This window comes from Canis lupus, chromosome 29 (genome assembly GCF_003254725.2).
Source record: "Canis lupus dingo isolate Sandy chromosome 29, ASM325472v2, whole genome shotgun sequence".
Lineage (NCBI taxonomy): Eukaryota > Metazoa > Chordata > Mammalia > Carnivora > Canidae > Canis > Canis lupus.
Genome location: NC_064271.1, coordinates 35,122,362 through 35,266,540, shown reverse-complemented (window position 1 = coordinate 35,266,540; position 144,179 = coordinate 35,122,362). Strand labels below are relative to the sequence as shown.

The window sequence follows — 144,179 nt, the reverse complement described above, 5'->3', positions numbered from 1 at the left end:
CAAGGGACAACTGAGTGAAAGGCAAGGATCGGCCAACAGAGTTATTCTGCGGAAGCTCCTCTACACTGTAATATGAGGACGAGGGCTCCAACCTAACAACTGATCACGATTTTGAACCACAGCACTTTATCAAGGGGGTACTTTACCTGTGCATCTGCTAGAAGAGGAATTTTTTGTGTTGCCAGCCATTCAATGCAAGTCTAAAGGTGTTCGATAAGACTTGAGATGACAAGCCTTTATTTTACCTTCTAACCATACTAGTGACTTTATTTTGACATGTGAAATTAATGTAAAAAACTTTAACATAGGGATTAAATGATCTGGCCACCTACCCCACAAATCACTCAATCCTTCCCCTCCCCAAGTCTAATTTTCCTTCTATCTGACAGGATGCTAGTCAGATTTTGAGACTTCAATAGCGTATAGAAGGAAGCTGTAAATAAAGGATTAAATACAAATGTTAGATAGTAAGTGGTAGCTATTTGACAGCCAATGCTTGTTTGATCTAAATATATAATTTAGCTAAATAGAGAAATTAAGCTCCAAAAAAAAAAAAGAAAGAAATTAAGGTCCAGTACTACTAGTATTTATGATTTTTGCAACAAAATATACTTGAAACGTGTTCTAGTAATTTTCCTCTTAAATATTAAAAAAGTGAAAATCACTAGAAATCTCATTAGAGAGCAGCATCATTAATACTTTGGCAACAGTACTTCATTTGGGTTATATATAAATCATAATATACAAACTCCTTTGCATCTTGCTTTCCCTACTCAACACATTGTAAAATCTTTCCAAGTCAATTGGTATAGATCTAACACATTTTTTTAAAAGCTAGTAGGATATTATGTGGGCATATGAACTGAAGTTTATTCAATTATTTTCCCCTTGATCAATATCCACATTTGATTGTTTAAAATAATGCTACTGCAAACGTTCTTGGTGTTTGTGTGTGTATGTGTGTGCATGTGTGGGTGCATATGTGCTTTCCCTATGGGGTAAATTCCTAGTCCTGGAGTAACTGTAACAAAGGATAAGTATATTTTAAATTTTATTAGAGAACATCAGATTATTTTTCAAAAATTGTAGTGGCTTCCTACCAAAAGCATACTATTCTATTTTCACTGTTGTTGTACCACGAGTAAGGTTGAGAATCTTCTCATATGTTTAATAGCTGTTTGATTTACCTCATATATAAATTTCTAATTCATAATGCCCTCTTTTTCTGTTGGTTCTGTCTTCTCATTGATTGTGAAAACTTTTTTTTTAATATTTTACAGGTATTAATTTTATTGAAAATGCTTTTGCAATCTATTTCTGTTTTGGCTGTATGTGTGGTATATTTGGTTTCTGAAAGTTTTTATCTTTTATTTTTATATTGTGAAACATCTCAGTCTTTCATGATAGCATCTGGATATATTTTCTTGTATTTCTGCTAAAAATATTTGCTGTTTAATTATTTTACATTTACTTGCTTTCTGGTACCTACTCCAATCAGATTTTTTTTTTAAGATTTTATTTATTCAGGAGAGACACAGAGAGAGAGAGAGAGAGAGAGAGAGAGAGGCAGAGACACAGGCAGAGGAAGAAGCAGGCCCCATGCAGGGAGCCCGATGTGGGACTCGATCCCAGGTCTCCAGGACCATTCCCTGGGCCCAGGGCAGACGCCAAACCGCTGAGCCATCCAGGGATCCCCTCCTATCAGATTTTTATCTTCATCCACAACCAGAAGCATTCAACCGAGTTGATCACTCCCTCATTTTTGAAACAATTTCATTTACCTGGCTTCTAGGCTATCACCTTGCTCCTATAGCCCCTCCCTCCATCCAATTGAGTTCCCACTTTCCACTCTTACCTCTGAAACTTGTCCTTTAAGGAGCATCCAGGATTATTTCCATAGACCATAAATCACATATAACACAGTTCAAAACGTTCCAGTGATATCCCCTTTCATTTGGCATAAAATCCAGGCTTTTGCTTTGGCTTAGGAGGTCTTGGATGATCTGGGCCCTGCCCACCTCTCAACCTCTTCCCCAGATCTTGCTTCCACTTCACTCCAGCCACCAGTTTATCTTTGGATATGCAAACATGCTAGGCTTACTGCTCCTCAGATCTTTTACTTGCTTTCTTTTCTGGTGGAAATGTTTTCTGCACTTATTCATGAGGCTCTCAAGTTCACTTCATTTAGGCCTTGGCTCAGATGGTGTCTCCTTCAAGAGGCTTCTCCTGGTTATTTCATTGCAGCAACTCTGCACCACATGTTATATCTTCTATTTCCTTGTTCCTAAAATGATTGTCTCCCATGCTGGATCTGAGTTCCATGAGACGGAGACCTAGTCAGTCTTTTTCAGCACTATATTCCTTTTTTTCTAGAAAAGTCACAGTAGGTCTTCAATAAATCTCAAATGAAGATTTGGATAAATGAATTTAATCTTCAATATATGTGAAATTTTTGAGCATGTATATTGACTTTATCCCTTAAAATCATTCTATAAACACTAAGATCTATTTATGAACTTTCTGTTACGGTAGGTGAATTGATCCAATGTCACTCACTCAGTGGTTTATTTCTGTGCCACTGTTTTGACTGTATCTCGATTGTGGGAGGATTTGCCACATTTGTGAAGATCATAATGAATTTCCATAACTAGAACATTATTGGTATTCATTTGTTTGGTCTTTTTTTTTTTTAATTTATTTTTTATTTTTTAAACCTTAAAGATTTTTTTTTTTTTTTTACCTTAAAGATTTTTGTTTTGTTTTTAAAGGTCTGTGCTTTTATTTATTATTTTTCAACATTTCTCAATCCCTGTGCAACATATAATTCTTCTCTGTAACCTTTCTGTGAGGTTGTATAGAATGCCTCTAGTTTCTGCACAGAGACCTTGGCCATATCTGTGAGTCACCCATGAAATAGGATCTCTTAGTTCTTTGTACTGGGCCTCTTTTATTATTATTTGCTGATTAATTGCCATGTGTTTGACCTACCACTAAGACTTCCCCAGGAAGATAGGTCTTCCTCATGTCCGTTTCTTCGTCACACTTGATTTCTCCTGACCTTTTGTAAATTATTCTGTCTGCCTACGAGCTCTTCCTTCCTTAGTTTCCTTCTTAATATCCTTTAGATGTCTGTGTAACCATCACTTCCTTGGAGAAGCTTTCCTTGTCTTCTCTGATACAGCTAGCTCCTATTATTAAACATGCTCTTAGCTCATATACCTCTCTTAGCATTTCTCAGAGTTGCAGTTTTAGATTTTCTGAGATTATTTGATGATGTCACCACCTGACTTTAAGTTTACTAAAGGTAGGGACTGTGTCTGATTTTTACTCAATATTTTATCTGCAGCACCTAGCATAATGACCTGACTGATCATAAACATTCAATAGATATTCATTGATTACGAGACTGGGCACTAAGTATTAGATAAACCACATTAAAATGTATTATGCAACCTAGCCTGGGAAAATGTCTATTTTGTAGATTGATATCTTTCACCTTTCTGGCATTCTTAAAGCTATTCTATCCTTTTGATAAGTCTATGAATAAAGATTCAGGTGAATGAGAATTACATAGAATTTTGGAAAACAGGCAGCCACAAAACCATTCAACATAATGTAAACTCTTATCTGATGCCTCTAATAAGAAACCAGTGCTGCTCAAAAACAAGTGCTGAGTAGCTTTCAAGAGTGGCAAATTCAGCAATACTCTTTGGTGCTCCAGGAAATTATTAGTAATAAGCATTCTTTGGCCTGGCTTGACCCACAAAGCATTAAGTTCATCGTTCATTTTTATTGTTTCCTAGTTGGAAAGCTGTAATACTTTAATGAATAATTTGATCATATGGTATCTAGAGATCAGCTTATTTAAAATTCTACTAATTACTTGTCATTCATTTAGAGACTATTGACAATCATGTGCTAATTTTAAAGAAATGACAATGTTCTCTAGCTCCCCATGGTATTAATCTTTAACATATTGTTTACCAATACAATTCTTGATTCAATTAATCATCTTTAGCTAGCAAAATCTCCGAGTGGCAGCGAGATCTGCCAGTCTTTTCAAATCTGTTTGTGTTTGTTCATCTGCATTTCCCCCCCCCAGCCCCCCAAGAAGAGAGCTGTTGCTGATATTGCATAATGCGTTTCTGGAATAGCTGTCTCCTGGAAATTGGCTCTGAAGAGATGCTTAGGCTTATTTTTCTAAACTCTATATTTTAATAATGTCATGTTGTAAAGGAGCTTTTAGCATTATGGAGCATTTTAGGAAGTATCTTTAAAATGGTTGGTATTGATGCCTGTCGAATGTCTATCGGCACTGCCATAGCAAGCATCTATCTTATGCAGGAGCATTGAAGTTATCAGAGGTTTTGTGTGGATTTCTCTTTCAAAATTTGTAACAGTTTTATTGCCAATTAACTACCAATGTCTGGTCATTAGTAAGAATATGAACTCTGAGCTTCCTATATATTTATCTTCCCAAAGAAAAGAGAGCACTTAAAACACCATGTATTTTGAATATAAATAGCTATAAAAGTTTACGTGAGAGATCAAGACTAAAAAGGAATGAGTCATTTCCACCAGAATTCAATTTAAAACTCTATCTCTATAACAACAGAAAAAAAGATTAAAAAAATTTTAACTACAAGAACAGAAAAGGCAATATTTAACATATATTGTGGGCTGACCACATGCCAGGAATTCTGCTAGACATTTTATTAAAATATATGCATAATAATCTTGATTACTATGCACACAATTGGTTGGTATGTAAAAATAAAAGTTGAGTTTTAGTTAAAAAAGTTCTTCCTTCAAAAAACATCTTAAAGAATATTGTGATCTTTCATACTTCAATAATACAAAGTGTTATAGTCTACCTCTTTTCACAACCTTATCCCAAGGATCTAGTCATATTCTGAAAAATGCTACATCTCATGTATTTTGAATACTTGTAGCTAATTTAGTCAGGAGAATATGATTTCATATTTGTTAGTTAATAGTCAGGAATGGCAGAACATTAATTTTAATTTAGAACCAGAATGTACTAATTAATAATGTGTGTATACTCAAGCACATGACATTAGAATATTAACATGATCTTTGAGCACATTGGAATACACATGCCACATAAGAACCATGGATGCTTAGGAGCTTTAGAAATATAGTTTGTTATGGGTTAAATTGTGTCACCCAAAAAGATATGTTGAAGTCCTAAGCCCCAATACCTGTGAATGTGGACTTATTTGGAAATAGGGTCTAAGTAGTCTAGTCAAAATGAGGTCATATGTGTTTGGGGTGGGCCCTAATCCAACATGACTGGTGTTCTTCTAAGAAGAGAAGAGTCACAAGGGGAAAACGCCCACGTGATAAGAGAAGTAAAGGTTGAGGTGCAGCAGCTTCAAGCCAAGGAATGCCAAAGATTGCTGGGAAGCCACCAGGATGTGCAAGGAGCAAGGAAGGAGATTCATTCTCCTATACAGACTGCAAGGGGAGCACGGGCTTGTCTACATCGTGATTTCAGACTTCTAATCTCCAGATTTGTGAGACAAACTGCTCTGCTGTTGTATGAAGCCATTGTGGTACTGGGTTAAAAGGTAGAGATGTTGGCGCCTGTCAATCATTTGGCATATAAGACCTGGGACAATTTGATTTTATGGTATTATTCTCCTACCTCAAAGAACTGCATGGCTTATATTAGTATATTTATAGTGAAGTAATATTAATTCTGTTTTTAAAAATTTGTTCACACCGCTTGAGATATTTTTGGGCATCCTTTCTGTAATCCAGACCATGAGCTATTCAGTTCCGAATTCACCAAGATGTCACATTTTTTCCATGTGTTGCGTTTTCAATTCCAGAAAATTCTCACCATTCTTTTAATATTGGTTATCTTCTTACACTCACTCTGTGGTTTTTTTTTTTTTTTTTTTTTTTTTTCACTCTGTGGTTACAATAGTGTCGCACAACAAACATTGACAAAACTCGTGTGGCATTCAGCAATAAACATTTATTTAAATGATGGGTTGTGGGACTTATCTGGGTTGTGATTGATTGATTTGGTCAGGCTACGCCTACTTTTGTGATCAGCTGTAGATGATCTAGGTATCTTGTTTATCTTAGCTAAGGTTTACTGCCATGGCTGGGGATTAGCACTCTGCCACCTAATCTAGGATGACTTCAGTTGGCATGACTGGTAACCTGGCTCTGTGGCATATCCTTCATCTTTCAGTAGGCCAGTCATGCGTGTTCTCTTGGCATTCATAGAATTCAGGAGATAAGCATAGAGTGTAAGCACTTTTCAAGTCTTTGCTCATGTCACATCTGCTAACAACCCATTGGCTAAATTGAACCATATGGCTTACCTCAGAATTGAAAGGTAGGAAGATATTTTCAACCTCTTTTGGGGAGGAACAGCAGAATCATATGTAAAGAATCTGGTACAGGGAATGGCAAAGAATTAGGGATATTAATGGAATCAATTTTACCATTCTTCCATTCTCTGTATTTTTTTTTTTTTTGGAATTCCTTTTGGATGAATATTTTACATCATTTTGATAATCCTTTCCTGTTTCTTAAATTGTTGTGTTTCTGTTTTGCATTCTTTGCTGAATTGCATACTCTTTACCTCACTAATTTTCTCTTCAGATATGACTAATCTGCTGTTTAGTCAATCCACAGAATTTCATTTACAAAGATCATTTAAAAAATTTCTGTAAGTTATATTTGGTCCCTTTTATAAATTTTCCTTTTTAAAGCATAAAGAACTCTCTTGGTAGAGTTTTTAATCCTCCTTATCTCTTTCAGTACTATAAACATATTTATTTCATAGCTTTTGGGAGGCTGATCTTTTGTTTTGATATTTTTTACTCTAAATTTGTATTTTTCTACCCTAAATTGATATTTTTACCTTGAATCGCTTTATAATCAGGTGACATATATAGAAATGAGATGAGAAAGAATGAGAGAGAGAGAGAGAGAGAGAGAGAGAGAGAGAGATAATCTTTAACAGGGTTAAGTTACTGTTTTATTTATTTTTTAATTTACCTTTTTAACTTAATTTTACTTTATTTTTGAGATTCCACACATGAGATCATATAGTATTTGTCTTTCATATCTGACATATTTCACTTAGCCTGGTGCTTCAGTATTCATTCATGTTGTTACAAATGGCAGGTTTATCTTCTTTTTTTTGTGACTGAATAACATTCCATTATATACATGTGATAAATATTTCACATTTTCTTTATCCATTAATCAACTCACTGATGGACACTTAGATTTTATGTTTTTATAGTTTTGGTATTGTAAAAAAAACCTGTAAGGAGCATGGGGGTGCATACATCTCTTTCAGATAGTGATTTTATTTCTTTCAAGTATATACCCCAAAGTAGTATTGCTGGGTCATATGGTAGATCTATTTTTAATGTTCTGAGGAATCTGCATAGTGTTTTCCATAGTGGCTGCACCAATTTACATTCCCAGTAACAGTGTACAAGTGTCCCCTTTTCTCCACATCCTTATTAGCACTTGTTATCTTTTAGCTTTTTTTTTATAATACCCATTCCACCAAGTGTGAAGAAATAATTTTTTGTGGTTTTGATTTGCATTTTCCTAATGATTAGTGATGTTGAACACCCTTTCATGTATCTGTTGGCCATGTGTATGTCTTTGGAAAAATATCGCTTCAGTTCCTCTGCCTATTTTTCTTTCTTCCTTTTTTTTTCCTAAGATTTATTTATTTATTTATTCATGAGGGACATAGAGGGAGAAAGGCAGAGGCAGAAGCAGGCTCTTCACAGGGGGCTGGATGTGGGACTTGATCCCAGATCCCAGGATCATGCCCTAAGCAGAAGGCAGATGCTCAACTACCTGAGCCACCCAGGCATCCTGTCCTCTGCCTATTTTTCAGTTGGATTGTTTTCTGGCTATTGAGTTGTATGAGTTCTATATATATTAACTTATTATCAGATTCATGATTTGCAAATATTTCTCTATATATTAACCCTTATATTCATTAAGGATATTGATCTGTAGTTTTCTTTTATTATGGTGCCCTTCTCTGGCTTTGGTATCAGGGTAATCCTTGCCTTATCAAATGAGTTTCATAATATTCCCTCCTCTTCAAATTTTGAAAACTTTTCAAAAGGAGTGTTTGGTGGAATTCACCAGTAAAACCTTCTGGTTGTGGGCTTTTCTTTGTTGGGAGATTTTTGATTACAAGTCAATCTTCTTAGTTCTTATTGATCTGATCAGAATTTCTATTGCTTCATGGTTTAATCTTTGTAGTTTGTATGTTTCTAAGAATTTATTTCTTTATGGTGTCCAACTTGTTGGCGTATAATTATTCATAGTAGCTTCATGATCCTTTTACTTTTTTGATATTATTTGTAATACCTCTTCTTTTGTTTACAACTTTATTTTGATCCTCTCTTTTTTTTTGCAGTTAGTATACCTAAAGGTTTGTCAATTTTATCTGTTTCTAAAAAACCAACTCTTAGTTTTGTTAATATTTCCTATTTTACTATTTTTTTAATTTTGCTTCAATCTTTATTATTTTATGATCTTTATATATTCTAGGCATAGTCTTCTGTCTAATATATATTTATGAATCTTTTCTCTCTCCAGTTTGTCTTTTCATTTTGATAAGATATTTTCAAAGCTGAGAATTTACTTATTTTGTTGTAGTTCAAATTAGCAATTTTTTTTCTTAAGATTTGTGTTTTTTGTGTCCTGAGAAATCTTTGCCTATTCCAAGGTCATTAAGATTTTCTTCTATATTTTCTTCCAGGAGTTTGATAGTTTTATATGTCTAGGTTTATGAATCATTTTGAGTAAATTTTTGTATATGGTGGGTTGTAGAGGTCAAGGTTAAAAATTTGTTTTTCCTCATAAGAATATCGAGTTGTCCTAGTATCATTTGTTTAAAATAATTTCTGGTTGAATTTACTCAACACTCTTTATAAAAAATCAATTTAACATGCATATGTGTGGGTCTTTTTCTGAACTCTGTTCTGTCTCATTGATCTCCATACCCGTCATTATGCCAATACAATGTGACTTAATTACTACAATAAGTCTTGAATTAGGTAGCATACATCCTTTCACTTTCTCTTCTTTTTTTCTCAAAATTGTTTTGATTAAGTTTATTGCAATTTCATGAGATTTAGAATTAGCTTGTCAATTTTTTGATATTGAGATTACTTCAAATATATAGATTCATTTGTAGATAATGGACATCTTAACAATATTGAGTCTTTTAGTTGATGAGTATGTCTCTATATATTTAGGTCTTGTAAAATTTCTCTTATGACTATTTTGTAGACTCTATATTTTTAAAATTTATTCCTTAAGGATTTAATGGTTTTGATACTATTATAAATTGTGTCTTAAAATTATACTTGTTGTTTATTGCTAATATATTGAAGTACAATTAATTTCTTTCATTCTGTGACCTTGCTATGTTCAATGATTAGTTCTAGTAACTTTTTGATAGATTCCTTAGGCATTTTATGAGTATGATAATGTTGACTGAGAAATATAAATTTTTACTTTTTCCTCTTTCAAACTAACCGCTCTCTCTCCCTCTTATTATCTCTCTTTTCTCCACCACCCCCACCCTTCCTTATGTCTTTCTTGAACTGGCTAGGACCTTCAGTACAAAGTAGAATAGAAGGAAGTAAACAATGTTGTCTTGTTACTGATCTTAGGAAATAGCTTTCCATCATAACCATTAAGTATTATGCTAGCTACATTTTCCATATAGGCTTTTCTATTAGTTTAAATATTTCCTTCTATTCATAGTTTCCTGAGACTTTCTACTATGGATGACTATTGACTCTTATAAAATGTTTTATGCACACAATGTAATGACCATCTAGTTTTTTCACTTTATTTTTTAATATTCTAAATTATTTCCCTTGATTGTAATATGTTAAAAAAAAAACTTGCATTTCTTGGATAAACCCTGATTGCTCATGATGCTTTATCTTTTTTATATATTGCTGGATTTGATATGCATAAACAGGGATACCTTGTTTTATTGCATTTTATTTTGCTTTGCAGATACTGCATTATTATAAATTGAAGGTTTGTGACAACTCTGCATTCAGTAAGTCTACCACTGTCATTTTCCCAACAGATTTGCTCATTTTGTGTCTGTGTGTCACATTTTGGTAATTCTTGCAATATTTCAAAATTTTTCATATTATTTTTGTTATGGTGATTTGTAATCGGAGATCTTAGATATTATATTGTTAATTGCTTTGGGGAGCCATGAACTGTACTCATACAGGACAGAGAACTTAATTCATAAATGTTGTGGGTTTTCTGAGTGCTCCACTGACCAGCCATTCCTTCATCTCTCTCCCTCTCCTTCAGCCTCCCCAAGACCCAACAATATTGAAATTAGGCCAATTGATAATCCTACAATGCCCTCTTAGTGTTCAAGTGAAAGGCAGAGTGACACATCTCTCAATTTAAGTCAAAAGCTAGAAAAAAGTAAACTGGTTCATGAGGAAGGCATGTTGAAAGCCATGGTAGGCCAAAACTAGGTCTCATGATAAATAGCAAAAGTTGTGACTACAAAGGAAAAGTATTTTTTTTAAAGATTTATTTTCTTATTTTTAGAGAGAGAAAGCATAAAAGGGTGGAGGGCAGAGGGAGAAGGTGAGAGAGAATTCTCAAGCAGACTCCTCACTAAACATGGAGCCTAATATGGGTCATAATCCCAGAAACCTGAGATCATGATCTGAGCCAGAAATCAAGAGTTGGACACTCAACTGAGCCATCAAGATACTCACAAAAGAAAAGTTCTTGAAGGAAATTAAAAGTGCTACTCCAGTGAACAAATAAATGGTAAGAGGGCAAAATAGCCTTATTGCTTGTATGGACAAAGTATTAGTAGTCTGGATAAAAGATCAAACTAGCTACATTACTTTGGTAAAGCCTAATCTAGAACAAGACTAACTCTCTTCGATTCTCTGAACGCTGTGAAAGGTGAGGAAGCTTCAGAAGAAAAGTTTGAGGCTAGCAGAGGTTGGTTCATGAAGTTTAAGGAAAGTACAAGGAGAAACACCAAATGCTGATGCAGAAGCTGTAGCAAGTGATTGAGAACATCTAGTTAACATAATAAATGAATGTGATTGCACTAAACAACAGATTCTTACTATAGATGAGGCAGCCTTACATTGGAAGATGCCACCGAGGATTTTCATAACTCAAGAGAAGTCAATGCCTGGATTCAAAGGACAGGCTGATTCTCTTGTTAGGAGCTAATGCAGCCTGTGACCTTAGATTAAAGCCAGTGCTCATTTACCATTCACAAAATCCTAGGGCCTTTAACAGTGATGTTAAATCAACTTCACCTATGCTCTAAAAATGGGACAACAAATCCTGGATGACAGCACATCTAGTTATGATATGGTTTACTGAATATTTTGGTCCCACTATTGAGACCTACTGCTCAGAGAAAAAAAAAAGTATTTCCAAACATTAGTGCTCATTGACCATATATGTGGTCAGCCAAGAGCTCTGATGGAGATGTACAATGAGATAAATGTTTTTTTCATGCCTGTTTACACAGCATTCATTCTCTAGCCTATGGTTCAAGTAGTAATTTCAGTCTTCAAGTCTTATTATTCTAGAAATAAACATTTCATAAGATAAATAAATAACAAATAAACATTTGCCATAGATAGTGATTCCTCTGATGGATTTAATAAAAATAAATCGAAAGCCTTCTGGAAAGGATTCACCATTCTACATGCCATTAAGAACATTTGTGATTTGTGGGAGGAGTTCCAAATATGAACATGGCATTTGGGAAAAGTTGATTCTACTGCTCATGGATGATTTTGAGGGATTCAAGGCTTCAGTGGAGGAAATAACTGCAGATGTGGTGGAAATAGCAGAGGCACTAGAATTAGAAGTGGAGCTTGAAGATGTGACTGAATTGCTGCAACAGCATAATAAAACTTGAACAGATGAGAAGTTGCTTCTTATGAATGAGCAAAGAAAGTGGTTTCTTAAGATGGAAACTACTCCTGGTGAGGATACTGTAAAGATTGCTTAAATGACAACAAAGTATTTAGACTATTACATAACCTTAGTTGATAAAGCAGTGGTAGGGTTTGAGAGGACCGACTTTAATTTTGAAAGAAGTTCTACTGTGGGTAAAATGCTATCAAATAGCATCAGATGCTGCAGAGAAATCAGTCATGAAAGGAAGAGTCAATCTATGTAGCAAACTTTACACTCTTATTTTAAAAATTGCCAAAAAATAAAATAAAATAAAATAAAATAAAATAAAATAATAAAATAAAATAAAATAAATAAAAAAAAATAAAATAAAATAAAAAATAAATTGTCACACCCATTACAGCCTTCAGCAACTACCACCCTGGTAAGTCAGCAGCCATCAACATGGAGGCAAGGCTGTCCATCAGCAAAAAAGATTATAACTTGCTGAAAGTAAGAAAATGATCACATTTTTAGCAAAAAAGTATTTTTTAATTAAGGTATATGCACTGTTTTTTTAGACATAATGCTATTGAATGCCTAACAGACTATAGTATACTGTAAATATAACTTTTATATCCACTGGGAAACCAAAAAAGTTCATTTGATTTGCTTTATCACAATATTTGCTCTATTATTTTGGTTTGGAATGAAGCCTGCAGAATCTCTGAGGTATGCCGCATGTTGTTAAGAATTTTTTGCATCTGTATTCATGAGGGAAATTGGTCTATAGTTTCCTTTCCTTGTGAAGGCCTTGTTTGATTAAAAAAAAGAACAATAACAGGGTAATGTTGGTTTGTAAAGTTAGTGTTTACAAATGTTGGTTTTACAAACCAAGTTTGTAAACTTAGTGCTCTCCTCTATTTCGGGAAGAGTTTTCTGTTTGTTGAGGCTTCTTTTTTTTTTTTTTTTTTCCACTCTAAATATTTAATAGAATTCACTAAGTTGTTTGTGTGTTTGTGGCAACATTTTAAGATAAGTATTCAATTTCATTAATAGATTCAAAAATATTCATATTTTCTACTTCCTATCTTGTCAGTATTCTGATCAGTTGTTTCTTGGGAAAAGGATTTTTTCCATCTTTCCATTGTGTTGAGTTTATTGGCATAAAATTCTTCACTGTATTGTCTTAATATTATTCTAATGCCTGTCAAATCTGTAGTGACAGCTCCTTTTTCATTTCTGGGACTGATAATTTATTACTCCTTTTTTTTGAATCAGTTTAATCAGGGATTTACCAATTATATTAATCCTTTAAAGTGACAAAGTTTTCTTTATCAGTTATCTTTTTCTCCTTGCTTTTTTACTTCATCGATAGCTGCTCTTGTGTTTACCTTTTTTTTTTTTTTTTATTACCTCAGGTTCACTTTACTTTTTCTAGTTCCTTAGGGTAGAAGCTTATATCATTGACTTTAGACCTTAACTCTTTTTAAAAGATATTAAACCTAATCATGCCTCTAAACATTCATTTATTTATATATCACAAATTTTGACATGCTGTTTTCTCTATCACTCAGTTTAAAATATTTTCTAATTTCCTTTGTTTTTTTTAATTGATGAGTTATTTATAGGTTTGTGATATGATTTGTAAATAATTTATCTTATTTCTCATTTCTAAGTCAATTCTGTTTTCAGAGAATTCTTTCATTTGATCTTAATCCTTTCAAATGTATTGATACTTGTTTTTATGACTCAACAGGAGGTATGCTATGGTCTAAATACTGTGTCTCTTTAAAATTTATATATTTAAATCTTAATCTGATACCATCCCCCTTTGTTGTTTATATTTTGCCATTTGTGTAAGGTAATCATCTACTGCTTTAATTTTGTTTTTGTTCTGTTTTGTTTCATTTGTTAGCTTTTACAAAGTCTGAGTTGCTAAAAAATAAACCTCTGGATGATGGAGACTATTGTAAAAACCATCCTAGTTTGAAGATAATTTCCTGCATCTAGTAGTTGGTTATTAGCATATAATTCTGCATTTGTTGACTATATACAAGATTTATACGAATCAACAAATTTTGTAAAGCCTCTGTCTAGATAGCAGGCCAATAAACTATGAGTTCAGCATTTTGTGATAAACATTATTCATTGGTGATCATTTTTTATTACAAAGGAGGAATATTGAGGGGAAAAATCAAATTTGGAAATAGACAAAAAGATAAATGCATATCTTTTCAATGTTCTACTGAAGCATTATCTAATAGGTCCACTTAAGAATTTTCTAATTCTTCAGAATAATGTAGGTTTGCTTGATTTACTATTTACTGTTGATTAGAGTGTTTTACACTTCTGTATATTTAGATGTTAACTTACAGAAAACATAATGATGCAAATGGTCCAATAAATAATAATGCAAATGAATTTTGTCCAGTAGAAATGCAAATGAATTTTCTTTTTATGTAAAAGAGTTTACAAGGTAAGGTTTACAGTAATGCCCTAGAAGACATTAACCAGCTTTGTATATAATTTAGCAATTTTATCCTAGCCTTCTTTTCTTTTAGTAGCTATAAATACAGATGTCTCTTCCTTGAACCAGGTTTGCCACCTTGCTGATTCTTTAATGGATATGTTAAATCTTTATCATACCTAAAAACCAAATAACAACAGCAAAAACTAAACACTGCCTGTCACCATAACTGGTTCTGATCACCTGAACATGTAAATGGCTATAAACATTGAATTCTCCATTTGCAGAAACTTTCACTCGTATTGAAAACTTTTTCCTGACCCACATACAATGGAATTTTTTTTTTTAACCAACAGTGCACAGATTTATGGACTTAGTCCATCTTATCCTGGGTGCGGGCTCTGGTTCCTTAATTGAACACTGAGTCCGTGAATCCCTCACCTATTTCTAGCATATACACCCAACATGATATTTTCTCCTTAAATAACCAACTTAAAGAATTTCTTTACTCCTGTGTTCACCCTGTTCCCTGTCTAGCAAGTAAATAAGAGCTCAGAATTTCTTTTCTTGATCACAATGGTCTTCATTACCTGTGGTTTATCACATTATGGGAAGTGGTTTCAAGATACATGCATTTATACGTGCTGTTTAATTTTCAGGCTATGTGGTATAATAGCAATAAAACAGACTTATCAACAATATAGACCTATGCTCGAATCCTAGATTTCCTCAGGCAAGTTATTTGCCTCTTTAATTTTCCATTTTCTGTAAAATTAGATGAAATATACCAACACATATGACTGTTTCAAGGATTATATGAAATAATCCATAACAAATATCTGATAATCAATAAATTGTGGTTCTCTTCTCCCCTAAAGTATGGGAACTTGTAGTTTGAGAGCTTCCCTGAACCCTCAAGTGAAGAGATATTTGTTTTCTCATCACACTGGTAAGATTATATTTTGAAAGACCACTACCAGTGACTTCTTTGAACAGATTTGAATGTGCCTGCAGCAAACTTACCTCAGTCTAAAAATAAATTGTTTTATATTTTAGAGAGTGTATCCTGAAAGTACCGGTAGCCTTTACTCAGGTAAGGAGATTACTACGGACAACTTGAAAGGAGGGTGAATGTCTATTGTTAGGCTGAAAGGGATTAATTTGGAAAACTGAGTTGAATTAATCTAGAGAAACATCAAATTTGGGGATAATTATCTATGAACAAGGGCATCCCCCCAAATAGCTTTTCCCCTTTCCTCTCATGAATCTGCATCAGGACAGCTAGGGAAAGTGAGAATAGGGTGAGTTATACAATAAGAGCTCCTCAAGGAGAGGAATTAGGTCTGTACTAAGGCTCCTGGTATAATTTTTAATGATGAATAAATTATTGTTGAATGATGAAAATCGAGTAGTTTCTTATTCTAAATTTGTGACTCTAAGCATAAGCAGACAAAAGAGCCTTGACATGTTTAACCAGTCAATTCAAATGTGTGATTAGACTGATTGTTTTCCCATATCTGAGAATTTGTATCATCGATATCTTTGGTATAGTGTCAACACTGTTATAAGTAAGATGAACAACACATCCTGGTCTAAGTAAAGAAGTTCCCTTAGAAAGAATTTCTCAACATGTCGTATGGTCTTCAAGAAAAAAATATTCAAAGTCAGTGATGATTCAACATCTTTTTTTCCCCTCCAATCCAGTTCTGGGCAAGAGTTCAAAGGAAGTATCTGCTACAATGTTAGACTCTTTCCAACAGATTGGAAAAAAAAAAAAAAAAAACTTTCCAATAAAAATCATACATTTGATCAGCTGCCATATCAGTGGATAAGCTATATCAGCTTTTAATCTAAGTGTTCTTATTTGAAAGAAAGAGTTTTGCCTTACATTTGGATATTAGTGGGAATAATATATCTATATTTCTCAATGGATGAATATTTATTTTGATAATATGATCTTCTCCTGAATGGGATGTCTAGTCTTGAGATATAAATTATTTCAGGAGTTTCTAAATAAATGTGATAAGGGGCTTTTCCAAAAGACAATCTTTATCATTCTTTCAAAAAAGAATTATAGATTCAGGATTCTTGTCATTGGAATACATTTTAAAATATTAAAATCACTTTAGTTTGGAATTTTGTTTCAATATAACCAAAATCTGATGATGCAGCAGCAGTGTTATAAAGTTATCCATTTAATATTGTTTTATGTACACAGCTAAACCAATCTTCTGACTTTTTTCATAGTCCGTCTTGTATTTACCTTATCTAAAGAACTGTCTCTTGGTAGAGTTGAAAATTAGAGTACATTCTTAACCCTGAAAGAAATGTTGTTCCATATTTGATCTTGGATTATTTCAGATGGTATTGGTTTCATGTAATTATACTTTTAAAATTAATATAGTGCATTACTTATGCTTCAAAATACAAATGGCTTTTTATACTTTTTATGAGAGTCAATATAAGTTCACAAACTAGAAAAATTTGTAAAGCCATGTGTTCCCTCTTTTGTTGTTTTTAAACAATACTGTATATTTGTAAATCAAGTAAGAAGAGTGGGTGCACAAGGAGAAGAAAAATTAATTTTTTTTTATTACCATAGCTGATCTTTTTGTATTTCCTCATGACATGGGCTAGAGTTGTTATACTGTATTTACAAAACTTGGATTTTCATCTGAGATTAAGAATTTTGTGGGTCATTGTGAAATTTGATCTTGGCAGACATGTTGCCCTCTTCAATGTTACTTACAAAGTTTAGAATCCAGTTGTTTTTCTAAGTATGATGTGAGATTAATCTCTAGCAAAGTGATAAACAAAACAATGCATTGTCATGGGGAAAGTATAGTTTACAAACTGAAAGAGGCTCATTTATTCAATGTAAATCCTAATTACAATATTTTACGCTAATGTATTTTGTAAGACATCAATTTTGACCAGCAGGTGGAGTCAAAATGGCTGGTACTCAGTTTAAAATTCTAAAAGATAACATTCATATGACTTCTAAACATCAAGAGTACCAAATCAACATGCCAACGTATTGAATTCAGATGTGGTTGCATCTGGAAATCATTATGGCCTCTTTTAGTTATTCGATGATGGAGGATATTAGACTATGATAATTTTGATATATATGGAAAATATGGTATATTTAAAATTTATTTTCCTATACTCTTTTTTTTAACCTCTTCCAGTACTCTCTCTCCTTCCTTCTGAATTACAAGAAAAATACATGCTTGTAGAAAACATTCTATTTGTTTTAGAAGGATATTTAGTAAAATGTGAAAGTCTGTTTTCTCCTTCTTCCCCATTCTAATGGCAAGTGGTCTTTAAAAAATTGACATAATTCCATGTATTTCATAGGTCTGAAAAATACTTCCCTTAATTCGTTCTTTGCCTTTTGACTTTGTTATGATATAAAATGTTTACTTGTTTGTAATAAAACATATCAGTCTTTTCCTTTATAGCTTTTGGGTTTATATCATACTTAGGGAGAGCCTTCCATATGTCCATCTTATAAAATAATGTGATCATGTTTTCTCTCTTCTTAATGGTTTTATTTTTTGAATTTATATCTTTAATCCAGCTAGAATTTTATTTGATTGTTTTCTTCTTCTTCCCCTTCTTCTTCATCTTCTTCTGGAAGTCCTGAGGAAAGGACTTGGCTTATTATTTCTCTTAAATAATTGACAGGGCAGTTGTCCTATTTCTTTTATTTTAATTTCTAAATATAACAACATTCTCTCTTTTGAGTTCAAGAAAAAGGAGAATGCAACTTTATATGGTCACTGTCAAGTCTTCTATTTTTTTTTTTTTTTTTGATCTTGCAAAAAAGTTTGCAGTATCTCAGTGGTATTGATAAACATAGCTCCAGGGAAAATTGTCATAAAAGAAGGAACTTATTGCATATTCGGTCTGTTTTTCATGTGAAGTAGAATTATTTTCTGACTTATTTAAAAGCGCAATAGGATGGTTGAGGAAAGCTTTCGATGGAGAATTTGTTGACAACTGAATTTTTATAAAGCCATAAAATCATAGAATCTCAGTTGTAGGAAGATCTTTTTGTCCAGTTGGAAGACAAAGTAAAGCAGACAGATTCAGAATTCAATAATTTTTTAAAGACTTTACTTATTTATTCATGAGAGACAGAGAGAGAGAGAGAGGCAGAGACACAGGAAGAGGGAGAAGCAGGCTCCATGCAGGGAGCCCGACGTGGGATTCAATCCAAATCTCTAGAATCAGGCCCTGGGCTGCAGGTGGCACTAAACTGCTGAGCCACCCGGGCTGCCCATTTCAATAATTTCAAGCCAACCATAACCTTGAAGCTACACAGGGAATAGGTGTTTCATTAACATTTTAGCTCCACCCTGAATTCTAGATTCTTGCATGTAGACCAGGTGATAAGGGGAAAGCAATCTTCTGTGTTAGCTGTATTATATGGATCTTTGGAGAAACCAATCACCCCTCTATGCCTGTGAACTCAAGGAAACAACTGATTGGCATGATAACCCAAACTATTTCAGGAAATTGAGTGTCCTTTTTTTGGTCCTATTCTAACCCTACCCCCATCCCACCCCTTCACTTGTAAACTTCTGATGCTAATGATATAGGCTAAAATGATTATCTCAGGGACCCAGAACCAGATAATTTGTAGCTCTGATGAATATAGTCACAGAGAAGTAAGTAGGTCAGCAATAAATCACTGCCCATTACAACTAATGGATTCAGTCAAAATTAAGGATTAATTAGAAACTTTAAGTGGTGCATTGCTGTCAGAGATATGGAATAGTCTAACGGTTTAAAAGCATATGCTCTGATGTCTAGCTTCCCAAGTTCCAATGTTGTCTCTATTGCTTGACAACTGTATGTTATTTATTCTTAATTGGCAACCCAATTATTATCCCTTATTGCATCTTTGATTATTTCCAAAGGAGAGGTTTCTGAAAACACTCTCCTCTGAAGGTATGTAATTATGAGCATCTTGATACAAACTACTGAAGTATTTCCCAGAAAGTTTGTGCCAATTTATACTCCTACCAGCTGTATTGCTGCTGACTCTAAGATAACATTTTCTAATTTTGCCGTTTTGTTAGGTAAAAATATCATCTATTCCTATTGCAGTATGTATATCTTTGTTTAATAATAAGTCTGATTATTTTCACAATTGTTAAGAATGCATTTGTATGTCTTTTTAACTAAAGATATACTTTACTAGTATTTTTAATGTGTTATCAGTTTGTAAGGGTTAACTATCAAGATCAAGTTATCATTTATATTTATGCAGCTACTTGTATTTAGTGTGATAACATATAGATTGCAATTTGTCTCTAATACAACTGTGCCATTTAAGTTAACATACTGCAAAATTTGAGGCCAGGGACTAATTTGAAACCTACCTGTGTCTACTACTATTACTTTTACCCCCTTTATTTAGGTTTCTATCTCTAAGGATCTGTTTGTTGGATTCATACACCTAGTTATACTTATCTCCTCAGAAATCCTGCCTAGGCCTAACTTTGCATATATTTCTTTAAACTCAGATACTTCTTGAACACTTGCTCCTCAAATTCTCCCTGGTTGGCACACTAATAGATAGGGGCTAAAGGATAGATTATTCTTAAGTCAGATCACAATATACTAACACACTTCCTTCCCTAGATAGGTAAATTTAGCATATTAAGGAGTGGTTTTAGCATAGGGAATTTTCATCAGAGTACACAAGTTGGAAAAGACTTTTTAGGTAGACAGGTGTGCTGACACAGATAATACTAAACTACTGGGTAGATGTTAGCAGTCTACATAGCTGGAGTATAAGTCTTGGGTTACTTTTAATTTACAATTTCCAAGATCTGATGAGATTTCCATATCTATTAGAAAATGCATAAATCTTTAAATATTGGGATATTAACAATCTTAGATCTCAAATAGCATGCATGACCTGGTTGTGACAGAGTTAAGAAGAATAGTTAACACCCTAAAACAGCTAGAAAGTTCCCAGGGAGGGCAATTTAAATGACCAAGGAGATTCTTAAACTCTACTAAATGATGGAATAGAAATATAGACTGAAAAGTCAAATGCTGATGAATGAAAAAGAAGATCAAAATTCATCTAATCACAAAAAGTGAAAAGGATTAGCAGGAGATTAGTTCAAACTCCCAGTATTAGAATTATGGGACATCTATTAAACTTATAAATCATAATTCTAAAGACCTATCAGCGAACATATGTAACATAGTATGGTTAATAAAATTAGAGAATTTAGATAAATTTGGAGATGAAAGACCCATGAGGGGTTAGGAACTGACAGTGGGTAGGACATGTCTTACTTCAGGTTTTGTTTTTTTTTACTGATGATTTCATGAGGGCTATTTTCTTTCATTTCCTACTGCTCTTTTCCTTCTCCTCTCTTTTCAACAGAATGATGCTAGATGCTCTTGTATGAGGTTTGCTTAGGTCCAGTGTGATATTCCTTATAATCTATGTTAAATCAATGGTCATCAATAAAGATGTATTAACCATAACATAATCACATACAGTTGTGAAATTTGATAGCTTATGATAATTGTGGTTGATTCTAAAAGAGCAATGATTTTGTAGAATTTGAAGGCATTCAGGTGGTTTTCTTAGAGTAGGAAAAAGCTATCATGCTGTATGTGTAATTTTCTGCAATTTTACCACTTAAACTAGATGTATCTGAAAATGGCTCCTATATTCAATAGGCTATGAAATAAATTACCTTTTCTGGATAGTAATAGAGAATAATGTAAAGGTCACTGTCATGTTTTAGATTTTTAACAACATTCATTGTGCTATAAATAACTTTCAATAGCATTTTTATTTCATGAGATCTAAGTTACATAAATTGGATTTTAAGATATAAGGTACGTGGTAGATGAATTATATTGAAAACATGTGTACATACCATATAGCTACAGGTCTCTTTAATTGAAGTCCTTTTGGGAGGTTTCTTTTAAAGCTAAAGTTAGTATATTTTAACATCTCTCCTTATTGAAATCTGAGTTTGAGTTCACTGTTTATAGAAAACAAATTATGTGGAAATGGTCATAGAAATTTATTAGTCTTATCTGTCTTGGGTGGTTCCTAAAATCTGCAGAAAGTCCTCTTAGTAATTACTCCTTCCAATTATTCTTGTCATAATTCTCCTTTTTTTTTTTTTTTTTGTAAAACACAGAGTTTTTGTTTTTTTTTTCTCATGGCAGGTATGGAGAGTGTCATTGTTGACAAGGTGTCAGAGCAACACCAATATCTTGCTGACCAGCCAGATGGGTTTTGACAGCTTTACTGAGAAAGGACACAGTGTGATCAAGATACTAATATTAAGAGTGAATACAAAAAATAAGAAGTGACAAAAGCTCATTTAATACATATAATATAGCCTCCTGGACGAGGTTCCATCTTTAAATTCTACTTCCAAGAAGTCCCTTTTTTTAATAGCTTATTCAAAACGTATTTTATTAGTTGACCTTCTCACCACCATTACAGAGTGATTACTTTTGGTGAACATAACCTGGTGCTATGGCAGATTCAAGGTGAGGGGGAAGTTGTTCCTGGCTTTAAGGGACTTACGATCCAGTAAGTGAAATAGACAAGTACACAAAAACTTATGATACAAACAGGCATAAAAGAAGCAAAAATTCTAGTTACACTCATAGGAAAGAATGATGAATGGTCTTAGTAAAACTAGGGAAGAATTCATGAAGGGAGTGGCCCCCAACTATCAGCAGAAACAGTGGCTGGGTAGAGGGTATTCACGAGAGATGTGAGAGCATGAGTGAAGTCAACTAAAAAATGGTGAGTGGACAATGATTTGCTGAATCAGAGTTGTATGCATTTACTCATTCATGCAACAAAAACTTAATGAATGCCTAGTTCTAATGCTGTATTTCAGGTGTACGATGCTCAACAGAATAGATTAAGTCTGTGCCTTTATGGAGCAAATTACAATCTGGTGAGGAGACAGATAGTAAACAAGTCATTGACATATTGTTTCAACTTGTAATAGGTTCTATGAAGGTATAAACAAAGGATGGAAGTGGAAAATAAAAGAAGGGAAGTCTACTTCACATAACCCGAAATCTCTGAGGGGGAGATATTTAACTTCAAACCTGAAAGCTGAAAATTAGCCTGAGAAGGAAAGAAGCTGAGAGGAGAAAATGTGTTTCAAACAGGGAAAGTGGCAGGTGCAGAACCCCAGAAGGGATGTGGAGCTTATGACTGAGAGACTGAAAGAAAGTCCGTGGGACTGGAGGGTAGTGAGAGAGAAACGTGGAATGAATATGAGATTGGAAAGGCACATGCCAGTCCAAATCAGTCTATGAGCTTGTCAGCGACAGAAAGACATTTGGTTGCTATCTGAAATGTGATGGGAAGTCATGAAAGAATTAAAAAATTAATGCGGTTTTATGGATTCCTCTGGATGCCACGTGGAAACTAAACATACAGAAATTAAAAAAAAAAACAAAAAACTACAATTGGGGAAACTAGGAAGAAACAATAGTGGTAAGAAATAATACTGGTTTATAGAATCAAGACGTATTTACCAGGATTTGCTGAAGGCAATTAAGACATAAGGCTGTTAAGGCAGGTTAGGGACTGAGCATGAGAAAGTCTTGTGATTCAGATCTGTATCACATACTTCCAGAAGCTTTCTCTGACCTTTGCAGGCTGGCGTGTGTCCCCTCTACAGTGCTCTTATAATATCCAGCATTATACATTTCACATTATAATGTAGTTACCTGTTTATGTGTTTGTTTTTCCAACAGATAGATAGTACCTCGAAGACAGACCATATTCATCATTATCACCTTATTCACAGACCCATTTGTTGAACAAATGAGTTTAGATGGAATTTGGCAATTTTGTTTGGTCTTCTGAGAAGATATTAGGATAAAGGACTAGGGGAGTAAACAGATTCAAGCAATAACAGTTTACAGGGAACTATTCAAAGAGCAAGCCGATAAATTAATCTGTATATTAATCTGTAAATAGTATCAAATTACTCAGTCTTCTAATTTTTCAACCATTTAACATGCCAAACAAAACAACTAATTTTTAGATGTATTTCGGAGTGTTAGAATCAAATGATATTTTATTAAAATCTGTTTATCCTTGAATCTAAAATTATTGTATGATTTAACTGAAGCCCTATTAAGTTTGGAGTCTTACTCAAATCAATTTTCATGCTATGGGTAATTTGAAGTAGGATGACATTATAGAGGCAGAAGACTTGGTTTGTATTCATCCTTCATCATTATAGTGGGTGAGTTAGTCTCTATGGGTTTCTTTTATCATTTCTAAAATCCTCAGAGGTTGTCTGGTGTGGCTCTCCTAGTCACGTAGTTACATTTTTAGGGGAAATAGGGGAGGAATCTGACTTCAAATATTTTATAGTCTACCTGGGCATATGCTTCAGACACTCCAATAAGTTTGATTTGCTTAAGCATAGTTTCCTGAATGGGAAAATTTTAAAGCTTTGTAAGAAGAACTCTCATTGTCCCAGCAGGAGTGATGCATGTGGAGTGAAGTGAATCTGAGGCAGATTTAGGAAAAAAATAAATAAAGAGATTCAGTCTCAGTATTTATAGAGTTCTAGATGAGAAACGTGATTCAGTTGTCTACTGTGAAAAAAAAATATTTTACAAAACCAACATAGATACCTGCACTAGAAATGCCCACTGCAACCCACTACCCACATCCCCTTCTAATGAAGACAACCCATTTCTGTTTCTAGGGGGATACATTTTATACCACATAGTTCTTTGTCTCTGTGTTTTCTCTCCATGGAGAGAAGCAGGGAGGCCTCGAGAGAGCAACCTTGTGTAGTTGGTCCCTAGAGCTGCTTTAGATTTAGTTCCTCGGTGTTGTCTAGTTCCAGGCCTAGTCTACATGTATTCCTAAAATAAACTCTCATCTTCTTGAAGCAGATTAAATTAGTCTCCATTCCTTGCCACCGAAGGAACAAACCTAAAAATAGTGTTGATCAGTTATGTATGAGAAAATGAAAACCCATTGTAAAAAAAGAATGAGGAAGAAAGAAATCTATTTCCAGTTAGGTTCAAGGATGGCTCTAATTTATTTTTCTGTTATGAGTGGGCCATCTCTAGGGACAGAAGCTTTCTCACAGCTCCCATTGCCACTTCCAAGTATTGCATGTGTTCTGGATCTTACCCTAGATCTCGATGTTGAAGCTGGTGGTACATCCGAACTATAGCAAGGAAGCCTTCTGCAATATTGATTTCAGAGCCTAGCCCCTAGAGATTCTGTAGGAAGTCTGGGGTACACATGGGCACTTGAAAATTTTTTTTTAAGAAGTTCCATAGGTGGTTCAGACACCTAGCTAGGTTTTAAAACCATGCCTCATGACCTCAAGCAGTTTTGACTCAGAGACGCAGTCATATATCTTGACATGTTATGTCTCTCTGCTAAAATGTCCTTCTGTTCTCAACTCTTGAATTAAAAACAAAGAAAGATTTATTTTTCTTTCTTTATCTACTCTGTTGGCAATAACACAATAGTATTTGAGTCTTCAAAACTGGTCTCACCTAGTTTTGCTTCCTCTGGAAGGAAGAAATAAGTAACTTATCATTTTGGAAAACTTAAATTGAAATTCTGGGGCCAGCATGGCATTAGATAGTCCCATGTGAACTTTTCCCTTTAGGAAAGATAGAATACCAGAATTTCTGTCTCTACTTTCTTTCCTTTTAACTCACCTCCTCTGAAGGAAGTACAGAAATTATAACTATACGGATATTTGGTGCTTGAAGCTCTTATCTTAAAAGAATTTGCCTTTTTATCCCACCATTTTGAACATATTGAAATAGACCTGAGCGCAGAACATTGCTAAATCACAGGACTAAATACTCTGGAATTATTACAGATCCCCTGGTCTCCAGCCTTAGTTGGATTCTAATGATTTCTTTTGTCATTATTTATTATTATTTTGTCTTCTAATTATTTCTTCATTCTTGTCAACAACTATAACTGATGACAGTTTCATCTGGACCAATATCCTGGCCTACCCAAAACTGGGGGGTTCTAAGACTTTGATTTTCAGCATAATGCTAGACAATTTCCAGACAAACTGGGATGAGTTTGTTACCCTAACCTTATCAGACATTATCTTTGCATTTTCCTTACATCCAATGAAGGGTCTACTTTCTTACTTCACAGAGAAAATAGAGGCTATGAGGTAGAAAATTTCTCAACTTCTTGTTCGATCCACTAAAAAGCTTTTGGCCAGGAACCTGGTTCCATTAGTCATCTCCTTCTGTTATGTCTTCTACCTTTTCATACCTAGCAAATCTCTCTCTAGCATAGGGTGATGGAAAAGTTGCCAAGTCCAAGGAGGCTCACAAAGAAGTGTCCCTACTTGATTCTGACCTTGATAGAGCATATCTACCATGCCCATACTTCTCTAACATATAACAGAACATGACCAAACCCAAGGGAGGCTCTATAATGTTCTCCTCTTTCTTAGAATTCTTCCTAACATGGGCTAAACTCCCCCTTCTACTCCAGTAGGTTGTCTGCTTTTAGTTAGAGAAGCCTCATTGAAATTCATTTCTTGAGTGAAGTTGCTCTCTCTTGACTGGCAAGCACAGAGATCCAGCTTTTTTTTTTTTTTTTTTTTTTTTGGTATCTGGCCACCCTTTATTCTTTAACAATATCAACATGTTCAAGTATTTCCCATCTTAAACACAAAACTCATTCTTCCCACACTTTTGATGCCCTTGACCACCTCTTACCCTATCTTTCTCTTTCTTTCCTATTCAGTTTAAAGAAGAACTGTGCTTTTGCTCTTCTCACTTTATGAATTGCTGTGTCTTTGTCTCTTCCATGTACTCCAATGAATCGGCTCTTGCATGAACACTAATGATTATGTTGCTAACTCTTATGAGAAATGTTTCATTCTATCTGTGATTTAAAAACAGTGGTATTTTTGAAAATATACCTAAGTAAGTTATAAAGAATAATATAAAATAGCCTGTAATTCTTTCATACAGAACTAAAAAGTTATTTTCTGTGGCTTTTGCCATTATTTACAACTTGACAAATTGTTTACAACTCTACTTTTTAAAGCTATTCTGGTTAGATTCATGATCCTGAGGAAGTTCCTTCTCAGTCTTTGCTAAACCTTCATCTTGTACCCCCAATACATTCAAATATTAATGTTTCAAGCATTTTATATCCTCATTTCACTATTTTATTTACTCTATAGATTCTTCCTGAGTTCATTTTTTTTTCTAGCTCTGTAGCTGTATCTACAACCTATATTCTGAGGCCTCTCAGGTCTGTTTCTAGGTACCTACTTCCATATAAATTCTCTGTAAGCCCCACAATCCCAACACTGATTTTTTTTTCTATCTCCCACCTAGGCCACCCTGGATTGATTTCATCACCCCCCAGTTTCTCCATCCAAACAGTTTTTATTGATGACACCACATCAACCCAGTTACTTGGTTATTACCTTTGATTTTTCTTGATTATCCCCATATCCAGCCAGTTACTCTTACCTATTAAATCTCCTTCACATTTATTAAATTCATCTCTTTCTCTCTATCTGTGCTACTACTTTCTGGGAATGGATTTTTAACCTTTTAAAGCTGTATTTGTGCAATAGTCTTCTAAATGGAGTCTTTGCCTCTAGGCTTGGCCTCCTTCAATCAGTTCTCCACACTGCTGCCAAAGTGATCTTTCTAAAACATAAATCTTAACATTGTGGTTTAGATTGTGGGTTCTTGAATGAGACAGATCTGGATTTATAACCAGTTCCAATACTTACTAACTATAACTTTGGGCAAGTTATTTAACCTCTCTAAGCCTCAATTTCCTCACTGGTAAATTGGGATTATAATATCTCTATCAGATCATTGTCTTGAGAATTAAATAAATAATTTATTTAGTACAGTGATTGCAAAAAATAGTGCTCAATATTTGGTTGCTGCTATTATTATGGCTATTCTTGGTTTTGTTGATATGTATTATAACTCTTTCTGGCTGAACTTCTTCAATGTTTCTTTACTGAATTTAAGAAAAAGTCTTAACCCTTTGGGTGATATAATGGGCCTTTTATGATGGTGTCTTGATTGGACTTTCCAATCTCATATCTTTCTGTTTCCCTTTCTCACTCTATCTTCCAGTCATAGTGAATTATTTACAGTTTTTCCAATAATATTTTTTCTTTTTCTCCTTTTGTACATTCTTTAAGATTTTTTGACTTTGCCTATTTCCCTAGTCATCTTCCCCATTAGGCTGTGAGTGTCTTGTAGGCACCAAAAGTGTCTCTTTTTTATCTTGTGCTACCAATTTGAGCCAATATCTGGAAATTAGCAGAGAGCAAATAGAAAAACAAACACTCAAATATTAAATGTTATGAAGGTTTTGGATATTCATAATGATAATTATCGAGCATGGAGATGATATAATGTATAAAATAATTAATAATAATTAAAAAATAAAGATATAATGAAATCCCTAATGTTGACTTATATATGAAGTTATATGGTTATTATATATAACTAAGTTATAGATAAATACTGTATAATTTATGTAAGAAGTTTATGTAGACATTGGAAACTTTATGTTGTTTGGCAAATTTCAAGTAAAGGATAATACTTGAACTGTATTTTGAGTACATGATTCAATTAGGTGAAAGTAATAAAAGATTTTTAAGAAAAGGAGTACTATGGGAGCAGTCAGAAGCTAGTGTATATGGAATGTTCCCTGTGTGCTAAGTGCCAAGTCGACTCTGACATTGTGTTTGTTAGTTTGTTTTTCACTTACTTCTGTCACTGACTCTAATAGGTGGATAGCTAAGGACACTAATTGTCAAAAATTTTAAGAAAATATTGAAGTCCACACAGCTGTCACAGGGTGAAGACAGTGTTCAAACCCAGTTTTGCCAACTCTGAAGGATTACTTTCTCCCCAATGGGCTGATGTCCCACAGGTGGAATGAATATGTGAAACTGGAATAATGAATAAGCCTGGATTTAGATTATGACAAGCCTTTAGTAAGGCAGAGGAAGTGTTTGAACATTCTCTATTAAGTAACTGAAACATTCTTTCAGCTATTTGGTGAATTAGAGAGGCTGTCTCAAAATCAAGGGTTTCTGGCAAAAGTATTCAGCCAACTTGCTATTAATATTCTTGAAACCATGAAAGCCAATGCTGATAGATCATATGCAGTTTTTTTTTTTTTTAATAGTTCTGGATATTGCCTCAGGGAGTATTCATTAGAAGCTTTTGATTGATCCATAACCATTCCTCCTTCCTAGCATCAGTCCCATTTCCTCATTGGGAATTACCTTGCCATCATTTTGAGCAAGGTGGGTGAAACCAAAAACTATAAAACAAGGTAAACCATCTTTCTATTATGAAGCTTCCTGAAGGCTGTGGCAGGATACTTTTACTAGATCTTACTGTCTTAATAGTATCAAGAAGTGAGCATGTGATCTAAACCTAGTTAGATAAAAACATACTTTCCAAGGAGTTAGGATCTTGAGCACAGCTATTCAGGATTTAAAAAACAAAAGCAGCAGAAATGCCCCCAAAACAAAAAGCAAAACTAAAACCTCCCGGAAAAGAAACCCTCATGAGGCAGTAGAGAGTTACCTGCTGCTTTTCTGGATTCTTTTTTATTCTAAACCATCCTTTCTAGCTTTCCCATTAGAATAGTGAGTTTCCCAATAATGTTATTCCAATAAAGTTTTTTTTTTCTTTTGTACAAGTTAGCCAGAGTCAATATCTGTGGCTTGCAACCAAAAAAATCAGAATCCATACCATTTTTATTTAGTCAGAGTTGGCACATAATTTAAAAACCAACAGGCCCATGATTTAATACCAATGGCACATGATTTAAGTTTAATAGGATTTAAATATGGAAAATATGCTGTGGTATTTTTATACTGTGTCAACTTGGCTAAGCTGAAACTATATTTCCCAGAATTCCTTTTCCCATATGGTTCTAAGTTAAAGTTGGCAAAAAGAGAAGTTTTTGTGATATTTGGAAGGTGGAAGTGAAACAGGAGTCATTATGAGCTAGAAGTCTTCATGGTCACTAATGGTGACAGAGTGTTGCAAATGTTACCTCAGTCCCTTGTACCTATTCACAACATCATTGCAAATACCATTCCTGAACAATAGAGATTCCAAACTCACAAGTGCAAAGTCAAGAGCCTTCCATCCTCTATTCTACTATCTATATTCTACTATCTATCTATCATCTATCTATCATCTATCTATCTATCTATCTATCTATCTATCTATCTATCCTTGTGGTCTCATTTTAGCAACTGGATATACCCAATTTTCTGGATTTCTTGAAGAACTCCAATTTGTCCTCTCCAGTGCTTCTGAAGGTCTCTTCTCTAATCTTCCAAATTCTTTTTGGTCTTTTTATTTCTTAACTTAGACAATTGCATAGGATCTTATTCCTAGAATAAATCTCTATTCCATTATAGTCATATATGTTCTACTTTCTTGATTGAACACCAATTGCTATAGTTATTGGCATCAGAATTGGTTCCAGGAGAACAAAACTTTAAAGACTGGTAATTTATAATTGATTCTCTGGTCTTATTAGATTTAAAGACATTGATGTTTTTGCTGCCAGTAGCAAAGGGGACAACTGCAGTCCATGGCATGTAGTGGCAAAATGGCTTCTTAAATTATCATCTGTGGTTTCACTTATAATCAAATGACCATAGAAGGCAAGGCTTTGGGTCACCAAGTAGTTGCTGCTATAGAACACTTTAATAAAAATAAATATAATGGTTGGTTGGTTGCTTCTGGGTGCATTAGAAACTGTGGAGAATAAAAATGAGCTCAGGGTTTTAAATTCCCAAATCAAGGTAGGGTAATGGATTAGAGAGCTTCTATGACCTCTGAGAAAAACCCATATTTTCTACAAATTTTCTTAAGACCAAACCAAAAGTCTAACCTGCAGAGTAGTTGAATTACGATTAAATCTAATTGTTCAGAGTTTCTTTTTTCTTTTCTTTTCTTTCTTTTCTTTTCTTTTCTTTTCTTTTCTTTTCTTTTCTTTGCTTTGCTTTGCTTTTCTTTTCTCTCTTTTCTTTTCTTTTCTTTTCTTTTCTTTTCTTTTCTTTTCTTTTTTTTCTTTTATTTATTTGGCAGAGATAGAGAAGAAGAGCACAAGCAGGGGGAGTAGTAGGCAGAGGGAGAAGCAGGCTTCTGGCTGAGCAGGGAGTTGAACTTGGAACTCCAACCCAGGACCCTGGGATCATGACTCAAGCCAAAGGCAGATGTGAAACCACCTGAGCTACCCAGGTGCCCTCTTCTCTCTCTCTTTCTTTTAAGATTTATTCATTTACTTTAGAGAGAGAGAGTGCAAGTGGGGGGAGCAACAGAGGGAGAGAGACAAGTAGACTGTGTGCTGAGTGCTGAAGACAAAGCTGAGCTTGATCTTACAACCCCGAGATCACAATCTGAGCTAAAATTAAGAGTCAGAAGCTCAATGGATTGAGCCACCCAGGGCACCCACGGTCTCTTATATAGAATTAAGGATTGATTGGGAAGTAGTGGGGCCATGAAAATTGGATGGACACATGGGCTGATTTTGATGATGCAGAAGAACTTGAATCTCTACATTTTATTGGGCTTCATCTGCCAGAAGAAGCACCTTTCTCCCCAAGTCTGAAAAAAATTAGTCACTCCTTGCCTGAAGAACTTAACTGTCCTAGCCTGAGGAACTTGATTTGTCCCCCTTAGACATACCTCAACCCCTCTGTTTCCTTCTTTCTAGATCCATGACAAGACTCAGATTCTGGGATGCTTCTGGGGATCAGAGGGAAATTATGACCTACAAAGGAACTACTATACACACAAATATTTACATAATTTACACTCATATTAATAGAAATCTGGCAATATGTATGAAAATGAAAAAGATGTTGGATCAGGGTGGGAGAATGTAACACTGGGTCCATCTGAAGGTATTAACATTTGTTCACTAAGCAAAGATTCTCATGTAGTTTGCTTTGAGCGGCTGGCAAGGGGTTCTAAATTTGGGCTTGGTTGGTTGACTAAAATGAAGTTGAGTCATCAGAGTTCCTTTGATAAACTACAGAGGACACATTGAAAGGCTTATGGATATTTGATTGAGAGGTTAGATTTATCTTGTAAAACTTGTTCACCTACCTATATATGTCTGGAGTACATTTCTTTTATAAAGGCTTTGAGAAACACATTGATGAAAGGAGAACTATTATCTTTAAAAATCTCTGTAGTAGCTGTTCGCTGCGGGTCAAGGATGACAGTAAGAAGTGCTGCCATCAAAACAGGAATCTCTGAATTCAGTAAGGATCACGGGGTCTCAAGGTTGCAGTGGCCAAGTGGAAGAACTTAACTAACTGCGCAATGTAGGTAGAATTACTATGAGTAGCACATTTGAAGCAGTAATAAGCATGATTCCAAGCACAGGAACTATTGTCTTTACCGAGTTGATCAGGGCATCCCAAAGGCAGCAATATAAAGGGCCATTTACTGAAGTTTTACTTGATTTGTAAGAAATGGAAAAGCTCTGTGTCTGTTGAATAAAAGCTTGACTTGAATCATCACAATGGAGAAAAAATTACTTTTCCCATTCCAGTTCATACTTCCAGTGTATTTTGTGTCCAGCTCTAAATTTATGAAGGCGACTGAGTGAAGCTACAAGGAGGTCAATGCCATTCAAAGCTTAAATGTTACTTGTAGTTCCCTTAGAAGCAAGAGTCGCAGCTTGCCACACGGAGCCGCAGGAGAAACATGAGGTTTTGATATGGAAGCAGAAGCTCATGGTAAGTTTAGGCCAGAGCCTTTATTGGGGTTTCTGTGGGAAAGACAAGGCAGGGCAGGGCAACCAGTTGAGGACTGGCTAGTTGGAATGATTTCAATGGACTCGAAACTATAAGAGTGATCTGTAGGTGCCTGGTTTCTGGCTCTGGGATGATTAAGGCTGAGGAATATTGCCTCCTGAGATGTATAGGTCAGATAGAGCAGGTATGTCTCTAGCTGGTTGGTTTGTATATCAAAGCTTGCTCCTGGAGTGCCTGGGTAGCACAGTCAGTTAAGCATCCAATTCTTGGTTTTGGCTCAGGCCATCCTCTCAGGGTCATGCTTGAGATTCTCTCTCCCTCTCCCTCTGCCCTTCCTCACTCCCTCTCTCTCAAGTAAATAAATCTTTAAGGAAAAAAAACAAAACAAAGCCTTGCTCCTGGTGAACCCTTTGCTACTTGTAAGACTTGGTTACCCCTGGGAGGGGCAATAACTCCCCAGCCAGAGGAGTTTTTGTATATTTTTTATCATAATATGCAAAAAATTAAATATATAAATGTATAATTAATACACAGAGCACTTTGGATAAGGGGTGCTAGGTTCTTTTAGGGAAGGACGCTACACTGCCAAAAACTCATCCAGTATATCTTTCTCTAGCTTTCTTCAAAAGGATCTCTGGCTATTTTTAAGGGTGACAGTACATTAAAAAAGGGAAAGTTATCAAACAATTCAGGCATTATTTGAAACTGGCTCTGAACTGTTGCTACTTATTCTTAGAGACACAAAATGCCACTGTTACCCCTCAATCAGATGGGAGAGTTTTGAAAGTCAGAATATTAATGATGTTTAGATTGGTTTTGTCTCATAAGGAGTTGTCCCCAAATCCATTGTGTGGTTGTTTTCCAGTTATAGAATCCTTAACTGGGATAGACATACTAAAAAATTGCCAGAATACTTATATTTGTTTCTTGACTTAAGGGCCTTTTACAGTGAAGAGCCAAGGAGAAAGCTCCTAGAATTATCTTTATCTACAAACATAGTAAACTAATAGCAATACTTCATTCTCAGAAGGATTTCAAGATTCGTGCCACTATCAGAAGTTTAAGATTGTGGAAATGATAATTTCTAAAAAATTCCCAAATCAACTCTCCTATTTGGCCTGGGCAGAAGAAGACAGATGTTGGAGAATTACTTAATCAGTGGCTAAATAAATTTAAAGTATGGTTTCTTCACTGGAGAAGATCAAAACATCCTCTATTTTACAGTTATTGACTTGGTGAATGCTTGTGCCTTTCTACCAGTTACTAAAGATCCCCCCCAAAACAGTGAATTTTCATTTGGCGTATCAAGCAATATGCTCTCTCCATCCTACTTACAGAGCTATAGCAATTCTTCAGCTGTCTGCCATAGCCAGTGCGGAGGACCCTGAGTGTCTGCATTTCATCAAGCATCCCATTCCTCCACTACATCAACGATACATATGTTTGTACCTGATGAAGAGAAAGTAGTAACTACTATGGATGCTTTGGTAGGATACATGTGTATCAGAGGGTAATTGTATTTCCACAAAATTTTAAAGGCCTGTACCTCAGGAAAACGATGTGGGTATATTAAGACATGTTTTTCAAAGGTAAAGGACATGTTGTTATATCTAGGGCACCCTGTCCTATGGAAAAAGAAGCTCAATGTCTCTATTTAATGGTCTCCTTTATTATTTTATTTTATTTTATTTTATTTTATTTTATTTTATTTTATTTTATTATTTTATTTTTTTAAGATTTTATTTTTTCATTTATGAGAGACACACATGGAGAGAGAGAGAGGCAGAGACACAAGCAGAGGGAGAAGCAGGCTCCCTGCAGGGAGCCTGATGCGGTACTCAATCCCGGGTCCCCAGGATCATGCCCTGGGCTGAAGGTGGTGCTAAACGGCTGAGCGCCCCCTGGCTACCCTAATGGTCTCTTTAGATTGTATAGATAACAACTATCTAATTTACTGAGTAACTTGAAAGGCTGCAATTTTTAGTGAAGTCCTGAGGGAGATTCAGTCTTGGACCATGTGACCTAGCAGAACTAATGGTCTTTAAAAATGTCTGTGACAGACAGAAAAGTTTTATGGAATTTTTTTCAGAACTCTATAGGTAATCACAGGGCAAACATTTGGGATTTTGGAGTATGCCGTGTCATCCTTTTCAGATAACAATTTCCTTTTTGAGCAACTTCTGGCTTCTTATTGGGTCCTTGAAGAGCCTGAACTACTGTCGTGGGTTACCAAGTTACCATGTAACCTGATCTGCCCACCAGAAGTAAGGTGTCGTCTGACCTATTAAGCCATAAACTTGAGTGTACACAGCTTCATCCCACTGTTAAGTGGAAGTGGTTTATATGAGATCAGGCTAGAGCAAGTTCTAAAGGCATAAGTGAATTGCATCTACAAGTGACACAGATTCTCATGGTATAATCTCCTACATTAAAAAAAAATTATTTCATCCTACACTTATGGCTCAATGGCCATTTGCTGCTGACCAATACACTGAGGAAGAGCATTTCTGGGACTGGATTACATATAGTTCTATATGACATGCTGACACTACCTGAAATAACTAACGTCTTGGTTTAGAGGGAGCATGATTGGAAAATTAGTGATGAGGTGGTCTACGTAAGTGGTATATGGTTGAGTGTCTCCACGTGGGCACAGAGTATGGAGATGCTTGTGTCTCATGTGAATTCTCAGTCAACAGCACTCTTAACAAAGGAGAATCTTAATAACCAGGTGGTTGAGATCACTTGTTCTGTGAATGCCAATCAGCCTCTTTCACCTGTTACCTTGTTCTTGCCCAATAGATTCATGAATAAAATAGTAATGGGTTCAGCAAACTGGATTTTTACTAATTAAAACCAATCTGGCTAGAGCCATTGCTGAGTGCCACTCTTTAGTGGCACGTATCTTGAAATCCCCAGTAGCAGGGCCAGCATTTAGCTCCAAAGTGGCATTATTCCTCAGGAGGATCAGTCAGTTACCTAGGGAAAATTGATTACATTGGATCACCCATCCATTGTAGGAAGGCAGTATTTTTTTTTCCTTTTTATCAAGAGATTTTCAATATACATTTGTTTCCCCTGCTCAAAATGCTTCTACAAAATCTACCACCCATGAACTTTCAGATGCCTTTATTCACTGTCATGGCAACTTACACAGCATTGCTTCTGACATGGGAACTAATTTTACAAGAAGTAAAATATCAGATTGGCTCATGCTTGTATAATTTACTGATATTATCCTGTCCTCCATCACTGAGACACAGATGACCTGATATAGTCATAAAAAAAAAAGCCATTCAAAAAAATGCCTTTTTTGAATACTCCGTTATAGCACCAGCTGGGTGGCAGCACTTTGTAGATTAGAATTATGTTCTGTAAGCTACAGTACATGCTCTGAATCTGTGATTGATTCACTGATACAATATAGTGTTGTATCTTCCAAAGTTAGGAATCCCAGGTCCATGAATGATATACTGGAAATGGGAATAGCTTTTCTCAGTGTTATATTTCGCCATCCACCACCTGATATTTTTTTGCTTCTGCCCCTGAAACTTTGGTTTCTCTTGCTTAGGGCTCTTCTCTGCTCCATATCCAGTACTTCCTCCTTAATGCCAGTTATATTTGACTTTTTTATGTGACAGGCTGCTTTTTTTTTTGGTTACTAAAGTTTTATATGCATCCACTTGGGCATGATGTTTAAGAGATATGAAAACCAAAGAAAGAATGACGCTATATCTTGAGCATTTCTACTTCACTTTCTACACCCCACTTTGCTCAATGACCAAGAAACCTAGGTTTAAAATTTGGTAATATCCATGACAAGGCATAGAACATCGAATGATCTCCATCACTGTTCATAACTTAAGCCAATGAGCTCTCCCTTTTATCCTCCCACAAAACCACAGATACTGCACTACTTTGGGTTTGAGATACTAAGTGATCCCATTTGGTTTGAACTTGTGTCCTTCCTTCCCAGGTTGAGAGATAGGGGGGAAAAAAACCCAAAACAACCAACTTTCTTTTCCTTTTCTTGATTTTTCAAGACAGCTGGACTAGTGCCCAGTCATATTGGCAAATCACACCCCTAATTTATGCAGAAGATGATAAAGCCTCATCCTTGCTGATTTTTAGTGCATAGAAGCATATGGAATCAGAAAGTGCCAGACCCAGCTTTGCACTCCAGGAATGTGTGGGAAGGCTTACCAGCACTTATGGGGTGAAGAAAAAGGAGACATGAGTGAAACTCATAAAACAGTCTAAGTTTTCTTTCATTACTCTCACTTTTGGGTATTTTAGGATATATTTCTGAAAGGAATATATATATGAAAAAATAATAATGTATTGCTTAAAATGTACTAGGCATCTTGCTATTTAAAGGGATTTCTTTATTATTCAGGATTGTTTTGTAAGTCTTTCTTTAAAAAATCCAATGTATATTATCCCCAATGTTTTTTTTATTGCCATTTTCTTTCCATATCCACAAGAATCTCATGAGATTAGAGTGTAGTTCAGTACAGTTTTATTCAATAAGAATTTTTCATTTTTTAGTTTTCAAAATGAAAACTAAAAAATGAGAACTATAACCAAGGTGAGATTTTGTTTTCCACTCTAAATATAATACTAATTTCTTTAATGCTCTAACTGGTGAAATACACAACACAGAGGAAGTCTTTGATTTCCCTGCACACATCTTCACATTATAGTCTCTTGTATTTGTTATAAACATTAAACTGTGCACATTCTTTCAGTACCTATTAATACTCATTCTCAGAACATCAACTCTCTCCATATTTGAAGTCAATGAGAGCTCTAGTTAATGGGGCAAATCTATTCCCTGGAGGTTACACCTAGTCTTGTCCTAGAAGTAAATTTAAATATGTTGCTATAGTTCTAAGTATTAAGCAAGTTTTTATTAAAACAAATGTTCCTATCCACTCAAGCAGACAATAGCACTGAGATCGAGTAAGGAAACGAAGAAAGCTCTAATCAATCAAGACAGACATTTCCAGATTAAAATGATTCTTTTAGACCACCTAGTTGTACACATTTTCATGTAAAGTGATGTATACACACCACACACACACACAAACATGGTTTATACTTGCAAAAATCATAGTGAAATTGTGTGGTATTGAAATCTATAACCATTCATCATTGTTTATTCATTATAGTTAAAACATCTATTATTTGTTTTTTTAGCATACATTTTCCTCTTTCCCGCTAACCACTTTCTGATTTTCCTCCAGGAAATGCTCCCACTACTTTTTCAACCCTTTGCTTTATGTGGAGCTCTACCTTTAGTTCAAGAATGAAGCAAGTGACTCAGATCTCAGCCAACTAGCATACTGCCTTCCTATGGTTGCAGTGATTGGCCAGGGTTGGTCACATGATCCTGAATGTCAAGAAGATGCAATGATGCTTTTGCTCGGTGCTGGGATAAAGAGTTCATTTTTCTTCTTGCATATGTACCTTAGGAGATTAGTAACTACTGCTGCTGCAGTCATTTGGAATCATATGGAAAATGGTCAACTTCAAGGTAGCATCTTCAAGGAAATACAGATGAGGAAAATGACTTTTGATGCCATCATGAGAATCACTTGAGACTTGAATGAAAATAAGCCTGAATATCTATCCCTGGACTCCTTAATTATTTAATACAATAAATCCTTCCCCCACTGCTTTTATGGCTTAAGTTGTTATTAACAGCAGAAATAATTCTAACTGGTACATTCATCAAAATTAATGGCACTACTCTGGGCTCTAGGGATATAGGTGGGTATAAAACACTTTCTGATTTCAAGGAACTCACAGTCCTTGAGGGAACACATATACACAGACATAGTATTCCAACATCTAGAGATATCCATGTAGCAATGAGGAAATACAGGTTGGGAAGAGAGCACGCCAGGGAAGGCTTCCTAGAGAAGTGATATATAAAGTCATTCTTCAAGGAAATATGCATTTAATTAATTACTTTTTATTTTTTATTAAGATTTTTTTTGAGAGAGAGAGAGAGTGTGAGAGCATGGAGGGGAGTGCTGAGGGAAAGGGAAAGAGAAAATCTTAAGCAGACTCCCTGTTGAGTGCAGAGCCCCACTTGGGGGCTCTATCTCACAACCCTGAGATCATGACCAGAGCTGAAGAATTGGAAGCTTAACTGACAGAGCCACCCAGGTACTCCAGAAAATACACATCTAAATAAAGTTAGTCTGATTTCTACCTAAATTTTATTTTCTCCCCAAACAGACTCTGACATAAGGATTTGGGGTACAGCAACTTATTGGGAAGATAATTTCAAGCACAAGGGAAGGAGTGATGGAAATGAGGTAGGGATGGGAGGGAAAAAGCCAATAAAGCATGCATTAATGAGTTAATTAGTGTGGGTCCCAGAGACTCAGCTCTATTGGTGATGCTTTGAGCATCCATCTGGTCAAGGGGGTGAGGGCATTTATCCATGACACATGTCCCCTTCCTGCTTGAGTTTTGCTTCTCGGGACTTTATCTCATCTGCACTTCTTGGTTTCACCTGTGTGTGGTGAGACACATTCCTGTGGTACTAGAGAGAGCCCTCAAAGAGGAGTGGGCTGCCAGTATGCTGTGAATCAGTAGCAGGTAAACTGAGGTGAGCCTAAGAGATATGGGGTATGGTGTCAATCTGCATGTGCTACCATTCTCATTTTTCTTTTTCTTTTCTTTTATTTTTGATTCTCGTTATTGTCTTTTATTTCCTTAAGTATGTTTTATATTTTATGTATTTTTTAATAATAAATTTATTTTTGATTGATGTTCAATTTGCCAACATACAGAATAACACCCAGTACTCATCCCGTCAAATGCCCCCCTCAGTGCCAGTCTCATTTTTCTGTGTGAAGTCTTCCCCTCCCTATAATTTCCATGAATTTTCAGAGGTTTGTATTCTGCTTTTCATTGGTTCTAAGTTCCTAACTCCAGTGAACTATTTCATTGTAGCTATTTTCTTCCTCCTGTTTTGTGCCAACCCTATGTGGAACTCAGCCATTTATCTTCAAGTTCCTCTGAAAACTTATAGAAAGCATTTTTGCAGGATGTGTTTGGATGGGTATGTGTGTGTAGCACAATCTTCAGAAGATGAGGTCAACGGGAGAGTTTCCATCTCTGCAAAAAAGATATCTTAAAATTTAGTATTTCACAGTCTTAGCTTTGAAAAAGTCATAGGTTACTATGCTGGGCTGGGTTCCTTAGGAGTACAACCTGAGACTAGTTTTCTTGGGCAATGATTTATTAGGGAATGGCTCCAAGTGTAATCTATAAGGTAATGAAGAAAGCAGGATAGGACAAGGGGAAAAGTTAGACAAAAACATGGATTCCATTGATCCCATAGTGAGCTCTAGAATGAAAATGGCCTTACGTTATTGTCCTTGCTACATGCACATGGGACCAGGCTTTTTGAACCTCTGTGTTAGTCAGCGGCAGGCTATTTCTGGAAGGAGGGTATAACTTCTCAGGCATCTCTGTATCGATGCTACTATGATTAATAGGCAATTTTCAGAAGAAGGGTGTTGCTGTGAGCTGTTAGCAGCTAATGCTTACAGAAGCTGGGGAGGAGTGCACCTGCATTTGCTTGTCAGAGGGGATATGGGTGGGACACCAGCAATTTCCATTATGGCCACTCTGCTCTGGCAGTTCTTACTGCATAGTCTCTTCTGTTGGTACTGGCCTCCTGCAATAATGCTCATCTCCATTTCTCACTCAAGACTCCCTTGCTTCTCCAAGTGCTGGCCACTCCTATTGCTTCTAAATATAAATCAACATTTGATAGTATACAAAACAGTTGACTCTCAATATCCTTCTAATTAAAGACTTTCTTTGCTTACCCCAAACCTCAGAAATGTGCAGAAGTTTTAGTCTTCATGTCCCTTATTCATTTCTGGATGTGAAGTTCCAGTTTATCACTGAAATGAAATGCCTGCATTAACCAAAGAGCTTATAGTCAGTTTGATTTCTAAACAGCAGTGATTTTATCTACAAAAGATGAATAGCAGCTAGATAAGCAGACAAGGTGCTTTTGGTGGATAAAGCATCATGCATAAATGTGCATAGAAGTGACCATAGTAAACTTAGGAAGCATGCAAATAGTTCAGTTTGGTCAAGGGACAGAGCAATCACGTGAAATGAGTTGCAGAGGTAAGTAGGTAGGGGTCATAGCTTTAATTTATTGAATACGTGACACCACACCATTTAGACTTTGCCCTGAAAAGACGATGGAAATTGGCACTGAAGAAAGACCATTCTCTTCACTTCCCTGTAGAATGCAGGCTCAGGAAGGGCAACACTAGGACAGGAACATCAGTTATTAGCTTTTCTACAAAAACATGAAAAATAATGGCTTTTGTAAAGGAAGATTATGACAATAAATGATGAAGAGAATGGTAAGTGGAGAGAACATTTAAACAGTAAAAAGGACAGGGTCAGATGATGGATAGAATACAAATGAGAGAAGTACTCAGGAAAGATTATCAGCTTCTGGGCGTGTATACCATCATTTTGCTAATTCCCTCTCTCTTTCCCTACTGTTATTTCTACTCTCTCAGTAAACAAAAATACTATTATGCTTTACATATTGTTTTGTAGCCTATCATATCATGATCATCTTTCATTATAATAAACATGGTGTGAAAATATCAATTTACATAATTGCTCAGTGTTTCATTGTACAAATGTAGAATAAAACATTTAATATTATTGACATTAGGTTCTTTATTGTCTTTAAATGTTACAAACCATGTTGTTACAATTATCTCTAAAAACAAATATTTATTCATGTTCTTATGATTCTTTGAGGATATTTCTAGAAAAAGAATTGCTGCATCTTTTTAAGGCTTCTGATAAATATTGCCAAATTGTTCTTCAGAGGGTTTATGTCTTAAGATATTCATAAAATCACCTACTTTTTTATTTGAAGTGTTTTGGAAATTCCACTCTGTGAAAGAAGCTTTTTCATAATAAGATAAGCTCTAGTGGCGTAAGTTTAAATGTCTTTATGGCTACTTCTACTTTTGCCTAATTTCTACATACACACTTGAAACGGTAGAGATTTTTATAGTTCTAGTGAGAAATAATGTCCTTTGCAATCCTGTATGTCACTATTGGTTTTCCTTTTGGGAAAATGGAAAATAATCTCAAAAGTCAACTTCAAAATTTATTTGTATAGTATTTATTAACTAATTGATAATCAGTAAATTTGTTTATCCACTATTCAACAGCTCAACAAATATTTATTGAAAACTCATACTTATTCTACATAATGTGGATAAAACTACCCCCTTATTCAAGTACTTTAGATTCAGTCAGTAATCATGATGATAAAGAAGATAATAACAGCCTCTGACCTTATGTGGTGCTTCCTGTGGGTCAACACTGTTCCTTAAGCAATCTTGTGAAGCAATTACTATTATTATCCTCATGAAGCAGACAAAAAAAAAAAAGATATTTCAATGAAACATAGTATATATTAAACTGCTATAAGTCACAGGGTGTATTGGGGGCTCCCAATAATGTCGCAAGGGTGGGTCTTGGCACAACCTTCCTAAGCAAGTCAATATCTAAATTGAGACATCAAAGTTGTAGAAAAGTTAGTGTATGTGCTCTGTAAGCGTTTATTTTTTTTTAAAAAGACATTCCAGGAATTTCTGCTTTGAGGAGTGGTTACCTTGAGGAAATGTTGCTTGTCCACTTAGAGGAAATGTAGCATAGGGTATGATTCTTAAGATTTCTTTCTGAGAGTATGTTCATTATTTCCACTCCCATTTTACATTCAATCCCCTGACTTCTGCTTTCTGGCCCTATTATCCTGCTAAAAGAGCATCAATCAAGGTCATCAATGGCTTTATAATTGGAAAAATTCAATGTGAATGCTAATTTTTTTGATCCCTTTGACTCAGTTTACCTGCCCCCATCCTCCACTTTTGAGAATTACTACGGAGTTTTTTTTGTGATTCCACATGTAAATGAGATCATGCAGTAGTTGTCATTCTCTGACTTATTTCAGACTTACGCTCTACCCATGTTGTCACAAATAGCATCATTTCCTTCATTTTTGTGACTGAATAATATGCCATTGTGTGTATTTGTATATTTATTATTATTTTTATACTTTCATTCATCAGTGAATACTTAATTACTTCCATATCTTGGCAATTGTTCATAATGCTTCAATAAACATGAGGATGCACATATCTTTTTGAGGTAGTGTTTCACTTGTGTATTCATGGGTAAGGATACACAAGTAGAATTGCTATCAATGTTAATTTTTTAATTCTTGTATTATTTAGCACCTTTCAGAAATTTAAAACCATTCCCTATTTATTCCCATTTAAAAGTCTCTACAAAGTGCATCTGGGTGGTACAGTTGGTTAAGCATCTGACTCTTGGTTTCATCTCAGGTCCTGATTTCAAGGTTGCGAGATTAAGCCCCACATCCAGCTCTGTGCTTAGAGTGTTGTCTACTTGAGATTCTCTCTCCCCCTCCTTCTGCCCCTCCTTCCCATGCTCTCTCCCTCATTCTCTCTCTAAAATAAATAATCTTTAAGTAAAAATTAAATAAAAGTTTCTGCTACTCATCTAATCATCTAAACCAGAAATCTACAAACCATGCTGTAAAACTTGCTTTCCCTAATCTATCTCACCTATAAACTCTTGTCCTGTTCCCTTTCTTTTTTTAAAAGTTTTTATTTTAATTCCAGTTACTTAATTATTTCCTCTCATTTGTGTGTCTATCTTTAGCAGTGGGCTCTATTCGGTATAATTTCTAAGCCAATTTTAATTGGCTATCACAATCTCCAGGCTTTCTCACCAATAGGAGTTAGAATCAAGACTCATAGCCAAGAACTGGAGCAAATCACATAATTGAGGTATTTCCACTGTTTTGAAAAGCTTCATTTTAGTTGCATCTGAAACCTGGTGAATTAGGGATGAACTATATATTCAATTTTCATTAACTCCTCCTGTGCTGATATATCTGGTTAATTCTACTGGCTTATAGGAAATCTTGGGTTAGGATCTTTTCTCCAGCATATCAACACTGCTTAACTTTGGGAGAAACATTCAATCTCTGGGGTTAGTTTCTTAAATATAAATTTGGGCTAATAAAAGTACCTACCTTATAAGATTATTTTGAGGATTAAATGAACTAATGCATACAAAACACCTAATTTAGCGTCAGGCTTGATGTAATTCTACAAAATTTGCTAGTATTAATAGTAGTAGCGCTTTTATTATAATTACTGCTACCTTATTTTTTGGGAACCTTGTTCTGAACCTTAGTTATCATGACTTGGATCCTCCTAGGACTATCGTCTCTGCATAGTCTCTATTCACTATCCAATAAGAGCCAAATTTCTGGAGCTATGGCTGTAGTCTGATTGACTCTGGAGTTGTCGCTTTGGTTTAGATTTATTACTGCATTGTCATATCTGCAGACCAAACACCCAGATTTACTGAAACAGTCCTGAACCTATACTCTCTTGGGATATTTTGGCCTCTGTTCAGTTTCTACAGCTTTGTTAGTACTCACCTAGAGCTCATGATCTGAGCCCATAGTTCTTGCTTTGGTAAACTAATTCTCTCTGGTCTCCACTTGAACTTTCTATCTCAAGGGATGAATTGCTACCTGACTTTTGATATCTCAAGTATTAACATGTCTCCCCTAACATATAAGATAATTTTGGAGAACAGAGGAGAAATATTTTTCTATGTGGGGGAAATAGAAAGTTCATAGAAAGGTAGCATTTAATATGGCTCTTAAAAAACTGGATGGAATCTGAATTTGAGAGGATAGAAATATAGAGAATTTTCCAGGGGTGGGTAGCAGCATGAGTAAAATGTTGGTGGCACAAAGATGAGGTGCAGGTGATGGCCCTGGTTCCTGAATTTCTAGTTTAACTGACTTATATTGTGTGGACTATTCCTGCTAGAATCCATACTATTGGATCTGTATATGTCTCCTGTCTATTCTTCATCTGATTCTAAACTAAATTGAGCTCAAAGGTAAGATGAAAACCTGTCCGATTTCTCTTAGCTCTTGTGGCTACATATCTATCTAATCAAAGAGGTATTAACACTTGGAAATGTGCCCTTTGTTCTTATGGTCTTTCTTGCAATTTTTCCTATTTTCTCATTATTTTGCTCACATCACTGTCAGCATCTCTCTTGTTTAAAGGGCTATCAAATGGTGTAGGTGTAGTGAAGAGAATATCAAACTGGAATTGAAAAGATAGGGATCTCATTCTGATTCAGATTGGGCAAATTCTTATATCTCAGGTCAGGGGTTGACAAACTACAACCTGTGACCAAATCTGCCTGCCTCTTATTTTTATTCCACCTTTGAGCTTGGAATAGTTCGTACATCTTAAGTCGGTTGAAAAAAGATCAAAAGAAGAATAATATTGCAAGACACATAAAAACATATGAAATTCTGGTTTCAGGGTCCATCAATAAAGTTTTATTGGACAACAGCATAATCATTTGTTTATATATTATCTATGACAGTTTTTATGGCACAATGGAAAAATTGAATAGTTATTACAGAGACAATACAGCCCACAAAACCTAAAATATTTACTATCTGGCTCTAAATTTACAGAACAAGTTTGCTGACCTTTGCCTTAGATCTTCACTTTTTTCTTACAAGATATATTATATCTGGACAGGCATTTCATGAATGCTATCTTCCTTCTCCTTTCTCTTATAAAAAGGAATTGACATTTAAAGATATAAAATCTGTTTTTGACACTACTGATCATGTAAGCCAGAGTGTAGCCAAGCTGTAAAAATGTTCAATTTTTTAAAGTCTCCTCAATGTCTACTGTCAGGTATGTAGGCATAGAAACTTGCTCTAATTCAAGAAGTAATAGTACGAATGGAATGAGGATCCTGATACATTGGCTGCAGAGGGGTCCTATTGAGGTGTGGGATGGTGGTTGAGGATGGAAATGGTGTCATCAACAACTTAATTGTTCCTCAATATCTGAAAAGGAATTCTCAGAAGTTTATATTTTGGAGCAGTAATAGTTGTCCTGACAGCCTCAATCAATTTTAACCTTTGATTAAGCACTAGGATAGTAATCTTTGGCTGACCGAGTAAGTGACCCTGGGTTTATTTTCTAATATAAACAAAATTGAATTAGATTTGTTTTTTTTTTTTTTAAATAGGGCATTAGAAACAAAGTAAAATAACCAGAAGTAAAAACTATGGCAAAAAGTAGGTCACAATGTGTATGTCCTCACTCAGGAAGTAGGTTTATATATATTGGCCTTCTTATTGGACTGAGGCCCCTTCTAAAAACCTTCAGAATTCAGTTCTGACTCTGCAGTGCCTTATTTGGTACTTGGTGAATAAATAAAAGAAAATGGAAAAGGGGAAGAAAAATTGTATAGTGGTAAAGCAAAACACTTTTTTCAAAAGCAGAAAAAGATCAAATATATGATTTAACATATGAGCAGTAACGTTGACATGTTTCTAGATTTAAAAAATGAGAATTTACTTCTCTTTTGACATGGTTGATTACATTGAGAATGTTGGTTTAAACCCAGGTTAAATGTCTTTTCTTCTACCTTCTATTCTTTTTTGAGGTGTAGTTTCCTCTTCTTGAGTCTAATCCTCTAAATTCAGATATTCTCTCTTGCCTGTGTATGTTAAGAGATGACTGTCATATTTAATAAATATCTAATTACCCTAAACTAAGAGCTTTCTGGAAAAACAAATGTTGCTATGACAATAGTTATGGTTTGGGCTGTTGTACATTAAAAAAAAAAAAAAGATTTATCTGCAAATATTCTATGCAAGGACAAAATGACAAAGTTATTCTAGAAATGATTTTTTTGAGCTACTATATATGAAATATTTCCAGTCTCATTGTCGTTAATCCTCATTGCAGTTAATCCTCACAGCAGTCCTAAAAGGTGACACACAGATTAGGACACAGACAGAAAGAAAATAAGAACTTTCCCACAGAAGAAAAAAAAAAAAAAAAAGGAAATATCTAATTCTACAGCCCAGGTGCCCAGGTGAGAGACATGTTAATGGTGAAATTCTTAACCTGATTTCTTTGTGAGGTGATAGGTCTTGAGAATATTTAAAGACTAAGACTTCTGCCATTAGGAAGAAAACATCTCTGAATATGTTCTATTTTCTCTGATAATCTCACTCTGCAGTAATGATTAGTCAGATCAGAGGAAATGTCTGCCATTGTGACTGGTGTTCCACATAGAGACACATTTGCTTCTGTCCTGAAACTGAAGGAAGGTCTCTAGAGTAATCAGATCTGCCTTGACAATCCGTGAAGAAAGGCTTCAGGCCTGGCTGACTGTGATTTCCTAGCCAGGGGTCCTGGGGAACGATTGTTATCAGTATGTTAAAGGAAACTAGTGGACATGAAACCAAAGAAAATATTTCAAAAAAGGGAAGAAACTCATTAGACATCAACCAAACAAATCAACTTTTTTTTGGTTGCATTATACCACTATTATAAGCATTACTCACAATATGCTAAATTTGCTATTTTCCCTTTGAAGATTAGTGAAGCCTCTAATATATTTTAAAATAAGCCAGGCTGGGTGTTTGAAAGTAACTAGGCCAGTTAATTTTTTTTTCCTGTACCTTCCCACAGAGATAATATAAGGGTAACAATGCAACATTTCTGCTAAAGACAAAATCTTATTGACTTCAGTGGGCTTTTGGATCCATGGAGCCATCAAGAAAAATAGCACTGATTTAAGTTTCCCTTTTTACTCTCACAAGAATACCAACAGCCTGTGGAAAAACACAAAGAAGTATTAATTGGTATGCTGCTATGTAATAGGTTGTTTCTAGGCCAAGAAAAAGGCAATTTTATGTAATTACAATAATATATTTTACTATCAATAAAATTATGATGTGACTTACTAATTTTCTAGTAAGAGCAACTTACCTGGTGGAACTTTTTTCTGCAAAGTGTTATCAGATATGGAAATGGTACAGTTAGTAAAACCAAACAGCAAACGTAAATAAAGTATTTCATTTTAAAAGACAAATTTTATATTAACACAGATAGATGTAATATCCTCATTTTTTCTTTAAAAGATTATAATCATTATATAAGCTGAATATCTCTCCTCCCTAAGTGTATATGTCTCTTACTTTCTCTGTGTATGTTTGTCTGGGGTGCACAGCCTATCTGATTTCCTGTTAGAAAAAGTGTACGTTACATACTTTATTACAAAAAAAAAAAAAAAGCAACATTTATCATTTAGGAGAGTGGGGGAAGGTAAGGAGAGACTACGTTTTAACAAAGAGATATTTTAGTTGGAAAGATAGTAATGACCTATCGTTATGAGACAAATGCTTAGGGAGATTTGTGTTCAGCTCTTTCAATCGATATCAACACATCTCAGTGTACTTCTGGAAGAGAGCTGTTTGGGTGTCATCTTTCTGTTATGGAAAGCTGGTGGGGGAATGGGCAAGTTCTTGGCCATGCTCCCAACATCACTGAAATAACTGGTGGTTGAGTTGAGAAATAAACTCCCATATATTTGAATTCTAGGTTTTAAGTAAACCATTGGGTTAAAGAAGTAACAAATTAAAGGCAGAAAATAGAAGAAGTCACCATTTTGAAATTTGATACATGTACAAAAATTCTATTCAACTGCTAAAAGTACATGACACCCTCCTACTTTCACCAGTGTCTCAAATTCTTTTTTATCATTTTATGAAGGCTACTGGGTTTCCATAAAATCATACTTAAGAAAACTCATATTTCTTCTGGAAGCAAATATATGCAGACATCCATCCCAAAGAGTCATATGAAACATAAATATACACTTTATTTTTTTCTTTTTTTAAAATGTACACTTAAAAGGGTGAATTTTATAGTATGTGGATTATGCCTCAATTAAAAAAATAGGAGATAGAACAAAAATATGAGATATTTAAAACATATGCTGTTGTATCCCTTCAAAATTCATACATTGAAGTCCTAACCCATATTAGCTCGTATGTGACTGTATGTGGAGACAGGGATTCATTAAAGTAAAATGAAGTCATATTGGTGGGCCCTACTCCGATATGACTGTTGTTATAAGAAGAGATTAGAAAAAAAGAGATTATGACACAGACAAGTGCAGAAGACTGAGACAGTGGAAGAAGATGGCCACCTGCAAGCCAAGGAGAAAGGTGTCAGAGGAAACCAACCTTGCCTATATCTCAGTCTCAGACTTTTAGCCTCCAGAGCTGTGAGGAAATGAATTTTCATTAAGTCCCAGTCTGTGTTACTTTGTCATGGTAGCCCTGGAAAATGAACACACTTGCTATCTTAATTTCAGTAATTTAAGGTAAATTTTTTTAGATTTGTTTATATAAAGTAGCATAAAAATGCTAGACAGCCAAAGGTGTCAGAAGTCACTGCCCTCCTCTTTTTCAGGTTGGTTTTATTTATCCATATCTGTTCAAATAGTGCCAGTAAAATGGTAGCCACTCGTTTAACTTTTAATATCTTTATTGTATTATTCTTAATATACTTGAAATAATTCTTTTAGTGATTTCCTTTTCTTTGTAATTAGATGTAGTGGTTAGATTTTTTTGTAAGCTTGAATGATCTACTTAAACAGTGCCTTGTTGCTTACTCATTCTTGTCTTTTAAATTGCTCTGATGAACAATAAACCAAAGAAATTGCGAGTATAATATCAACACTTGAAAATAGCATATGACTCTTTACCCTCCTCCTCCCCTGTACACAAACTCCATTTTTTGGAAACATTGTCAGGGTCCACCAAGCTTGAATGGCTTTCGACAGCCTTACTTGGGCTTGCTTAATGAACAGTGAGAAAGGAACTGAGGTCCTCTGACAGCCTGTAACCTTTACCTAAGGAGATTTTTCTAGAATTTGTTATGTACTGGTTTCTTTAAAGCAAACCCAACTGAAAGGGTTATATTCAGGTTCTCTTCTTTGAGAAGACAATGCACAGGCCTGATCTTCATGACTTTCTCTTTACTTATTTTCTATATAAGTTTAGAAAAATCAAGAAATATGCTAACCAGCTGTTCTCAGAATTTTCTGAAATTTTTTTTTTCTCAGTGTGTGATTTTGAGACATGTTGGCAGGAGAAGAAGGTGTGAATATTCAAATGAATTTTCCTAGAAAGGATATAAAAATCTACTTAAAAAAAAATTAAATTTCTTTAATACAACTTCTTCCCTGCTGGAAAGTACAAATGCATTAGGTGGGAATCAATCCCCATTGTAAGAGCTACTTCTAGGGGACCTACAAATATTCATACATTTTTTTCTTTTATTTATGTAGCTATTATTTTTCTTCCATCTCATAAATGTAAGCATTGCCTAGGCACTGGGAATGTAGTGAGAGAGAAATATGGATAGCAACTAGGTTTTTGGGCAGCTTACAGTTTAGTAGGGAAGAAAGATATCAAGCAAATAATGACACAAATAATCACATACATTATGACATAAATGATTATTGGTTTGACATGACCCTAAGGGAGAAAAATGGTACTGAGAGAGTGCCAAATAACAGAATTTGTCCTTTACTGTGTGACTAGTAAAGCTAACAAGGTTTTCCCAAAATCAGCAAGGAAGGAAGAGCCTAAATCATATAGTGCTAGGTTAAAGATTTTGGCCTCTGTCATAAGAAGAATGTGAAAACCTAAAAGGGCTTCAAACAAAGGGTCACCAACAGAATTGCATTTTTTTTTAAATTACTACAACAGCACTGTGGGAAACGGATTGATTCAGAGCAAGAGGAAATGCAGAGAGGCAGGTAAGCTGGCTTTCACCAGTAGTCAGTGCTACGGGGGATGGCGACCTCACTGAGTAGGGACAGTGGGGAAGGTACAAAGAACAGATTCTGAGATCCTTAAGTAGAGCTGATAGGACTTAGCATGATGTGAGGGGTGAGAAATAGAGATAAATCAAGGATGCATCTACAATTTCTGGTTTGAATAACTGGATCGGTGGGGGTGCCATTTACTAAAATAAGGTATATATTGGTTGTACTTTGTAGACATTGAAACATTATATATGTACCTTGAAGGTTATAGGCTCCACCAGTCCAAGGGTATAAATAGAAATAATGTAAATACTAATATTCAAATATCTCTAATTTAAAGTCTACTTGCCCAGTTAGAAATCCCAATCGCTTGCAGTAATCTCCAGAAATTCTGAGGGGTGTATGTGCGTGTGTGTGCGCATATGTATCTATATCCATGAAACCATCTAGGTCACTGGTCCTTGTGGTCTTTCGTTATTCCAGGATGCCATTCTGATGATTCCGCCCCCAAAGGTTGAAGTCTTGTCTGTCATACCTTGATGGGTAAAGTATAATTAAAATATTCTTGTAAAATTGATATTTTGACTAAATATATCTTAATAACATTAGAACTAGCGTCAACAGATTTTTAAAAATTCATTTAAATTTGAATTTTAGATAAACAACAAATGCTTTTTTGTCCTAACAATGTCCTAAACATTGTGTGAAACATACTAAAAATTATTTGTTGTTTATTGGAAATTTGAATTTAACTGGGCATCCTGTGATTTTATTAGCTAAATCAAGTAACCTGCTTAGAATGCATACTTAGAATTCCAACTGTTGTTTCTAATGGTTACATTTATTAAAAAGAAGATGTTCTTCTCATCCTGAAAATTCCTCAGTTGTTTAGGTTTTCCAAGTGACAGAAAATCCTTATTAAATACAGATATATTTGCTGATGAAAAATACTGGGCAGTTCTCTAAGTCAAATAGTAGGGTGGTAAAGAGGCCTTTGCTTGTAGCAGAGTTCTAAATTTAAAAAGAGGAATCTAGAGGATCTGTAGATACTTTGAAACATTTTTCTATGATCATGTAGAGCAAAAATAACTCTAGATGATTCATGGTCTAGATTCCGAATTGTCCTGAAGACTAAGGGCATTAGTTCTTTCTTTGAAAATAGTATTTGTTAAGCTGAAAATAGTATTTGGACTATTTAAATCTATGAATTTACTTCTAAAAACAGCATTGGTTACATATTTGTATATATGATGTTCACTTCTTGTTAAACTAATTTTTGCATATTTCCTATGTAAAAACACAATAGATATATAGGAGATGAAAAAAAAATCTTAGTATGTGAGGTTTCCTGATGTAAAAATCTACATATGATGGTAAATTGCTGGAAACGAGCCATACTGCCCAGGTGTATACCCGAGTCTACAGTTTGTGAAGTATGTGAACTTAATTACTTGTACTTGCTATGCTTCATATTTCTTCTCCTACCCCAAAAGATTGGTGTTAGGATTTAAACTATATGTATATGTATATACATATATGTGTATGTGTGTGTGTGTGTGTGTGTGTGTACCTCAAACTAACAAATGCTGAACACAAATTAGCTTAATTTTACTTGATATTTATTTTGTAAGAAAATGTGGCTTATATAACTTCTCCCTTTTTATTTATAGATTATGACTACATATAGTACACATCTATAATCCAAATGATTATGATAGTTAACTCTATAGGTCAAAGCCACGCATCTTTGTCAAAGATGAAAGGAAGCAGATTACGATAGGTTAAAAGATAGTTGAGAGCTTATATATTCTATAGCTTTTATTCTCCCTGTGAGGTGGGAAGCAATTAAGCCCTAAACTGGTAAGAATGATGGGAAACATGATGAGTGAGGGCAATCATGCAAATGCCACCATCACAGAGTAAAGAATGTGCCTAGGGATACTTGATGAATTATGGAATGGCATTGAGAGGCTCCCACAGGTTGGAGACCATTAATTTGTAGTACAAACAGTAGCCAAAGTATTACAGTTTTGTCCAACGCTGCTCAGTGATTCTGTAGAAAATATGAGTTGTTGAGGGAAGCTGGAGTGAAAAACCAGAATAGGCAATAAGTTTATAGCATGGGATATAGGGCAGTTAAAGTGATGAGTAGGCAAGAAATGAATCTAACTCTGGGAAGATTGGAGTTATCATGGAATTGAATAGTGGCTGTAGAGTGATAAAAGGGCATCAGAAACTGGAAACAAAGGGGCTGTCGTCAGAAACTGTGATATTGGCATATAGAAGTTCAGAAGTGGCATGATTCTATGTGAAGGTGTGATCTAGGAGCAGCTATAAAAGTGAGTTCCAGGATAGCAGTAGAAACAGAATCAAAAAAAAAAAAAAAAAAAAACCTCCAAAAAACTTGAGGGATTATGAGATTAGGCTTTCCCTATCCTAGAGATAAAATCAAAGTTAGGGAGCTATACAGTTTCATCCACTTTCGACACTGCTGCAGCATCCCTTCTGGCTTGTGACAAACCATTCCTTTCTGGTTCTCATCTTACCTCTTTGACTTTTCTATCATATCTCTTTTGGCACCTTCTCTATTTTGGCTCAGCCCTTAAAGATTCCCCAAGGCCAAATTCTTGGCCTTTTCTTCACTACAGATCTTAATAAATCCTCAGAAGATAAAAAGTGGTGAAAGAGTGCTAACTGATGAAGTAGAGACAGAGAAGTCACAGGCTTGAATGCCTGCAAGGAAGGGAGAGTGAATAAAAAATCATCAAAATCCAATGCCAAGCAAAAAAATCACCTTCCAAAGAGTGATTATTAAATGTTAGACTTCTTATTAGTCAAAACCTGCTTGTTGGGGAGTAGAGGAGAAGAAGGTTTTCAGAGTTGTGAGTGAAAATGATTTTGAGATTAGAATTCTAGTCTTAGTCAAATTTTCAATCAATTTAAATGAAGTCATTTTTCTATATGCTGTAATTGGGAAAGTTAATTAACTATGCATTTGTTATAACAAAGTTATTTGGGGGTGTATTACAGTAAAATGACATTGAAAAAAAGAACGAAGGTGGATAATACACAAAGTAGGGGAAATGAAAAAAACAAAAAACAAAAAAACGAAAAAACAAAAAAAAATAGGGGAAATGATTCAGTCATCAAATGAAAAAAAATCACAATATAGCAGCTGTATAGTAGTCTCTTTTTAAAAATTTTGGTACAAATTAGAATGGTTCAGTGGGCTCCAAGAATTATGTCTTCAAAAATGATAAGCATTTTGAGATCTAGACAGAACAAGGAGGAAGCCACAGACACCAGGGATATTATGAAGAGACAGTATGTTTATTCTCTCGAGAAGAAAAAAAAGGAGAAGCCTCAAAACTGTATAAGAAAATGAATATTTCAAATATGAGGTAGATTAACATGAGAAATCATTTGGGTTTGAAGGATAGACCTTTTGATCTTGATGCCAGGAACATTTTCCTTTGAATAGCACAGTAAGAAAACTATGTATTATCATGATGTACTTGGTAATGGATAATATCTGCATGTTCATAACAATGCAAATTCTTCTACTGACTTGCCATTTTAATCAATGTACAGACAATGTATGGGAGAGATTCTAATTAAAGAACAGAATGTGAATTCTATTAGCCTTGACAATGTGAAAAACTGAAGTTACACTGGCAGTGTACCGGGAGAGGGAGAAGGAGGGTACAGTCTGAGTAACTGTTGGAAAGATAAAGTAAGTATGCCAACAAGAGACAGCCCTCTCTTCCAGGCCCTCATACCAATATAGGAGAAAGAGGGAATGTGTTTGTCAGTGAGTAAACCTTAGAAATTACCATGTGCGTAAGGGTAGTACGGCAATGTCTGCAAAGTCTGGACAGACTTTCACTCAGAATGATACAGAAAAGTCAAAGAGAGAATAATGAAACCTTCTCTTATCTCCTTGAGAGGTGAGAGCAATTGCCTTGTGACTGTCTCCTGAACAGTTGGATACTTCTCACTTAATCTTGGACATGTATATTCCCAGGTTCAAGGATCATGTAGCCCACAGCCTTGCACCATAGGACTAAAAGATCTGACTTCTTATCAGGCTTGTTAGGTTTTCAAGGTGACACCCTAAAGAGGAGAGGTTTGGGACACTGTCCTCTTCTTTCTTTTTATTAAACAAAGGAGGATTGATCTTGCCCTTGTGATTTGAAAACTTGACGATGTTACCTTATGAAACATCATCTTACAAAGTGAGCAGTCCAAGGATACAGTCCATGGTTAATGGAACAAAAAATTAAAATTTAAGTATAATATATGGTATGAAGGCATAGGTACTAAAAATAACAATCTAACTAGAAAAATTGAGGGAGAGTAGTGAGAATCATGTGAAATAAATCCTCATCTATCATGACTGAAAATCAATGGAAATGATCTAAGGGTGATAAGTTAAGAAATAGCTATGTAAGCATATTACTTAGCAGTATGAAAGTAACCTACAGAGCAACTTAATACAGAAATATTAAATGACGATGGCTTTGAGGAGCATGATTAAGGTGGAGGAAGATGGAGCTGTTAATTGTTACCACTTCTATTGATTTAGAATGTTTAATGACATGGATATTAAAATTTGGCCATTTAAAAAAATACTTGAAAATTTAGAAATGAATGCTCCTGGTACAAATAAAAATGAAAATGTAATGTGCTTTGCCACTTGCATTTCCAATTAATTAAAATTTTCTAGAACTTTTAAGAGGAGTCTTAATCAAGTTCTATGGATTTTGTCCTATACATTGATCACAAAGTTGGCATAAAAATAAAACCATATTTCCTTGAAAGATAGAAGTGAACCTCTATTTTCTTTTAAAAGAACTTTGACATGAAGGAAGATACAGGAAGAATTATAATGATTTCATGGTGCTAATTAAAATATCTCTAATAAAGACCTCAAGTTGAGCAGCATAGCTTAAGGATTGGCCCTTAAAATGAAATATAGGGTATTTCCATGTTGCTATAAAGTTTTGAGATTATATATATATGTATATATATATATATATATATATATATACACACATATATATTATAAAGAGGATGAGTAAAGGAAAATTTTAGTTGACATATTTTCTAGTCAATGAAAAATGAAAGGTTATTACGTGTGCTTGAAGCAAGTGCAAGTCATTCTGTCAACAATGACTATATATAATCTCTAGCTCTCTCCTATGTTCTGTCTCTTTCCCTTTATTTCTCTTTTCACCCATTCACTTTAGGTGCACGCACCTTTATCTGGTAGTTACTATAAAAAATATCCTCATACAACTGATGTCAAGCAACATTTTAAAAGTCAGGAATAATGCATTTTGTTATTTCTTCCTCTTTTAAATGTAAAGTTTCAAGCAGTTAATGTCAGATACACAGTTTTGCAAATGTATCACATAGAAAAGTTGTCTGGCTCATTCCTCTAAGAAACCAAGGAGGAAAGAGCTAATAATTTCCTGGAAATTGTAGGGATATTTTTTTCTACCCAGCCAAAAATGTATCATACCTCTATGTTCCTCATATTTCCTTTCATTGTTGATTGGCTATATTTTTCAGAGGAGATAACTATGAATAAGATTCAATTAATGCAGCAGACATGAGAACTTACTAAGAGAAGACAGCACTTGCTTAATCACTGTGGGGAACCTAAGTGTGTACATTTGATTTCTGCTCTCGAGTAGTTTGTACTTCTCTGGTTGTAAGGCATACAAGTGAGTGTGAGGAAGTGCAGAATGGTATATATTTTAGAATAAAAGGAATATGTAGTGCCATGGATGCAAGAAGTGAATTAGGGCTGAGATAAGGAACTTCAGGAGGCTTCGTGGAAGCTGGGGTGGTATTTGACAGAGCCTTTATAGGCACAGATGGAAGTTGGTGAGGGAGATTTTCCAGGCAGAAGAATAGAGTGTGAATAAAGGTGTAGAGACAGGAAAACACATGAGTTTGGAGAAGTTAATTAAAATATCTCTAGTAAAGACCACAAGTCCAGTTTGTCTAAAGCTTTAGGTCTAGTTTGTCAGGTAAGACTATCTCTCCTTTAGGAAACATGAGGTAATGAGAGCTAAGACAGGATCCGTAGGTGGAAGTGAACTTGGGGAGAGTCAGAAAGTCATAACCTTGGACTGAATTAACCAGGCAGCTTCACGGTCTTGGACAGGAAAGTGCCAGGTAGGAGAGAGAAAGGGCAGCCGTGAAGATCAGTGGAAGAGTCAGCAGACTAAATTGAATATTTGATAGCTCTCCTAATTTTGCTTGTTGCTCTCTGTTCTCCTAAATGCATGTCAGGAAAACAGATTCCAAAGGAATCGTGTCCTGCCCACACCCATGCAGATTTACTCTCTGCCCCTGTTGCATGGCGTTCAAAGAAACCAATAAAAAACACAACCAGTTTCACTCTCTGCACATGGCCTGTGCACTGGTTTCCTTTGGCTGTTCCTGTTCTCTTCTAAGCATCCTGACGGGGACCAACCCAGCTAGCACATGACTTTCTTCCCTGGCTGCTTATTTAGTTGTTGCAGCAAATCCAGTTTGTCCTTAGCTTATCATTGCCCTATCATATTCCTTGGTCAGGCCCTCCAAGAATTCCCAAGTAAAATTCTACCCAATTCCGTAGTCGATGGAAGCAAATAAGAGTTAAGAATTAATCATTGTTTTATATAACTAGAAAGTCATGCAGTCAAATTCAATTTCAGAAAAATACTTTAAAAAGGGGGATTGAGAAATCCCCCCCCCCCCCATTCACACACTAATCTTTAGGGACAATTGGCACAATGATCCATTATTTACTGTTTCTGTGTGGTGATGATGTTTCTCTGCAAAGAAGATGACAAAGAGAATAAAAAAATTGCATTTTATTAGAACTGCTCCCAGATGAAGTAGTGACTAGCTGATATTTGATTAAGGATTGACAGTATTCTATTATCAAGCATTATGACTGGCCCTTATAATCATACTCGATAAAAACTGGAGAAATAAGGTTTTAGAGCAGCAGTGCTTTCTGAGAAAAATCATTTACTTTAAACTGATTATTTTGGTATAAATTTTCAAAGCGGTGGCTCTAATAGGATTATTGAGCAGAGAATTGAATGCTTTTTCATTATTAAAGAAGTGCCATTAAAAGTTGTGGTTTTTCAGGTGGCTTTTTATTTCCTTTGCATCTGAGTTGATGCTTTCTGTGAAAATGCTTTGTGGCTCAGCATTTCCTTTGTAGATTATTAATAAGCTCTGAAAAGTTTGGCATAAAAATAAAGGCATATTTCTTTGAAACATAGAGTTGAATCTCTATTTTCTTTTGAAAGAATTTGACATGAGGGAAGACATAGGAAGAATGATAATGACTTCATAGTGCTAATTAAAATATCTCTAGTAAAGACCACAAGTCAAGCACCATAGTTTAAAAATCACTTCTGCTGCATATTATCTTTGCTTCTCAATTTTAAAGGTGATCTTAAGTTTACTTGGACATATTTAATGTGAAATTTTGAAACACTCAGTTACCTATCTAATTTTTCCTTAACCAAATATTGATAGAAGCAGATCCTTCATGCTAACAAAATTTATGAAATAAATTTTTTTAAAGATTTTATTTATTTATTCATGAGAGACACACAGAAAGAAAGAGAGAAGCAGAGACACAGGCAGAGGGAGAAGCAGGCTCCATGCAAGGAGCCCAACGTGGGACTCAATTCCGGGACTCCAGGATCATGCCCTGGGTCAAAGGCAGGCGCTAAACCGCTGAGCCACCCAGGGATCCCCCTATAAAAGAAATTTTTACATTAGTGTGAAAATTAAGGATATTTGCTAATTTACCTTATTATTGATTAATAAACATTTTTTGACCATGTCCAATTTCATTTTTAGTTAACAGGGCAAGTATCATTTTTCTATGGGACAGACAAGGAGGCCAAAGTAGATGATTATATCAGCATCATATCAAGAATAAATGATTGAGCCTAGAAGCCAAATCTTCAGATTCTTGGTTCAATACCCTGTGAAGAATGTTGCCTCTTGCTACTAAATCCAATTCCCAATGTAATTTGGCATAGTAGTAGCGACATTGTTTGGGAGGCAAAGAAGAGTGACATTATTATAGCAAGTTCCAGAAGTGGCATGTTCAGATCACATGAACTATCATACAAGGCTGCAATGTATTGATGATAAAAGCAAAGCGTATTGGTGAATGTGGAGGTAGGCCAAATTATCTGAGTTCTGATGTTTAGTCGGAGCCCAAATATGTGTGTGTATGTGTATGTACATATGTGTGCATATATATATTTGAATCAGTTTAATAATATAGCATAGATTTTGCCATTCATTCATTTAGTTATTTATCTTGATATGTCTTGCCCTAGGTAGACAATGAGCTCTTTGGTGGGGACAGGGGCCATTGATTCTTTATCGTTTACTCCTGGTGTTTATTGCTCTGCCTCCCTCAGTAGTCCTTTAGTAAAAAAATCTGTTGAATTAGTTGCATTAATAAACCTTTATTCAGAGCGAAGGGAGCTGTTTGGTTTTCTTTTCTCATCTAAAACACTCATGTACATGCTTTCAATATCTATATGTAATAGTGCGGCCTCTGAAATTGCATGCCCTAGTGTTTCCTAACAGGAAATGTGAAATTGGACAAAGGGCCATTTCCTTCCACAGTCTAAATCCAAGCCAAATCTTGCTATTTTCTCCAATGCATGCTAAGTAGCCTAAGGATCCATTTTTACAATAGATTAAATATTTGACATTTTTCACTGGTTCATATTCATATTCTGAAAGAGTTCCAGTGCCGCCCAGACATGCACGTAAAAGTGTTTCAGTCCCATATGTTCATTCTTCACGGGATATGTATTCCATTACTCGCAATAAAAAAAGTAGAAAATGTGTAAATCCCTTATATAAAGCTCTTAGCCAGAAACAATTCTATCTCCATGGAATTTCATAAATCTTATCTGATTTATAAGATAGAACTATACAACACTCCAGTGATCTTTCCAAAGCAATTCCTTATCTTTTCCCTGAGATTTCTTTCTCAGTTCTTTTAATATTTCCAAAAGGCTCAATGTTCCCAATCACTAGGCCTTTAGAGAAATTACAGGTGAATTTAAAAATATAATAAATATTCTATTATTTAAGGTGTGTAAAGGTGCTATCACCACCACAGAGGAAAGATAAAAGCATTGTATAGCTTAATTTTTCTCCCTCAAACTTGGGCAAGCTTTAAGTGCCCTATTTGGCTGCTGGAAGAAGAGATTCTTTGAGTCTAGTGCAGGAGATATCTGTCATAGAGATCATAAAGGGAGAGACAGAGAAGATAAACTTCGATTTTGGCTGAGTGCTAGTCCTAACAAATATTCTTATAAATGGCGAAATCAGAAAGACTGGACTGGATGGAACATAAACTTGCAAAGTGCTCAATAGACATCCAATAAGTAAAATAAGAAAGAAGGGGAGAAAGGCAAGAAAGAAAACAGAGGAACGACAAGAAAAAAGAAGGAAGGAAAGAAAGAAAAATCAACTAATGAAAAATCTGAATGTTTCATCTCAGTGGGTGGGCTTTGGTTTTGATGTCTCTTCTTTGCTACCTCCTCAAACGTTATCTTAATTTAATTATAATTGATTTTATGAGAGCACTTTAAATATCCTTTAAAAAAAACCTCAGTAACTTTAGATGTTGTAATTTCCACCAGAGATATGTTTGTCTCTTTAAAGAGTGTTTACTGGTGCTAACTGCAACATCAGCTTTTAAGAGAAGGGGGGAGTGTATTTCAAGTAACCTCTGTAGAACACTATTAAATTCTAGAGCTTTCCTTTATGAGGACAAGTTCTCTATTTTTTTTAAAAAAGAGTGATAAATAATTATTTTATAATTATAGAATAAATGATGATAGCCATGATCTTTACATCTAGGTAGAAACATTATATGGTTTTGGTTGTTGATTGAAATTGAAAGCTAAAAGCAGAGGCTGGATAGAAGGAAAGAGGCAACTTTTTCCTCATATCATTCAATTTCTCTGTTGGCTGAGAGAAGGAAAGATTAGATTCAGGGTTCTGATAAAATGTAAATTGAAAAAAATGTCCACTGCAATCACCTTAACAGGGAATTAAGCTGTACCCTTTCTGCTGAGAATCACTGAACAACTTGAAGATCGAGGAAGACCACAGAAAAGGGACTTCTGATGCCAAACTTTATTATATAAAGTCTTTGAGCTGAGAATAAGCTCCAGAAGGGATATGATTGCAAAAATGATTACAGCATTGTACAAGTTGTGCAAGATTATACAAGTATGAAATCAAGCCCAGGAATTTAAAAAATGGTTGCTTATAAACTTTTTTTAAATTTTAGAATTAAATAGAACATCCTTTCAAGTATATAATTATGTATATGTTATAAATGTATACATAAATCTATATAGCACACTTGGCTCTTACTAGCCACAGTAGTTCTGTTTTTGTCACTGTTGAACACCGAGGTAGTGAATATTGAACCATTTCTTCTAGGGGAAGTACTCAGAGCCTCTGATCACATTTTTATTAAATGATCAGTATATAATCTTGTTTTATTGAACTCATGGCCAACAACACTATAACTCATGCCTCGATGAAGCTTATCTCATGTACACATTTTCTTCCTAAGGCACATCAGTCACAGCTTAGAAACAGAGCTAGCACGGAAGCGCTATTTTGGGGGGTTCCATTGTAAATGCTGAAATCACCAATGAAAAGCACAAAAATGTGAAAAAACTTGGCACCAGATACATCCCCCCAAAGGACACTCTTTTATAGTATGAGAGTTGAAATCAGAAGGCAAAGTTTCATCTCAGCTGGGAACATACATGTCAGGTGACTCAAATTTTTCACAACCCTACATATGCATGTGCCCACAAATGACTATGAAGGAGCCCAAGCACTGATGTTGAGGTGACACATGAATTTTAGCTAGCAGGCAAATTCGCAAATATGGAATCCATGAATAATGAGGAACAATTGTGTGTGTGTGTGTGTGTGTGTATGCATCTGCTTAAAGAATTGTTTGATCTTCCATGGTAACTGTTCTGTGAAAACAAAATCTTGCTAACAAAGCTGATTTTATACTCATATTTTTCTATGGATTTTGAAAAATAGTGTCAAACGCCCACTACCACAGTGCCACCAACCCAAAGTTCCCCTAGGGTATTCCTGCGTAGACAACCTCTCTCTTCCTACCACAACCCCTAGCAATTACTGATCTTTTCTCTGTACTGATAGTCTTGCCTTTCTAGAAAGTCTTCTGAAATTGAGACACCTGGGTGGCTCAGTAGGGTAACACCTGCCTTCAGCTCAGAACATGATCCCCGGGTCCTGGGATTGAGCCCTGAGTTGGGCTCCTTGCTCAGCGGGGAATCTGCTTCTTCTTCTGGCCCCTCTCTCCCCACTCTATGCTTTCTGCCTCTCTCTCTCTGAAATAAATAAATAAAATCTTAAAAAAAAAACCCTCTCCCACAATTGTTAAAAACAAAACAAAACAAGAAGTTCTTCTAAAATGGAATCATATCTTAAGTAACCTCTGGGTCTGGCTTCTTTTACTTAGCATTTTCAGCCATATTGTGTGTGCTTCACTTTTCCTTGCTATTACTGAGTGTTCCATCTTATGGATGTACTACAGTTTGTTCATTCATGTATTTGCTGGAGAATATATAACTTATTTCAAGTTTTGGGAAATTATGAATGAAGCTACTTTAAACAGTCATATATAGGTTTTTGTATGAACTAAAATTAATTTACCTTGGGTGAATACCTAAGAGTAGAATTGCTGTTCTTTTTTTTTTTTTTATAGCACTTTAGTTATTTTTAATTAAAGAAAAACAGACTTTTCCAAGGGTGACAAAATGAACTGAAGGTCAGATGGAAGGAAGCAGGGTGTGTGGGCTGCTCAAGCTCTTGCTCCAAAATCTGGAGGTGAGGAAAGAAGGTCCTCCCAAGAATTCAAGAGTGACTGGCCAGCAGAGGGATGACTTTGATGACTTTGGGCACTGGATCAGTCTAAGTAGGCTCTAAGGCGATTTCCACCTGCCAGTTGGTTGAATGATTAATATTATCACTCCTAGGGGCTATTACATTAAGGAATGATGCAGGAAGCCAAGAGAGTGGCTTATTCAGTTGGATTCTGAATCACAATCAGGAAACAGTCTTTATCTGGTGCAACCAGAATTTCATTTTTCTTGGAGCGAATTTGAAGGAAGGTGAGGTCATTCCAGGGGTCAATTTCATGCATGGTGCTCCGGCCTTCAAGGTGAAGTTGTGCATGAGGTTGGCAAACTGTGTAGTGATGGGATTGTCCATGGCTCTTGATGGGAATGTCTTCTGTGTTCACCACGATGATGCCCGGTGCTCCCTTCTGGCTCTGAAGTCCTTTCAGTGTCTTCTTCACCTCTGCCATTTCCAACCGATCCAGTGGCTCCAGGACGCCAGCATTCAGTCTAGAATTGCTGTTCTATTTGCATCCCCATCAGCAGTGTATGAGAGTTCCAGTTGCTACATATCTTCACTAGTGCTTGTTAGTTTCATTTTATTTTCTTTACGTTTCAGCCATTTTAATGAGCCCTTAATGATATCTCACTGTGATTTTACTTTGTATTTTCTGAATAGTGATGTTGAACATCTTTTCAAAGACTTATTTGCTATTCCTATATCTTTTTTTAGGGAAGTGTCTATTCAAATCTTTTGCCTATTTTTAAAACAGTATTGTTTGTCATCATAGTGTTGGGTTTGAAAGTACTTTAAATATTCTGGACACTAGTCTTTTGTCAGACATGTGGCTTCTCTTTGCATTCTTTTCAGAGAACAAAAGTTTCTAATTTCAGTAAAATTTAATTATCAGTTTTTCTTTTCTACATTGTGCATTTTTTTGCCATATCTAACAATTGTTTTGCCTAATTTAAGGTCACAAAGATTTTCTCTAGTGCTTTCTTCAAGAAGTTTTATAGTTCTACATTTTACATTTAGGTATGATTTATTTTTAGCCAGTTTTGTTTAAGGAGTGAGCTATGGGTCAAGTTTTATTGTTCTCTTTTGTGATGGATGAAAGTGCAGTTGTGCCAACACTACTTGTTAAAAAGGATATCCCTTTCCTACCTAATTGCCTTTATGTCTTTGCCACAATTGTTATTCGTATACATCTGTAGGTCTAATTCCAGACTCTGTGTTTTGGACCTTTGATCTGATTGTCTATTACGACACAGATACCATTCTGTCTTATTTACTATGGCCTTGTAATGCATCATAAAATCATCAAGAGCATTCAATCTGTCCTCAAAGAAGGAGCAATACTTCTTGAAAGAGAGGAGAATCAAAGAATTTGACAACATATTTTAAACTACCACAGGGATTTTTTTCCAAAGTATTTTATTTAATGCTGCAAATTTCCCTAAGCACTGCTTTAAATTCACAAATTTTGACATTTTAATTTTTATTTCCACTCATTTAAGAATATTTTTAATTCCTTTGAATCTTCCTCTTTGATCCATGAATTATTTCCATGTATGTAGTGTAATTGATAAATATTTGAGCATTTTCTGGTTATCTTTCTATTGCTGATTTTCAATTTAATCCTGTGTGACCTGAGACTACTTTGTATAATTTCTGTCCTTTTAAGTATCTAAAGGTTTGTTTAGTGCCTAAGAATATGTTTTCTGTTTGTGAATGTTCTGTGTGTTCTCAAGAAGAATATCTATTCTTGGATAGTGATTAATAGGATTAATAGGATTTTATGTATCTTTGCTTATTTTCCTTCCATTTGTTCTATCTGTGATTGAGAGAGAAGTATTGAAGTCTTTGGGTCCATCTATTTCTCTTTTCAGTTTCATTAGATTTTTGTTTCCTGAATTTGGAAGCTTTGTTGCTGGGTGCATATACATGTGTAATTTTTGTTTCATCTTGATGAATGGACCTTTTGTAATCATATATTGGCTCTTTCTCAGTAATTTTCTTTGATCTGAAATCTACCACTTCTGACATTAGTATACCTATTCTAGATTTCTTTTGATTTGTGTTTGTTTAATCACTAAATTTGTTGCCATCCTTTACCTATATGTCATTAATTTAAATCAGTTTTCTTGGCAGTACAGTATTCTTGGATCTTGATTTCTTTTTACTCACTTTGACAGTCTCAATTTTAATTGTTCTGATCACAATTCCTGTGAATGGGGAATCATTCAATCTGCTGAAGACTTGAATAGAACAAAAAGGTAGAAGAAAGGCAAATTTGCACTCTGCTTAAGCTGAGACATCTATTTTCCTTTTTCCTCAGACATCAGTGCTCCTGGTTCTGGGAACTTTAGACTCAGACTGTGGTTTATGCCATCAGCTTTCTAATTCTGGGGCTTTGGAATCTTCTTACTCAGGCCTTTAGACTTGGACTGAATTATACCAATGACTTTTGTCCAGATTGCAGGTAGCAGATTTCTATAATAAATTTTTCCCTCTCTCTCTCTCTTTATATATATATATATATATATATATATATATATATATATATATATATTCTGTGTATAAATATATACATATATACACACACACATATTCTTTACACAGACAATACTGAATACATGTTAACAGTTGTCTATATTATTGCAGTTGTGTCTATATTATTCGATTTTAAAGGTCCCAAGATTTGTCTTTTTTTAAGTATCTCAAATTAATGCTTATTTTAACTTAAAGCATTTAATATTTGCATGCTTACTTCAATTTTGATCTTTTATGTACTCTTTTGCTTCAGTCTCTTATAGAGAACATGAAAAACACTTTTGCCATCACTCTTTCTAAAACATGGGAAATTGATTTCCTCATTATTTTTTGATAGTCAATTCCAAAGAATCATGGTTGTAAGCTCTGCTACTGTTAGATAATAGCCTACATGGTAGATACTCTTGGAAGATGGCCACATCCCAATCTTCAGAATGGGAATATGTTTTCTAAAGTGGTAAAGGGAACTTTAGTGATGTGATTAAGGATCTTGAGATGGGAATATACTCTGAATTCCCTGAGTAGGCCCAGTGTAGTTAAGAGTGATCTTAAAAAGGAGACTGGAGAGCAGCCCAAGTAGCTCAGCGGTTTAGTGCTGCCTTCAGCCTGGGGTATGCTCCTGGAGACCTGGGATCGAGTCCCACATCGGGCTCCCTGCATGGAGCCTGCTTCTCCTTCTGCCTGTGTCTCTGCCTCTCTTTCTCTCTCTGTGTCTCTCATGATTAAATAAATAAAATCTTTAAAAAAAAAAAAAGACTGGAGGGTCACTGGTGAGGAAATCACTGTAACTTAAATTTTATATAATATATATACATATACATATTATGCTTATATACATATAGTATATGTATACATATGCAAAAATATGCATATATATGGTTTTTAGTTATTTATTTTCTGAGATCTCAAATTTGCCAATCTCAGGTATGCTAATAAGATATTTTCAAAAATATAACTTCCAACAATTGGGAGGAATTGCCTTGCCTTTTGTTATCAGGGTTTCTCTCTTATTCTCTATTTATTTAATTAATTATTCATACATTTTGTTTATTTCTTCATTCACTTTAAATAACTTGACAAGTACCATTCTGAACACAGCAAAGCCCTGACTGCAAAGTAGATTATAACTCAGTGGGAGAAATCAGGCGTTAACTAATAACCTTAACAACAAGGTAGAATTGAATCAGTACCACATAAAAGCATACACAATGGACCTAGGGAATGTGAGAGGGATGATTAATTGTGCTTGGAAATATAGAAAGTGAAGAGACTTGAATTGGATCCTCAAAACGTAAAGCATTTCAAAAATCGAGAATGAAGAACAAAGAGTTATGGAAATTTTGGTATTCCTGATCCAGCAGTACATCCTTTCTTTTCTGTCATTTTACTGAATATCTGCTCAAGAATTTGATGTTTTTAAAGTCAAAATAAAATAATATATGATCTAAAGCCACCTTTTGTTTTTTCATGTCTTATTATGGCTTAGTGAGACACTTCTGGTACAATGGAAAAATAATTAAGCAATAACAATATGTTTTAATACACGATTGGCATACAAACTTGTGCTTAGTACTGGTCCCTGTTTAGTCTGTCTGACTTTCTTTTTTTTTGAACAGATGAAAAGAAATCCAGGTTTGTTCTATTCAACTGCCATTCCACAAACATTTTTGGAGGGATAGTACATGCCAGAGAGTGTTCCTCTATAGCCGAAGGTGAGATTATACACCAGTAGCGATAGAGGTCTGCTTCTCTCTTCAGATCTGTTGGAGTCAAATACTTTGGAAACAACAAAGGGAGGAGAAATTTCTGGAGAGAAATTGTTGCTGCTGTTTAAATACCAAATACAGGTTACACCGTCATGTGTGCTGAATTTACTCTTTGGTAAAGTGCTGTTTTGTCATGTTAGGTATTAAGGCCTTGCCATAATAAATTACCACAGAGTAAGTGGCTTAAACAACAACTTATTTTCAAACAGTCCTCAAGGCTGGAAAGCCCAAGATCAAGGTTGTGAAAAGGTTCCTCTTTTATTGACGGCTCCTTTGCAGGCTTAGGGGTAGCCATTTTTGCAGGCTTATGGACAACCATTAATCTATCCTCTGTGTGTGTGGGGGGGGGTGGGGAGAGGGAAAGAGAGAGAAGAAGAGATGGAGAGAGAGAGAGAGAGAGAGAGCGCTTTTCTTATAATGCCATCAGTCCTGTCAGATTAGAGTCCTGTCATTATGACCTTGCTTAACATTAATCATCTCCTAAGGATTCACATTTGGGGGATCAGAGCTTCAACACAGGAGCTTGGGGAGATATAAATCAATTCATAGAGGTCACCCAAAGACCAAATGGAATTAAATAAATTCTGTTAAATGTAGTGAGTACCTGCTAAATGCCAAACACCATTTCTTGTGTTGGGGATAATTGTGGAACATCCTTAATTATATTGGTTAATATTTTATTGGAGAAAGGCTGAAGATTAAAAGACGGCAACTAAATAAAAGCATGTTTGTGGCTTAAAGCCAATTCTATGAAATAAACAAGTGGGGTGATAACGACAGAGTAACCAAGAAGGGAGAAGCATACTCTTTTAGATAAGTTAACGCTTTTAGCCTCTCCAAAGAGGTAATATTTGAACTCAGATGAAAGGAATGAAATAGAGTCAGCTATGTGAAGATAAGAGTAAATAATTTTCTAGGCAGAAGAAGCAGCAAGTGCCTAAAACTTGAGAGGAAAAAAGTGTTTCAAGTTCTAGGAAATGATGGGAAACCAGGCTGACTGAGGTGGAATGAACATTTGGGGAACAGGTTTAAGATGAGCTTGTGCAAATAGGCCAGGGTCAAATTCTTTAAGGTCTAAGGAGCAGCAGTAGGGAATTAGAAATTTATTCAGAATTTAATGAGAATCATAGCAGGGTTTTAAAAAGAGGATTAACATAATCTTACACCTGTTTAAAAAAAGATTATTCTGGCTTGCTGTGTGGAGAATAGATTGTGGGAGGAAATAGAGACGCCAATAACTCATATAATGCTTTTTTGTAGATTAGAAAAAGGTATCTATTAAGACACGTATTCACTGTATTTTCAGTGAATATAATTCACTGTATTCTCTACCTGTCAGAGAATTTGCATTATTGTATTATTCAGATTTTGTTGGAATACGACAGCTCATCCAACTTAAGTGTTCTAATTAATAAACAAATATACCATATATATTAGAGGAATGGTGCCCCTTCGTGTACATGAACAATTCTTGGAACCATTGAGGGAAGGAAGGAAACCACGTGAGGGTCCTGCATTGATCCAACCGAGGGAGAGTGTTGAACCTCTACGTCTTAGTGCCTAATGGCAATGAGAAAAGCAGCAAGATTCAAAACATATTTGTAAGGCTAATGATGAATAGAATTAGGAGATGGAAAAACAAAGAATCTAAGATTATATATATTCGAGTCACTAATGTATAAAAGAAAAGGTTTTTTGTTTTATTTTTGTTGTTGCTCCTGGTGTTGGGGGCAGAAGGGGAAGGAATCAAGCCCTTTTTTGGTTCCATGATTATTAAAGTATAATGTTTGTGAGAGAGGAAGGTAATCATGTTATTGAATATTGATTGAGATAATATAAAGTCACAGTCATGAAGGACCTCCCATGCCAGTCAATATGAGGTGATGTCTAACAAATCATTCATTATGAACTAAAGGAATTTTGCAGAAAAGAGAAATGGAATATAATCGTTGAGCTCACGTATTTAACATTCTGAATTGTGATTTTTCTTAAGCAGATAAAGTCATGTAAATTTGGTTGAAGAACAAATGGGAGATGCAGCTGCTTTGGGGCTGGTAGGCGGATGCCCATCAGGTTGTTCAGAACTACGTGTCACTGCCATCCAGAAAGCTCAGTTCTGTCTGTTGACCTAATGAAAACTTCATAGTGACTGCTATTATTTTCTTTTCCAGATAAAGAAATTAAGGATATTGTATGCTCTGATGTTATTCCTGATGTTATTCCTTCATCTAGAAGATCCTTGCTAACTTAGATTTACTACCTAAGGTAATATAGTGCCACCTGAGAAATTGGTGGTGGAACCTGTACTTCCAAATACATTGACAAGGAGTCGGCATGGAAAAGGGGTTGATTGGAAAATTCTGGTACATTCTAGTAAAGGACATTCTAGTAAATAATACACTAGTCCATGGTCATTCCATCAGAGTTGAATTTCATAAGCAAAAATCACTGATGAAAACTCCAGATCTTTGCAAAGATGCTTCTGGATATCCTGAGGCCTGGTTTTGCTCAGTATACAAGGAAATTTAATGCGCCATTGGGAAATGTTTTCTATGGAGAGGAAGAGTTCAGGTCATCAAATAACCAGATTATGGAACACACATGTTTAGAGGCTGTCACAACAGATTTTATATATACTAGGAGGGAAGTCACTCTTACTGGAATTTTCCAGTAGGCATCACTGCAAATTTATAAGATATTATACTGCTGTTTGCAAATTAAAGGAAAAGTAAAGGTTTATTTGGGGGATAATAATGTATTGAACTAAATATAAGATAAAATTCTCATCAGCATTAAATCACCTATAAAATTCTCTGGAAGTATGTAAAAGCCTTAGTGGAAATCAGAAAAAGTAGACATTAAAAAAAAAGTTCTCTCTTTTCTTTTGCTGCAGACTACAAAGATAGTTCTAAAAATATCAACAAAAACAAGTTTTTATATGCATTCATATCAAAATAAGGATTATAATTTGGAATACACACACACACAGACGCACACACACTCTGTCTTTAAGGGTATGTTATACCTCAATAAAAAAAAAAAAAATCTACCCTTGTGTTAAGTCACTTCTCCAAGTCAAAGACCACAAGAAAATACATAAATTAAATTAGGACAGGCTAATCATTATGATTTTATTAGCAACTCAACCTTGATCTCACTTTCAAAAAGAAAGGAAAAAGAGAATGAAGCTTTAACAATTAACATTTAGTTGTTTATTTCTTAATAAGTAACTTGAATTTTTTCCAGTCTTTTTTACAGGATGAGTTTCCAAAATTCAGTCCAAATTACTGCTTAAGGCCCGGTGTCCAACTCAGCCACACAGTGAGGTCATACTACAAATTTTCGCAGCTTTATCATTACATAGAAACAAAATCTCAACCCCAATACCAAATGATAATATTTTAGTTGAAACCGTGCTTAATAAATGTGGGTCTAAAAGACAATATAAAAGAAAACCAAAAGACAATATAAAAGAAAACCAAAAGAAAATGGCTTTTACCATTATTCTTACCTGTATTTTGTCTTTGTTTTGTCTTTCTGGGAAAGAGAAGCATATAAAGATGAAAAAATTTAATGAGGTGAAAATTTTAAGGACAGTAATACGTTTGAATTCAAACTTTCCTAAGACAGATTACATGGCCACACATAAATAATGCACAAACTGGCATGCATCTGTAGCACTTCTAAGTTTTTTTTAAAAAGATTTTATTTATTTATTTATTTATTTATTTATTTATTTATTTATTTATTTATGAAAGAGAAAGAGAGGGAGAGTGCCTGCGTGCGAGCACACAGAAATGTGAGCAGAGGAAGCAGGAGCAGAGGGCGATTGAGAAGGAATGGAAAGAATCTTGAGACTCCACACTTGTGTATTGAGCTGGACTTGGGGCTCTACCTCAGGACCCTGAGATTTTGACTCAAGGGAAATCCAGTTGGGTGCTTAACCAACTGAGCCATTCAGGCACCTGGCTTCTTATTATTTTATATACTGGATGGATGTGAGACTTCTCCCCTGACCCCTGTTTTTTTTTTTTAAAGCCAGAAGAATGTTAGAGAGGACCACTATTTTTCTAATATAATCCCATGTTAAGGATTCTGAATAAAGAATAAGATGAAGGTCAGACATTTGCTGTATGAATTTAATTCAGGGAAGAATGATTTGGTCATTGTAGATGTAGAGCCTATGCATTTGGAAAATCACTTAATTTTTTTAAGCCTCAAATATGCATCTAATTAACTTGTTTTCCTCTTAATTATATCAACTATGTTCATTATGTGTCAGGACTTGCTTTATTCCACCCATGGTTCACTTGAGACGACAAAAATGTGTAAGAGTGTTTGTATATGTATATGTTTGTATGTAGTGTGGAGTATAGAGTAAGTATGATTACTCAATAATCAAATAAATGACAATATATAAGTGAATATATTTATGTTCAAATATATTGTACTATAATGCATTGTGTGTGTGTATATATTATGTAATCAGGTAATCTACATCAATTTGTAGGATGTAATCATCGATGGGTCATATCAAGTCACTGTGATATTTCTTTTTTTTTTTTAAGATTTATTTATTCATGAGAGACACAGAGAGAGAGGCAGAGACATAGGCCAAGGGAGAAGCAGGCTTCCTGTGGGGACCCCAATGTGGGACTTGATCCCAGGACCCCGGGATCACGACCTGAGCCAAAGGCAGACACACTCAACCACTGATCCAGCCAGGCATCCCTCACTGTGACATTTCTAAATTATAAAGTGTTTACTGTGCCTTAAGTTTCTCTTAAGAGAAACTGAGCTGTGCATGAACACTGATCACTCAGAATTTTAGGGTGAAGATATGGTGCTTGAACTAGAATGACATTTCTAGGCCACGTGACCAAACTCTGAATTCTGTTAAGAGTAGGTGAAAATGCTGGATCTACTCAGAGAAAAGAGAGATCCAAACCAAGAAAATGGATGTTGGCCAAGGGAGAAAAATGGCCCACAACACACTAGCTTCTGGGTTACTTGGGCAGCGACAGCTGTTAAATAAATGTCATGCCTCTATTTTTCACAAATGAATGAGTCACAAATTGTTTGAAATAAAATTATGCATAAGGCTTTGGCTTTAAAATTGTAAATAGTTTGTTCAGTGGTTGAGTTAATTACACATGGTGTCTATATTAGAACAGATATGTGAATCTTACAAATAGGGTTTTTAAAAATTGGAGAAGGAAATGTACCTTTCTTCTCTTAAGTCTATTTCAGGGATAAAAGTAACACAGAGGAGGAAAGCGTTTTGCTTTATAACATGCTCTGTTCTTTCAGATAGTCAGACAATAAGACCTAGAGCTGAGTACGCAGGGAAGTAGTGGCAGTATTATTAGATTATCTCCAAGAACACTGGTTTTCTACTTCTTTTAATTAAACCATCTTATCAGTTCCTTTATGCATATTCCAAAGAATAAGAAATAAAAAAGCAGAAACCCCAGCAGTTTATCAGAGTGCTAGTGGATCTGTATTTCTCCTCCAGTTACCACAGATTGCTTTTATATCTGTAATAGCATTTCTGTAGCTTAAAATATAATTTAATAACACTGCCTTATGATAGATGGGGGAAAATGTTTGCTTAAGTTTTTCATCCCCTTCTGCTTCCTACTTAATTTTTTCAAACTTCAAATAATTTACATCAACCTGGTTATTAAGATTTGATTCTGGAAGTCCTTGAATTTCCTATAGGTTTCCATAGTACTATCTGTGACATAATTAAAAATAGATTATTTAAGTGTTTTTTTTTAAATTATGTAATGTACAAACACAATAGCTTAAAGAAAATTATAACATTGTAGATAAAGCTGACCAGTTTCCATCTACCCGCTTCTCTTTTCTTTTGAATTAACCATATCATAACTTTTGTAGTATATTATTTTATTCCTTCTTTAAAAAGATTTGTTTATTTATTTGAGAGAGAGAGAGAGCAAGAGAACAGAGGGGAGGGGCAGTGACAGAGAGAATCTTAAGCAGACTCTATGCGGAGACTGAGAAGGGGCTCAATATCATGACCTTGAGATCACAACCCTGAGATCATGACCTGAGCAGAAGCTAAGAGTTGGTCAACTAACCAAAGGTGGCACTCAGGCACTACTATTTTGTTCCTTTAAAAATAAACTAAATAATAGTTTATAAATAATACTAAAATAATTATTAATAATAAATATTTATTAATAAATAATAAAATAATTCCTTTAAAAATGCACATATATGTACGCATCGGGAATTTATAATATTATTTCATGTTATTTATACATTTACATAAATTGGATTCTGTTTTTGCACTATTGAACAGCTCTTGTTTTTACTAAAAAATTGTTTTTGGATTTATCTATGTTAACTGGCTCATTTCTTGTACTCATTTATTTATTTATTTATATATATATATATATATATATATATATATGCCACCTTTTATGTACCCAGTCCTCGTCTGATAGATGCTTAGAGAGTTCACAATATTTTACTATTACAAACTGTGGCAGTGAATATCCGTGTACATATTTCTTTATTTTATGTGCTAGTGATCTCTTTAGGAGTAGATACAGTAGGAACTGTTAGGTCACTTTTTTTTTTTTTTTTAATAGTAGTTACTTGAACTTTTTTTATGTGTTACCTAATTGGTTGATCAATTTCCATGCTTAGAGGGAGTATCTGTCAACGTCTGACATAACAAAGTGACTTTTATTCAGTCCCATGGGAAAAGACATTATCTCTTTATTTTTGAGAATTTTATTTGCTTAGTTATCAGAGAGATTCAGTATCTTTTTATTATTAGAATCCAAATTAAATTTTTAAAGTTGTGGGTTCGTATACTCTTTGTACTTTTTTTGTTGAGTGATTTTTTTTTTCCTTATTTATATGTAGGGTTGGAACAATTATTTGTGGGTCATCTATAAAGCAAGTATTTTCTCCCAGTCTGATTTGTTTTAAGACATGAAATTGAATTACTGTTAAAAGTTTTTAGTTACATTTGTATCCCTTTTTCCCTGTTATTATGCTTTTCAGTTCTTTTTAAAGAAAGCTGCCTTTCTCTCATTGCTGCCAGGGCTTAAGAGATCAGTTGCTGGGACAAGAAATTTGAATCCTGATTCAGTCCCTTATTATCTGTGACCTTTCAGGAAGTTTATTAACCTCTCTGATGCATAATTACCTTTTCTGTAAATTGAATAATAATAAAATAATAATTGGATTTCCCTCCTTAATAGGGTTATTGATAGAATTAATGTTTGTATGGCATTCGAGTGTCTAAGGTATAGCAGGCACCATATAAGAGTCAGAAAGGTCTGCTATTTTCTAATCGTTAAAAAATTTTATCTCCCATATCTTAGGCCATTAATTCATCTGGAATATATTTTTGGATATGTTGTATTATAGTCACATAAGTTTATTTTTTCCACATGGATGATCAATTTTCCTAATAACATATTTTAACTACCTTATTCTTTAATCACTGCATAGTGAATCTTATTCTGTTATTCATTACCATGTACACATAGATCAATTTTGAGTTCTCTGTTCTTTTCCAGAAATCTATTCGTCTGATGCTATGACAAGATTAAACTGTTAAAACTTTATAAAATATTTTGATATTTGGCAGACCACTGACTTTCCAATCTTGTCTTCTCATGAGTGAATATGGTAAATTTCTATAAAACTTAAAAAAATGCAGGCATAAATCTTCATCTTGACTCACTGAATTATGGATGTGTAGGGTAAAAGTGCTGGGAATAAACATGTTAGACACTTAGTCCAACTCCCTTTTTTGACAGATGAGGAAATTGGTGCTGAGAGAAGCATAAAGGTCATTTTTCAGGATCAATAAGGTAGTTAATGATTTTGGACGTAAACGTACGTCATCTGATTTACTTCAACTTATTTTAGTCATGTATTTGGCCAAGTTCCTTGTTTCTTATCTAATATCCCATTATCCAGTAGCGAGTGAGAGGGTCTGTGCATAGCAGATGAATAAGATCTATCCTTACCGTTGAGAAGCTTAGAGTAGAAGAGGAAATGGGAGAAGTCAGCAGACACTTCAATGCTACATGATAACTAATAACAGTGACTACGACAGGGAATCTAGCAGGGGGCAACAAGAAATCATTTGTGGAGTATTGGGGAAAGAGAAGTTAGTTAATGTAGATATTAAACAGTAGATAAGCTTTCTTCAAGGAGAAGGTTGGTGGGAAGGTGTCAGAGTACACCAGGAGTAACATCACAGCTGTGTGGACAGACATGCTCTGCTCAGGGTAGAGCAAAGTTTGTCCAAAGACTTAAGTGATGTGTTGAGGACAGAGATAGGCTGGGGCCAGATGGAGATGCACAGTATGCTTTTTCAAAGCATTTGAATCTTTTTCCATAGTTATTGAAAAGATATTAGATACAAAAGGAAGTGGCATAGATTTGCAGTTTAGGAAAATAGATGTGGGATGGAAAGAAAAGATCATAGGTGGAGAGGTAAGTAAGAAGCAATTAGATCCTTATCTAAGGCATTTATAATAGAGATGGGGGAGCCTGTGTTTTGATCTGAGCAGAATATACCACTTATAGACCTCGTGAGTGAATAGAGTGTCTGTGTGGAGAAGTGGTATTTGGCTTGAGTGAACTGTTATTTAATAAATTAGTAATTATCGGAAGGATAAATTAGGAGGGGGAAAATGGGAAGAGAATAATGAGATGCAATGAATACAGATGAAAAATGAAGTACCTTTGAGACTTTCCAGGTTGTGGATCAAGTGGGCAACTGGCAAAATGGATCTGAAGGATTCACCTGGGGCACTGTTAACCCAGAGCTGGATTTGAAATCCTGGGTAATGGCACTGCCTCAAAGAAAGCGTTTAGAGCAGTATGAAAAGTGACCTGCAAATGGAATCCCAGGAAAATCCTGAGCATCAAAGGGTCAGACAGAGGAAGAGAAGACCATTAAGATAGGCCAATCAGAGTAGTAGATGGAGTCACAGGAGAGAGTGCCATTGCTTGAGCCAGAGAAGCAGCGACCATTGTATTTTCAGCTCCCCGTTCTCAAAGGGCTCACACTTTATGCAGTGAATGTGTCTACAGTGGCAAATTCATGGACTCAGACAACCTGCACAGCAAGTTCCCTCTAGAGTTCGGTGTTTTGAATTTTGGGACATTTTAATTCTAGGCTTGTTCATAAGATGGCCATAATTTATCTTCTCAATTCCTTTCTCTCGTAGCAGTAGAATGTTTCATTTCCTTTAATAATCATGCTTCATACTTTCATTCTTAGCCCACGTTACCAAGCAGCACATATTTTTTTCCTATTCAATTTTCATATTTGATGTAGTCACATAAGGGTGCTATAAATAATAAATATGTATATATCTATATAATATGTCTACATCCCGCGTATGACATTACTATTGTCATTATGTTACCAGTAATTTATGCCTTCCTACAGATGGACGGGTTCTTGCACAGCACAGCTGAGCAACTTTCTATTGGTGGCAGGGGGTGGATGGTAGAGTCTTGTGGGTTTTTAATCCAACAGACCGTGCTGTCTCTATTGCTCTTTTCTTGGTCATTGGGTATGTAGCACCATCACTCCAAGTAACCTCAGTCTTTAAATATGCAATTAGAAGCACACTAAAAGACACAAAAACCTTCATTACCCAAAAGTGCTTAAATCATTTCCCTAATAGCTCCTCTGCAGTGCAGTGAGAAGCCAGTGCTGGGCAATGACTAAACATCTTAAAGTTTCTGAAAATACCCATTAAAAAAATTCAGACAATTTTATTTCTCTCTAATGACTCTGTGTTTCAGCACATTCAAAATCACATTACCCTATTTCTTCAGGCAAACCTCACAAGCAAAGCCCCCACAGGCGGACCCGCTGGGAAACAAGGCTCAGCCTGGGGAGGTAAACAGCGCTCTCCCATGGCCTGCTGGGCTGTTACTTGAGACATTCAGTAAAGGAGACACTTCGGGGCTACCAGGTGGGATGGCTTTTTAGACAATTGTAATTCTCTGTGATTTTGTTCAACAACAGCCTGTTGTTATTTCCTCTCTGGTGGCAGGAGCTGATTAAGTCAGCCCACACCAGTAAGAATTGCTGACCTGCTAAATCTCCTCCAGAACATTTCTTTGCTTTGCCATTTGTTTTGATATTCATGGCATTGTTGGAACTGTGGTTATAATGGTCCCACTTGGGCTAGTTACCTCTACTTAGTCATTTCAGAATGGTCTCATTTTCCCATCTTGTAAAACTCCCTGAAATTAAAACACCCTGGGTGCTTAATATAAGAAGTCACAGAGCAGCTCTGGTTAAATCTAGGCCCAGTGGAGGGAATGTCAGCGAGAGGGGCTTCTGCCAGGCCATCTGTAGTGGACATCTGCTCTATTTGCCTGCCCAGAATCCATTCTCCCTTTTCTCGGCTATCAGCAGCTAGGTGATTTTTCTATCTGGTGAACACATCCCTGCCCCTATTTTGATGTGGGTGATTTGTGTGAGGTGAAGTTCTGGGCTTCAGGGCGTCCATGTGACCAAGCGGGGGGCAGTACACAAGGGGACTGGTTCAAGGATGATACACCAGTTGGTGAAATCTAAATGTGTGCTGGCTGTATGAAAAACACAAGAAGAATCTCTAATTTGTAGGGTTATGGAAATGGCACAACCACTGGATGGAAGTTGCAGATTCTGGGAGAAAGTAATAGAAATGAAAGCATTCAAAAATCTCTTTTGTTCAGCAAGACAATGCACAGGATTAAATTTAGACTTTGTTAAGTGAAAGATGCATATTAAATTTGTGGGGGAAAACCTTTAAAAGAATAGAAATAGAGTGAATAACTTATAAAATAGTACAAAGGAAAATGAGAAGAAAGTGGAAAAAAAATGTAAATTCCGAATGAAGGCAATAAGAAAAGACAGTGGGAGAAATAGTACAAAATGGAATGGTTGATAGAATTCACATGTATTACAATCACAATAAATGTAAGTGGATTCAACTCTCGAGAGGTTATATATCTCTAAAGTTATAAATGTTATATATTGCTAACAATTCTAATTCATCAGAATGATGAGAAAATTGAGAATTTAGTGTGCCTCGTAAAAATATTTCATTAATATTTACTATCTCCTTTCCTTTTTTTTTTGGCCTTTATTAGTATAATGTCATCCACTTTCAAAGTTCTCAAGTTGGATTCTTCACAATATAAGTTTTATCTTTTTCATATTCTAATCTAAGCACTATAATTTTCCAAGTTCCAATTAAGCAGAAAATCACAAGTTTTGACACGGAGCATTTTCATAATCATTTATTTCGAGGTATTTTTGTATTTCTCAGCATGATTTTACTCATGAAGAGGTGAAAATCTTCTCAAAGGAGAGCTCAGGATAAGGTGAGTGAGAGGGAAAGGGGAATTAGCAGTAGCCTAGAGTACCAACATCTGACAAGCTAGAGGAAAAAGACCAGGAAAGTTCCTGAAAAGGCTGACAAGGCAGCGAGTAAAAGCGAAAGAGTGTTACATTATAGAGATCCGGGTCAGTGTCTGGCAGCAGAGCTAACTGGAGGGCAAGTTGGAGGCCAAGCACTCAGATTGCCAAGCAGGAGGAGAAACGGATGAGGGTTGCAAGGCAGCCCACCACACCCTGCCCTGGCTTCTTATCACACCACTATGGACTCCTTTGCAGAATGGTACTCGTATATAATGGTTTCAAACAACACATGCATCATTGACTCTGTGCAGGATGTCACTCAATCAGTTTGGGCTTGCTTTATTTTATTTTATATATATATATTTGGTATCCTGTACATTGCAGTGGGTGTGAAGATAGTATTTTAATATTTGTACAAAATTTAATTTAATTTTAATTGTTCTATGTATATAACTGAATTTCTAAATAATAATTAAAAAAAGGTTCTTATGAAAAAAAAAATGAGGCAGCTCCTTATTCCGGAGGTTCGTTCACTTATTGGTTTCTGTTTCCATTTCCATGTGTTCTGTTCTGTTCTTCTCCAGTGCCCTCTATTTCCTGTGTTATGCAAGTGCATATCTTCAGGGCTTTCCTATTACCCACAAATCTTCCATGATCCCAACACTCCTTGAAATACTATCTTCATCACTCTCTCCATCACCTTCAAGTTCTTTATAAATGCCAACTACACTTAGGAAACAAGACTCAAATGCCTTGGGGTCAAATATGTATGTTTAGGTATATATAAATAGATAAAATAAATAAGTAAATAAATATAAAAAACACTAATGGAGATTAAAGAAAGAGGAAATTTGCCGCTTCTGCAGATATTCAAATTTTATTTATTTTATTTTATTTTATTTTATTTTATTTTATTTTATTTTATTTTATTTTATATTTTTTAAGATTTTGTTTATTTATTCATGAGAGACACACAGAGAGAGAGGCAGAGACACAGGCAGAGGGAGAAGCAGGCTCCATGCAGGGAGCCCGATGTGGGACTCAATCCCAAGACTCCAGGATCATGGCCTGGGCTGAAGGCAGGCACTCAACTGCTGAGCCACCCAGGCATCCCTCAAATTACATTTTGTAGAATATATAGAGAGTTGGAAAAAAAAAGAGGTTTTTGGTGAAATTCTACAGAGGTTCATGGTTTGAATTCTCTGGTTTCCAGCTTTGCTTGGTTGCTTCTAAACCCAATCCAAAAAAAAAAAAAAAACCAATCCATTTTTAATCCAATTTTTTCTCACCCATATGTTAGTTGATATAGCTAGCTCTTTAAGAATAATAGCATTTTTAAATTTTTCTGTTTTTCCATTCTGCTTTATATTTCAACAGGCTTCTCTTACAAAGAAAGGAAAGAAAAAGATAGGTAGGAATATTTTTCTTGTCTTTAGCCCTAGGACTCCACAAATTACGCTATTAAATATCCATCCTTGGTGTCTCTCCCCACTCCACTGCAGTTAGTAGATTGAGTTTAGAAGACAATTGCTTTTATTTCAAAAAGTGCTCGGCTTGGGTGTTTTGTCTCATTCAAATGCATCTACTAGCTAATTTGTTTATGTGACCAATTGCAAGACTCACCTGGTCTTTAGGCTTTGTTCGTAAGGTCATTAAGGTCAGTTTTTCCAAGGGTACTTCTAACTTGGGCATTCTGTGATGGTGATGCAGAAGCTATGTGAGAGCAGTCAGCTGGACTTCACATGCATGTGGAACAAGGTGTGTATGTGTGTGTGTGTGTGTGTGTGTGTGTGTGTATGTGTGTGTGGAACACTGCATAGATGTTATTGGACACTTGTTCTGGAGGAATGTCTTGCTAGCTTTAGTGAATTGATCAACTCACTGTTTAGATTGCAACACTTTCCTTAGAGGCCATTACACCAAAATGCCTAGCCTAAGCGGTGTACTTTCCATTAAAAGAAAAGAAAGACTTTATAGGTGCCAACAAAATGAACTTTAATACTTTGAAATGCAATGCCTATCTTAGGTAGAAGCACAAGAAAGATTTAAAATATATTACCGACAGATCACACAGAACTTTCCTAAAATTAATCACATATTCATTTCAGAATAGGAAAATTATTGCTTTTTAGGATTGGGTTTGTTTGGTAACTAAAAATGTCAGAAATACTCATAAAGAAGGGAGATCTCAATAGGTAGTCAGATAGCTTAGGTGGTGGACAATGTATGAGAATTAACATTTGCATGACAACGTGGGAAGGACACCAACTTCATTTATGATAATCAAACCCATGTTTAATAATCACCAAGGTTTGCCAAAGTTAGAAACTTTTCCTTAAACTCTGTGAATAGCTTTTTTCCTAAAATACTAAACTTCAGATAATGAGCCAGATTTGGGAGAGTGAAGAAATCCCTAGTACACGGTCAGTACTCAGTAGTAGGCACTCATTAAGTTAAATCAAATGATGGAACTTTAATTCAGTCATAGGTTCAAGGCCTGGCTATTATTGGCTTCAAAATCCTAGAGAGGTCACCAAGCTATCCTGAGTCTAATTTCTCACTGAAAATGTATATGACTTTCAATGTTTTGAAGGGGATAGAGAATCATACGTATAAAAATGATTTGAAAACTATATATTGCTGTATAAATTACTAATATCAATATATGTCCTCCTAGCCAGATGTATTTTGAATTCAAATATACTTAAATTTTAGAAAAGTAATGTAGTCTATTATGTAATACCAACAGCAGAGACTTTGGCATTGAATAATCAAACACATTTATAAAATATTTCAGCAGGGATATTTGTGAATATTCATACAAGGTAAGACAAATAAATATGATACATAACTTTATTTCAGTGTAAGCCAGCTTAAATGAATTCAGGCTGCATACGTGTTCAGATTGCCTCAAAATAGATTATAATTTTTTTTCAGTTTTCTGAGACTTTGGATATCAGAATTGCAGATAAGAGGAGATTGGGGACTTCAATTAATATTAGAATGAAGAGAGGGGACTCTAGGTGAGCAGCTTCCATTGACCACTGGATCATTCATAAAATATTATCTCTAAACTTTAAATAAAGACAGGATTGGAGATTTCTAGCTTTTGCATATATATATGGCTATCTCTGTCATACTAGAAAGTCATCTCTATGACTTCTTTTCCCCCTTATATAAAGTTTATTTTTTCAAAGTTTAAAAAAAAAATTGATACAGATTGTATGAGTACTCAAATCATTTCCCCAAATATAATTTTTTAATAAGTAGAAAATGGTGTACACTTTTGGCTTGCTTGGGACTAATATCTGCTTTATGTGATTGGTTACTAGAATATAGTCATGTTTCTCCTTGAGTTCCTTGGAAATTGGGCTGTTCTCATTGTTGAACAAGGCCCTGCCTTGCTAGAGTTATGTAGCTCTAGTATAGAAACATAATTTCCAAATGTTTTCATAATTAATTTGACATGCTTTTGTAAGGATGAGTAGCATGAAAACTTTTCAGTAGATGTTCCGTAGACAAATATATTATTTTCTGCTTAATCCATATAGTATTCAATTCAGGAACAGAGAAGAAATAGAAATATTCCAGGACTAAGTGAAGAAAATGCAAATTAATATGACCAGCAAAGGTAAGGAGTAAAGTGAAAATTATATAAAACCTAGTCAACACCTTGTATATATTTTAAGAATTACAGAGTAAGGCAAAGGGGATAAGCAAAAATTCGTTAGGTAATGGCATGGGAAGATCACAGATGGGTGAAGGTAATTAGATAATATAATTATTTCTCCTTAGATATAACAAATAAGGGGACAAACGGGTATGCCCTCTGGTAAATATTGATCTACATAGTTGATATAGAGAAACTATGGAAATCACATCATATTCGAAAACCATACATTAAAACCTCTAGACATTTATGAATTTTATTATTTATTTATTTATTTATTTATTTATTTATTTATTTTGAGTTTTATTTTTGAATACTGATGAAAGAATACCTGAGTCTAGAAAAGAGACAATTGAAAGAAATTAGAGTGTACCACATAATAATAAAATCGCCTAATTTTATCAGAATATAATTGTTTCCTGCTCTGGTCCTTGTGCTCTCCAAACAGTAGAAATTGGGGCCAAAAGAGAATTTCCAGGCAAGGCTTTTATTGAGGCTGATGCTCCAGCACAAAGGAGACAACATAAAAGACAGGCTGCTTCATGCTGGCTCTCAGAACAAAGGCCAGAAAGTGTTTTTAAAGAGGGTCAGTAAGGTGGGAAAGGAGTGGCATCCAAGCATGTAGGACAGGTAGAGAGAGAGGAAGTTGGGTGCACAGGCACAGTGGAAAGAATTTGCAATGTGTGTCTCATTTGCATGTTAAATTTCCACTGCTGGGCAGAATTTTTCGTATTCTAATGAGGGAAAGCGTCAGCAAAATGTCAGGCCTATGGTCCACCTTGGCCCAGACTGGTTGGTGTGGTCTTCGCCAATCTTTGTAGTTGAGTCCCTCCTTGGGTGAGCGTTCTGCTTCTGCATTCCTGCCAGATAAACTACTCAAGAGGCATTGGGTTTCGGCTCTCCAGGAATGCTGGGTTTTACAGTTGCAATTGAGGGGACCTCAATCCAGCCTCTACTTTTTCTCATATCAACAATGATATTTATTTAGTAAGAGAGAAGGAAGCTGCAAGCCAACACGTCGAGTTTTCTTTGATCTCAGGAGATAGCAAGCCCGGGATTCTGAACAGCCAGCGTTACGCATTCCCATCAAATGGATTTTAGATACTTATGGTCTAGACTGAGTGGCCACTAACTACGATGTGATTTCAGAAAAGTCACCTTTTATCTCTAGACCTTTCTTTCTTCCTTTGTAAAATGGGGGGATTCAGCTGTATTATCTCTGAGGTACTGGTTTAGCTTTGAAATATTGGCTTAAAATGCAATTTGAAAACTCTCTGATGCCCCTTAGTAGTAATGGGTATCAGGAAAAGGAGGCTTCCCACCCCCCCCACCCCCGCAACATGGATGGGGCATAAAATGAAAGGATGCAGGAATGGTAAAGATTTAGTTTCTGGATGGGGCCGAAGAAACGATCAGAAGGATGTGTAATGAGGCAAAATGCCAAACTTTTTTTTTTTTTTAAACACTTCTTTTTTTTTTTAATTTTTATTTATTTATTTATTTATTTATTTATTTATTTATTTATTTATTTATTTATGATAGTCACAGAGAGAGAGAGGCAGAGACACAGGCAGAGGGAGAAGCAGGCTCCATGCACTGGGAGCCCGATGTGGGATTCGATCCTGGGTCTCCAGGATCGTGCCCTGGGCCAAAGGCAGGCGCTAAACCTCTGCGCCACCCAGGGATCCCCAAACTTTGGTTTTTAAGGACTTTTTTTTTTTTACATGGAATATGCTCATTGCTTATGCTCATTCCTAACCCAGCTCACTCAAGTCTTAGTTCCCAAGGTCTTATCCCAGTCCTGCTTCCTTAATTAAGCTTTTCATTACTTTGTACTATTTTTTTTTTTTGTGGCTGCCTTATATTTTCATTGCTATATTATGTTTCGTGATAGTTTGTATATCTTCTCTCAAACTAGACTTAACATTTTTTGAGTATAGCACTGTTGATGTCAGGGTGGCTTCACAAGAAAACAAGGAGTATTCTGAACTCTTCTCTCAGGCATCAAGAATCTGTAAATGTAAATGTATCCCCTCCATCTGAATTTCCTTATTTATCTAAAATGGAGCCACTCACTGAAACCTTCACCTTGTTTTATTTATTTATTTATTTATTATTTATTTATTTATTCATTTATTCATTTATAAAAGATTTTATTTTATTTATTTATTCATGAGAGACAGAGAGGCAGAGACACAGGCAGAGGGAGAGGCAGGCTCCAGCAGGGGAGCCCGATGTGGGACTCAATCCTGGGACTCCAGGATCACGACCTGAGCTGAAGGTGGCACTAAACTGCTGAGCCACCCAGGCTGCCCTTCACTTTGTTTTAGAATGATTTTTATCCCCTTCAACATTCCCAGTAGGATGCAGACTCGTATTATTCTGAGTGTTTGTAGGATGCTATATGAAGCTGACACATTTGGTCAGACAGGTAGTCTAAGGGCCATCATAGTCTGGGTATCTTATTGCCACTGGGGCAAAATGAAAGAAAGTGTATTACTTTTACTAATTAATGCAAACCTTTCTCATTACTTTGCTTTAAGTCATATGAACACAACATAGGCAAGAAAATCCATTTGTTCATTCATCCAAAATACAACACTTTTTTTGTGTGTGCTAGTCATTCTGTTAGGCATCTGAGGAATATTCATTTGCAGCAGCCATGACCCTGACTTCAAGAAACTCCCTAGTAGTTAGGGTGCCTGGGTGGCTCAGTCCATTAAACATTTGACTCTTGATTTCAGCTCAGGTCATGATTTTGGGGTCTTGAGATCAAGCCCTGTGTGGGGCTCTGCATTCAAGCTTGGAGTCGGCTTGTCCCTTCTGTTCTCTCTGCTTTCTCTCTCTCTCTCTCTCTAAATAAGTAAATAAAATATTTAAAAAAGTAAAATAAAAGAAACTCCCTAGTGGTTAAAGAATGTAGATCCAGGGAAGGAATTTGTGCATTTCTGTAGAAGTTTCCAGTACAGAGGTTTCTGCAGAACAAGGATAATTTCCATCCTTGACTAGATGTAGCAGCACTTCTTATCACTGATGACACCCCAGGTAGGTTTACAAAGTGCTTCTGCTTAGTGACTGACATGTAGAGAGAGCAGAGCATTTGGGTATGCTTAGCAGTTCCCCATCCACTGTCGCAGATTTAATTTGAGTAGTAAAGAAAGAAATTTTCGGTAAAGTTAATCTGGTCTCAAGTTGCTGGGATCGCTTACATAGCATAATAAAATACATAGCACTTTTCAAACTCAGATTTTGCCAGTCAAATCCAATGACCACATGTGTGTGATATGACTGATTTCTCTCTGGGCTAGTTTGCATCCTCCCTTTATGGTTTATTTTTTCACTTGGTGCATTAAACCCTTGGCCTTATAAAATAACTATGGATTCTTTCTATTTTAAATCTGTTACTTTGAAGCTTTCCTGTAGTTTGGAAACTCTTTTAAGGTTCTTTTGGTTTAGCAGAAAAAGCAATGTATCTTACGTTTTATGGCCTTTCATACCTAATAACATGGTAATAATTCTTATAGTCACATTCATTTGACCCTTCCTTTCCTGTGAAATGTGTGATCCTCTTGTCTCTACCTTTCTCTCCTTCCCAACCTGTACCTCTTTTCCCCTTTTGAATTCTGCTTTATCCTTAAAGTTTTCCTAAATACTGTGGCAGGATGTAGGCAATAACTCTATCCCATGTACAGCATGGTAGCTTTGGGCATATCTCAAGTAGCATATCACCACAAAAAGAAAAGGCGGAAAGACTGTCTTGCCTACTAAACTTTGAGTATTTCCATTTATCTGTCCTTTACTGCCAGTGTCTGGATATTTGGTAGTTCTCACTTGTGGATGAAATCCATTTAGAAGATGTATTTAGAGGGACACAGCATAAGTCTCTGTAGAGGGTCTTCTCTAATATAACAATCAGATTTATTCATGTCTAGAGTTTTTTTCATAATAGCATTTCTTCTGGTAAGAATGTGAGCTTTCAATTGGTAGTTAAAAAAAAGGCAGAAAAGTACTTTTTATCCATCAGATTTTATTATTTAAAAAAATTTAATTTGTTTATTTTTTGGCTGCAAAAAGCTTTATTTTTTTTTCTATTTGGTCCAACGCTTGAGAACGGGCTCCAAGATGGTTAAAGTGCTCCTTAATGGCTATAGGGAGAAGCTCAGGCACAAGTCCAGGCATCAGGGGGATGCCAGAGGGGCTAGTCAAAGGCCCCTACTCATGCTTGATGGTCATCCTTCAGAAGAGATCCTCGCCCAACCCAGCCAGCCTACAGAGGTTAGTCAGCTGGTCCCCCATTTTTCTAATGAGTTTTACCTGTTCCTCTAGGAAGTGGTTCACCAGGAAGTCACAGAGATGGGGGTATGTGAGGGCTGAACCCCAGGCATGCAAATCCCAAAGGGCCTGGTTCAGGTTCTCGAGAACCAGGGCAGCTTCCATGGCATACAGGGTTGTACATCACTCATCTTAGGAATGGCTTCTGCATGTCTTGGAAGAGGGTGTGGAGGCTGAGCTTTTGCATTTTCAAGAGCTAACGTGCTTCTCTTCAGCCAACTTGAGGAAAAAGGGCCCACACCATCCAGAACCACATCCTCATGGTAGAAATAGAAGCATGGAGAGAGGGAAGTGTAGGAGGCCTGCAGATACATGTGGGCCAGGCAGTTGATGGCAGCCTCCCGCTTGGTGGAATAATTCTGACAAATCTGGGAGCTCATGGCTGGTGGTAATAAGGAACTAAGCTCAAAATAGGGGATTGGCTGGTCCTAGAGGCAGAGGGTAGCCAAGAGGATGGCCCCAAAAAGGTTGTGACTGGAAAAAAGTTTGGAAGGTGGTCACAGGCTGTTAGAAGGGGTGTCCCTTGGTCTGTTCCCTCCAAACACTTTTGAAGAAGAGACAGATCCATGGAACAACCAAGTGCCTGCCTTTATGCATTGGATTTTGAAAGTGATACTGCTGTTGAGAATAAGAATAAATTAATATTTCATTTGATTTACATTTTTAAAAATCATTTTTATATCTTTTAAATTTGATATAATATTTTATTGACTTAAAAAGTACATTAAGCTGATTACTTCATTTTTGCAACTTAGTCAATGCACATAATACATTAAGAAATAAAGTAGAATTTAATTAATTACCATTAGTAGCTTATTTCTGAATTTCAACTGGCTGACAACTCCTCATTGAACTGATTCACTTTTGCTATTTTGCAGAGGTACGGGCAAAACTAACAATCACAAATAGTGCCAAGTCCTGGGAATTCACCAGGGACTCCTATTTTTGAAGAATGTTACCTAAATCTTTATCTGGGGACATCACTAAATGTTGCCTAGCTAACTGAGTAGCTTGTCAAATATAATAAATAATACTTGATTTATTTTTATTAAAAAATTGCAGTTCATTTTTCAAAAATGAAAAGCTATCTTGGTATTAATTCGTTGCTAAGCATAGGACGGGGTGATTCCAAATTAGCATAAAGGCACTTCACTCAACATGTAGCCAACAGGAAAAAATTGGGGCTGTTCACATTTGATGAGAGGAGAGGCACAGTTTAAAGAGCCAAGTTCTTTGTTAACCTATATAATATTTAAAATCAACTAATGTTTTGATACATTGAGAAACTTCTGAAGTGCAAGTCAGAAAAACATGACAACATTTTTCCAGAGAAAAACTGAGTTGTATTTCAAATTTAATACTTTGTATGATCTCATAGTCCTGATTTTATATCCTGTGAACCTAGTAATTCATTTTATTTATAATTAAGTTCAACTAGTACAGAGACTTCTGTAGGGAGAAGACAGTTATGTTGGGAACAACTTTGAAAATTTAATTTTTAATGTAAGAAGCCTAGTTTCTGTCCCTTGTATTTTGTATTTTTTCTTTCATTAGAAATATTTTCTCTACATTGTGAGAAATGTACATTATGCATTGGATTTTGAAAGTGGATGCACCAGTCAGGCCTGGTGGGCACTAATGAAGCCCTTGTAAGGCTTGGGGCTCCTGGTCAACGCTTCGTGCTTGGTCAGGCTCTGTGAGCAAGCAAGCCCCTTGCCAGGGCAGGCCCAGGTGTTCCAGAGCTGGACAGCAGAAGAATTCTTGTCCTCACTGGCTGGTGGGGCAGAACGCCCGGGAAGGGTCCCAGTCGGGCAGTCGGGGAGTAGCCCGGTGGTGTGGAGTTGATGGCATCATTGCAAATCCTCTCTTTCCCTGAAAAATTAAGACTGTGGAGTTTAAGGAAAAATTGTTGCTTGAATAAAAAAAAAAATCTGATTACAGGTATAGAAAAGGCACCCTGACAAAGAGTACTCAATTGATTTTGCTTGGTGATTATCTTGACCTATTTGTTCATACCGTCTAGTCCTATAAATAATAAAGATAGGAATTTTTCTTAATTTAAAGAAAACACCATATTGCTTACAAAACTTATTTATTCAGTAGAGATGTATGAATAAATATGAAAATCTAGTGCATAACGAACACCTCAGGCCTTTGGGCTAGGTCGAGATTCACAAATAACTTACCATGTTTGCCTACATCTTACTGTCTTCCTTCACAAAAGTTACTTCTTGGAAAGAAAAACTTCTGTGTATAAAGAAACTGCCAGAGTTAATTCTTAAAGTTGTGTAAACAAAATCATCCAATGAAATCAATTTCATAAATTCCAAAAACTGTTCTAAGTGGAAGAAGATGGAGAAAATCTTTAACTTTGAAGGGAGTATTTCAAAACCTGCTTTTTTTTTTTATTCCCCCAGTGAAAAACCTCTCTGTGCCTTTTTCCAGACTGCAAAGTTTTAATTTTTCATTTTGTGGTGGCAGATATGAGCAATAAAAAAACAAAAAAACAAAACATCTGACTGAAAGAAAAAAAGTACTACAGAGCCACATTTTAGTAGATAGCCTGTCTTAGGAGTTATGGAAAGGAAATCTTGAAGATGCAGGTTTTAAAAATGAGACCCAAATAACACATCCAGGGTTATTCTGTGCCCATTAAGCTGAGCTCTAACTACCTTCCCAAACAGCTTAGAGGTTGGTCTAGGGCACTGAGCACGTGACAGCGTTGGCTCACTTTGTGGGCGGGGGTCAACATGCAGGCCTGCTGCTCCTTTCTCTCCTGCTGGATTTTCTCCCATGGGTTCTCTGAATCCTGAGCCTGGCATACGAGCAGATATGCTCAAGAAGAGAGGGTCAACTCTTCCTGTGGGGCAGTCCTAGCGTTGAGGCTGATAGCAGAGGCTAGACACAGGTTCACGTACCAGCCCATTTTTGTGGTTCTGGTCTCTCGATGTTTTACTCCACATTCAGCTTTTCTTTCTGAACTCTAGACAAAGAGAGTCACACCTCTTCAGGCTCATCCTCAGACTCAGAGACAATAGCTTTGCATAGACTTCTTCACCATGTCCCTTCCTACTTGGAGTTGAATTCCTGTAAGTTCCTATTCAGTATTATTTGCAGTGGTTCTTATCAACAGTGCAGCTTATCTGATTGAACCTTCAGTGATACACACAGTCTTGCAAATACAGTGGATTATCAAGTGCCGGAGGTTAGGGAGAATTGAGATGATGGGGGCAGAAATTGAGACAGAAGAGTTAAATATGACACAGGTCATCAAATACCTCATATTTTATGATGGGTTTATATGGATTTTATAGAATGAATCTCTTAGAAGGTAAGATAGAACATAGAATCAAGATACAACGTATGGATGCTTTCACTGGTTGTCCTCTAAGAACGAGTTTCTGATTGTTACTTATTTTTAAAAATTTCTTAAAGGTTTTATTTATTTATTCATGAGAGACACAGAGAGATAGAGACAGAGGCAGAAGGAGAAGCAGGATCCACGCAGGGAGCCTGATGCCGGGACTTGATCCCAGGACCGCAGGATGAAGACCTGAGCTGAAGACAGATGCTCAACCACTGAGCTACCCAGGAGTCCCTCTAATTGTTACTTATCAAGAGAATCTAATTTTTATCTGGATTTGTAACTTCAGGAAAAAAAATGATATTTCTTAGCCACCTTATAGTTAAAGATAACTAATTTACGGCCAATAGATTGAGCAGAAATGTGTGTGCGACTTTTAACATGTATGCTTGGAATGAAGAAGATAACATTTTACATTTTGGCCCTTCCATTTTCCTTTTGGTTAGTATGTAGAAAAGAGGGCTGGGGTTTGAGTTGTTGTCTTCAACCATAAAGTGAAAGCCAAATGCTCAGACCAGTGGAATAGCAGGATTAAAGGGGTCTGAGTCCCAATATTTTTGTGAAGCCTCCGGGCCAAAAGTTCTTACATCTAAACACAGTAAAGAAATGCATATCAACTTTATTTCATTTACTGTTATGAGTTTTGGGTCCCTCAGTTAATCATATATGATTAATAGGGGCATTTTAAGTAAAAACTACACGTTTAAAATTTACAGCATGATGCTTTGATATCCATATATAGTGAAATGATTACTGCAGTCAAGCTAATTAATATATCCATCTCTTCTCAGAGTTAACTTTTTTAAATGAAAGCACCTGAGATCTAAGCAAATTTCTAGTATACAATACAGTAAGATTAACAATAGCCATCACGCTGTACATTAGCTTTTCGAATTTATTCATCCTACACAATTGCAACTTCACACCTTTTGACCAACATCTCTCATTTCTCCCACCTTTCTACTCTCTGCTTTTGTGAATCAACTTTTATTTAGATTTTCAGATATAAGTGACATCATGCAATACTTTTTCTTTTTTGCATTATTTCATTTGGCATAATGTCCTTGAGTTTCACCCATGTTGTTGCATATGGCAGGATCTCCTTTTTTAAGGCTGAATAATATCGCATTGTATGCATATATCACAATTTCCTTGTCTATTCATTCATCAACAGACCCTTCGGTCACTTCTGTATCTTGGCTATTGTGAATAGAACTGTAGTGGACACGCGAGTGCAGATTTCGCTTCGAGGTACTAATTTCATTTCCCTTGGATATTTACCCAGAAGAGGTATTGCTGGATCATATAGCATTTCTAATAGGATTTTTTTTCTTAAGTAGAAGGAGAAAATGATGACTTCCATTGCAACCCTGAAAAGAAGAAAGGAAGCCAGAAGTGGTTAAATTTGTAGGTAAGACCAGGGACTTGGGAGAGTGCATACCTATTTTTGAGTGATATAGAAAATGATAATTAGTGACAAATTTTGTCAGAGAGACAACATGGTAGAAGTGAAATTGTAGAAGTTTACTTTAGACAGACCTAGGTAAAATCCTTTTCTGGTACAAAGTAGGAAATGCTAAAATGGATTTAAGATGACAGTGTCTGTACTGTGATTGACCTAAGTTTGTAATAAGCATTGAACTGATTCTTACAGTGCCTGGTCCATAGTAAACCCTCAATAAATATCAGCATCATTAATATATGGACAACAGATCTTTGTTAATAAGTTATTACAGTGATAACACATTAAGCAATTCCCACCGAGAATTAAGGTGGAGTTTAGAATGCTGAGCCAGTTCCCCCTTAAAATCCCTCGTCTGTATTTCACACTTTTTTTTTCTTTCTTAAGGTCTATTGAATCAATCAGAGTTCAGGTAACAGAAAGTACTGGAGGCATTCCAAGCAGAAAAAATATTAGGAAGATTAAGTGATTTCAAAATCATTAGATGCCTAAAGAAATAAAAGTCAGAAAGTCACCACTCTTTCTGATTTCAAGAATATATACTACGATAGCTGCAACTTAGAGTTAGGAACAGATTGATTTCTTGACCACTTGATGTCACAGCTTTCCCATACCCATGGATCTGGTAAGATAGAGAAAAACACAAAATCCAGCTACTCTCCCTGCTTGTCCAACTGTACCATCCTTGTAGTCTCCACTTCCTTGACACCTTCAAGTGTGGTACGATTAATCTCATTGAAAGAACCTAAGCTGTATTGAGAGGCCTAGCCATGAAGGAGTGTAGGAAAAACAGTTTTCGATTTCCAATTTCTGTCATTCTTAGGGATGGGGGAATAGAAGACTATAGAAATGAATGCCAAATGGAACAATATCTAGCATGTGAAACATCCCTATGCAGTCATTAGAATGACTAAATTAAGAAGACTAACAGTATAAGTTTTAGGATATGAAGCAAGTGGAATTTTTCATACATTGTTGGTGGAATGTTAAATGGCACAATTTTGGCAAACAGTTTGGCAGTATTGTATAAAGCTAATGACACACTTACCATGCAACCTAATCATTCCACTCCTACATATTTACCCAAGAGAAATAAAATGTGTTTCCATACAAAGACTTGTGAACGACTCATAGCAGATTTATCACAGTAGCTCCAAACTGGAAAACAGCCCAGGTGTAGCAGAATCCATAAGCACATTGTAGAACGTTCATACACTGGAATACCAATCAATAAATATGAGGAATGTGTTGCTCTAATAAGCAATAACATTACTGGATCTCAGAAATCACGAATGAAAATAATCATGAGTAAAATAAACCAAACCCAGAATTATATACTGCATGATTCTATTTATGTGAAATTTTAGACAAGATCAATCCCATCCATGGTTTAGAAAATATTTCAGTGATTATATCTGAGGGTATGGAGGAGATTGATTGGAAATTAACACAAGGGAACTTTTTTGGATGTTGGAAATATTCTATATCATGATTATCATGGTGCTTACATGCGTGTATACATGTGATCATTAAACTCTATATTTAAAATGGTTTCATTTTATCTTATGTAATGTATATCTCAATAATGTTAATTCAGGAACTGTGAAGGATCTGAGGTTTTACCTAACTTTTTCCGAACTCTTAATCAGTTTGGGCTGAGATAACAAATTACCATAGACTGTACAGATTGAACAATAGAAATTTATTTTTTGTGGTTCTGGAAGTTAGGAAATCCAAGATGAAGGTGCTGACAGATCTGGTGTCTGGTGAGGGCTGTCTTCTAGCTTTGCAGATACCATTTTCAGATTGTGTCTTCATGTAGTGGTGATGGGGGGAGAGGTGCAAAGAGAGAGAAAGAATGAGAGAGAGACAAAGCGAGAGCTCTCCTGTTTCTTCTTACAAGAGTACTAATCCTATTCATGAGGTTTCCACATGGGTGAAGGCCTCATGGCCTAATTATCCCCTAAAGGTCTTAATTTCTAATATTTATAAAAAATATAATTTTTTTTGATGGGGAGGAGACACAAACATTCAGGCACTAACAATACATATAAAATCACAAGACACTTAGGTCAGACACAAAGACAGTTTATTAGTCACAGCAAAAGCATCAGCTAGTTGCCAGCTTCATAGCACCAGTTCCTTGAGTTTCAGTCCCCGTAGGGTGATGTGCTGGAAGTTGAATGGTAACTGTACATGCAGAATAAGTAACAGGGGATAAATCCTAGAATTAAAAAACTCTGATTATATATTCAACTGCTGGTAAACTCCTCATCTCATTCTGGAGATAGAGACTTTATCTTTACTCTAGAATGTAAGCAAATCTCCTCCAGGAAGGTCTTTATTGCTCTGAAACATCTCAGGGGAGGGAGATATCTCTAAACTTTACTCTCCTGCAATGTCACCTTATATAAAAATATTTTTAAACTGACTGTAAGTGCCTTTGCTCAGAACATCTAGAAATGTGAGAGATATTTATAGATAATTATTTCCCAACATAAAGTTTATTTTAAAAACTGGCCATAATGATTGACCTGTAATATATTCTGTTAGTTCAATAAAATATTTCAAAGAATATGTACCATTTAAATATGCCAAGCTGAGTTCAAGCCAGTTGTTTGTGCTTCATATTCAGGAAATTCACATTACCTAATTACATTTCCAAATGTCTCAAAATAAAATTTAGATCATTAGAACTTGGGGAATTCATTGAATCGGTCACTAATTTTATAAGAAATTCTCTTTCAATTTATATTATAATTGTTTACGGTTAAAAAAAAAGTCATCATGCATTTAATGTAGAATTTCTCATTCTTTTTGTGTTTATTGCCCCTTGTGGATAAAAGTTATAAATTGGAAGGGAGCATTATTAAACACATGAAAATATTGCAATATTGTTTGCCATACAAAAATTTTTACAAAGCTAATCTTATACACTTTGTATTCATTCAAAGCTGTTTATTTAACTGAATGCATAGCTTGTATCTAGGTTGATGCCTCGTTCTCAGGGCATCGTCCCTAGAGCAGAATTGGATAGTCCAGTTACTGGGAGCTCTTTAAATTGCAAGGACTGTTCTCATGGCAGCGCAAAGCAGCATAGCTTGGATTTAAAAAAAAAAAAAACATGTGGCTAGAGAGTCAGGATTCTTTTCAAATGAGTCAAGGTTCAGAGTTGAGAAGAAAAATTACAAATGCAAATTTACGGATAAGCAAGGATGAAAATTTGGAGATAATATAACAAGTTCATGACTGGTATATATGAGAGGGGAAATAAGCTTTGATTACTGCATAAGGCAAGATGAAAATAAGGGTGCTTAATTTAAGAGTTATTTGGGATAAGATTGTGTGCCTGATGGTCCCCTAAGAAAATAGCTGTCCTAGCTAGGAGGCAAGTAGAACAGCTTTGTGGAATCCCAAAGAATGGACACGAGGCCTAGAGCACAGTGCCAGTGGGGGAAGCAAAATAGGATGTCTGTGCTGATTGCTCTGTCCTTTGGACTTCTGAGGCTGAATTCAGCATGAGTATAGTAAAAAAATTTATCTAAAACATCTGAAGGGGTAGATTGGGAATGTATAAGAGGAAATCGAGACCCTCAGGATTGTTGGAATTCTAGTCGGCATCTTGCTACTTAGAAAATGACACTAGCAGACTCTGGGGGGAGAAGGTATTGAAATCATGGATAAAACATAAACTTGAACAATATCAGAGCTGTTTATTTGACCTTTTTCTGATCTCAATGATTGGGAGCTGTGGATAATAATAATAATAATAATATGGGGAACCTGGGTGGCTCAGTGGTTGAGCATCTGCCTTTGGCTCAGGTTGTGATCCTGGGGTCCTGGGATCGAGTCCTGCATCAGGCTCCTTGTAGAGAGCCTGCTTCTCTCTCTGCCTATATCTCTGCCTCTCTCTGTGTGTCTTTAATGAATAAATAAATAAAATATTAAAAAATCTTTAAATAATAATAATAATAATGATATGAATATAATATTTTCCTGATATTTACCACATTGTGAGTAATTTTCAAACCATTTTATACCTGTCAACTCACCCTAATTATTACAAAATCTTGTCATAGAAGTATTGTTATTATCTTCACTTTATAAATGACTAAACTATGGTACAGAGAGTAAAGAAAAATTCTCATAGCCACAGAAAGAACTAGTAACTGAAATAATCAGTAGATGTTCTGATGTATAAACTCATTGAAAGAATTACTAGTTTATGAGAATCTTTATTTTTTTTTGCGTTTATGAGAATCTTTAAATGATAAAAAATAAAAGTCCCAGCCCAGTTTATATATATGATGTATAAGGTTTGCATTTTATTATATTTTTCTTAAAGATTGATTGATTGATTGATTGATTCCACAGAGAGGGAGTGCAAGTGAGTGCCAGCAGAGTGAGGGGCAGAGGAAGAGGGAGAGGCAGCAGAGAATCCCAAGCAGATCCTGCACTGAGCTTAGAGCCCGAGGTGGGGATCAATCTCACAACTCTAAAATCATGACCCTGAGATCATAACCTGAGCCAAAACCAGGGGTTGAATGCTTAACCAACTAAGCACTCAGGCACCCCTAAAATTTGTATTTTAAATGAGATTCCTTTTCAGAGAAGTAGGAGATTGTCAATGCTTTTTTCTCCTCTGTTCCTGGTAATCTTCTCAAATGGTTTCAGATCAGTTCTATCTAGAGGTGACTGTCAAGGCATTAAACTCAGCCTCTAATTGTTTGACATATAGTTCTAAGACACAGAAAGAACTGTAACAGTGCTAGGTTTCTTTCTTAGCCAGTAACTACTAAAAATTAGGTAGTATTGGGATTTGTTTTGTTTTGTTTTTATTTTTGATGCAGTACTAAGCTAGGCAGTTAGGAGCATGGGCTCTAGAACCAGGCTATTTAGTTCAAATTATGGCTCTAACACTTAAAAATATTTAACTCCTCTATGGCACAAGTTCCTCCCTAGTGCTTCAATATATCTGCTTTAAGGGGATGTCGTGTGGTCTAAATGAGTTGATATAAATATTGCATTTGGAACAGTACCAGATACATAGTAAGCATGCAATAAATATTCAATATTATCATTATTTTTTCTCTTCATATTCTGTGAATGGAAATACCCCTGCTTGGAACAATAAAACTTATGTTTCAAACTTCCTCTTTGAATGTTAAGAATATAATATGATAAGAATTTGAAGAATATCTTTGGAAATTATAGTTTCTTATTAGTCAAATGAAAGGATTATATAAGCTTCTCATTTGGCTTGTTTGTTCTGACTTTGAGGCTGCCTGACTCTTGGAATGCACCCAGGAAAACAATGGATTATATTTATTTCCTAGAAGCACAAAGACTAAATGTGAGCTGATCAGTTCTGTGTGAGCTTCTAGGTGGTCTAGTTTTACCATTTATGTAAAGTAGGCTCCCTTACCAGTAATTCATTTAAAAAAAACACAAGACCTTGTCTGTTAGTAAACTTAGGTATATTGTTGATTGTCTCTTCTTTAGGTGGCTAGTGGTTAAGTAAACCAATCCTTTATTGGATGAGACATCCTTGGACAAAGGCATAGTCAGGTGATGGATAGGCATGCATGAGGGCATTATCTAATAAGTAGACAATGGGAAGGGTCATATGACAAACGGCACTCTCCTCCTTGATCTAAAATCAAGAGAAAGGGGATGCCTGGGTGGCTTAGCAGTTTAGCACCTGCCTTCGGACCAGAGCGTGATTCTGGAGTCCTGGGATCAAGTCCCACGTCGGGCTCCCTGCATGGAGCCTGCTTCTGTCTCTGCCTGTGTCTCTACCTCTCTCTGTCTCTCATGAATAAATAAATAAAATCTTAAAAAATTTTAAATAAAAATAAAACCCAGGGAAAGATGCAGGTTCCAATCCAAGAATAGGTGTTCATGTGCTTTTGACAACTATTGGGCCCATATAGACTTTTCTTTGAAGATTTCAATAACCAATTATTTGTGTTCCCTCTCAAGAAAGGTGTTTAGATTTACTCAGATATACCAGAATTGTTTAGCAAATGCAAATAACTTGGAAAAGCCTAGTGCTGAAGAATCAAAATTAGAAGCACCCATTTTGCAGAGTACCTATACTCCCAGAACAGAACAGTAGCCCAAGTTGACCAAATGAACATGACAATAGAAATACTATACTGAGTGGGGCCTCTGGCTCCATTTATATGATTAAGTCACTCCAAGATTTCCCAACTGTACTAGATGGAAATTTTTGTTTGTTTGTTTTTAATTCAGGGGCCAGTAGGGAAGAAGAAGGCTTTAGCCTTCTCCTCTACTGAATGGAGATTTTCCCAAAATACCAAAGACTATGGTCAGAAAGAACAATAATATACCACATGACATAACTGAATTAAAGCATTTAAATCTGCAGAGGATTGAAACAAAGTCAGAATCACCTCTAAAAGTAGATGAGATGTTAATAAGAGGACTATAATAGATAAAAGGATAATAGGATAAGAACAAGCCGGCTCGTTTTTTTTTTCCAAATCAAATCAAGACTATATCAATTTATAAAACCATATATAATCAATGAACATTATCAAACTAGGTAATTTAGTTTAAAAAATAAAGCAACCCCAAATACTCATGCCCCCAAAATTTGTTTATTTACTTGATTAGCAAACGAATTGGAAAATTGTTACCGTGTCATTTTTATTGCACGTTACTTAGATACAGCCAAGTAATGGCATTGGCACTCACCTGGACATCTTCTGCAATCTACCCTCGGCCCTGGTGAACAGACAGGGTTAAGCACTGAGGACACTTGCTCTTTAATGCCCAATATAGCAAAGTTCTTGGACCACTAATTCCTAATGATTTCGCAGTGTAACTGAGCATAAGTAATTGACTGAGAGATCAGTATTAGCTTTGGGCTTCTCTACTATTTCTCTTATAACTATTTTTCTTGAAGTAAAGTAAAATAATGGGGATAATCTTATATACAAATTAAGCAAATCAGTTGTACACGTGAAAGAACTACTTTGGGATTCTATTGTATTGAAGACCCTGAGTCATTATCAGGAGTGACAAATAACTATATTTGTTGTTAGAAATACACTGCTTTGTGGGTTAGATCTGAGTTGATCTGGCTCCTGTAGGTGGGTGATTGATCTGTCTCTCCAGTTGGTAATCAAATCATTGAATCTCTGAGTCTCATTAAGCATTCCATCAGCCATAAGCATGGATAAAGAATGCCAAGATCTAACATCAGAGATCTAACTTATTGCTATCAAATGAGTTAGAACCAGGCTTTTGGCCACTTAAAATATTTACACAACTTAGAAATAAGACATGCTCAATATATTGTATGGAGACATACTGCTCTCTAGTTAAGTTGGTTAATTCTTGGAAAACACATTTCTTGGAAGATGTAAATATGCTATTTTTTTTAGTGCAGTATTACTCTTACACATAATGGATCACAAAATTCTGGCTCAGCAGCCCTTTTCTACCTTTGTCTAGACCTAACTAAGTTAATGGAGCTACTCTACCTTCTTATCGCTTTCCTCTGTTTTCTTCTCCAGTCTCTATCTGTGTTTTGTGTTCTGATTTACCATTTATCCTTAGCTTAGGAACTTTCTAAATATAAATTTGTTTGCTTTTCAAATTTAATGTGATTCATATAACAGAAAAAGTTAATAGAAAAACGTGGACCTGAGACTATTTGCATTTTTCATAAAACTACATGTAATCGCAACTATTTGAGAGGAGGTATAATTTTAATAAGCTTAAAGTAAATATAAAGTGGTATGTACTTCTAATGTATGCATAGCCCTATTCTTTTGAAGCATATTATATAAATTGAACTAAGTAAAAAAAATTCTGACATAGAAAAAATGTGAAATATACAATATCGGAGGAGGTTGTTTGGTTATTCAAATTAAATCCAAAGGTGTGTAGCATTTGCTTATGCTTACTATTTTGCAAAGCCTGATTCTTAAATTTCAAAATATGACTAAAGTATGTACCAGATGTCAATGTGATATTTCCATTTAGAAGCAAAAATTTCTACTGACCATAATAATCTCTTTTCTTATGAATACCTCCTTGGGCCCAATATCTTAGAACTTGGCAAACCATATTTACAACCACAGAGGGTCAAGTATTTTGGAAATAAAATTAGTCAGTCTACGGCTTATTTATTTATCTATTTGGCTTATTTATTTATTATGGAAATAAAATTAGTCTAGGTCTATAGCTTATTAAATCATTCTCCCTTTTCAATACAGGATACTTCTCTGGATACTTAAAATCTCACACTGTAGTGTATCTCAGTATTACTAATAGGTGGAATGAACATGTGAATATACAGTGAATCTCAAAAAATAAAATGGAAACCCTAAAAATAATATTTATATTACTTGACTTTACTTGTGTACTCTATGTATACAATAAAAATGTTTATTGCATTATATAAGATGTATTGCTATATAACTGATTATATTACAGCTTTCTTTGGTTAACAAATTTTGTTCACCTTGATTTACTAAAGTGATTTCAAAGTTCTTGTTAACACATGAACATACAAACTCTCTATGTGCTCGTTCTGCAAATGCTTATGATAGAAGTGTTGGTATTTCCAGTAGATCAATGGAATCTGGTAGAAAAGAAATCCATGTTATAGATGCTTTGCCAATTAAAATAAAGAAATTAATGAGCTAAAACATAAGAAAGGCTCGGAGTGAGCTGTAGAAAAGAAATTACATGATTATTATTCCTTTTAGAAAAGAAATTACATGATTATTTACAATATATTATAATTATGCAATATATAAATTGTGAAAAAGGTGTTATCTGGAAATTTGGTAGGATCATAACTTACTGTATATTTATTATATAATATTTTATAAAAATAAAACTGAAACCAAATAATATACCTATTAATATATTGAGGCTGGAAAAAAAAAGGAGTATCTTAAAATGTGGAGGAAATCTGCCAGAATGGTTAAATGTGTTCAAATTCTATCACCTTAAGAGTAGTTGAACTCAATTCAAAAATAATTTTTTTAAAGATTTTATTTGTTTATTTGAGAGACAGAGAGAGAGGCAGAGACATAAGAAAAGGGAGAAGCAGGCTATCTGTGGGGAGACCAATGTGGGACTCGATCCCAGGGCCCGGGGATCCTGCCCTGGGCTGCAGGCACATACTCAACCACTGAGTTACTCAGGCATCCCCAAAAATAAAATTGTTGATAATAGGAAAATACTTTGAAGAATTTTATGACTCCAAATTAAGTAGCTATAAGTTAAAACGAAGATCTATATCTATATATCTATATCATCTATATCTATATCTATGTCTATATTTATATCTATATCTATCTTAGATATACATATAGGAAGAAGGGTTACTAAGATGCAAATCCAGAATTGTACTAATTTAAAAAAAAAATTCCAGTAAAGTGAAAGCATTCACTTAAGTAAAGTGAAGGTATAGACATTCACAAATAGAAGTGGTTTCAGCCCTACCTGGAGGGCAGAATTAATTCTTAGTGTAGAGTGCCTTAAAAACATTTTAGGAAAAGTAGTCACATAACAAGCACTTTATTGAGTCTGTGATAAGTTTTATAAATTTTGAAATATGCTAGTTGGATGTTTTCGTGTCATATATGCACGGTAACAATCAACAAAACCATCAAACAAAGAAAAGTAATAGGCTAAACCGGGTGACATCATGGAAGGTCTGATTCAATTTTTGTCCTACCCAAAAGAGTTTATGTGGAAGAGAACAGGAGCTACTGCATAAGAAATCAGGGAAAATCAGACACTTATTGCAGGCATTGATTTTTATAGGTATTACTGAGATAATGAAAGTTCTAAAATATAACTGCCAAGATTAATAGTCTGTGAGTTTATCTTGACCCTCAGTTCAGATACCCGTTGTTTTTCTTCTTCTGCTCACAGTGGTCCTACAGTTTGATTCTTACTCAATATCTACTCTACTGTTCAGCACCATCTCTTCCTATATGTTTGAATTTCCACTTCAATCTCTTATGACATCTATGTAATTTTGATATTCAATCAAATTTTAGAAATGTGTATGAAATAGATCAACTTTTCAGATCTTTTTAAGTTTTTTTGTCATCTTAAATTGATGTATCCTTATATTACTTTTGACTACTAAGAGGAAGTGGTTTTAAAGAGTAAAAATAAGAAAGGGGGAAGAAAAAACTGGGCAGTAGACAAGTTCTCAGGTAGAAAAGTATCAATTTCATCCATAGAATTACCTACACTAATTGAATTAAACAGCAAAAGATGACAAAAACCCCTACCACGCACATAAAGAGGGAGGCACACACTTTTTGGCACTTCTAATTCTCCCTTCCAAGTCTTTTCTTATCCTTTGTGGCCTCTCTCCACTCTTTTACCTACCCATCTCCTGGGGCAGGGTAGCTAACATATTAGGTAAACTGGGAAAAAATAAAGTGCGCATGTCAGTCCACTACCCTTTTCTTTTTTATAAGAGCATTTAACTTCTCCATTTCTCTTCCTTTATCAATATGTCAGTATTACTCAGGTAGACTTTTCAGCTCCCTGCCCTACGCTCCTACCTCCATGAAACAGGCCTGCCCTGGTCCAGCATTGTTGTCTTTAGATGGATGAATCTTCCTAATCTGGATTGATTCTCACATTAAACAGTCTCTGTGATGGCAATGTGGTAGAGAAGGAGGTGAGCTCCTCACATTTCCTTCGAGAGAGTCCACTGTGGAGGGCAGAGGTGCCGTATTGCCTCACCTTCTGCCATTGTGCATCTACCACTATGTTCTGGCCAATAAACAAGAATAGCGAGGTCCTAGTTCTCGCCTATTCTAGTCTGACAAGGGATTCCTCAATAGGCATCTTTTCCTTGGGTTCTCCCATCAGTCCAGCTGAGACATTTTTAAAGCAGCTGATTCAGTTTGGATTGTTTCTATTGGCTGCCTGGCCTGCAGCTCATGTTACCATCTTCTTGTCTTTAGTGTCCAATCTGCTGTTAAGCTCATTCTGTGGTGCTTTCATTTCTGAGACTGATTTTTTTTTTTAACCTCTAGAAATTATATATTTAGAATTCCATGGTGTTTAGTTCTCTTTAGAATTCCATGTTGGTTTTTTTATTTTATTATTTACTATCTGTTCCATCACTAATCCCATCTATTTCTCTAAATCCTTGAACATATTTATATTAGATTGCTTGTTTCTTTTCTTAGCTAAATGCCAACACCTATCTCATCTCTGAATCTGTTTTATTGACAGTTTTCTGTCAAGTTTTTCTATTTTTTTTAATCACTAAGTGATTTTATATTTTATGCTGAATACTGGAAATGCTACGTTGTTTAGAGTCTGGACTTTATTGTCTTAAGAGTGCTAAGTATTGATGGGGCAAATTTATTAGTTATTTCCTTTTGATCTTATGTCTTCTTTGTGTTTCAATTTCACAGATTTTCTCTTATTTTTTTCAAAAACTTTTACATTTTTCCTCCATATTTTATTTGGGGTTTTTAATGTGTATATTATGAGAGAGGAATTTAAATTTCTTTTTATAAATAAAATCATTTGTCTCAGCAGCATTATATTATAAGCAAAGTTATAAATCAAAGCAAAGACTATGAGAAAATACTTGTAGTGCATATAAGCACAAGCTTTGTGTTAGAAAGAAGACCTTTAAGAAATTAAAAAAAATGACAACAGAATAATGTACAAAGGTAGGTAGGACATGGAGAACATGATTCAATGGCCACAAACCACTGGAGTCCATGAGAATATGCTCATTCTCACTAGTAATCAAAGTAATACAAATTAAAACAACATTGAATAATTGTTACACATCTGATTTATTTGCATTAATTATAAAATCCAACAATCCTAAATGTTGATGAGAATGTAGAGCATGTCCTAGATACTAAGAGGCAAAATTAGGTTGGTGATTTTAAAAGTAATTTTTTGGGATGCCTCGGTAGCTCTATCAGTTAACCTGTTGCCTTAGGCTCAAGTCACAATCCTGGGATCCTGGGATGGAGCCCCTCATCCAGTTCCCTATTTATCCTACTTCTCCGTCTCCTTCTGAAGTTGCCCCTGCTTGTCCACTCTCTCTGTGCACAAATAAATAAGTAAATTTGTCTCTCAAATAAATAAATAAATCTTAAAAAGTAATTTTCAACATGTAATGAATTTGGAAATACAAAGCCTCTGTAGCAACTAATTATTTTTCTTGGTATCTACTCTAGGAAAATTCTCTACATGTTACAAGGGGGCATGTATAAGAATGTTTTTTTGTTTAGAATAACAAAATGTTGGATATAATCTAAATTCCTAATAACTGGAGAATGAGCAAAAAGTAAACTGTAGTCTATCAATAAATATAAGATAATAGTTATTAACTAAAGTAACTAAAGCTATATGTATTGTCATAATTTTGAACAGTAAAAGAAGTTGCTGGATTTTGTTTATTCTTTGATATATAAGCGTGTATAAGTGCTTAAATATGCAAAGCAACCCAGTTTTCTAAGTATATGAGTGGTAAAAGTACAAAAATAATCTAAGGGATGATGAACTTCTAAATAAGAATGGTGGTTACTTCTAGAGCTATAGAAGAAAAGGAAATAAGCATCAGTAGCGGTTACTATAGTATTTGATCTTATCTGTAATAACTTATTTCTTAAGAAATAACCTGAAACAAATATTACAGTAAAGTTTGGTATATCTTGGTAGTGAGTAGCAGTAGAAACAAATTAATGTTATATTTTTATACCTTACTTTTGAAGTATTGCATAATTTTTAAATGTAGGGAAAAAAAGACAAAAAATTCCACCATGTGAGGGAATTATTTTAGGTGATGAGTCTTCCTTTACTCATGCCCTTGGAGGTCACTATATATTACACCTCTAGGTGAGCCCAACCTTGATTAAAATGGTCTCCAGTGAGATTTGAGGAATACTTGGAAGATATGTCTACCACGGAACATATTTTCCTTCCTACAGTGTCTAGAAAGTCTCTCACTGACTTCTTTCTTAAAGGCATCCTTGGGACAGTGTGTGTTTTAAATTTAGACCTGTAACCTTAATACTTCAAGATGAAGAATAATATTTAGAATGAGTTTATCAGGGTACGTTTTATTTCTCCCTAAAAATAATTTGTGTCCCAGGGTATTTGAAGAGGAGATAGCTAAGTTTAGATAGAGCTTAAAGGAGTAGCAAAAGGTTAATCTGGGCTCTTGTTACCTGTCAGTGGTAAGAAAGCAAGAAGGGAAAAGAATTGTCAGAAGTTGTATTAGAGGACTCTGTTAGAAACCTCAGCCTATCTAAGCAAAATGCTATTTCCCAAGCAGTTTACCTCAGGTCAATCTCTCAAATGGGGGTGAACTCATAAAAAGCCCAGACAATGTTATTTAGCCTTTGTCTGAAGGGCAAGGCCAGTGACTTCTCTCTATGGCTCTGCACCTCATCTGCTCCTGTGGGAGACAGAATTGGGCTCAATATGTAGTTAGAAGAGATTAACAGTTTCATATGTCATCTCCCACTTCTGTGATTACTCACTCGTTCAACCTATATTTTGGAGACGAAAATGATTCTGTCTTTAAAGCTACATCTTTCTACTGCCTTCTGTGTATTTGTTCACTTGTTGTCTATGAGTGAAATTGAGCTATTACTTTTGACCAAGAGTCATGTTAAAGGAATATGACATGGTCACCTGCTTGCACTTTTCACACAATGATTTAAGTTTCTGGAAGTAACCTTTGTCTCACAAATAGTGGAGACTTTAGAGTTAATAATTCCAACCTCCCCTTTAGTTTACAACCCTTTCTCTGAATGATTCAAGGAAAGAAATCATCTTTCTTATTCTCTTTAGTTCCTGGAAAACCCAGGTAGATGCACGTAGTGGATTATGTACCAATTTGGTAGTCTGTAGATGTTTGCTATTTACTTCCTGTCACATAGCAATGATTTAGCCAGTCAATTAAAATCCTTAGTATGGATTTTTTTTTTTTTTTTTAAGAACAGGCTGCCTTTTGCACAAAGATATTATGAGATATATATTATGGCTTGGCTTATTATCAGTGTGGATAGTGCATGAGCCAAACCATCTCTCCCAAACATCTTAAAAACTTCATAAATAAAATTTAATGAATACTGTGTGAGAGCCATTTCATGTTATGATAGTGTATTGATAGCACCTCTTCCTAAATGCATGGTCAGTTATATCACATTGCAACTTAAAATCAGCCAAGCCACATGAAAACCATTAAACACTATAATTTAGGACTTTTGTCTCTCCCCTGGAATGCTAGTTGTTAAATGGTTAAATGTGACCCTATTTTGACTTTCAGGTTGCAGTAATCCTAAAAATATGGATTATACTTATATAAATATATTAGCACATTATAGGACCCTGGAAGTTAGTCAATGAAGAGGATAACCTCATTTGTGTTATGTATAACCACATCTTCAATGTCTACCTATCCAAATAAGTCCTTGATACATTTATATTAGTCTCTGATTTTGATTTATTCGATTCAAAGTTACCATGACAAATAATATTCACGAAGGGTACTATATGACAAGTGAAATTATAAGGTAGATGCAGTCCCCATCTTTCTTGCCTTTTTTTCCTAAAATGAATCTTTTAGCTGTATTCTCTCAATGTGTTCCTGTGCAATGTCTTGATGCTTTCAGGGTACACCAGGATCTTGCATGTATATTTACATGCAAATATGTATATATTTATTCATAAATATAAATTGTATCAACACAGCAGACACCTGGTGCAAACATCCATACCTCCCTGAACTATGGCAGTAGCTTCTTTGCTATTCTTCCTGTCTCCATTCTTGGCCTTCCCTCAGTCTGTCATACTACATGCAGATCTTATTCTCCTGCTCAAATTTGGCTTCGAGAGCTCTTCCTTTCATTTGAGCCTTCATTCTCCTTCACTTGTCTTCAGTACTCCAGGAATAAGCAAGTATCTGCTCCATTCCACATAGAACTTTCTCCTGATTTTATGTTCTTTGTCCTGATTACTAGATTTTGAATTCCTTTTTTAAATTCAGTTGTCACACATTTATACTTCTCCCAAGACTCTATTCTGCTTCCATTTCATCTTGTATATTCTTCTCATTATAATTACACTTATCTTTCACTGACATTGTTGATTTACATGTTTTTGTTTTCTTTGGACCTATAAGCTCCTTGAGAACTGGGACATAGTTTTTTTCTGTTTTTTTTTGTTTGTTTGTTTTTGTTTTTTTCTGTTTTTAATCTTTGTGTTGTCCACATATGGATCAAGTCCATACTCTTAACTGAAAATGGGAATACTATGGCATTTACCTCAAGGTTGTTTTAAAAGTTAAATGGACTAAAACAAATGAAGCATTTAGAATAGTGCCTGATGTATACTCACACATGGGAAGGCTCAATATTAAAAGATTTTCTCAAATTTACTTAAATTTTCGATTCAAACTCCTAAAGAATTTTCAGAGGCTTTCAATAAGCTGACCCCAAAATTCATATGAAGGATAAAGTTTCAAGAATCATCAAGAATTTATGAAGAATTGCAAAAAGGGAATTTAACTCTAGGTAAAAATTATTAAAGAAAAAATTATAGTAAATTAAATTCAGGTGGTATGTGCACAGGACTGTAGACTACCACAATAGAATACATAATTAAAAAATAGATCTGACAACATGAAATATAACATCAGTGGGAAACTGGTGGACTATTCAATAAATGGTCTTGATTAGAACAATTGAATATTTATGTAAAGGTAAATTTTTTCTCATATCCCAATCAAATCTTGATAAATCAAATATCCAAATGTGAAAAGAAAAAACAAAACATTAGCAAAATAAATATATGTGAAACTTAAACTGCTGGAGAAATATTTCTTTAATGATGATAGTATTACCACCACAACTACTACTAACAATTATAATAATCACGAAGGCTCTTTGGAAGAACTGTTTCCTTGTTTTAAGGCCTTGTTTTAAGCACCTGACATGTGCTAAGGAATTCAATCCTCATAATGACCTTAGAAGTAAATTTTATTACCAATTCTATCTCCAGATGAAGAAATAGCATTTAACTCGCAAAAAACATTTCCCCAATATATGGCAGAGGTAGGTTTTTATCCTGGCAGGTTGTCTCCTGAGTCCATGCTCTTTAATCGCTATTATATACCAATGACAAGTAACAAAGGAAAATATGAACCAATTTGATTTCATTAAAATTAAAAATATTTGAATAGCAGCAACCATAACAAGATGCAAATTAAGAAAATATGCAGTATCATATATTAAATAAAAAGCCTTACGTATCAATAAAAAAATGACAAAAAGAGGCAAAAAATATGAACATGCAAATCACGGGAAAGAAAACCTTCGTATCCAACAAACATATGATCAGTTTTCCTAATGGTAAGATAATTTGAATTAAAACCACAAAGAGATACCACTTCAAGCCCAAGTTAGCACTATATTTTGGCAAAGATTGGGAAGAAGTAGCAAATTAATATGCAGTGCTGGTGGGAGTGTAAATTGATAGAACAACTTTGGAGAGCAACTGTCACTACCTAGTGAAATTGAAGATATGCATAATCTACAAATTTTATTTCTAAATGTTTATAGAGAGAAATGTGTCCTCATTTACACAAGACAATGTGTCTAAATGTGTTATTAAAACAATATTTTAAGAGTCTTAAAAGTGTAAACACCCCAACTATCCCTTAATAAAATAAGCTGTAATTTCTTCAGTTTGGAATGCATACTAATTAATATAAATGAGATATATCTACATATTTAATATGATAAAAAAGCAAACTGCAAAAAGATGCATATGGCATGATATCATTTATATACATTTTAAACCATGTAAATAGTTTTAAATATAAAACATTCATGAACATGATATATACAATTCATAATAGTGTTTTCTTTTATTGATGGAGAAAAATTGGAAGGGCAGGGCTTTAGCTACATCAGTTCTATTTACTTCTAAATAAAAGTTTTCAAGTAAATATTGCAAAATTCTAATATCTGTTAAATCTGGGTGATAGGTATATGGGAGCTGTCACACTATTTTATAAAGTTTTGTACTTTCATATTATTTAATGCACTTTGTTTTATACTTTAGTGTGCTTTTGATATTCACTATTAACATTTTAGAAACAACCTAAAATACCACCTGCCTTCCCCCCATCCCAGAAAACAAAAGGATACCAGTGGGCTGATACAATGTTTTCCTCATCTTCTGTGGCAGAGGCATTCAGGCTGGAAAAATGTTGCTTTATCACTGCTAGTACCTTCTCGTCCATTACTGTATGTGAACTACCATTCATTAATTTTCTTAAAAAAATATTTGTTGAGAGTATGCTACTTTCCAGACATCCCAGTAGTTTGTAGTGTTTGACTTATTAGAGTTTTAAACAATGTTTTATTCATGTGGATATAATGCAATATCAAGGGAAGAATCTACTAAGTATAGCTTAAAGGCAAGACTTTTCCTCCCAAGTTTTTGTATTTTCATTGGAGTCTTGGGGACAATTTCTATTAGAGACTGTACTACAAAACTCCATAAGCCCCTACCACTGTCTGCCACAAAAACTCATTATTTGTTGTTCCCAGACTCAGTTAAGGAGGACTTTTACCCTTAATACATTTATTTGTTACAAATACAGAGAAAATTTAGTATGTTTTTAGATTAAGAAAGAAAAACTTATGATGTGCCATCATGAAATAGAAAATCAATTTCTCACTGGAATGTCAAGGGTAATGTCAGAGAATTTGACTCCTAGGCCATTCAAAACTCAAGTGATGTTGTAGACTTGGTTCCCTGGAAATGCTCTTGGGCAATATACAAATCCAAAAAAAAAAAAAAAAAAGGAATTCAGAAAATGGCAAAGGGAGAAGTTGATCAGCAGTGCTTTTACAACTGAGGCCTTAGCCAGTCATAATTGCATATGCTAAGGCTGGCGTGTCATTTCAAAATGTCCCAAATTTATGTGTTCTCTCATCAGCCAGTCATTGGCCATGGCCACCTTCTGGGATGAGGTGTAACCTTGAGCAAGTTACTTCCTTATGACCAAGGGAAAATTCATGAAGGAAGTAGCTGTTGAGCTGCCAGGTATGTAGGAATTGTGTGCATTGCCATGAACAGAAAGTCTGAGTGGAGCACTGTTTTTTCACCCTAATGATTTCCATGTTCATGCCTTCCCTATCTTTGATCTCTTCAAGAGATAGGAATTTGAGTGGGTGAGACATTCAGCAAAGAAGCAAGGCTCAAGGGTGATTTAAAAAATGTTTTGTAGATTTCATGGAAATAAGATAAATGAGTTCAAAGGTTTGTTTTTAAAACCTCATCAGAATACTCATCAGTATAGCCACATCAAGCGACTGCTTCGACATGATTATCCTAAACTGCCACTTTGAAGTGTCCCATATCCATATAAGATATTTCACAAAGAATACAGACTCCGATGGCAGCACAGTGGTGTGGAGAACAAGGACATGTTATTGAATATAGATGTTAAATTTGATTAATTTTTCCCGATTCTCTGTTGAACTACCTGAACTTTATGATAAAATTTCCACCCTTTGATTATCAGATGCAATTTTTCTGATGGACTTTCTCCAAGAGTTTAACACTATTTCTATTTCTTTTTGAAATGAACAAAGTATTTATAGAATAAATGGATGAGCTTTCATAGGTGACAAGACCACATGTCTAGATTTATTTTAATTTGAAAATTTCCAAATATTGATCAGATACTAGCTTCCTGATTATAAATTTTTTTATTGGAATTAATGTCTACTGAAATGAAACACCTGCAGACACTTATATTTGATGAACTGGTATAGATTCCTAAGGAGTTAGGAATTTTAAGTTAATTTGTTCAAATTAGTGATTCTGTGATTCTAAGGCTAGAACGTGGACTAAAGGAAAAAGCATTCATTTTGAAATCAGACAGGCTTACATTAGATTTTGAACATACCACTTATTAACACTTTGTGACATTGGGCAAGCCACTTACATATGCCACAAGTTCCTTATTTGTAAAATTTGGATGATTATAAGCCATTTTATGGTTTTTAATAATATACAATACCTGGCATAGAAAAAAGACTCAATAAATACCAAGTGTCTTCCTTTTATGAACAATTTAGTTAAAAGTCAGTTGAGATTGCACCATCAACATTTGGAAATTAAAAATTGTGTTTGCTATTTAATATGTCACATGTTGATAACCTTTTTGTTGACCCAGGAAAGAGTGACTTGTCAAAGAAAGGTTCCATGCAAATTTTTCACTTAATTTAATTAAAACAATAAAATACATCCACTGTAGATCTTTGGCAAGGTGGTAGTTACATAGGTAGTACTAAAGTCAATGAATGTAGATATTGTCAAAGCAAGAAATGTGCTATGAAAAGTTAAATAGACAAGGAAGACTTTATTCAAGGCTGCTTCAGTAGGGCACAGAGACCAGAACACAGTGTGAATTCAATTCCACTGAAAGAAAAAAAAAAAAGCAAGATGATTTTTAAGCTCTATGGTGAGAGGAAGAATACAGGCTAGCTGTGTTGTTCATTGGCTTTACACCAAAGAAAAGTAAGTTTTCTAGTATTTTTTTTTTTTAATCACTAGAGGTAGTTTTACAACCAGGAGCAAAACATGCACCAAAGGTAGGGTTCTACTCTCCCACAGAGACTGCAAAATGGGGATGCTCTTCCCCTTGATGTCTACACTTCAAAGGGTCCCAAGTCCTGAGAATAACATTCCTAGGTTATAAAACTGGCAAGAGGCTTAAAAAAAAAAAAGTTTACATCTTAAAGAGGCAAAGAAAAATCTACGGCTGCAAGTTTTCTAAAATAAGTGCTTTAAGAAATGAGAAGTCAGGCCAAAAGTCAGGAAAAAGCCAGTCTAAAGTTTAGTCAAGCTTAAAGAAATGTAAAAAGTGGCCTTGATCAATATATATAGAAAGTGGTCTTTGAGAAATGTCCACACAAGTCCTGAAAGTGCAATTCCATATCAGCAAATTTAAAGAAATGGTTTTAAAAATCTCATAGCTTGCACATGTTACTCACTGCACTTTTGTAATTCTCAGACCTGTTCCTTTAATAGTGCATATTAAGAGGAAGTGGGAATCACACTGTATTATTTTATCCGTATCTTTATTTCCTAAGTATGGCTGCAATACTTATATTCTATTAGGAATGGCTCTGGTAATTATTTTAAATGGCAAAAGAAAGTTGATCAGTGATTGCATGTTAAAATATAAATGAAAGCTAAATTGTTTTTTCAAAATAAATTGAAAGACATTTCAACTTTTGATCTTCTTTCTCTAAGTAGGGATAAGAGATACAAAAAATAAATAGAAAAAAGTGAAACAACCATGGAAAAAATATGTATTAGTTTTCCAGGAAATGCTGTGTGTTAAGACAGATTATCTTCATGGTATCTGAATTACTTAATTTGGGGGGTGCACTGGATCCCTTGATATCAAAAACAGCTAACTGAGGCACCGAGCAAAAACATACAAAATCATATAGTATATTTTCTAAGTTGACAATAACTTCTAAGGATTATCATAAATAATGTGGACTTTTACCTTAAAAGAAGATAAACATATTTATATATATTACAGAGCATGGGAACATATATAGAAAATGAAATCGATATACATAACAGAGGCATGCAAGGAGGAAAATGGAGAATAATTCATTTAAAACGCATTCAGATTATCCAAACACTGCTGTGTTAATTCTTTAATATCAGTAATGTGGTAAATTGTGAATTCTTATAATAAAACCAAACTAGAAATCTTAGATCTTTTAGGATTTTTAAGGATTTGGGAATAAATGAATTCCATGGTGCTAAATATGTCATTACAGTAAGTTATTTTCCTTTTGCAATCTTAGAAGCAAAGGTAACTTTCAAAACAGCTTTATTGTAAAATCACAGACCTTATCCTCTTAAGGCTGAAATGATGAAGGAATTGAGATTCTTGGCAAAATAATTTTAGATCAATGAGTGATATAGTTAATAATGAAATGAGAACGATGAGATTTTATAGCCAGAAAGGAATCATGACAGTGAGAGGAGCGGCCATGTCTATTTTTTATGCTGAGTGGTAAAATGAAACATTGAGAACTTACTATAGGGCTTTTGAACATTTTCCTGAGATCTATTTCTCTTTCCTTTCTTTTGCTCTTGACCTTTCACTCATGTTATTAAACCCACATTGAATGCGTCCAAACTTACTCTTCTCCCTAAAGAACATGTTATGTTGTCCCCATCACTTGACTGTCCTTTTGACTATCACAGCCATTTCCTTATATGGAAAAGAAATCAAGAGAAGAAAAGAACAAAGGAAATCTGCCATTATCAAACTAGAAAAATAGAGATAATTATAGAAAATCCCAATAAAGTGATACTTTATTGCTATTAGAAGCTCTGACAAATTTCCTGTTGCTTTATAAAAACACTTTCATTTAAGTGTTTGAAATGCACATGTCATTCACTATGCAAATAAACCCATATAGTAATAAAAAATATATATAGTAATAAGATCAAGAAACAAAATAAAATGCCAGGACCCAAAAGCCTCCTTCTAGAACTACCTCTATGATTTCTAATGGTATACATTAATTTTGTTTGTTTTTGAACCACGCTTATTTACGTCTGGTTTCTTTCAATCACTTAACATGATGCTTTTTGGGTTCATCTATATTAATAAGAATTACTGTAAACCATTCATCCCCATTTTTAGTAGATTGTCCAATGGTGTGAACATGAAAATGTATTTATCCTTTCAACCATTGATGTGGTTTTAGGTGTTTCCAGTATGAACTATGACAAATATTATCACCATGAACATTCTAGCCCATGTCTTTTGGTTACATATGTACACATATATGTTACGTTGGGTCACATGGCATGTACACGTTCTGCAGTAGTAAAAAGGGGTTTTCCAAAGCAGTTTTACTGATTTGTATTTGCATTGGAATCTGACAATTTCAGTTACTCCACATACTTGTACAACATATTTTTTAGTTTTTTAGTCTTTTAAAAACCTTAGCCATTATGAGAAAGGTGCAGTAAGATGTCATTCTGATTTTCATATTCATTTCCCTGATGACTGCCTTTACACATGTCTATTAGCCATTTGTGTATCTTCTTTTATGAAATATCTTTCAAGCTCTTTGTCTATTTTTTCTCCTGGGTTGTTACTCTAAGGTGTATAGGACAATGATTTGACTTAAATCATTATGAAATGATTACTACAGTAGGTTTAGTTAACATCTATCATCTCATATTGATACACACACATGCACACACACACACATTGTGTGTATGAATTGAGGTAGGGAGAGGGAGAGAATCTCATATTTAACTGATACCTGGCTTACTTGTTGCTTAAGAATGATCCTGGAGTCCTGGGATCAAGTCGCACATTGGGCTCCTTGCATAGAGCCTGATTCTCCCTCTGCCTGTGTCTCTGCCTGTGTCTCTGCCTCTCTTTCTGTGTCTCTCAGGAATAAATAAATAAAATCTTTAAAAAAAAATCCTGATTTCAATTCATTTAGATGAATACCCAGAATTAGGGTTGTTGAATAATATTGTAGTTCTATTTTAAGATGTTTGAGGAGCCTTTGTATTGTTTTCCAAAATGGCAACACCAATTTATATTGTCATCAAGAGTGTATCAGGGTTTCCTTTTCTTCATCCTCGCCAGCATTTGTTTTCTTTTATTTTTTAATAATAGGTATCCTAACAAGTGTAAGGTGATATCTCATGAAGTTTTGATTCACATTTTACTGATAGTGATACTGAGAACCATGTAACTGTTGGCCATTTGTATGTCTTCCTTAGAGGAATATCTATTCAGCTCCTTCGCTCCTTTCAAAATTGGGTTATTAGATATTTTGCTATTGAGTTGCCTGTGTTCCTTACATATTTTGGATATTAATCTCTTATCGTTTTTTTTAAATATTTTTTTATTTTTTAAGATTTTATTTGAGAGTGTACTCACGAAAGAGAGTACAAGCAGTGGGGCGAGGGAGAGGGAACAGCAGACTCCTTGCTAAAAGCAAGGAGTCCAATGCAGGGCTGGGTCCCAGGACCCCAGGATCATGACTGAGCTGAGGGTAGACACTTAACTGACTGAGTCATCCAGGTGCCCCTAATTAGCTTTATATTATAATTTTCGTTTCAACTGTCAAACAGATTAGGACATTCAAGAAGAGAAGGAAAGTGTTATACTTAGTCATATTTGTTATTACTGTATTTTTCCTCCTTCTTGATGTTTCAAGTCTCCTATTATCATTTCCTTTCTGTTTAGAACTTTAATTCTTCTCTTAGGGTAGATTAGCTGGCAACATATTCTAGTTTCTTTCATTTGAGAAAGGATGTGGTTTTCAAATACTTTTTCCCCCATTCTCTCAGTTGATTTTCCATTTTGTTGATGGTTTCCTTTGCTGGGCAGAAGCTGTTTAATTTGATGCATCCCTGTTTGTCTAGTTGGTTTCTGTTGCCTTTGCTTTTGATATCATACTCAAAAAAAAAAAATCTTGCCAAGACCAGATCCAAGAGATATACAATTTCAGGTCGTAGCATTTAAGTTTTTAATCTATTTAGAGTTGATTTAGGTGTATGGTGTAAGATAGTGATCCGATTTTATTCTTTCACTTGTATCCAGTTTTCACAACACCATTTATTGATGAGACAATTCTTTTCTGTTTTGTATTTTTGGTACACTTGTCAAAGATGGTCTGATTGGATATGTGTAGGTTTCTTTCTGGACTTTTTATTCCATTGGTCCATATGTTTATTTTTATGCCCATACCATACTGTTTTGATTACCATATGTTTGTAATATAATTTAAAGTCAGGGAATCTTATGTCTCTGGCTTAGTTCTTGCTTAAGAATATTGGTTTGGTTATCCAGGATCTTTTCAGGTTTATATGAATTTTAGGTTAGCTTTTCTTTTTTTTCTTTTTCTGCAAAATGCCTTTGAAATTTTGATAGGGATTACACTGATTTAGATTTAGATTTGCTTTAGATTGCTTTGGATAGTATGGCCATTTCAGCAACATTTATTCTTCTAATTCATAAACCTGAGAGATCTTTCCATTTATCTGTGTCTTTTTTAACCTCTTTCATCAATGTTTTATACTTTTCAGTGTATAGATTTTTTTTACCTTCTTAAATGTATTCTTTTTTTTCTTTTCACTTAAATGTATTCTTAAGTATTTTATTCTTTTTGGTGTTAATGTAAATGAAATATTCATGTCTATTTCTTTTTAAAATAGTTTGTTAGTGTATAGAAGCACAAGGGCTCTTTACATGTTGATTTTATATCCAGCTACTTTACTGACTTCAGTGGCTAATTCTAACAGTTTTCTGGTGGTGTCTTTGGTTTTTTCTGTCTCCTTCCTTCCTGCCTGCCTTCTTTCCTTCCTTCCTTCCTTCCTTCCTTCCTTCCTTCCTTCCTTCCTTCTTTCCTTTCTTTTTTTTTTTTTATGTTTTCTTATATAAGACCATGCTATCCACAAACAGAGGCAATTTTATTTATTTATTTCCAGTCTGTATGCCTTTTATTTATTTTCTTGCCTAATTATTTAGCTAGGACTTCCATTACTATGTTGAATAAAAGTAATGAGAGTGGACATCCAGAAAAGCTCTGCTTTTCCCCTTTCTGCATAATGTTAATTGTGGGCTTGTCATATGTGGCTTTTATTGTGTTGAAGTTTATTCTATTTATTTATTTATGTATTTATGTATTTATTTTTGAGAGAAAGAAATTGTGAGTATGAGTTGAGGCAGGGAGAGGGAGAGAATCTCATACTGGCTTTGCACTGAGTGTGGAGCCCAATGGAGGGCTCAGTCTCATGACTCTGAGATTACTACCTGAGCCCAAACTAAGAGTAGGTTGCTTAACTGACTGAGTCACCCAGGTGCCCTGACATATATTCCTTCTATACCCAATTTCTTGAAAATGTTTATCATGAAAGAGTTTTGAATTTTGTCAAATACTTTCTTGGTATCTATTGAGATGGTCATATGATTTTCTCCTTCATTATGCTAATGTGTATCACATTTATTGATTTCAGTATGTTGAACCATTTTTGCACCCTAGCAATGAATCCCGCTTGATCATGGTATATCATTTTAAAAAAAAATGTTTCTTTATTCATGAGGGACACAGAAAGAGAGAGTCAGAGACATAGGTAAAGGAAGAAGCAGACTCCATGCAGGGAGCCCGATGTGGGACTCGATTCCCGAACTCTAGGGTCACACCCTGAGCCAAAGGCAGACACTCAACTGCTGAGCCACCCAGGCATTTCTGGTATATCATTTTTCTAATGTGCTGTTGAATAAGTATTTATGGAGGATATTTACATTTATATTGATCAGGCATATTGGTTTCTAGATTTCTTGTAGTATTCTACAAGATTCTGTCTGGCCTTATAAAAGAAGTTTGGAAATATTCCCTCCTTTTCAATTTTTTGAAAGAGATTGAAAAGAGTTTTAATTAATTCTTTTTACATATTTGATAGAATTAACCAGTGAAGTCATCTGGACCTGGGTTTTAAATTTTTTTTTAATTATTTTATTTTATTTTTTTTGTTTTGGGAAAGTTTTTTGATTACTGCCTATCTTCTTATTAGAAATTGGTCTTTTCCAGTTTTCTATTTTTTTCATGATTCAGTCTTGGTAGGCTGTATGTTTCTAGGAGTCAATCCATTTCATTTAGTTTCTTTTCTAATCTATTGGCATATAATTGTTTATAGTAGTCTTATGATCCTATGTCTTTCTGTGGTATTAATTGTAAATTCTCCTCTTTCATTTTTTGTTTTCTCTATTTTTTTAAGGTAGCTAAAAGTTTGTTAATTTTCTTTATCTGTTCAAAAAACCAACTTTATTTCATTTACCTCTATTAATGATTTTATTTTAGTCTCTGATTTATTTGGCTTCAATTTTTATGATTTCCTTTTTCTAATTTTGTTTTTAGTTTTCTCATTGCTTTCTAGTTTCTAGATGTGTAAAATTAGGTTGTTTGAGATCTTTTTTTTTTAATGTAATCTTTTATTGCTATAAACTTAGGACTTTCAAAACTGCTTTTTCTGTATCTCTTAAATTTTGGTATGTTGTATTCCATCTTTTTTTGTTTCAATATATTTTTTTTATTCTCCTCGTGATTTTTTCCTTCACCCATTGGTTGTTTCAGTGTATTGTTGTTTAACTTCCACATACTTGTGAATTTTCCAATTTTCCTGTTGTTATTAATTGCTAGTTCATGCCATTGTAGACTGAAAAGATACTTGATATAGTTCAGTTTCTTAAATTTTTAAAGAGTTGTCTTATTATGATCTATCTTGGAGAATGTTCCATGTGCACTTGAGAAATATGTGTATTTTGCTGCTTTTGGATAGAAAGGTTTGTATGTCTGTTAGGTTCATTTGTAGTGTTGTTCAACTCCACTGTTTCCTTATTGATTTTCTGTCTGGATGATCTATCCATTGTTTAGAGTGGAATAGTAAAGTCTCCTACTGTACCTTTGTACTCCTAGGGTTTTTAATTTTAATTTATCCTTATATCCTATTCTTTTAATTAGAGTATTTTTTCCAATTACTTTTAATTTAGTTATCTATGTATTGGAACTATATTGTTACTTCACTAGTAATCTGCATTTAGCCCATCTTTTATGTTTTCTTTCTTTCTTTATTTTTTTTGCTTTATTTTAGATTCATCAGATTTTAAAAAAATACTCCATTTTTAAAAATTTCATTAATATACTATACATTCTATCACTATTATTATGTGGTAACTCTAGAAGTTATAACATTATCCTTGAGTTCTTATAATCTAATACAGAATGTAATTTTATAATTTTTCTGATAGTGCTAGAACTTTAGAAATTTTAAGCCATTTTTATCCTCTCCAGTCCCATGTGGCTACTTAAAACATTGTTGGCATCTCTTTCCCCCATTAGAGATTTCTGCCTAAGAAAGCCTGAAGTGTGGACAAGTACAAAAACCTTACACAGAAGATTGCCAAATACCCACAGAGAAAAGACACAGCTGGTAATCATCAGCTTATCTTGAAAAAGTTCCATTCTTTCTGGCATTTTAGTTCATCAAACAATCCTCCTTAGTTACAGAAATCCCTGAAACCTTTAAAACCAGAGTTTTGTAATTTATCCAGCTATTGCTAGTTGTGGCAGTGAGAGAGTTGACCTGCTGGGATCTACTGCATCATTCTTCTTCTCTTTCCTCTTTCTTTCTTTCTTTCTTTTTCTTTCTTTTCTTCCTTTCATTCTAAATTTCTTTTTTATGTTTTAACACCATAAAACAAGTCAGTATTCTATATCAATTTCTCTAATTTTGGTTTCCTATGATTTATATTCTATGTCAATGAGAATTTAGATGAAAATGAATAAAGGTTATAAAGTGGGATTAAATTACCAACACCTTTAATGTGGATATTATATAGAACAGTAGGTGCTTTAAAAGTCCCATTCTATATAACTACTTTTAAAGCAAGTCACTTTTGCTATTACTGAATAAATCTAGTCCAGGGGGTATGAGCATACAATGCATTTTATTCTGCACATCAGAAAATTGCATTGAGAAAAGAATTCAAGAGAGCTAAATCATAGAAGTGCTTCTTGACTCCAAAATTGTTGAACAGACTCCAGTAATCAGTGATGTGAACTATAGATTCTCAAATGAAGAGGACTGGAAAACTGATTTATTTTCTTTGTCATTCAATTTTAGAGATTTAAATGAGGAAGAATCATGGTCACATTTTCCTTTTTAGAGGCAACATTTTGGATTACTGTGGATAATTGTATTCTAGATAGGTGAGACATCCCTGAATGTGGCTATATGGGGGGGGGGAATGTGGGATTATTAAACAATAAAGCTTTGGACACTATAAACAGCACAACATGCATAATAAAATGTGGATTTTGACATTCTTTCCTCTCTTGACACAACAGGGAATGTAATATTCTAGCCTATGAGACAGAGATTCATATTGCTTGTTTTCCTTGTTGCAAAAGTAAAAGCTAATTTAAAAGTAAAAGCAGAAAAAAATGGTGCTAGAGAAACAAAATAAAAGGAATGAAGACATTACACTTTCTCATTATAATTCCCTCTTCATATCTTTATTCTATTTTGATATCTAAAAGTCTGCAAGAAAAACACTTTGGCATGGAATTAAATCTGGGGTCCTAAACCTTCCCTAAAGAGTATGCATTTTTAATTTCTCTAAGATCTTGTTGATTCAAAGAAATCTGTGTGTGTCTGTATGAAGAAGGTGAAAATATGTGTTAAAATTTTGTAGAGGCTGAGTTCTCCCTTGTGGAAAATTTGAGAAACTGTACTAGGCAAGGCATCTTTACTTGTAAGCAGATCTAGAAATTCTTTGAGGTGCTGCATTCTGGCACAGATAGAAGTACTTTATCATGTTCTTCTGAAACAGGCTCCTGAGATGTTCCAACTGAGAAGTACTGACAGCTCCAGCAGGAGGGCTTCCTTATATCCTACATACTTGCCAAAACTACAACTGCCAACACATTACTTTCCTCACAGTTAATTTTTGGACAATGATTTTTGACTCGGGGATATCAAATACATGGAACAGGAGCATTAATTCTACTCACAGATCAAAACATTCATCTCTGACTACTGTGATACTCTAATATAGTGAAAATGATGATACTGTGGCTTACTTTTACCCAGTGGTTATCACGTATCAGGTGGCATAAGGTGCTTCTTGAATTCCATTTCCTTTTATCTTTATAACCAATACTATCTGATAGAATGGTAAGTTTAGGTTCAATCACAAGAGGTAGGAAACACAAGGTAACAATGAGTTAAACAATAGAAAAAAAATTCCTCACTTAAATGTTCCACAATAGAAGGTTGTGATCATCATTAGTGTTATTCAGTGATGTTTCTGGTTCTTCTCCTTCCAGGTACTGGATAGGATTGTACTTCTCCAAACTCTTGATGTTAGACATGACCATATAACTTGTCTTAGCCAATTAATTATGAGTGGAAGCAATGTGTCATTTCTGGGAAAAAGCCTTTAAAATCTAATGAGCACTTCATTCATTTGTCTTTCTTTTGTTTTGAAGATGATATTCTAATGCCATGAAGTTTCCATCAGCTTTGGTCTCTGATTCAGGTCAAGATGAAGTAGAGCCTTTTATTCATCCAAGATGGAAAAGTATCATGAGTAAGAAATTATCCTTTCTATTTTAAGCCACTAGGCTTGTCCTTGATGACATAGACATCAGGGGCTGGAATGGTGCTCTATAGTGTCAGGGACCCAGGCTTCATGTGATTCCTTGCTTTAATAGATGTGACTTCTGTTCTCAAGAATACCTGTGATCCAACATGGGTACTCCAGGTCAGGTCATAATGTCTGAATTGCAGCCAATTAAAGTAGGAAAGGAATTAAGATGGATATTTTCTTTGTTCTTTAAGAATGTTTCTTGAAGATTATACTCATCTCTTCCACTTACATCTCATTGACTATAACTTACTGATATAGCTAGCCCTATGGGGAGAAGAGTCTGATAATTTTTTTTGCCACATGACCATGCAATCAGCTAAAAATTAGGTATTACTTTATTTTTTTTTAATTATTTATTCATGAGAAACAGAGAGAGAGAGAGAGAGAGAGAGAGAGGCAGAGACACAGGCAGAGGGAGAAGCAGGCTCCATTCAGGGAGCCCGATGTGGGACTCGATCCTGGGTCTCCAGGATCACGCCCAGGGCTGAAGGTGGCGCTAAACTGCTGAGCCACCCGGGCTGCCCTAGGTATTACTTTAAACAAAGAGTTGGCAATGAGAGAAAAGAAGAGTTGACAATCATAGAAATGTATTTCCTATAATCATTTCCATTTTAAAACTGAGAAAACAGGGACCAAGAGAGGTTAATTAATTAAGATCATATAGCTAATTACTAGCCACTCCTGATTAAGAACATAGGTAATGTGACTCCAAAGCCTGTGTGTTGATAGGATATTATGCTACTTCATCTGTTAATCTGCAGAAAATACATTCTTTATCTTAATGGTAAAGAAAAGTTCCATGGGATTTAAATTGATTTGACTTTTCTAGTTTCTTCCCTTGCCTTCAAATTTGGAGAGAAGATGTAACTATAGCTGCTAGTCCTGATATTAACCAGGCCAGTTTTTGAAATTCACAGGATAAAAGCAGAAGTAGCTATGTCAGGTCAATATATCTTCCTCCTGGGTTACTCCGATTTTGAAATACCAGTTCTAGTAATGGATGGTTTTAATGACTAAGGATGAATATAAGCATTAAAACAGAATTTTGAGTCTTAGAGATCATATTTTAAATAACCATTTAAAATGTAAACTCTATTTCAGAAATAGATACATTTTTAAATAAAAATTCAAATTGACTAACAAGACCATTTAATACTTTTCTACCTATTTTAATAGAATGTGACTGATGCTCATAATTCTTTATAACTCTCTTCCAATATTTCTTATACTAATTCGATTTCTTCCCTACTTATAAGCTATATTTATCAGTGTTTTCCAGGTGTAGCAAAGAACTTTTTCTCACTGTTCAGCAAATTAATCAGGAAAAGTTTAGTGAAAGATTATATTAATCATATTAAGATACACTAAATGATTGTTTAATTGCCATTTAAATTATTCCGGCAATAATCCATTCCCTGGACCGAGAATTTTGTTGTTGGGTTTAAACCTTGAGTACATTTTATACATTTAAATATGAAATTATGAAAATCAGTGACACTATATAAATACAGCTCATTTCTTCCTGGAGATGTTGGCTCTATTATATTGCTGTACATAAAAATACATGTAGTAGGCTACAGAGAGAAGACAGTAAATATATGCAGAGAGAAAAAAATACTATTTTTTCTTAGCTTCTGAAAAGTGTCTGATGCTGTCTCAGTAATTATTTTTGCTAATGTGACAATATTTTGATTCTAAGAGTAATATAGAGGTTGGTAGAAATTTTGCACCAATGCAAATGTCTTGTCCTTGGTGACCCTTGGCAGAACACGAAGCTATTCATTAAATAGTCAGTGTCTGTACAGCGCAAGTTGATTTATGACATTAGAAGGTTCATGAACGCCACGGCTCAGCCAATTACAAAGTGGTTTTCTTTAATCTTCATTTACAGGAATTTCTCTACAGCTTGGGCTAATATTGATGGCATTGGGCCTGATGCAGCAACCATCACAGGGCCTTCAGTGATGGGAGTACGGAGTTGGCAGTCTAGAATTCCAGAGCAGATGTCAATGGGAAAGGCACTTAGGAAATGGCAATGCACTAAAAAGCTGTCACACTGAGATTTCCTCTGTGAGTGCAGTTCGGTGTTCACTCCGATGCTGAAAAATGTAAAGTATATGAAGAAACAAAGGCAGCATGCAACTTCTTTTAACGTTTGTTGCATAGTTCTGTCTGATAGATGCTCCCAGGAGTCATCGCACTGAGATACAGTGCTTCAACCAACATCCCTATCTTCCAATCTTCGGGTGTAAGCTAATTTACATCTTAATCTGCGTGAAGCATCAAATGTAATTTGATAAGAAATCTAGGACTTTATAATAAGTATGTAGATTCAAACATGATGTGAACCAATTCTTTAGTTGATAAATTGGAATAATAATTTACACCTGTATGGTATTTAATTGTACCAAAACTAGAGTATCCAAGGCTCTGTTTGACCTTTCTTTTTCTTAAGATGTATGATATTTTATTTATTTATTTTCATTGGTTTTAATCATCACAAAACTCTATATCAGAAGTAGGTTTACAGGACATAACATTCTTTCTGTTCTCCAATATTGAAACTATATCTCAGAGATTAGGTGGCAAAACTAAAATTCAAACTCAGAACTTCAAATTTGTGAATTTATGAGTTCATGTCCCCCAAAATGTATAATAATGCCCAAGAACATGCAAATGAAATTGTGAAAAAAGAAAACTGTTTGCATATTTTTACATTCCCTCTTTCCTACTCTGCAACCCTCTCCTTTCTTATACTGCTTTCACTTACTCTTTTCCTTCTTCTGATTCAAACTTTTATGTCCTACAACACTCAGATTCTGAGAAGCTAAATAAGAGTTTAAAAAATCTGAAAATTATCGTTTGTTTTTAACTTTGATTGGATTATATCACAACTTCCATAATCATTTGCATTTTAAGAGAGCATCCTGGACTGCAGACGACATGTTGTATTAAACTAGTATATGAATGATGAAAGAGAAAGTTGCATACCTTGTAATGAATAAATTCTCCAACAATTTGTTTCAGAATAGTGTTTACCAATATACTTCCATTAGTATCTCTTTTTTTAAGTAAATAATCTTTCCTTTCTACCCAATCTCTCACCAGTAGAGTTACCATAGTCACTGTATCCACTTGGTCACCTTATTTTCTCTACTCAGTCTACTCCACTCTGGTTTTCGTCCCATCACACCACTGAGAGAGCTCTCGTCAAGGTCATGTCACTAAATCTGGTGGCCATTGATCTACCCTTTTATTAGTATTTAGCTCAGTTAACCAGTTCCTACTTGAAAGAATTTCTTCTTGTCTTAGTTTTTGTAATCTAGACCCTTTTTCCAGGCTCTTTGCCGATTTCTCTTCCTCTGTTCATCCTTTTTATGCTGTGGTCTCTTCCCTTTTCCCTATATCCAGTTTATTGGCCTAACTCTCATTAGCTTGACTAGTTGATTCATATTTCTTTCAATATCCTTTTATGTATTTACGACTCCAAAATCTGTATTTCCCTTCATGATCTTTCCTTGTACACCAGGTTTGTGTCCAGCTCCCTGCTGAGCTTTGCCACATGATTACCTTATTAGCATCTGATGATAAGCATAGGCAAATGAGATTCTTGATGCCTATTTCCCCCTTATGAATCTGCTAACTCCCTCTTTTTCTTATCCAAATAAATGCCCCCTTAATCTATCCATTAACCCAGGGGGAAAAATATAATATTTAACTTTGGTTCCTCTATTTAGCCTATTCCCCATATAAAGCAATCAATATATTCCATTGACTCTACCTCCAAAACGTATGCCAAATCTTTCTGCTTCTTTCACAGTAATTTTCATGTTCATCTAGGCAATGAGCATATTTTACGTCTTTAGTCCTCTTGCTTCCACCCTTAACCTTGTATCTTGCAATCTTGACACAATAGCCTGAATGACTCTTTAAGTCAGTAATTAGGTCATGTCACTCTCCTTAAATCTACGCTTATCATTATACTCAGAATTAAATTCTAACTCCTTATCAGGCTATAAAGCCATATATCACTTGCCCCCTACTATTGCTCTCACTTTCATATAATATAATTCTCCCCTTTTCCAAGACTAGGTAGTCACAGTGATCTTCTTTCTGTTCCATAAACATTAAAGATTAAGTTCTTTCTGAGATCTTTTCATTCTTAATCTGGGCTTCCCCAGATCTTTGGATGGGCTGACTCACTCTCAACATTTAGAACTCATCTCAAATAGCTCAGTGAGGCCTCCTCTGACCACCAATCTATAATGGCCACCAGTCACTTTCCATCACATCACCCTATTTTATTTTTCAGCATAACATTAATTCCATTCTGATATTTTTTGTGTTTTGTATCTAATTAAGTCACTAATCAATGTGTTTATCTTTTTAAATTGTATATCTCTAGCAGGGTGTATGCAGAATGAATTCTAGACTGCCAACTCCGTACTCCCATCACTGAAGGCCCTGTGATGGTTGCTGCATCAGGCCCAATGCCCTAGTAAGCAGGATATATACTTCTCTGTTCTTTGGGGCTTTACTAATATCTGATACAAAAGCAGTGATGCTCAAAAAGTATTTGTTGAAGAAGCAGTGATGCTCAAAAAATATTTGTTGAATAAGTAGAGTTAAAATTGTTTCTGATGTTTCTAATCCAGTTGGGGGTGGTGATTCATCTTAGGCTTTTCCTTCTTCCTCTCATTTTTCTTCTGAAGGGTAATAGAATCACTCTTTCTATCTCACTCAAAGAAAACTCTTTGAGTTCTCTTTCTCTCCGCCCACCCTTCAAGCTCTCTATAACCTGCAGCCCATTTGGGGGCTGCAGGGGGAAGCCTCCCAAGAATGAGGCCAACAAAAAGAAGGAAGTTGAGAAGTGGTTCCTGTTCACTTTGTTTGAACCACAGGCATAAATCTCATCTGAAATCAATCATGTTTCTAAACTTTTTAGTCATATGGACCTGTGTTGTTTCCTTTCTTGTTTAATTCAATTGGCATTTGCTGTTCTGTTGAAAGAAATGAGAATATTGCATCTTATAAATCATATCCATCTGAGAATAGATTGCCGTTTAAATTGGTGGCAATCTACTTGGAGCCCATTTTGTTAGACACATTAAATTGTATTGATCTAAATTATATTAAAATATATTTATGCTTATTTATGCTTGAGGTATAACACTTGAAAGAATTATATAAAGCATCTAATCTGCACACAAATAAAGTAATGCCCACAAACAACGAAACAATAAATAAAACATCCTTTTGGACTCCATTTCTCCTCTTTTCTTAAAGACATCCCTTTACCAATCACCCACTTTGTCTTATCATTTTCCCTTTCTTTACTTATTGACAGATAGTTGGATAGCTAACTGAATCATAGATTTTTAGGCAAGAAAGGACTATTGGGAGATAAAAATGTGATGCAAGGCAAAACGTCTGTCCAGATATCTGACTCAAAAACTCAGTAGGAAATAGATTTTGAAACTCATTTTTCATTTCAATTTTTACCTATTGAGCAGTAGATTTTATTAATTCCCTCCATCTTCTGCTACAAAATCCTATATTTTGTTTGTGGCGATTACTATTTTCCCAGACTAGTGACATTTGACACTCTTAATCACAACCTCTTTCTTGAAATATTATCTTCACTTAGTTTTGTAGAACACTAAGAAATTCTTCAATTCCCCCCCCTTTATCACTAACTATTTATTCTTAGTCATCAATCCTGCTTCCTCATCTCCCTTACCTCTAAGTGTAGGTAGGAATCATCCAACACTCAATCCTTGGGTCTATTTTCTTTGACATATTCACGTAATCCCTAGTATCTCACCCAATCTTACTGCTTTAAGTATTATCTATACACTAAGGATTACTATCTTTGTTTAGATTCTCCCAGAAGCAGACCACAAGATGAAAAATCAAGTGTAAGCAGCTGTTTGGAAGAAGATCTCAGGAAACTTTATAGGGGTGTGGGAAAGTGAGACAAGGAAGTGTAGGCACCAATGAATGGTACCTTTTGGGTGAGTTATCGCTGTGGGAACCAGAGTTTAATTTCCACTGGGGATTCTGGGATCCAGCGCATAGCAGAAACTTCAGATTTATCTGTTTCCTGGGGCAGATTTATCCATTCCTTGCATTTTCCTGGCAATTTAAACCTGTCACACGTATAGGCAATCCAATGTCCAGAGAAAGCCCCTAAGCTGAGTAGCAAGTACTCATAGTTGAAGGTTGAACAAATACAAGTACAAATGGTGGGTCCTGAGAGGATATGGACAGGATACGTCTGCCACAACTGCTCTATAATCAGGCTAGTTTTCTCCTATGAATTCAACTACCTGCCCAGGCTCTAGATATCTAATAGGTATCTCACACCAGCACAGCCAAAAATACCCTACTGGTTCCCATTTTTCAAAACCAGTTCCCCTAGAACTCCCCTTTTTCTGTAAGTTGCAATTTTACTCAAGTTGCCTGACCAGAGAATTGGAATCATCCTCAGCGTTACTTCTTTATACTCCACATCCAGACTGTCAGCTCATGAAGGCTGTTACTCAACACTTTTGCTGGTACCATCATCTCTCATAAATTACCGCAGTTGCCTCCTAAATGGTCTCCTCTTTCTCTCCTTGCTCTTGTACTTATTACAATCTTTTATCTATGGAGCAATCAAGGTGATATTTTAAATTTAAATCATACTATGCCAAAGGCTTCTAATCTCATCCAAATTAAAAGCCAAGGTCCACACTGGCTTTCTAGCATTTCCTTAAATATGTTAAGCTTGTCCTCAGGATTTTGCATTATTATTTATTCTTCTTGCATTACTTTACACCAGATGGCTGTATGACTGGTTTGGTCACTCACCCACTTTAGGTCTCCTCTCTGAGTCGATTTCATTTCATCAGATAGTCTTCCTTACATAAAGCCACACCCCATGCTCCATGTTTCTCCCCTTAAGTTTTACCATCATTTGACTTTACATATTATATAATGCAAAGTCTTAGGAGAGACTTTGTTTTATTCACTACTGTCTCCTAAGACCTAGAAAAGTTTTCGGTTCTGTTGAATTCTGAAGGAGAAAAAAAAATGGTTGGAGCAAAAGAAAATTATTTTCTAATATTATAAATAAATTTCTTGTCTTTTGTAGCTTTCCAAGATAATTCTTGCCTCAAATTAGAATACATGATATATAATTTCTATCTATCATCTATTTATCTGTCATCATCATCTATCTATAAATATATATAAAAAAATAAAAAGTAATTAATATGTAAAATTATGTCTTCTATGAATATCTCTATAGTTTAGAATCCTCATAGAGGAAAATCAAACAATGCAATCCTTTTTAAATTATTTGCATATAATAAACACACAATGCTACATTAATTTTAGGTATACAGCATGGTGATTCAGCTTCTCTACATTATGTTATGCTCACCACAATTGTAGCTACCATATGTCACCATTAAACACTTTTACAATCTCATTGACTGTTTTCCTTTTGCTGTGCCTTTTATTCCCATGTCTTCTTCATTCCATAACTAGAAGCCTGTATCTCTCATTCCCCTTTACCCAATTTGCCCATCGTCCAATGCCTTCCTCTAGGCAACCATCAGTTCTCTGTATTTATAAGTCTAATTCTTTTGTGTCTTTGTTTATTCATTTTTTTGTTTTTTAGATGTCACATATGAGTGAAATCATGTAGTATGTGTCTTTGTGTGACTTATTTTACTTAGCACAATACTCTCTAGATCCACCTATGTTATCACAAGTAGCAAGATATCATTATTATGGCAGCGTAATATTCCATTGTGTGTATACTACATCATCCTTATCCATTTAATTTTATACATATATACCACATCTTTTTTTTAAAGATTTTATTCATTTATTCATGAGACACACACACACACACACACACACACACACACACACACACACAGAGGCAGAGACACAGACAGAGGGAGAAGCAGGCTCCCCTCAGGGAGCCGGATGTGAGACCGATCCCGGTACTCCGGGATCACAATGAGCCGAAGGCAGACACTCAATCACTGAGCCACCCAGGAGTCCCTATACCACATCTTTATCCATTCATCTATTGATGGACACTTAGGTTACATCTGTATCTTGGCTATTGTAAATAATGCTGCAGTAAGCATAGAGGTGTATATCTTTTTGAAGTAGTGTTCTCATTTTCTTTGGGTAAATAGTAGTGGACTTAATGGATCGTGTATAGTATTTCTATTTTTAATTTGTTTAAGGACTCACCACACTGTTTTCCATAGTAGTAGCTGCACTAATTTATGTCTCCACCAACAATGTAAAAGGGTCCCTTTTTCTCCACATCCTTGCCAACACTTGTTATTTCTTGCCTTTGTGATTTTTTTTAGCCATTCTGACAGGTGTAAACTGATATCTCATTGTGGTTTGGATTTGCAATTCCCTGAGGATTAGTGATGTTCAACATCTTTTTTGTGTGTCTGTTGGCCATCTGTGTGTCTTCTCTAGGAATATGTCTATTTAGGTCCTCTGCCTGTTTTTTAATTGAATTGTTGCCATTTTTTTTGTGCTGAGTTTTATTAGTTCTTTATGTGTTTTGAATATTAACCTCTTACTGGATACATCATTTGAAAATACCTTCTCCCATTCAGTAGGTTTTCTTTTTCTTTTGTTGATAGTCCCTTTCATTGTGTAGAGACTTTTTATTTTAGTGTAGTCCCAATAGTTTATCTTTGCTTTGTTTTCCTTCCCTTTAGAGACATATCTAGAAAAATGTTGCTATGCCTGATTTCAAAAAAATTACTGCCTATGTTTTCTTCTAGGATTCTTATGGTTTCAGGTCTCACATTAAGGTCTTTGATGCAGTTTGAGTTTATTTTTGTGTATAGTGTTAAAAAGTGGTTTAGTTCTTTTGCATGTAGCTGTCCGGCTTTTCCAGTATCATTTATTAAAGAAACTATCTTTTTCCCATTGTATATCCTTTGTCCTTTGTGGTAGGTTAATTGACCATATAAATGTGAGCTTATTTCTGGCCTCTCTATTCTGTTCTGTTGATCAATGTGCTTCTTTTGTGCTAGCACCATACTGTTTCAGTTAGTACAGATTTGTAATATATCCCGAAACCTGGAATTGTGATCCTTCTCTAGCATTGTTCTTTCTCAAGATTGCTTTATCTATTTGGGGTTCTTTGTGGTTCCATAAAAATTTTAGAATTATTTAGTTCTGTGAACAATGCTGTTGGTATTTTGATGGAGATTGCATTGAATCTGTAGATTTCTTTGGGTAGTTTGGAGATTTTAACAATATTAATTTTCCCAATCGATGAGCATGGAATATATTTCTACTTGTTTGTGTCATCATTAATAATTTTTCATCAGTGTTTTATAGTTTTCAGAGTATAGGCCTTTCACTTATTTGGTTAAGTTTATTCCTAAGTATTTTATTGTTTTTGGTGCAATTATAAATGGAATTGGTTTCTTAATTTCTTTTTTTGCTCTTTTGTTATTAGCATATAGAAATGATACTGATTTCTGGGTATTCATTTTATATCCTGCAAATTTACAGAATTCATATATTATTTCTCATATTTTTTGGTGATCTTTGGTTTCCTATATATAGTATCATGTCATCTGCAAGTAGTGACCATTTAACTTCTCTATTACCAATACAAATGCCTCTTATTTCTTTTTCTTATTTGATTGCTATAGCTAGGGCTTCTAGTACTATGTTGAATAAAAGTGGTGAGAGTGGACTTCATTTGTCTTGTTACTGATCTGAGAGGAAAAACCATCCATTTTTTACCCTTGACTACCATGTTAGTTAGTTGTAGGTTTTTCATAGATGACCTTTATCATATTGAGGTATGTTCCCTCTAAAAACACATTGTTAAGAGTTTTTATCACGAATCGATTTTTAATTATGTAAAATGCTTTTTCTGCATCTATTGAGATGATCATATGATTTTTAATTCTTCATTTTGTTGATGGTATATGATATTGATTGATTTATGAATATTGAACCATATGTGTATCTTCAGAATAAATTTCACTTGGTCATAGGAATAATTATTTTGATGTATTCAGTTTGCTAATATTTTATTGAAAAATTTTGCATCTATGTTCATCAGGATATTGGCCTGTAGTTTTCTTTTTTGTGTGTGATGTCTTTGTCTGGTTTTGGTATTAGGGCAATTTCAAATGTATTGGGGAGCTTTCCTTCCTTTCCCACTATCCCTCTTCTATTTTTTGGAGTAGTTTGAGGAGAATAGATATTAATTCTTTAAGGTTTGGTAAAATTCACCTGTGAATCTGTCTGGTCCTAGACTTTATTTTTTGGTAGTTTTTGGTTACTGATTCTATTTTGTTACTAGTAATTGGTCTCTTCAGATTCTCTGTTTCTTTCTGATTCAGTTTTAGAATACTGTATATTTCTAGGAATTTTGTCCATTTCTTCTGAGTTGTCCAATTTTTTGACATCTTTTCATAGTATTTCTCTTATAATTCTTTGTATTTTTATGGTGTTAGTTGTTACTTCTCCTCTTTTGTTTCTAATTTTCTTTACTGAGATTCTTTTTTTTTCTAGATGAATCTAGCTAAAAATTTATCAATTTTGTTTATCTTTTCGAAGAACCAGTTTTTGGTTGCATTTTTTTTTTCTGTTCTTTTGTTGTGGTGGTGGTGGTGGCAATCTCTATGTCATTTCTTTCCCCTCAGGTATTTATTATTTCTTTCTTTCTACTCACCTTGGGATTTGTTTATACTTCTTTTTCTAGTTCCTTTAGATGCAAGGTTAGATTGTTTATTTGAGCTTTCTCTTGTTTTTTTTTTTTTTTTTTTAAAGCCTGTATCACTATATATTTCCCTCTTAGAATTGCTTTTGGCGTGGTGCAAATATTTTAGACCACTTTTGTTTTCATCCTATTTGTTTCTATGTATTAGTGCAACATGTTTTAAAATTAGTTTGGCTTTTTCTTTTTATGTTATAATTTATAAGTAAGGAAAGACTCTTTCAAAAGAAAAGAATAGTAAAACATTTAATTTTGCTTAAAATATTACTATGTGCTAGAAACGTAGAATATATTTTACTAAGGATTATTCAATCTTTAGTTTCTGTTTGAAAACAATAGTAAACTTACTGGAAGAAGAGCGTATGTTGTGCAGTTACTTTTCATGAAAATATAGTAGGTGATATATAGTAATTTCACATGACGCCGGAATAAAATAATATGAAACCAGAGAGGACACTTAATGAAAATTCAGTTATCATGGTACACCCAGACAATGAAATATTATTTAACACTAAATAAAAAAAATGAGCTATCAAGCCATTGGAGAGACATGGAGGAAATATAAATGCATAGGCCTAAGAGCAAATCATGAAAGGCTACATACTGTATGATTCCAATTATATGACTTTCTCAAAAGGCAAAAGTCAACACTATGAAGATAATAATAAAAAAAAAAAATCAGGAAGGCAGCCCCGGTGGCGCAGCAGTTTAGCACCGCCTGCAGCCCAGGGCCTGATCCTGGGGTCCCGGGATCGAGCGCCGCATGGGGCTCCTTGCATGGAGCCTGCTTCTCCCTCTGCCTGTGTCTCTGCCCCCCCTCCCCTCTCTGAATGCATGAATAAATAAATCTTAAAAAAAAAAAATCAGCAGATGACAGAAGTGGGAGGACAGAGAGGTAGAGCACAAGGAATTTTTAGGTCAATTAAAATGCTCTGTATAACTTAAAATGATGGATAGATGTAATGATGCATTTATTTAGACCCACAATGTACACCACCAAGGGTGAGCCCTAAGGTAAACTAGAGGGTGATTATGATGTGCCAATGTAAGTTTAAACTTGGTAAAAAATGTATCACTCTGGTGAGAATTATTGATAATAGATGCTGTTATGCATATTTAGGGGTAGGAGATGCGTGGAAATCCTCTGTACCTCCCTCTCAATTTTTTTGTAAATCAAAAAATAAAAAAACCTCTAAAATAAAAAAAAACTTAAAATATTAAGTGATCAGAATTATTATTATTCCTAATTTCATTATATTCTCTCTTTATATTTTATTATTATTATTACTATTATTATTATTTTTAAGATTTTATTTATTTATTCATGAGAAACAGAGAGGAGAGAAAGGTAGAGACACAGGCAGAGGGAGAAGCAGGCTCCATGCTGGGAACCTGACATGGGACTCTGTGTCTCCAGGATCATGCCCTGAGCTGAAGCTGGCGCTAAACTGCTGAGCCACCTGGGCTGCCCATTTCTCTTTACATTTTAGATTAATGATTCTTGGCAAAAGAGTGAACTCTAGAAAAATTTCTCAGATATTTGACAGAGATCAGATTTATATTTTTTGTCAAAAAATTTTTTATGACAATTAATTACTGATTTTGTTGACATGAAGACCAGTGTAAGAATGACTTGTTTTGCCATTTATTGAGGGGGAAAAATTGATGATTACAGTACTTTGTGTTAAGTGCTACAGAGGATATTGAGGGCCAAGGAGGGAAATATATATTCTATTATTATGCTGGGAAAAGTTTACCAGAAGAGTTGACAATGGGATGAGTATTGGAAGACAAATAGCACTTTGCAATATGAAGCAGGGGCTAGGGTTAGAATTTCAAGAAGAGACAAAAGCTTGTGTGAAGAAGCCAATGCCTTAACCTGCAATGCCCATTCAGGAGATTGCATTTGTTTTAGTTAAGTTGTAGTCAAGAGTAAATAGCAGGAGCAGCTAAAAATATACTGCTATGATCACAAAGGGCTTCTATATATAGCTAGGTGTTTGAGTTTTATTCTAACATTTATGTATTTATGAAAGAGAGTGATAAATGAACATTTTAGAAATATCCTTAGTATGAACTGTTTAGAGAATAGATTGGAGAAGTGGGCATACTGGAAGAAAGTAGATGACAATCTTATGATTCAAGGAGATACTAATGAAGCTTGGTGCTAAGTCATGGCTAGTAAAATGTTGAAGTAGATAACATATTTTATTTTTTTTATTTTTTATTTTTTGATAACATATTTTAGAATGATAGAATGTTCAGGGTTTATAATAATCATATGTAGGGAATCAGCAATAATGATGCATCTAGAATAAACTTTATCTTTCTAACTTGGATAATTTTTTGAATAATATTGCTATCTATTTGAGTGAAGAGGAATCTTCGGGGAGTGGGAAAGTAGAATGGGGTCATAAGATAATATGTTGAAATGTGGAACTATTTAATTGAATGTTATAAGAGACATTTAAGTTAAAATGTTCAGTAAGCAATGAGTTGTATATTTTGGGAGCTCACAGGAAATGAGGCTGATGAACAAATTTTTTTTAAGGATTTTATTTATTCATGAGAGACAGAGAGAAAGAGAGAGGACGAGACATAGGCAGGAAAGAGAAGCAGGGAGATGCAGGGAGCCGGATGCGGAATTTGATCCCAGGACTCCAGGGTCATGCCCTGGGCCAAAGGCAGATGCTTAACCGCTGAGTCACCCAGGCATCCCCCCACCCCCCACACTTTTTTTAAAGGTTTTATTTATATATTCATGAGAGACACAGAGAGTGATGGATAGATGTTGACTTATGTATCCCCAGAAAGTTACTGTCTGCTGTAGTCTTGGGCTTGGAAAAGTTTACTGTGGTGAGTCAGAGCATGTGGTACTAACATTTAATTATGATTACAGGAAGATTAGTTTATAAAGGAGATGGATAATTAGCTGAAGCCAGGCAAATGGAATACTGCTGGGAGAGAAGGGAAAATATTAAAAGTGTATGTGTATAAATATGTTTAAGGTTTGTTTTTTTTTTTTGACCTATGATCTGCTTTGCTTGATGCTTTTTAGAATGTCAATAAGATTTTAAAGATTTAATAACATTGATGGTAATGGACCACATAAAAGTATTGTCTTGGAATTGATTTTTTTTTTGAAACATTTGGGATGCTTGATAATCTGATGGTAGATATGAAGTTTCTATATATGGGAACTGTACATACTGACTGAATTTGTCAAAGTTCTTGGCTCATTGATTTGGAGATTAAATTATTTTCCATTCTTACCCCTGAAAAGAGTTCATATCGTTACAGGACAGGCAGTAGTAGTTACAGTCTTGCTCAAGGGCTATGTTAACTCTTCTGTTTTCTGACATATTTTCCAGATTTCCCAGGATATTATTTTGGGATCAGATGAAAAGAAGTGACAGGTGTATAGGAGTATCTGAGCCCCAGCAAAGTGAGATAAATTCTATTAAAACTGTTCATGGACCTGACACATCAATGAAACTTTTGGAGGTAGAGTGATCTGAAGCATGCTGAAACTTTTTTTCCAGTATAAAGTATAAATGATTGCATCTCACACCTTCGACTGCTAAGAAGGAAGGGTAATGACTAGTAGGTCCTTTTGGGTTTGAGGGATAATATAATATCGTACTTGGGAATATTGCCCTAATGCATTTACTGAGTAACAAGAAAGGGTATCATCTTTAAGTGAGACTAAAAGAAGAAAAGACTCTGAAGTATGTCCAGACTGTGGTGCCAATATCCCTGGCATTTGCACCATATTCCTTGGCAGATCTTCTAACGTTATTAGAAGTAATTCTGGTGGGAAAAGAGGTCATGTGAATTTTATATCACACTCCACTTGGAGTATGATAGCATAGACCCTAAACTTCCAGAGCAGGGCCATGCCACATACAGAAAAGTGAACTCAACACCATTCAAAGGAAAAGTTCCTGACATTCTCCTAGGCCTTGGTAGATATGACACAGGTGACCATGGGATACCATATGACAATGCTAATAGGACTGTCTCTTATGAGTTCTATCATCTCACTCTAATCAGTTCATAAGTTTAGGTGTGTGTGTGTGTGTGTGTGTGTCTGTCTGTCTGTCTGTGTGTGTGGTGATGGTGGTGGGAAGATGGTGTATAGCAGCAAAAAATTCACAAAAGAGAAGTCATTCATCTGGGATTGGGCATTAAGAAAGCCAGAGACACCTCAGTTGCATGAATAAGTGGCTCAATCACCTGTCATTGACCATTGTTTGATGTACCACTCTCTCAGTTCACACTGGGTTCTTTTTTTTTTTTTTTTTAAGATTTTATTTATTTGTTCATGAGAGACACACAGAGAGAGAGGCAGAGACACAGGCAGAGGGAGAAGCAGGCTCCATGCAGGGAGCCTGATGTGGGACTTGATCCCGGGACTCCAGGATCATGCTCTGGGCCGAAGGCAGACACCCAACCACTGAGCCACCGAGGTCCCTCACACTGGGTTTCTTAAGATCAATTGATGGGGAAAGAAAATGTCCAACCTTGTTTCAGGACTGGGTTGGCTTGGTATATGGATGTGAGCTGAAAATGAACTACTGATGCATTATACCCCCATTCAGGCATGGCCTTGAAAGACAGTGATGAAGAGAAGGCCTCCCAATGTGCAGATCTTCAGGTGGTGCACCTGAGCATCCACTTTATGTGGGAAGAGATATAGCTCAAGTCAAGAATATGTATGGACTCATGCCATGGGGAATGAGTAGGCTGGTTGTTCAGAAACCTGGAAGAAGAAAGATCTAAAGACAACAAAGAACTCTGATGTGGAGGCATGCAGGTAGACTGTGGGAGTGAGAACAAAGTGTCAACATCACCAGAAACAATCCATCACAGAACAGGCCCTAAACTAAATAAAGAACATGATGTGGTTACCTGATATCAGTCAGACTAACTCTCGATCCACACCTGGCACTAGCACTGTGGACTTATGATCAGGGAAGCCACAGTAGCAGAGATGGAAGCTCAATTCACTAAAGGCATTGCCAGTGCCAACTCTATAACCTGACAAATATACAACCAAAGCCCAAGCTGAGCCCATCTTTCAAGGAAGTCAGCTGACCAGCTTGGTGACAATTTGATTTATTTTGATCAAAACTGATATATTTTGGTTACAGGTATGCCTTTCTTGCATATAGTCTCAGACAACAGACTTCACAAAGGCTTTCAGAATATTTTCCCTATAGTCACAGCTTCTGATTTGATAGAACGATAGGGCAGCTTTTTGGTAAGTGGAAAGCTGAGAGATAGCATGGAGAAGCTAGCCTACAGAAATGTGGCATCACCCTACAGAATATAGTATACCCCCTAAATCAATAATCATGATATGACACTGTGTTCCCAGTCAGTAGTACACACTGGCCCAGGAATGAAAGGGCTATGCTGTGCTCTGCTCCTCATGACCCGTTGGGGAAAATTTGTGTATCCTAGCTTTATAACTCTGGGATCTGAGATTGCTTTTCAGAAGAGGAACCCTCTTGCAGGGAACATAGCTGGATTGCCATTAAATTTTTTTTAAATTTTTAAAATTTTAATTCCAGGATAGTTAATATATAGTGTTAGATTAGTTTCAGGTGTACAGTATAGTAACTCAATAATTCTATATAGTACTCAGTGATCATCATCATAAGTGTACTCTTTAATCCTCATCACACATTTCACCTGTCCCCCCACCTACCTCCCCTCTAGTAACCATAAGTTTATTCTCTATAGTTAAAGCTGTTTCTTGGTTTGTGTCTCTCCCTTTTTTTCCCCTTTGTTCACTTGGTTTGTTTTTTGAATTGTGCATATGACTGAAATCATATGGTATTTGTCTTCCTTTGACTGATTGCACATAGCATTATACTCTTTAGCTCCATCCTTGTTTGCAAATGGCAAGATTTCATTCTTTTAAATTGCTCAAAAATATTCCATTGTGTGTATTGTGTGTGTGTGTATATATATATGTATATGTATATGTATATATATATATACACACACACACAATACACACAATGGAATATTGTGTGTGGAATATATATATGGAATATATATTGGAATATATATGTGTGGAATATATAATGGAATATATATATACACACATACACCCCCACACACACACAACTTATTTATCCATTCATCTATAGGTGAACACTTTGGCTACTTCCATAATCTGGCTATTGTAAATAATTTTACAATAACATAGGAGTGCCTATATCCTTTCAAATTAGTACTTTTGTATTCTTTGAGTAAATAACCAGTAGTGTGATTACTGGATCATAGGGTAGTTCTATTTTTAATTTTTTGAGGAACCTCTATACTATTTTCCATAGGGATTGCACCAGTTTGCATTCCCACCAACAGTAGACAAGTGTTCCTTTTTCTTCATGTCCTTGCCAACACTTGTTTCTTGTGTTTTTTTATGTAGCCATTCTGATAGATGTGTGTTGATATCTCACTGTAGTTTGATTTGCATTTCCCTGATGATCACTGATGGTGAACATCTTTTCATGTGTGAATCTAGAAGCACCACAAGAAAAAAAAAATCTAGATTCCCATTAAATTTTAACCAATGGCTGCAACCCAGTTACTCTGAGCTCCTCATGGCAGAGACTCATAAGAAGGAAAGGAGTCACTATTGCAGTTGTGGTAATTGACTCTGACGGGATGAGTAGGCAACTGTTACTGGATGGGAGCAGAAAAGAAATTATTTCAGGGCATTTCTGAGCCTGAGAGGAATCCTAATGGGTAGTAGAGGGTGAGGAAGGAGATGATGAATATAGCTCAATAGATGTTGTGCTGAACTGCCTAGATTCAGGTGCCCATTCTTCCAAGTTGCTGACCATTGTATACCAGTAGTTCACAGTTGAATCTCTCCCAGGTACTTACTTTGAAGAAAACTCTCACTGACGGGTCTGCCCCATTTCCCAGGAGACCACCCGAATCCAGTGGCTGGTGGAGCAGTGATGCAAATTCCCAGACCCCACAGACAACTCCAAAGCTTCCTCCTTTCCTACTTTTTCACTCATGCCTAGGTGTTTCACTCCAATACATTCCTGCACTCATAGGTCTTCTCAGCATCTGTTTCCTGAATTAGCTTACCTGAGGCATTATTGCTGCTGATTTAAAGCTTTCTCAAAACTCTCTAAAAATATAGAAGTAAAATAAACTTCTCAAAAGCAGGATTTTTATACAATTGTAGGGTCTAACCAACATATAGCAATTTTAAGTGCATAATTTAAGAGCGCAATTTAATAAGTTTTGACATGCATACACCCATGAAACCATGATAAAAACATGTTGAATGCATCACCCCAAAAGATTCCTTGCATCCCTTTGTAATTCTTTCCCACTGCTTCACTACCTCTGCCCTCCCCAAACAACCACTGAACTGCAGACTGTCACTATGTATTAGTTTATATTTCCTAAAATTTTATGTAAATTGAATCACACAGTATGGAATCTTTTTTTGTCTTGCTTCTTTCATTTAGCATAATTAATATGAGATGCATCCCATGTGGTTGCACATATCAATAAATGTATTTCTTTTTTATCACTAAGTACCCTATTGCATTGATGATAGTTTCTCTTTTTATCCACTGATGAATAATTGGGTTGTTTCTAGTATTGGGTTATTACAAATACAACTGCTGTGAACAGTTATGTAGAAGTCTTCTGTATGGACACATGTTTTCATTTCTCTTGTGTAATAATGACCGGATTGGCTGGGCGATGTAGGAGGTATATGTTTAGTTTTTTTAAAAATTTATTTATTTATTTTAAAGAGAAAGAGAGAGAGAGCTGGGGAGGAGCAGAGGGGGAGGAAGAGAATCTCAAGCAGACTCCACACTGAGCATAGAGCCTAACTGGGGGCTTGATCTCACCATTCATGGGATCATGACTTGAACCAAAATCATGAGCCAGGCACTTAACTGACTGAGTCACCCAGGCACCCTGGTACATGTTTAATATTTAAGAACATGTCATGTCAAACTATTTTCCCACTGTGCCATTTTTCATTTATACTAGTGGTAACTGTGAGTTCCAGGTCCCTTACCTCCTCACTAACGCTTGACATGGTCAGTCTTTTTCATTTAAACCATTTCAACAGATATTAAGTGATATTTTAGTGTGGTTTTAATCTGCACATCCCCAATAATAATGTTAATATTTTCTCATACTTATTTGCCATCCCTATTTATCCTCATTATTTCTGGATTCCAGATTTGTGAATTCACCTAGTAGCTAAATACAGAGAGAGGCAGAGATATGAGCAGAGGGAGAAGCAGGCTCCCTGCAGGGAACCCCATGAGGGACTTGATCCCAGGACCCTGGGGATCATGAGCTGAGCTGAAGGCAGATGCTCAATCACTGAGTCATCCAGGTGCCCTGAGTTTTTGAAAAGTTTTGATGTTCTAGATAAAGACTGTCAGATATATGCTTTACAAATACTTTCCCACAGTCTGCAATATGTCTTTTCATTCTCTTAACAGTGCCTTTGGAAAGGCAAGAAATTTTAACTTTGATGAAGCACAATTTATCTATTTGTTCTTTTATTGATTGGGATTTTGGTGTTGTATATAATAAATCTTTGTAGCCTTAGGTTTGTATTTTATGGCTTAGGTTTTATATTTAGGCCTATTCTTAATTTTGACTTAAATTTTATATTTGGTGGAGTGTATTCATTCAAGTTTATTTATTTTTGGCATATAGATATCCATTTTTTTTCCTAGCACTATATGTTGGAAAGGCTGTCCTTATGTACTATATTGTCTTTGAACTTTTTTTTTTTTTTTTTTTGCCTTTGCACTTTTGTCCAGAGCATTTGTCCATATATACGTAGTTTATCACTGGATTATCTATTTTATTCATTGTTCTGTTTGTCTTGGGAGCAATACCACACTGTCATGATTAATGTAACTTTAGAGTAATTCTTAAATCAGATTAGTGTTGGTCCTTTATCTTAGTTTTCCTCTTTCACAATTGCACTGGCTATCCTAGATCTTTCCATTTCCATATAATTTTAGAATCAACTTATTAAATTATACAATAGCTAGATAACTGGAATTTTGATTGGGATTGTATTGAATCTATAGATAAATTTGAGGAGAATTAATATTTTAACAATATTGAGTTTTTCAAATCATGAATGCCATAAGTCTCTTCTACCTCAGGAGTATTTTGCCATTTTTTGTATGTAAGTTTTTTTACATATTTTCTGAGATTGATTGTTAGTATTTTACAATTTAGTGCTAAGTAACTGTTTTTAAAGCAATATCTAATTATTTCTTTGAAAACAATTATTATTTTCAAAGATAATATTTCCAAAAATATTTTTTCAAAAAAATATATTACCTTACACAGGTAAGGTAAATAAATAGAATAAGACAAAAATATTCAAAACTTGAAAATGTTATGTGAATGTTTATACAGTAATAACTCCTGGACACTTAAAGTATTTTTAGCCACTTCATTTATTTTTCTTAAAATAATCTTCATTTGAATCCAGTCATTTTAATTATGATACATTCTCTAGATTGGCTCTAAAGATGGGAACATTTACACTAAAAGTTTTGTTGCCCAACTTACCACTAAAAGTATTTTAAACACTAATTTTTATCAATTGTCAATTTTAAAATGTGGTTTTCTTTGGAATTAAGAAAGCATATTAGTAACCTAAAGGCATAGGTTTTTGGAATCAGACCAATCTGAATTTGAATTTCGCTTTTATCACTTATCACAAGTTTGAAATTTGTGAGTTTTGATTTCTGAGCTTGAGTTTCTTTGTCTATAAAACACGCTTGGCATACTATCTTTATTTAATTTTTTTCGATAGTTATGAAACAGTTTAATATCTGCATTATATCCTTACTACCTTTACTTCCAGTGTAGGGTAGATGCTCTGTACTAATATGGTATCTATACTCCTATAGCATTTACTATACTATATATTGTTAAGCTTTTCTTGTCTTTATTTGACATAAGAGAATTGATTCATCTATAAGGAGACTGTTTTCTCCCTCCTCTGTTTCCTTCCAAGAGGACACTCACTTGCTGCCACATTCCTGGCTTCTCTCTGCCCTTTTTCTAAACTCAAGATACTGAGCTCAATTTCTACTGTGTTCCTCTTAGAGAGGTTAATGTCCTTTGAGAGCACATACCCTTTTCTGCTCTTCCAGGAAATAGCATTACACGTGTGAAGGCCCAGTCCAGAGCTCTGTGATCAGATTGTTACATCTGTCTAGTTCGAGGGTTCAGTATAAGAGGACCTATTTGCCTCTCACATTAAGCTATATCATTCAACCTTGGTTTTGTTAAAAAATAATAAGAAAATAAGAAAAGGAATGGAGTCATATAGGCAGCCATTTTGTTTCTTGCACAAGCATTTGGTTTTCTTTTAGAAACACAGATGCACAATTATAACATTAGCTTAATTTACATTAAGGGAGAAATCTATCCTTTTAATCTTCAAAATCTTAAAAAAAGAATAATAGTTTCATTTTTTATTCCATTTTATTATGGAATGAAAGGTCAAGTTTGAAGTGCCTGTCAGGCTCAACTGGTAGAATTTAATGCTTTACCTTTACTCTAGCTAAATGTTTGTTAAAAATACAGGGGAGTTTAGGTGGGAAAAAAAAATTATGTCTTTATATGTTTACATGCAACACTACAGGAATAATTGAAGAATATTAGGTTTCCTTCTGGCCACAGACTCAGTGGTTTTGGGTATATTATTTCCTGAATCATTTTAGGATGGGCCTAGCTTAGACACTCATTTCCAAAGGATATAGAAAACTGAGGCATTTACCTGTATGATTTAGTCCAAAATTCCATCAGACTATGGAAATAAATATTGTATGACCTGAATAACTTGTATAATAGATACAATTATCCCTTTGCCAAGGATAATTTTAAGTAGTCATGAGCACTTGAAGACCATGGCTATGTTTTCAGAAAATCCCATTTACGCTGTTAGGGTTGAGCTAATATTTTTACTAACTAGCCTTTTAATTATGTACATTATTTGCTAAGGCAGCTGATATAATTAATTGGGCTAGGTCTAGTCTGTTTAATTTGATCATATAGACAAATGAAACCAATATTTGTTGATACAGTTGATATGGTTATCTAACTGATCAAATTAGCAAGGCAGCAATTACCTACCACAATTTGACCTGCACAAATATAACCCTAGTCTGGTGTACATTGGGAGCTACCAGTAATGTGCTTGCATTACAATAATGTGGATGTTCACTCTGGGCTCAGCATTTCAAATAAATTACTGTCTTTAGCAGCCAAGGAAAAGCATATTTACATTTCTGTATGAGGGTCCATTGGGTCATATGATTCAATGGATCATTTTCTTTGGTTGTTTACCTTTTGATTGCTTTGGGATTTGGTAATTTAGGCTAATTGATGCATCAGGTGTAACATATTTGAAGAGAGGGTCATATCAAGGTCAATGATAATTACCATGAAACAGTTGTTTCTGAATAAGCACTGAGAAAATTAGAAAGGGAGTATGTAGATCTAATTATGGTACATTAAGAACATAATAGTTGATCTCTGTCACAATGGTGATTTTTTTTCCCCTTTTTGTTCTTGGTAAATACCTAGAATGGAATAACGGGAGTACAATAATGGAATGTATACCATTTAAAAAAATTCTTGGGGCACCTGGGTGGCTCAGTGGTTGAGCATCTGCCTTTGGTTCAGGTTGTCATCCTGGGGTTTTGGGATCAAGTTCCACATCAGGCTCCTCACAGGGAGCTTCTCCCTCTGCCTGAATCTCTGCCTATGTCTCTGGCTCTGTCTCTGTGTCTCTCATGAATAAATAAATACAATCTTTAAAAAAATAAATGATCAAGAACTGGATTCTTAATAGGTGAAGTACATGGTGTCTTACTGCATCATACTGATAAAGAGCTATGAGAATTTATTTACTCATTTGTTTAACAAATTTATTTAGTGATGTCTCAGGCAGCTTGAAGCACTGGGGATTTGGAGATGGGCAATTAACAGAACTCTCTTCTTTTATTGCTCACACAGTTGAGTAAATATCACAAAGGGTAGACTTTGGGCCTCTTGTTCGTCAGTGTCTGGCTCATCTAGCATCATTCCTGTAACATTGCAGGCTTTCACTTAATTTGTTAAATAAATTGTGAGATTCAGATGAGTCAATTTCTAACTTTTTTTCATTTTCTTTTTCCATTTCTCTTTTTGTAATGTGGGAAGAAGGATGAGTTGAGATCAGGCAAGAAAATATCAAGCTGAAATGGAAATTATTTGGACAAGATTGGAACCATGATCAGTTTTGTTTTGTTTTTTTCTTTCGGCCCAGAGATCTAAAGTGTATTTCACTTCAACAGGCAAAGTCTCAACGCTACTGTTCTAGCCAAATCTAGTCTTATATTTGAAATACATTGTCTTTCCCTATAACTTGATAACTCGGGCAGATGATATTTTTTTATTAAATATAGTATTTCACTCAATACTATAGTATTAAAGTATTAAATCACAGTATTTCACAAAAACATGGAATGAATATAACCTTTATAGGTATATTTTAGGGTTAGGATGGGCGCTTGCATGGTATTACATCCAGGAAGAGCATGGATTCTGGAAATTTTAAATAGTTCAATATTACTGAAGAGTAGGAGTGAGGAGGTAATAGAGTATAATGGTTAAGATCCTTCCTCTGCTATTTATTAGTTGCATGATTTTGGGAAAATGTGAGGAAACTTACATCTCAATTTTATCACCTAAAAATGGGAACAATGACAATATTATGAAACAACTGTGAGCATTAAATGGAATTACAAATATATTAGATGCTTCGAAGAGCCCTGGAAACAGTTGATCAATAAGTGTTAGTCTTATTAAATTCACATTTTCTTTCACTCCAAGGCTTAACACATGTTTCTCTTGTGCAGATTGGAATACTCGACATCTTTGCTCTGCCAGCCCCACTTCTACTCATTGTTCAGATTTCTGCTAAAAGTTTCTTCTAAGAAGATTTCTCCAAATATGGACTTCATTATTTTTCTTCCTAGGAGTTCCCATAGTAACTTGTATTTTTGTCAATAATTGCCCTTCTTACATTTTTATTACTTGTTTAATTTTATAGCATCCCTCATTTGACTAAAAACTTCAAGAAGATATAGATCACATCTGTCTTGTTCTCTATTGCATGCCACACTTAATAAATACTTGCTGCATGAATAAGTGGGATTTTGCATCTTATTAGGGATTTTGCCATGGAAAGATACTGAACCATTTTAACCTCAGGAATAGCATGATCATTTCTACGTTTTAGAAATACCCTGGCAGCATTATGGATGAGAATATGACCTGTGAAATCTGGTAGTCATGGAAACAAGTTAAAATATTTTTAATAATCTAGATTGAGGTATCTAATGGTGACCCTTAAACCTCTAGTTTAGGAATAAAAAAGGGGGGATAATTGTAATATCATAACCAAAGCTATAAGAAGAGAGTGAAGAGTTTTGGTAAGAG

General features: G+C 35.1%; 2 long non-coding RNA genes and 1 pseudogene across 17 annotated transcripts; 1 reads left to right on the top strand and 2 right to left on the bottom strand.

Annotated features, from left to right (window-relative positions):
• Positions 1-45,801: 45,801 nt before the first annotated feature.
• Positions 45,802-47,095, bottom strand: LOC112650806 (uncharacterized). The gene is made up of 2 exons (XR_003130465.3): positions 46,892-47,095; positions 45,802-46,187 (listed from the first exon to the last, which is right to left on the bottom strand). It is a non-coding gene; the product is annotated as an uncharacterized LOC112650806 (long non-coding RNA).
• A 2,663-nt stretch (positions 47,096-49,758) lies between these two features.
• Positions 49,759-143,876, top strand: LOC112650732 (uncharacterized). Of its 16 annotated transcripts, none has more exons than XR_007407185.1 (17): positions 49,759-50,043; positions 50,536-50,595; positions 66,177-66,272; positions 68,498-68,591; positions 77,663-77,717; positions 79,132-79,165; positions 80,692-80,777; positions 81,306-81,385; positions 90,295-90,371; positions 90,461-90,531; positions 94,957-95,056; positions 117,564-117,654; positions 118,348-118,433; positions 119,715-119,815; positions 121,767-121,945; positions 134,021-134,153; positions 135,251-135,564. It is a non-coding gene; the product is annotated as an uncharacterized LOC112650732 (long non-coding RNA). The 16 variants fall into 16 exon arrangements; XR_007407190.1 differs by lacking the exon at positions 94,957-95,056 and adding an exon at positions 76,176-76,315; XR_007407194.1 differs by lacking the exon at positions 94,957-95,056 and adding an exon at positions 57,931-58,257.
• LOC112650834 (dynein light chain roadblock-type 1-like) lies at positions 61,933-62,476 on the bottom strand (annotated as a pseudogene).
• Positions 143,877-144,179: the final 303 nt, after the last annotated feature.